The sequence below is a fragment of the Eleutherodactylus coqui genome, chromosome 1 (genome assembly GCF_035609145.1).
Source record: "Eleutherodactylus coqui strain aEleCoq1 chromosome 1, aEleCoq1.hap1, whole genome shotgun sequence".
Taxonomy (NCBI): Eukaryota; Metazoa; Chordata; class Amphibia; order Anura; family Eleutherodactylidae; genus Eleutherodactylus; species Eleutherodactylus coqui.
In genome coordinates this window covers 397,213,498-397,339,408 of record NC_089837.1, presented here as the reverse complement: position 1 = coordinate 397,339,408, position 125,911 = coordinate 397,213,498, and the positions used below count along the sequence as shown (strand labels likewise).

The 125,911-nt window shown below is 43.6% G+C and overlaps 4 protein-coding genes across 4 annotated transcripts in view; 2 read left to right on the top strand and 2 right to left on the bottom strand.

Annotated features, from left to right (window-relative positions):
- The first annotated feature begins 8,044 nt into the window (after positions 1-8,044).
- On the top strand, positions 8,045-18,476 carry TEX30 (testis expressed 30). The gene is made up of 5 exons (XM_066580037.1): positions 8,045-8,178; positions 10,419-10,658; positions 13,355-13,406; positions 15,320-15,522; positions 17,404-18,476. Exons 1-5 carry the CDS (start codon positions 8,146-8,148, stop codon positions 17,575-17,577), a joined length of 702 nt encoding a protein of 233 aa, XP_066436134.1. The 5' UTR covers positions 8,045-8,145; the 3' UTR covers positions 17,578-18,476.
- Positions 18,477-26,819: 8,343 nt separating this feature from the next.
- On the top strand, positions 26,820-44,382 carry NEPRO (nucleolus and neural progenitor protein). The gene is made up of 9 exons (XM_066580024.1): positions 26,820-27,171; positions 28,885-29,039; positions 31,858-31,934; positions 33,457-33,588; positions 37,102-37,179; positions 37,481-37,824; positions 39,426-39,487; positions 41,070-41,323; positions 42,853-44,382. Exons 1-9 carry the CDS (start codon positions 27,087-27,089, stop codon positions 43,196-43,198), a joined length of 1,533 nt encoding a protein of 510 aa, XP_066436121.1. The 5' UTR covers positions 26,820-27,086; the 3' UTR covers positions 43,199-44,382.
- Positions 44,383-48,933: 4,551 nt separating this feature from the next.
- LOC136599168 (ileal sodium/bile acid cotransporter-like) lies at positions 48,934-80,544 on the bottom strand. The gene is made up of 6 exons (XM_066588773.1): positions 80,147-80,544; positions 71,472-71,590; positions 61,526-61,614; positions 60,770-60,945; positions 58,865-59,022; positions 48,934-49,052 (listed from the first exon to the last, which is right to left on the bottom strand). The coding sequence occupies exons 1-6, from the start codon at positions 80,542-80,544 to the stop codon at positions 48,934-48,936; spliced, it is 1,059 nt and encodes a 352-aa protein (XP_066444870.1).
- Positions 80,545-109,978: 29,434 nt separating this feature from the next.
- Positions 109,979-125,911, bottom strand: part of LOC136599002 (ileal sodium/bile acid cotransporter-like) — a 16,744-nt gene continuing 811 nt past the window's right edge. The window contains exons 2-6 of the mRNA XM_066588772.1: positions 122,588-122,706; positions 121,191-121,279; positions 114,938-115,113; positions 111,451-111,608; positions 109,979-110,130 (exon numbers count right to left, since the gene is read on the bottom strand). Of these exons, the coding sequence (XP_066444869.1) occupies positions 109,979-110,130; positions 111,451-111,608; positions 114,938-115,113; positions 121,191-121,279; positions 122,588-122,706 (694 nt within the window). The remainder of the gene's footprint in view (positions 110,131-111,450; positions 111,609-114,937; positions 115,114-121,190; positions 121,280-122,587; positions 122,707-125,911) is intronic.

Below are 125,911 nucleotides of genomic sequence, written 5' to 3'. Positions count from 1 at the left end.
CCAATCGAGCACTGAAGAAGGGGCATGCAGTGGAAGCAACTGATAGCAATCACAGACCTGCAAATGGAAGAGAAGAGATGTAATAATAATCAAACAAAGCAGAATACAAAATATGAAATATATCACATATTATTTAGCCATTGCTTATAGATTAGCCTTAGGGCTTTTACGCAATAGAGTTTTTTTTTACCGCTGCGATATCGCCGCATTTTTTTTAATGGGACTTTCTAATGTTAAAATCGCATTGCACTAAAATCGCAAAAGCACAAACTTGCAATTTTTGTGTGATGTGATTTTAACATTAGAAAGTCCTATTGAAAAAAAAACGCAGCAATATTGTAGAGTTAAAAAAACGCAAGTGGGTAAAAGCCCTTACATTAGCAAAGTGGGGAAAAAACCTTTAACCCTGCCGCATGACGTACATCATGGGAGGAAAGGGTTTGCATGAAACGTCATACACGTAGAAAATATAGATGACGCATTCTCAGGAGTTGAGCTTGCACCATCGGTAGTGGTAGCTGGCAGAGGGAGTGAGGTTTGCCATTGCTAGTATATTGAAAGCAAGGGGATAATAAACTGCAGTACAGAAGTACTGCAGTGTATTATCATAGTGATCATATGATCACAAGTTCAAGTCCTCCACAGGGACATAAAAAGCTAAAAACAAATATAGTAAAAAATATTCACTCTCTTTTGCACACTTTTCCTTTTTTATTTTAACATGCATTTTTTTCCTGCCGCTCAGTGATCCAATTGTTGCACTCTATTGTCCACTGGTGTCTTGCCTTTTTGTTTCTTTTAGCAATGGCCCTCAAGCTGGTCTTCTGCTGTTAAAAGTCCATCATTGCTAAGGAATGAGTAGTGCACTCTAGGTGGAGTACTAGTATCGTACTTGGCTGCAGTTTGCTTGACTGTGCATCACCTGTTTGTCAGAGCGATTCTTAACATTCTCCTCTGACCCCTCTGATAGATGAGTTGCTTACGTCCACAAGATCACCTTTTGCTGGACGTCCTTCCTCCATCACACCATTTCTCAGCATACACTTGAGACCATGCATGAGAAAACTTCACAAAGCTGGCAGTTTTTAAAATACTAGCCCTGGTTAGTCTACCACCAACGACCATGCCTTGTTTAAAGTCACTCAGATCGCTGGATTTCCCCATTATAAGGCTACATTCACACCGGCAAGAATCTCACGTGAATATGAGCTCCATTCTTTAGAATGGACTTCTTCACGAGCGAAAAGAAAAAAAACAAAACAACATGTTCTATGTGGATTTACACTGAAACTCATTCACAGAAAGCTTGCTCTGGAGTCACATGTTTAAAGGGAACCTAATGTGATTGTTCTCAGCTAAATAAACCTGATAATCTTGTAGATATGATACTTTTTAATGGCTAGCAAAAATACATGATGTTGTAGCAAGCTTTCAAACCTACTCAGGATCCTTCCTCAGGCATAATGAAACAGATCTGAAGAACCATGCATATATGAATATACGGTGGGTAAAAAGATAGTTCTGGAGCTATCTTTTGACCGATATACAACTGTGGCTCCCATAGACTCCTATGGGAGCTGGGGGAAAAAATGGAGGGGGAGGCATTTTAGCAGCATCCAACACTGCGAAAAGCTTACAGGTGCCTCTGTTTAGGCATTGGAAGGCATCCTGAGGATTTATGCCAAGCAAGAGATTTCTGGTGTGCAATGTATTTTTTTTGCTAAAAACGATGCTCACGGTCGTGTGAATGGGCGAGAAAATGCTAATTATTTCTGGCTATGATTGCGGAAAATCGTCCATCCATCCGAACTTACGGCACAGACGAGAAAACGTAAAAATGCATACAATCATGTGAAAGAGCCCGTAAGCAAGATTGGACTCCTCTCTGTAATCAGTGCGCGCACACATACTGCATGCAGACCGCCTACTAACCTCCGGGGGCTGACAGCGAGGGAACGGGTAGCTGGCTGAGTAAAAGAAAGTACATCCCCAGACGCCTCAATCCCGGTCGTAGAAGCCTATAATCATACAGCATTTTATGGTGCCTATAGGTGACAGCAGGTTCCCTTTAACTTCCATACAGTGAAGCTCCAGTCTTGAAAGGGCAGGTGTCTCTAATAAAATGGCCGTTCAGTGTATATAAGCGTGCTTGAATGCGTTTCGTATTTGGATGTCAGATTCGCAGCCACGCCAGCGCCAGACATCAGGGTTCGGCACGCAGCTTGGTGGCACATCTATTTGTCTCCTGTTCGGTGGAATAAGGCTTCAGGGATCTGTAAATGCAGCGTACATTGCCTACTATGGGCTTATATTGTACCGGAGGATTGTACCCAGGAATACAGATGTGAGAAAAGCAATTGTTTCATCATATTGCTTCAAGAGGAGAATAGAGGGGCCGATTAATGTGATTGTGTCTAGTCAGGGTTGTAAACTGTACCAAAATTTGGATGGAGCTTGGACCCATTAAAATCAATGCAGCTTTTTAGATAAGAAATCGAGAAGAGGACATGCAATGTGTGGGGTGCAAGGAGCTGAGACAACACGCGAATGGGGTAAGTATGTGCTACTGATGCAAGTTGTACCCACGCATCTCGCCTGAATGCGGCCTGACACTTGTCAATTACCAGCATGGTAAACTCATTTATGAGCAACAATTGGTCAGCGCTAAGAAGAGGATCAACAGTGAAACTATCGTTTATCACTGATCAACCGTAATACCGTAAATATGCTGATCAGCGACATAGAATATATGACTATTAAATGTCGCCCATGATGTCATTTACACAAGACATTGCTGTAAGTGGTGTGGACTGCGCTCCCTAAAACACGTGCTCTAGTTGGAAACAGGGGGCTCACTATGCTGTACCAGGATCAGTATATATGGATTACATACAATGTCTGCGTATTACAACCATACTGCGACCGGACATAACCAGCATGTTACTAAATAACCCCGCCACACAGTGACTGAATACCTCCATACAGTGACGGAACACACCGGCATCTCCATACTGAGACTAGTGATCACACAGCTAGCAGGCGGCCTGCAGAGTATTGTCACCCTGCAGACCGGACACATTAATAAAGCACAGATCAGATGAAGGCAAGCAGTGTTACTACATGGACACTATCAGCTGCCACTAATGCTTGGGGTTTCCCGATGATTAATGGGCTGAGCCTGAGAGTGCAGCCTGATAATTAGCGCTACTATACGAGTATTGGTGCCCCAAGGTAGAATAAGCCATTAAATGCAGTGCCTCACGGGTAGTGTCCACTATAACTGGAACCATTAACTTTCACCATCTGGTTAGGACCGCCATGATGACTTCTACTAGCTACCTCTTATCCCTACAGATACTGCCACACAGACATCTTTAGTTCCCTGCTTTCCCAGAACATCCCCAACCCTCTTCACAAAAAATCTCCTCCTGCTGCCCCTTTAATTGTGCCTGTAGTGCCCCCAAATCCTGTACTGCAGTAAAGGACAGTGCCTCTGTCACCGAGGGGTGCTGCTGCTGGCTGGAGGAGGAACTATGGCTGACAATTAGGAGGATTAGGGCAAATATGGCAGACAGCGGATTCCTCAGCGGAATCTGTCCTGTTGCCCCCAGCGTACCTGTCTGGATTCTTCATAATCTGTATTGCAGATGTGTCGGCTAGGTGTTGATGCAGATTCCGGGCCCCTCCAGTGTCAGCTGTGGATGGGCCAGCTTCTATTGACTTCAATGGAGCCATCCGTGCTGAAATAGGACATGCTGTGATTTTCCCTCCGTGAGCGTAAAATTGCAAAGAATTTCCGCCCATGGACAAACGATTTTTGAATAGCACATTTATGGGCAGTATTTGCTGCGGAATCTGGAGGCGGGCGCCCGCTCCTGATTCCGCAATGCAAATACGCCCGTGTGTATTGGGCCTAAAGGCCCATTTAGTCACAACAATTATTGCTCAAAATTCGTTAAAAGTTCGAAAGTGAGTGATAATGGTTACGTGTAAATGCGCCCATTGTGCACTGTTCGTTAGTAATTCAGTCATCGTTTAGCAGTTCGCTTATCGCTTGGTTTAAATAACATCGTTCAGTCGTTTAACGATATTTACCTTCACTCATGCACACGCCATTCAGACAAACTATCGTTCAATTATCGTTTATTGTCCATTTTTCGACAATAATCGTTAAGTTTAAACGGTCGTCTTTAAAAGCAAAACAATCACTCACTTTTGATGGCTTAAACGAAGCCGCTAAACTTCCTCCCTCTGCTGAACTTTCCCCTTGCAGGCTCACCTGTCCTCTCCTCCCCGCTGGCTCTCTACAATAGGAGGGGGTGGAGCTAAGCACTGGCCCATCCCACCTCCTCCCATTGCTGGCTGTTGAAAAGGGGTACTCCCGCCCTCTCCCCACTCCTTGTCCATAGCCATCAATGGGAGGAGGCGGGATGGGACAGCGCTTAGCCCCGCCCCCTCCCATTGCAAAGAACGAGAGTGGAAGAGAGCAGTGGTGAAGGAGGGGAAAGGGGCGACGGCATGGTAGCCTCGGCATACATGCGCTGGGACCCATGCCATCTTAACGGGTGCAAACATTTGATGTGTGCCCGTTCACCAGTTTTATCTCTCCCACAGTAGCGTATATCGTCCGGCTGTGAAACCGGCAGCCGATACACGCTCGTAGGAATAAAGCCTAAGGCCTCATGTCCACGGGGAAAATCAGGCCCGCCACGGATTCTTCATGCAGAATCCCGCAGCTGGTCCCTCCTTTCCCGCGGACATGAGGCTAAAAAGAAGATTAAACTTACCTGTCTGGACGCTGCGGATCTTCCCTCCGCTGCGGCCGGATCTTCTTTCTTCAGCCCGGCGGACATGCTCGGCACGTGCGCATGCGCCGTGCACTCTATTCTTGAACACCTGCTCTCCCGTGCCGAAGAGCAGAAATTCAGCTGCGGGTGTGCCACAGATCCGGACGGCTTCCGCAGGCGAAGCCTGCGGGAGCCGTCCGCGTGGGAGTCCCGCACTAAAATGGAGCATGCTGCGGGTTTTTTCTCGCACACGCAATCCGCGCCTCAGGGGAAAATGACACCCGCAGGTATTTAACTACCTGCGGGTGTCCAATGCATCCCTATGGGGCGCAGACACGAGCATTATTCGACTTGAATAACGCAGACCCGAGCATTTGGGTGCTCGCTCATCTCTAGTAAAGCCCTACCTTTTCATGCAGTGGGGAATTTCAGTTGCTGATCTATCTTTTTATCTCCCCCGTTTGAATGTTTCCATAGGAAACCATTAGTTCTAATAGTCACGCTGTTTTTGTCCATGTAAGTCAGCTGCACAAATCCCCCGTGTGAGCGAGCCCTGAGTAACATAAATATTTAGGTTTAGGAGAAATAAAGAGTTTAAGGGCTGATGCCCACGGCCCTACGCATAAATCACTGCGGGGCTCCCACATCTCCAGCCATACGTGCTGCTGGCAGAGAGTGCATATGGCTGCGCACGACCACGAAGCCCCCGCTCACCGACATGCGCAGTGATTTTTTTTTTTTTACTCCCCCCTATATTGCGTATACAAGGGTACAGGGCTCACGCTGCGCAGAGACATAGAGCATGCTGTGTATCTATCTGCAGTGTCCACACGCCGCTGTGCCGGGATCCATTGACTCCACTCACCGTGTGTCACACGGCCACGCAACGCACACGTGATACGCGGTGAAAGCACGGTCACAGGCAGGAGCCCTATGAAATAAACCGTGTTTAGTTTTTTTTTAAGCAGATGTATTGGTAAATATTTGTACAATTAATAAACCGGGTGCAGACGAGCCATAGGAACCTAGACACGTTTGGGCACCTTCAATGCAAATAATAATTTCCAAAAAAAAGGGGTTTTATGATGAAAAAGCGGAGAAACCTAAAAAAGATAAAAACTTTTGGTATTGTAATCGTAAAAAAAATATTGTAGAATTGAGGTTTCTCTCTCTGCCCTCCAAAAAAAATAAACGTTTTACATTATAAGTGAACTGGATTTACAGGATTAATTTATTCAGTCCAATAGGCTTAAATGAACAACTCTCCTTTAATTGTTTTATTTGACCATCATAGAAATGATTGAGCTATTCCAGTCCATTTTAGTGCAGTGGGTGAGATTATTTACCACTTAGGCTGCATTCCCACGAACATATATCGGCTCGGTTTTCACGCCGAGCCGATATACGTCGTCCTCATCTGCAGGGGGGGGGGGGGGGGGGGATGGAAGAGCCAGGAGCAGGAACTGAGCTCCCGCCCCCTCTCTGCCTCCTCTCCGCCCCTCTGCACTATTTGCAATGAAAGGAGCAGGGATGGGGGCGGGGCCAAGTTCCCAGAATTAGCCCCGCCCCCGCCTCTCCTGATTGCAAATAGTGCAGAGGGGCGGAGAGGAGGCAGAGAGGGGGCGGGAGCTCAGTTCCTGCTCCTGGCTGTTCCATCCTTACTCCAAAGCGAAACGCGTTTGACTATCTTATAAATTACAAAATTACTGGTAAATACCTTTGTTACTATGGGTTATTAAACAAATGATACATCTTTTATTAAAGCAGATGTGATCTCAGGACGAGAATGATAGATACTGGTGGTATATTTTTTCACCAACATTAACCTTAAAGGGGTTGTCTCGCGGCAGCAAGTGGGTCTATACACTTCTGTATGGCCATATTAATGCACTTTGTAATGTACATTGTGCATTAATTATGAGCCATACAGAAGTTATACACTTACCCCCTCCGTTGCTGGCGTCCCCGTCTCCATGGCGACGACCAAACTTCTCCTCTGGTTGCACAAACAGTCGCGCTTGCGCACTGAAGATTCCTCTTCTGGATGGTCCGGGCTCACGAGCTGCGTCCTGGCTCCTCCCTCTTCTCCGCATCATCGCGTAGCTCTGCCCCATCACGTAGCCCCACCCCCGTCACGTGGTGCCGATCAGCCAATGAGGTGGCTGTAATCGGCAGTGGAGCTCAGACTGGAGAAGAACATCCACGGTGCACCATGGGAGAAGACCAGCGGTGCACCATGGGAAATGACGGTGGCCATCTTGGAAGTTTTTTTATAACTTCATGAAACAGCTTCATGGTGAGTAGAAACGCTCTAAAAAACCGATTTACATGGGTAGTTTGTGATGCTTGCTTAACATGGGGGACTGGGGTGTGAAAATTTTTTCGTTTTGGCCGCGGGACAACCCCTTTAAGGTTCTCCTGACCGAATACCTCGTGACATACATATAATTTATCCCTACTTTGGGACTCACGAGTTTATTATATGTGCATATATGGGTATATGTTTGTCTGTTCATAAGATTGATTTTAAACGTCTTAATAAAAGTTACATTTTATTTGTATATATTAGTCTACTGGTCCAACTAGGGAGCTTACATTATAAGTCCCCAATAAACATTACGACTCGCCACACAATAAGCGGGCCACGTACGGCAGCAAAATAAAAAGGCATGGCTTTTGAAAAGTGGAAAAATCCCCCAAAATCACTGCTTCCTCAACCCCGAAATAGTCTGTCCTAGAGGGGCCAGGCAGACAGCGGGGGACACTGGGGGATGTCTGACAGACTGCAGTCCCATGTGGGAACATATATACTGGTTATCGGTCACACGGCCAGTCTGCACTCATATATGTACTACCTGTGGGGACAGTGAGGCACTGCGCTACCGCTACCGGCCACATGGCGGCTATGAGCCACCCGAACTTTCCTAATCCTCATTGCTACAAACAGTAAGGAAGCTACTAATCCACCATAAGTGTACAAGTCCCTCGCTGGTAGCTGCATACACGGGTCACCCCGGGGAACTATTATCTGTGGGCATGAAGGCAATTACTGGTAATTTCTCCTCGGAGTGGGTAGCTGACCCACTCCTCCTCCCACAGCCAGGCACTCCGGCTCTGTGCTCCCGCCTGAGGAGAGAGACACAGCGGTACAAGCACCGCGCTCTGCGCGCTCACTGTTTCTCCGATCACTCCGCCGCAGACGGGAGTCAGTAACTAACCAATCAGAGCGGAGGAGGGGCGGAGCACTATTAGTGTCACTCCGCTGTGTCCTACTGCCCACCATGTTACTATAGAGTCCGGCGGGCGGCAGGAAGGGGTGCAGAGGAGTAAACGGTGTACCGTGCAGGCAGGAGCCGCCATGTCCCTGGGGCTGTCCGTCCCCGCACACACGGTAACGGCCCTTCTGTGCTGTTTCCATAGACTCGTGCTGTGTATTGCGCTCCCCCAATACACTTCTATGGGGGCTTTGCTATGTAATGCGCTGATAGAGCCGGGACTATTTTGTTCCTCTCTTTTTTACGCACATACAACACGTTTCCTGCGAATGAACCCGCTGATATGAATGGCGCCATTCATGCGTATATGTACTGTGTGCAGATATGGACATCTGAGGAAGGCCTTAGTGTGCGGTCAGGACTGCGCTGGGCGTTAGGCCGGCACACAACCGTATAGGGAAATGCAGCGCACAACCGTGCTGGTCATCACGTCTGCCTGCGTATCTCGCGCTCGCCGTCCTGCGCCGCTTCCAGGTTTCTTGTAACTCCTGTTTCCGTGCAATGTGGGTAAAGAAAAACCCACCGCTCAGTACGTGTGGAATATAATTGCGCGTGTCCAGCAGTTTTGCCCGCACCCATAGGGAACAGTAGGGCTTCATCGCGTGTAATACGCTGTAAAATACAACATGCTGCGTTCTTTTTCCACGCATGCGTCATACGTAATATATGTGCGCAAGTGGGAATGAATGGGTGAAAATCCATGTACTTGCGTTGACTCGATTCACCGTGTACTGCGCGGCTGTGTGTCACACGTGTAATACACAATTAAATTCCACCCGTGAGCCGGCCCTTAGGACTCACACGACCGCGATGTCACTACATGGCGAACGCGATGCACGGCCGCATTGTATGCGGTGTCAACGGAAGTACCTGGATTTTCATTCATCCGTTCACATTAGGGTGTAAACATTTAGTGTAGATCCATGAAAAAGATGGCGGCGTGCTCTATTGTAGCGCATATCCCGCAGCGACAGCCCTACCCTCTAGGAGTAGCGTGTAAAACACATTGCCTGTGGGCGGTGATACATACTCCACCCGCTATGACAGCGGGAAGTAAAGAAAAAAGTCGCTGCGCGTGTCTGAGATACGCTGCCATGCGCAGAGACTATCACTGCCAAATCTAGCAATAGCCGGCTCACTGGCCGCTCTGACCGCGGTAAACCGCTATGTGGTCCACGCATACGGCGTGTGCGCCCGGACTTACTGGACTTCTCACTCCGTGTGGGAATCACCTTCCAGCATCGGAGGTCAGGCATTACTGTGCATTGTGTATGGCTGTCTGCACACCGGTGGATTTGCATTGTGGGCTCTCGCCTCCGGATCCTGCAGCAAACACCCCCATAGCATGCTGTGGAAAAGCGCTTTTTCCTGCACACAAGTCGAATCAACCGCAATTTTCCACTCGCAAAGGACAACGCTCAGCATGCTCTATATTTTAGCGCAGAGTCCGCACAGACAGCTTCTAATAAGGTCGATGAAAGCCGTCCGACCCATGCCCATCCACAGTTAACATTGCAGACAGGTTGTGGATTCCACGTCGTCACCTAGTGACCGTGGGGTCTCTGGCAGGGCACGGGGTCAGATTCCGCTGTTGGGAGCCCGCATCCGGAGTCCAACCTGGTCGTGTGCAGCCGGCCTATAATACTATATTGTACCACTACGTTTTATATTGGACACAAACTGGATACATGTTAAAGACGGTCACCTACCTTTAGCACTACAAGCTAAGCTTATGGACTGAAAGTAGGTGACCCCCTGGGTTCGGAGAAGTGTTAGACTCCCCTCCCCCAGTGTGCACCGAAAGCCGCCGTTGCAGTACATTATAAAATTAGAACTTATCAGCGCTGCTCTTTGCATTGAATGGCAGCTGACAGAGGAGGTAAGTAGAACACTCCCTGGACTTAGCGGGTCACCTACTTTTAGTCCATAAGCTTAGCTAGGTAGGCAGCAGTCTCTTTAAGGATCCTTCCAGATGAGTTGATTCTGGTTTGCCGGAGCGAGTAACATCACTGCTGACCCGCTCTCTCGCAGCGCCTCTTTACACAGGCAGAGGCATCATTGGCTCGTTTAAACGAGAATCGTTCAGGCTCTGTATAAGTGAATGAGAAGGACTGAATGAGCGCGGTTTAAACCAAACAATAAGTGAATGAGCCAACGATGGGTTTTTATGCCTACATGAATGAATAGTGAACAATTCTCATTTGTCATTCAGCCGTTGGGTTAAGCAGCAGAACCAGTTGGCACAGTGCCTGTATATTGGGGGTTGGGTGTGATTAGGGAGTGCTATCACGTTGGGGTGCGATATCCTGAAGATGTTCATATTTCAAGGAGTATTAATATATGTTTGTGTTTCCAGGATTCCAGGATTAGAGTCCCGTTCGGTGAGAAGTCCCTGGATGCCACGCTCTCTCTTCCTGGTGCCCCCCGTGGGGTCCCCTATGGAGTCATTCTGACACATGGCGCTGGAGGGGACATGAATTTTCCACAGTTGGTAGCTTTGGCAAACTACCTGGCCTCGCATGGCTTGCTGTGTCTGAGATTTACCTGTAAAGGGCTTAACTTGGGGTACAGAACAAAAGCTTACGGCGCGGTGTTGGTACGTACACAGTCTACTGGTGATACTGTTCATTGCCTGATTTTTTTTCCCCCACATTTTGGAAACAGAAAACTGCCAGCAGAAATAGCCCACAGGGTCCATCTAGTCCCCCTTATATTACTTGCTTCTTAATCTGCGGTCACACGGGGCGAAAAATCCCGTGGAAATCTCGCAGCATGACTACAGCAGGACCGCACGGAAATTCAGAAAGATTTCCGCGGCAGAAAGGCAGCTTCAAAACCTGCGCTGGTTTTGAAGTAGCTTCGCCGCCTGTATTCCGCTGCAGCAGTCTCTCCCCATAAAGAGGAGAGAGCCTGCCGGCGAAACGGCGATAAAATTGATATGCTGCGGCTTTGAATTCCGGGTGGCATGTCAGTTTCAGCGCGGCTTGTCCGCAACATGCGTATGAGACTTTTGCAAATCTCAGCCACTTTGCTGCTTAGGCTTGAGTTTAAGATTGCCAGCGGAATTTCCACGCGGAAAGTCCCCGGCAATTCTGCCCCATGTGAACCAAGCCTTCGAGTTCTATGCTTATCCCACCTGCTTGATTTCATTTATTGTTGACTTTCCAACTGGATCAGTTGGAAGTTTGTGTTAGACCTTAATGCAGGGCATGGCACATGTGAAGCCATTATATACAAGATGCAACCTCCGCAGGCTATATTTTCTAACTTGAATTTCAAGCTCATTAGTAAATGTGAGATTCAGATTTTAGGATCTCTGTAAGGCTTCTTTCACACGAGCGCATATCGGCTGTCCGTTTTCACAGCCGGACGATATACGCTACGTTGCAACTGAAAAATCTGGTGAATGGGCGCACACCTCAAACGTTTGTGCGCCCGTTCATATACCTGGTGAGGCCGGCGCAAATGCACCAAGCTCACCAAGCCATCTCCCATTTCCCCTCCCTCCCCATCGAAGGCTCACCTCTTGTTTCCTCCCCGCTCGTTCTGTGCAATGGGAGGGGGTGGGATGGGGGTGGAGCTAAGCTCTGGTCCACCCCACCTTCTCCCATTGGTGGCTTTGGACAAGGGGTGGGGAGAGGGTGGGTGCTTGGCTCCGCCAACGCCCCACCCCTTGTCTATAGCCATCAATGGGAGGAGGCGTGGTGGAACAGAACTTAGCTCCGCCCCTTCCATTGCACAGAACGAGCGAGGAGGAACGAGAGGAGAACCGAGGAAGGGAGTTTAGAAGCCACGCTGCTAAACTCCCTCCCACCTACGGCCGCTGCCATGGGCTCCCATTGGAGCCCATGCAGCGGCCGACGTATTCCGGACCAAAAGATAGTTTCAGGACTATCTTTTGGGCCTGACATAAAAACGCCCGGCGCTATATTGGCTGGCTGAGCGTTTTTACATCTCACAAATATGCCCATGTGATCTGATGCGTTGTAATCCAATGCATCAGATCACAGCGCATATCGGCTGGCCGTGAAAACGGCCGGCCGATATGCGCTCATGTGAAAGAAGCCTGAGTCAGGGAAAACAAGGTATCCAATGAGGAAGATTTACTAAGCTAAACGTGCCAGAATTCTAACAAAAAACTGGTGCACATGCTAAACACAATTATTACGTATTTTAGGCACTTGCTGAAAAATGGGCATGACATGGTGGGCAAGGGACTGGCATAGAATGTTGCAATGTGTACAAAAAAAAAATCTCAAGTAAATGACAAGTGAAACGAAGTTTACATAAAGAGGATTCCTGGGATTACAGTACTGAAGGCCTCTCCTTAGGGTAGACCATCAATATCAGATCTATGGGGGTCTAACTATTTACATTCCCAATGATCATCTGTTTCAACAGGTGATGGGTGTTGCAGCTTTGTCACGTTCACTTGAATTCTCATGGTACCACAGCTTGCACAAGTGAAGCTCATTTGGTAATTAGCAGTAAAAGATTGTTCAGTTTTCAGTGCGATTGTATCATCTGAATATGCCCTAACACGGAGAGCAGAGAGCCGATCCAGCCAGAGCAGTGCGGCGTTGGCCTTGTGTCGCATTCAGCAGGACAACCAGCTGGGTGAAGGAGTTACTCTACGGCAGCAATGGATCCTCTTAAAAAGTTGTTTCATTTCTCATTTAGGGAGCAAATGCACATTTACAGATTTCAGTCCAAAGGTGTCCATAGCTCTTCATGGTGACCATGTTGGTTTCCACTCAGCTTTCGCAAACAGATGCAGATAATATAGCTGAATAGACATTTTAACAACTGAACAGAAGATGACGAAAATGTAACATAAAGATGAAAACCATCCAAAAATAAAAAGGAACATTTTAAAAATACTAGAAGCATATCACCATATTTTGGCCGTTGTTTTGCATCCATAATATAGAAGTGCGTCCCCGCCTGATCACAGGTCTCCTGACTCAAATTTTGAGCATCATACATTCCCATGATGCTTGGAGTTGTAAGGCAAGGATGCAGAACAACAGTCAAAATACGGTATTGTGCTCCCAGCATACTGGCACAGGGGTCTCCTCGGTCACTTGCAGAAACTTCTGCTGGAAATCTCTTTCATGTGACTGAAAATCCAGTTTAGATGAAAAGGACAGTCACAGAAATGTCTGCAACAGATCTACCCCATGTGACCATATTGTATCATCACACATACTGTATAGTACATGTACAGTACACACAAACACGCATTCCTTTATTCTCATAAAAGAAATGTTGTATTTTCTGCACTTGTTCTAGGCCTATCTGAAGTCTAATGAAGAACATAAAGTTGCTGGTGTCTTTCTTGCAGGTGAGAATTGGCCTTTTTATACTGATACTAGTATTAAGGTACTACAGCGCCTACTGGGCTATCACAAAGCTGTCACTTAAGTGTTAGTAAAGCTGCTGATTGGCTGGGAGGGCTGTCTGGGTAGGAGAGCTGCAAATACTGTAGTCTAATTTAGCATAAGGGGCGTAACCTTTTGTACTGGTCAGCTCTGTATGGGGTTAGTAGTTGGGGGCCCTTTTACACGGAACAATTCTCGTTCAGACTCTCACTGTATGGGCTTATTCAACGGACATGTGTGTATTTTGGTACGTGAATATGCAGCGTATTCACAGACTGAAAAACGCCCATACCCTGTGTATTTCAACCTTTCTGTGGGTTTTTGTGTACGTACATATGCAGCGAACATACATAGTAACATAGTATGTTAGGTGAATGAAAACAATGTCCCTCTAGTTTAGCCTGTTTCCACCCCTAGTTGATCCAGAGGAAGGCAAAAACCCCAAGAGGCAGAAGCTAATTAGCCCATTTGGGGGAAAATTCCTTCCCGACTCCCTAATGGCAATCAGACTAATCCCTGGATCAACCTTTGATAGTTCCTACCTAAATATAAGACCCAGAACAACCTCGGTGGTCCCCTAATGTCTATATCCTGTAATATCCTTCCGCTCTAGAAAGACGTCTAGTTCCCTTTTAAACTCCTCTATGGATTTTGCCATCACCACCTCCTCAGGCAGAGAGTTCCACAGTCTAACTGCTCTTACAGTAAAGAACACCCTTCTGTGTTGGTGATGAAACCTGCTTTCCTCTAGACGTAGAGGATGCCCTCTTGTTACCGTCGCAGTCCTGCGTATAAACAGATCATGGGAGAGATCCTTGTATTGTCCTCTCATGTACTTATACATGGTTATTTGGTCGCCCTTTAACCGTCTTTTTTCCAGGGTGAACAGTCCCAGTTTTGATAGCCTCTCTGGGTATCACAGTCCTCCCATTGCATTTATTAATTTAGTTGCCCTTCTTTGATTTTTACAGGTGCAAAAAAAAATGCCAAGGGGACCATTGTTTGGATGCGGAAATACACAGTGAATACGCAGATCTAATGCTTATTCACTGCATATTTTCTGTAGCGCATTCACTTCAATGGCATGTGTTGGTGCGTAATATGCACTAAAAAAGGACGTGCTGCTTATTTTTTTCATGCGAAAATTGCGTGACAAATACTCAGATGTGAGTGAACCCATTGAAATTAAAGCGCAGGTGCGACTATCGCTGGGACAACTTCGGAAGCTTAAGTGCCTGACAGTAGTCACATGAAAAAGGACCCTAAGGCCCAATGTCCACGGACGGGTTGGGTTCTGTGCAGGGAATCCCGCATGGAATCCAGCCCTGCCCGCAGCCAGAGAGCCCTATTTACCTGTTTTCCCCAACAGCGGCGTCGGCACGGACCCCTCCACTTATGGATTCGCCGTACTTTTTTAAAAATCTCCTGCTTTCTTGTGGGATCCGCAGCACGTCAGCTGCGGGTGTGTCACGGATCGGACGGCTTGCATTGACTTCAATGGAAGCCGTACCTTCGGGATCCGCAGAAGAATGGAGCATGCTGCGATTTGTTTTCCAGACCAAAGGGTCCGCAGAACAAATCTGCATGCTTAAATTAATTTGTGGTCACCTATGCTTCCCTATGGGCAGCTTGACTTGTGGATCACCTGCGCGGGTTCACAAATCAAACCCGTCTGTGGACATTGGCATTAGAGTTTTAGTTATCTATTATATCTGTTATGTCTTTTATGCTTCGCATGGGGAATTATAGAAGCGTCACTTTAAGAATAGCGAGTCTAGTGTATGCATGCAAGAGCCAAATGTAAACTGCATACGTATAAAAAGGCAGGAAACCAAGAATTTGGGCAGCAGAACATTATATGGTGACTCTTCAACAGGCCGATCGATGGGCTCTCGTGCCGCCGCCTCTCTGATTAGAGTCGCCTGTGAACAGGATGACGACTTCGTCCAAGGGCTGATCTGTCTGTCATATCCCCTGCACCCTCCCAAAGCAAGAAGCAAGCTACGAGATGAAGATCTGCTACAGATAACAAAGCCAGTCTTGTTCATCTCCGGGTCCGCGGATGAGATGTGTGACAGGGTAAGATGTACTTCAAGATCTGTTTAATCTTGATAGATCTTTGTGAACCTAGATAAAGCCTTGAGCGTTAAAATGACTGTGTGACACATTAGAGTGTAGCTGTTGTTAGGTACACCTCATCTTACTTAGGGTGCCTTCACACTGGCGAGGAAAACATGCAAGATTTGTGCATTGTTCATTCACATTTGCAAGGTTTCCCTGCATGACACCACGTTGCGATGCTAAGCAGGACAAGAATTGCAGCATGTCCTATCTTTTTGCAATATCGCCCATTGTATTAAATGGGGCAGGGCTGGCCCCATTGTACACAATGGGAGAACTCTGCGATTCCCTGCCATGGCTGTGACAGCTGCAGCGGGGGATTCCTTCATCCTTGCAGTGATGCGAGGCTTTTTTCACATGAAAATGCCTCAAATCCACAGGTTCCACATGGATGGCGGGGGTGATATTGGGCGGTGAATCACAGCCTAATATCGCCCCCGTCAGTGTGAAGGAGCCCTTACCCTTCAATAGTTTGTAGTACTCCTTTGCTTACTATGTAAGTGCTCCTCCCTTGCCTGCAAAGCTAGTGTAATATGGTAGTAAAGGCACATTGAATTCAGTGGGGAACAATGCCTGCTATACCAGGCTGCTGAAATATGGACACAGCTGTCAGCCATAACAGGGGGCGCAGCAAACAGCTTCTTGGTCGGGGATCATGAGCGGTGGACCCCAATGATTTATTGTTGGCCTATCCTGAGGTTAGGTCATCGATAGTTAACTAAATCTCGACACAACCCCTTTAAAGTAGTTTCTGAGACTTATTCCCTGTCCACAGTACAGGAACAAGGGCTACATATGTATGCCTCCCCTTTATTCGTTCATTCATTCTTGGGATTGTTGGTGATCCCAGTGGTCTGACCCCCACCAATCACAAAGCTATCCCCTCTCCATCACATAGGGGACTCCTTTCTATCTCAGCACAACCCCTCTAAGGCCCAGACTGTTCTCTATCGTCTTTCCTGCTGGATTTCTGAGCTCCATCCTCCCATGAATGAGTGACTTTCCTAGGATAAATGTTCTTCCACTTCTGATCTGTGAGCAGATGTGTGTTGCTGGAAAAGGTACATTTTCATGGACCTTCTACTTTTGACTGCTTTTTTTTTTTCTTTATTCAATACTTTGTATACATGTTGGTCAGTGTGTCAATACACTGTAATTTTATCCTGATTGCTTAAGGCCTTTTTAGACACAATGGTTTTTCGATCAAAAATTCCTGAAAGCCATCTTTTGAGCGCTAATCGTTGTGTCTAACTGCTCTGACATCGTGCAGTTTTAGTTAAGCCATCGCTGATCCCTGATCGTTCAGCATGCAGTTATCAGGAATTCACAGCGGTATACAGCAGATACTATTGTTTCAGCTGTATCCCGCTCCGTGAATACAGGCAGGGTTTGAAGAACAGAGCGGCCCAGCTGTGTTCTTCATACCCCGCTCGGTTGTATAACAGCCGGGCGCTCCGAGTACAGAACAGCTGGATTCAGAAGACAACCGGGTACACCCCACTTGTCTTCTGCATTCCCCGCTTGGAGCGCTTAGCTGTATAACAGCCGGGCGCTCTGAGCGGGGAACAGCTGGATGCAGAAGACAAGCTGCCCCGCTTTTCTTCTGCATCCCCCACTCGTAGTGCAAGGTGATCGCTCAACGTTTGAGCGATCACCTTGCGCTGTAAAAAGCACACACTGATTATCACTCAAAAGATTTTTTTTGAGCGATAATCATTGTGTCTAAACCAGCTTTAATTGTGCGACAGGAAGACATACTGTGTTTTGACAAAGCAATTTTATTACATCTGTGTGTTTTGTTTTGTTTTTGTTTGTTTGTTTTTTTACTTATTCTTTTAGGCCTTGATGATGAATGTCGTCAGTAAAATCAAAGCTCCTGTAAAGATCCACTGGATTGAAAATGCAAATCATGGACTGACAACCAAGGGGAAAACACTGGATGACATGTTGGCTGAAATTAATGAACAGACTTTGTTGTGGATTCAGCAAATTTTAAAACTGCAAAAAGGTTAATCAGTGTGCGAACTTCAAGGTCTGTACACTGCAAGCGATAGCTACATTGTGCTTGAAGCGACCCGCTATACCTGGACCAACAAAGATGGCCGCACCACTTCTCTGACTACCTAATGTACACTGCATAAATCTGCATGGGTAATCCAAGACCCTACACCTGCTTTTATTAGCCGGTGCTGCCCACATAAGCGGTGCTGCGGGTCAGTGTCTAAGACTACTTATGTATACTAATACATAGTGCCCATCAGGTGGTCAGAGAAGCTGTGTGTCCATCTTTGTGGCCCCAGGTCTAGAGGGTTGCTTTTAAGTGTGGTAAATGGCCAAGCAGATTACACCCCCCTCATTTGAGAAGGTGAAATCTCTGCTGAAAATCTACATCATAAATTAAGGAGCTATGGATTTAAAGTCTCCCCCATAAGCCAGTTTTATTTAGTTTTTTTCCAGTGTGAGTGGATGTCTTTCATGAAATCTCATCCACTGTGAAATGTGGGATGTCGTATTTTCTGCAGCTACTTCTACTCTGGAATATCCGCAGCATTTCCGCTGTGTGAAAAGTACCCTGAAGTAGAGGTCATGTCCGGTAATATTGAGGTTACTGGTAAATGTTGGTACTCCTCTAATATACTTGTAATATCACCATATCATCTACCATATAATGGTGGCACATCTCCTAAAGCCATGCCTTGACCGCTGCCCACAATGGCCTGTTATAATGCAATAAGATGATACTGTACTGTATATGGCTGTGGTTAGATTTGTGGATATGGCAGACACATCGCACCAGACTTTATATAGAGTTCACTTTTCTCTTTTGTCTAAATTTTGTCTATATTTTATTACAAGTTATTATTTTTATACAGTTTAATATACATTTTGCTAATAAACTGCTTTTTATTGTACTTCTTGACATGGTGTTGCATTTTTTCCAGGTTTATAAGTATTTTAGAGGTTAACTTTTACTGCCAATCACATACACAATACGTTATGAGTTCACATGAGTAGAATATCAGGGTTGGAGCCTAAAGGGTTGTCCCATCTCTGCTGGAGGATACAGCGCTGTAGCTCCACTGTCCTCCCCCTGTTTGTTGTGGAAAAGATGTCGCAGGAAGTCACCTGACTGCTGCAGTATCACACCCTGTCTATTGGCGGCAGCGCTCACATTCTGGGTAACACGATGCCAGCCTCTATTTGCCTGCAGTGGTCATCTGACTTACTGTGACCTCCTCTTCCACAATAAACAGCGGCAGGATGACAGGGCTGGATCCCCGTGGCAAACGAGTGGTAGCACTGCTCTTTTCACTATTTTAACACAGTTGGTGGTATAGGGCCAATGTTGTCTGGTAAACTGACAAGCCCTTTAAATTATGGTGTGGATACTTGTTGGGGTATCAACTGAACACAGGTAAATATCCACTAGTATAAGAAACCTATTGTTACCTCTTACTGTATTGCACTACAGCTTCATTCTCCAGATATTGGTCATTATGTGTGCCGCTCGCTATATGCAAATTAGTGTTGGTCCATCTGTTGGGGGGTCCACCTCTGGGCTGAGAGAAAGCCCAACTGCCAGCAGAGTTGAAAAAAAACGTGCCCATTCCAAGCTCTGTGACGTCTCTGGCTCCTCCTGCTGGAGATATCGTGCGTTCTATAATCTGCGCGCTTGTATCACACTGCTGACGGTGCATGCACACAATGTCAATCCAGTCGGGAGAGTCACAGCACATGTGTCTGCTCGCTAAGTGCGGCACAAGCGCGGTGATGGTGTAACACATGACGTCTCCAGTGGGCGGAGCTGGAGACCTCACGAAACTTGAAATGGGTGTTTTGTTTTTTTGTTTTTTTCAACTCTAGACAGAGAGCCCCACTGCAGGCAGAGATGGACCGCCCATCAGATGGTCCACCGCTAATTTGCATATAGCGCACGGCACAAATAATGGCCTGTATTCGGAGAATGAAGCTGCATAATAAAGGTAACAGTAGATTCCTTGTACCATTGGACGTTTACCAGTGTGTTCAGCTGATACCCCAACAAGTAGATGAAAGACTTCTTCAAAAGTCCTGAATCTTTGCTTTCAAGTGACATCAGGACCAAAGCTCTAGATGCAATGTTTGGGGTGCAGCACTTGAAGTTGGGAGCTGGATGAAACGTTTTAGTGGCTGGTCCTGTATTCGTCAGGTAGGGGGCACTACAAGTGCCATCAGGAGGACAATCACAACCTGTTACTTTCATCTCTCCAGTGACCACAGGGGGGATACAGGGGTTTTTGCCTGTCATTACCCTCTTTACCAATCAATGATGTAATTGATTTTTGCCCAAACACGGTCTTCTAATTTTAATAAAACACTGCTAGAATGTATCCCAAGCAAGAAAACATTATTGATATAATTAGCGTTCTAAATACATTAAGCTTGGGGAATTATAACTGACTGCTTGAAGATTGCAAAGGAAAATGTTGTGAATGTCAATTCTAAAGAGATTGTCTTGCTGCTACATTTGGGTAACATCTGTGCTACAGAATATAGCTTCACAATCACTTCATTAACTGCAAGTGGGATACTGCGAAAACAACTGCAGATCAAGCGTATACCCAGCAGTGAGTGATAAATGGGCCATATGGCTACAGAGGGTTGGAAATAAAAGCATCAATTAAACCATAACTTCAAAAAATTAAGGAACCTCCTAAAAGTACAGCTGTTTTACAAGGATGCTTGAAATGGTTTAAAGGGGCTCCAAAGAAGAGTTCATCAAAGTCTTCAGTCTGTGTGGTTACAAGTACCAGCACCGTGCAGGAGGATGGAAGGGCCTCACCACGCTCTATAACCCAGCTGAGTACTACTGTAGATGCACTTTTGCCAAACTCCTAAATCCAGCCACCTCCCAAATGATTAACCTTTAGAGATTAGCAAGTATACTCGCTAAGGCACATTACTGGAGCGAGTAGTGCCTTAGCCGAGTATCTCCCCGCTTGTCTCTAAAGCTTCGGGGGCCGGCGGGGAGGAACGGAGGGGAGATCTCTCTCCCCCCCGCTCCCCGCTGCAGGTAGTAAAATTACATCCGCAGGTATTTAATCCCAGCGTGTGGAACACACTTGCGGGATAAAAATTGCAGCGTGCTCCATTTTCTGGAGTTGAAGTCAATGGAAGCCGTCTGCTCCATGGCACAGACTAAGCTGACACTACATCTGTGCTGCGGGAAAGAAAAAAAGAAAAAAAAGCACAGCGCATGCGGCGGCATCCTGTACCCATCTGCCGTGCAGAAGAAAGAAGATCCGGCCGTGACAGAGGATACTCGCACTGCGCCCGGACAGTGAGTAATGTATTTTTGGCCTCATGTCTGCGGGCACAGGTAGAATCCACTGCAGTATTCTGCACTGGGAAATCGTGCATGCCCGTGGTCATGAGGCCTTTGTCTAGGGAGAAAGTGCCTCTAGGCTGATGTTTTAAGATAAAAGGGTTTGGTACGGTGTTAGCCAGTAGAGCTAAGTGTGATTGTTCTCAGTAAGAGAAACCAAGTGATCTCGTAGATATGATACCTTTTAATGGCTAACAAAGAGCTGCAAGCTTTCAAACCTACTTTTAGGCCTTATGTCGACGGGCACGCATGGATTCCAAGTGCAGAAATCCGCAGCAGAATCCACCCCTGCCCGCAGCCATGGACATCTTACTCACCTGTCCGGATGCAGTCTTCTCTGTCCTGGGGGATCATCTTTCTCCTGCACGGCGAATGCGCTCTGCGTACTACATGTATGCACAGTGCTTTTTTTTTTTCTAATGTCAGCGGATTTCCAGCACGTCCGCAGTATCGGCTACCAGTGTGCCACGGGTTGGACGGCTTCCATTGACTTCAATGGAAGCCGTCCGTACAGGAATCCACAGAAAATGGAGCATGCTGCATTTTTTTCTACCAGCGCATGCGATCTGCATGTCGGGAAAAATGACATGTGCAGGTATTTGGTTACCTGCAGATGCCCAATGAATGTCTATGGGGCATATTGAACTGTGGATCGTTCACAATTTAATTATGCCCATGGACATGAAGCCTTAGGGTTCTTCATGAGGCATTATGTGATTACGCTGGTTTTTAGATTTATCCTATTAGTGCCTGATGAAGAACCCCAGGTTTATTCAAAAGCTTGCTATAACATCACGTATTTTTATTAGCCATTAAAAGGTCTCATGTCTACAAGATTACTCAGCTTCTCTGAGAACTATCACGGCTAATGGTTTGGCATACTGGTCGCTGGCACATGTTATAGTTGCAGTGGATAGTACTAGTAGGTCTTCCCCAGTGTGTCAGCGGACAGGTAAGCCCCGAAGCAGCAGTTGTACTCCAGCAGCCGAGGAAAAAGAAAGTCTTTATTAGTACATTTAGAAACCTGATGTGTACATCTCAGAAAGCCTTGCGTCTGTGAAATCCCAGCAGATTGTTAGTCCCATATAGAATGGATTCGTTAACCCCACGTCCCATTTGTGCTGCTGATGAACAAATGGTTTTATACTTGTATAAGGGTATGTTCATGTGGCCCCGGCCAATGCACAGAGGTTGGAGCAGAGACTTCTGCTCCAAACCCTTGTGTAATTGTGGCGCTGTCAGCGGGCGCACAATCAGTTGACCGTGCGACAGACCCCGGGCAATCAACTATTGACCTGTCCTAAGGATAGGTCATCAATAGTATAGTATCCCTGGAAAAGCCCTTTAACCTCTGCCTGGTCCCGACTCAAGAAAGACCCATGGACTCCTTATACAATATTACATCCCCACAGTACCATAAACTGAGTTCTGGTGCCATTATGGGACATAACGGGCAGCCGCTGATGGATTTTATATGCTCACCTGCTCTTGTGATGAAGCAACATCACCCGGGGAAGATCTGCCTCTTCAGAGTCCAGTGCGTACATTCTCAGTAAGGGCTCATTCACACGGCCGTATGTTTGAAACGCTACATGTATTTTTTTTATTTTTTACTAGCTGATTACCCGGCGTTCCCCGTGTATTTTATTTTTAGACACGAAAAGAATTTAAATGTGTGTGTGTGTATATATATATATATGTGTGTATGTGTGTGTGTACTGATTTAATATATTAGTATATGAGGAGGAAGAGGTCATCTGTGTAATAAATTAGTATATAAGGAAGAGGTCGTCTATGTAATATATTGGTATATGAGCAGGAGGTCGTCTGTGTAATATATTTGTATATGAGCAGGAGGTAGTCTGTGTAATATATTGGTATATGAGCAGGAGGTAGTCTGTGTAATATATTGGTATATGAGGAGGAGGTCGTCTATGTAATATATTGGTATATGAGCAGGAGGTCGTCTGTGTAATATATTTGTATATGAGCAGGAGGTAGTCTGTGTAATATATTGGTATATGAGCAGGAGGTAGTCTGTGTAATATATTGGTATATGAGGAGGAGGTCGTCTATGTAATATATTGGTATATGAGCAGGAGGTCGTCTGTGTAATATATTGGTATATGAGGAGGAGGTCATCTATATAATATATTGGTATATGAGCAGGAGGTCGTCTGTGTAATATATTGGTATATGAGGAGGAGGTCGTCTGTGTAATATATTGGTATATGAGGAGGAGGTCGTCTGTGTAATATATTGGTATATGAGCAGGAGGTCGTCTGTGTAATATATTGGTATATGAGCAGGAGGTCATCTATGTAATATATTGGTATATGAGCAGGAGGTCATCTGTGTAATATATTGGTATATGAGCAGGAGGTCGTCTGTGTAATATATTGGTATATGAGCAGGAGGTTGTCTGTGTAATACTGGCCTAATTAAAAATCAAAAACTCACCGACTTCTCCTGTAGTTTTTGTTGCCAGTAGCAACCAATCACAGCTCAGCTTTTACTTGTTACACTACTGAGGTCAAATGAAAGCTGCGCTGTTATTGGTTACTAGGGGCAACACAGATTTCTTTTTAGACAGCTTTCCTAACAGTGGGTGCTGGGCTCATTTCTGCGTGGTACATAGTGACTTAGTGCTGGTGGGAAGCTATGTGGTAGCAGGAGCAGAGGAGGTGGTTGTCTGTGTAAGATATTATCTGAGGAGGAGGTATGTGTAATAGATTAAGGCCCATTTACACGAAGCGATGATTGCTCAAAAATTGCTAAAAAGCGATCATTTGAACGATAATCGTTGCATCTAAACACGCGGCCATCGTGCACTTTTCGTGCACTGCTAGCTGATCATTAAATTCAAGTCAACCTAAAAATCGTCAGTCAGCCTTATCAGCAGTTCTCCACGGGTAGTGCTGATAGCATTGTTTCCCGTCGGAGAACAAATGATCTGAGCGCAAATAATAGCCCTTGGGCTATTAACTGCTTTCAGCTAAGGCTTCATTTGCACACTAAATAGCTATTAAGTAGCTGAGTAGCTACTTAATAGTTTATGCAAAATGATCGCTCAAAGCTCTCACTCAAACTGTCGTTGAAGCGATCTTTGAGTGATCATCGCTCCGTGTAAATGGGCCTTTAGTATTTGAGGAGAAAGAGGTCATCTGTGTTAGATAAGACTGTGAAATAAAAACCATCTGCTCAAGTGCAATTCCAGTATTCACTTCCCCCTTACCAGGGGTAGTGGGGCTGTCTTATCCCCCCCAAATTTGGGTATTAGTGTACCTTGACGCCACCAGAAGCTAGGGGTGTGACAGGAGGAACGCCCCACTCACACCCCTAGCTCCCGATAGGGTCAAGAGCTAAAAGTCTTGGAAGGAGGTAAACTGCCTCCGTCTCTTAGCCTTAGGCAGTGCTGTGCTGCAGCTAACCGCCTGTCCCCCGGCCTGCCAGCTGCCCTCCTTCTGTTTCTGTTGTAGGCTGTAAGTGTTGGGCACTGCTGCCGGCTACCTGGCGTGGTGCTTCAGTGGGTGGACGGCGTGTGCGAGTTGGGGAACCACTGCTGCTCTGTCCTCTCTGCCGACCGCAAATACAGCTGTGGAGTGGTGATGCCGGGGGGGGGGCCTCTTCAGCAGCGCGGCCGGTGTGTGACTTTGGGGACCGCCGCCGCTCTGTCCTCCCTGCTGCCGACCGTTAATACAGTTGTGGGGGAAAGCGCCTTCAGCGGTGTGGCTGGTAAAGCCGCTTAACACCACTAAGGCCTCCCTAATGCCGACCCCGCTCTGCGCTTCAGCGGGGTGCCGGCTTCTGGACGGCTGGCGGGGAAGGGGTTTGAGCTAGGACAATTTTCGCCTGCAGCAGGGGCCGGGAGGCAAGAGAGCGCGTCTGGAGCAGGGGCCGGGAGCCAGCGGAGGTGCATGGCGCCCTGGGGGCGAGACGCAACAGAGGTGCAGGCGTGGAAGGTGTTTAAAGTGCCCCAATGCATACCTGACACGGGGGCTGGCAGTGAACGGAGGTGCAGGGGCCCTGGATTGCAGCTGCAGCATCAGCGTTCTGGGCTGCCAGGACCTGCAGCAAACTCAGATTTCCAGCGAAATCAGCTACAGGGGGAGTCACCCTTTTGTTAATCTTAACTCCACCACTTGTTCATGGTGGCATCAAGATACACTAATACCCCAAATTTGTACCCATGGGATACGTAATATATGTACCAAGTTTGGTTGAAATTGCTCCAGGCATTCATGAGATATGGTGGCACATACACACATCCTAATATATATATATATATATATATATATATATATATTCACCGCTGTCTTAGCAGCTTTGCTTATTAAATGTCGTATATACGCAATGTATTGTGCATGTAGTTTATTATAAAACACAACCTATACAGAACAACAGGGGTATATGTGCGTAATATACGGTAAAATAGAACATGCTGCCTTCTGTTTTTGGCACATATTATATGCAATAAACAGACTTTTGTGAGTGGATCAATGAAAATCAATGTCCTTTCATTGACTCCATTCAGCGTGTAATACGTGGTAAAATTACGTTGTGTGACTGCGCCCTTAGACTCGGATGGGACTCTTAAAAGAGGCAGATTTTCCAGCGCTGCGTCATCTTCAGATAGGGGGCGCTGCTGGATCACGGAAGAGTATATAAAATCCATCAGCGGCTCCCTGTAACATCCCATAACGGCACCACAGCTCAGGGCCCTTCTAGATAAACTGGAATGAGCAAGGGATGTCAGAGTCACTCGGGCAGCCGGTTTATACAGCAGATACATCGTTGGCTCGTTCACACGAGAAACCCTTCAGTCATTCTCTGTATAAAGGCCTCTTTCCAACAGGGAGCTAGGTGCGCAGAAATCACGCACATAAAAACCTTGCGGCTCTCAGACCCAATGGTTTCATCTGGGAACGTTCAGATAAATGAATTTTAGATGCGCAAAAAACATCTGAACGTTCCCAAAGGAAACCATTGGTTCTAACAGCCGCAGGTTATTTACGCACGTCAGTCCCAGTGTGAGAGAGGCCGCAGTGATGGAGAAGGGCTGAACACGCGCTGGTTTACCCGAATGATTAGTGAATGAGCCAACTATGTCATTCATTGTATGCAGGCAGAAAAACCAATCGATAAGCGAACAGTTCTCGTTGGCTGCGTTTCCACTGCTGACTATGAGAGCTGCCTTAGGTCTCATGGCCGCGGCACACACCGATTGTTCATGCGGATTTCCGCAGCAGATGTACTGCGAGGCATCGAAAACTTGATTTTTTTTATTAATAGCGGCAGATGGCGGGTTTGCGTTTTTTTTCCGTGTAGAATACATCCCCACCCCCACCCCCCAGCCCTTTCCCATCTCCCTAATTGAATTTAACCTTCAAATTCGCAGTGAATCCGCAAATGTATTTGCGGACGCACTGCGGATCGTAAGCTCCCATAGGGATGAAAGGAGACCACCTGTGCGTGATCCACGGTAAAAAAGGAGCCCATCCGTGCGTGATCCATGGTAAAATGGAGCATGCTGCAATTTATTATATGCACATGGCATCCGCAAGTGAAATACAACCAAATCTGCAGGTGATAAATGAACAGTGGACGCCCCATGCTTCCCTATGGGCGGCTTCATTCACGAATTTCCCACGTGGGTGCCATGCGTGGATTTCACCAATCCTCCATGGACACTGGGCCTTAGTTTAGGGTGCGGGAAACACATGGCAGGCTCCCTTTAACAACATGGGGGTATAAACAGGCAAGAACGTAGGCTCCGCCCCCTGGTGTAAATAAAGTATCACATGACTGTGGCAATCGGACATGTTTCCATGCTGCGGTCACATGACATGCTGCGGCTGCCTGGAACTACAGTAGCGCCACACTGTACTGCAGTATCGTCAGCCCAGTTGTGCCGCGACCTATCGTGACACAAGTGTCGTAAAGCATCTGAACCCGTCGGACCGCACAATGCACGCGACTAGCCATGATAAACGTCAACGCAGGTCGCACAGATGTGACTGATCTCTGTCCGTCTGCACTGTGTGATGCCCCGCCGTCATTACATGAAGCGCCGGCTCGGCCGTGACCCGGAAGTGTTTGTAGTGCCAGCGGGGTACTTCCGGGCGGCGTGCACGTGTGGCAGGTGTAGAGCTTCAGCATGGCGCCGGAGCCCTGGAATCGCGTCCACATCCCCCGACCTGCCATCCAGTGTCAGCTAACCCTGACCCTCACCCCCGGCACAGGTGATGGAAGCCGCCGTAGTGCAGCCATGCTGGTGGAGAGTTCCAGAAAGGACCCTAATGTAATGTCCTCCCACGTGTTGTGGGGGCAGCCTGCAGTGTCCTGGCATCTGCCGCTGCGTGTGCCGGACAGACGTGAGGATGTGCTCTATGCTGTCATACCAAAAGTAATGCTGTATACTAACGTCATATACATTGCAGCTGCTATGTCCCTCCATTCATCCTGCAAACGTCTGCTGAGTTCTCTAGAAGAAGATGCACTGGACCTTCTACAACGGTGCAAGGTGTGTTGTCATTGGACAGTTGAGCAATGGAAGAACCTTCTATGGTGTGATGAATCCCAGCTCCCCATCTTCACATCAGATGGGTGTACCTGGGTGTGGAGGGTCCTAGAGGAACACCCTTTGAGTCTGTTGTGCCAGCAGTTCAGTAGAGCAGAGGTTCTGTTACAGTTTACGTGATATGGACTTGGTCCGTTGGCTGTAGCGACCAGAACCAACCATGAACACTGAGGTATACCCTGATATTCTAGACAACAATGTGCAGCCAACAATGTGGCAATGCTCTGGGAATGGTCAGCAATACTTCCAACAAGACAACATGCCTTGTGTTTTATATTGGTTTAAGGAAATGAATGTTCCATGATTGGACTGGCCTGAAAAGAATCTCAACCTGAACCCTATTGAACATCTCTGGGACTAACTGAATGTCAGGTCAGGAAATATGAACAGCGTCCTTTAAGAGAACTTGCCAGATGTTTGCAGGATGAATTGATGGAAATACCAGCTGAAGTGTATCAGATGTTAGAAAGTATTCCACGAAAAGTATCCAATGTCATTAGGACCAAAGAGCCCCAATAAGTACAGTTTCCCCAATAATAAGCCCTACCCTGATTTTCTGGGGGAGGGGGGGGGGGGCTTGAAATATAGGACCTACCCTGAAAATAAACCCTAGTCTGTCTACACAGGGGTGGGGAGGAAGCAATACTCACCTAGCAGCCGGTGTTTGGGTCATACACGCAGGGCTGTGGCACTGCTTCGGTGTCCTCCTGCACGCCGACAGCAGTTCTTCCGGGTAGCAGGCTTGAATACCCCGCCTCCAGCAAGATAATGCTTTGATTGGTTAATCCAGCGCAGCGTCAGTCACTCAGATCCGGCGCTGGAGTAACCAATCACAGCCATTCATTGAATGGCTGTGATTTGGTTACTCCAGCGCCAGCTCTGAGTGGCTGACATGGCGCTCCATTAACCAATCAAAGCATTATCTAGTTGGAGGGCGGGGTATTCAAGCCCGCTACCCGGAAGAACTGCTGTCGGCGTGCAGGAGGACCTAGAAATCTGCAGCAGTGCCGCAGGCCATCGCGAGGAATCCAAATGCTGGCTGCTAGGTGATTATTATGACACCCCCCCCCCCCTACCTCCAAAAAAAAAAGAAACTGCCTCTTTTGGGGCAAAATTTAATATAAGACAGTGTCTTTTCTTGGAAACGCGGCATTAACATATGGAGATAATTATTGCTTTTGATTCTTGCACACATGTCCGATCCCTTGAGGTAGCACAGTATATGTAGGAGTGTACAGCCCTGGTCAGCGGATGCAGGGACAGATTTTCCAGCTTACCAGACTTCTATGTTTTGGTGGTTCTGCACTTGTCTCCCCGTCTAGCTCGCTGCTCGTGGTTAGTAATGTCTATTAAACACCTCTCTCTCTCTCCCCAGGACGATGTCTGGCGGACCTCACAGATAAATGTTCAGCCGTGCTCTCGGCTCTGAAGAGTAAGACGCTGGCAGCAGAAATCGCAGTCATGGATACCATTCTATACATCAATCACAATAAGCTGAGCCGCCACAGACCTTACAGAGCTGTGAAGCAGGTAGGTGATGGTGGGATGGGTTGTAGGGGGGATTAACCCCGTAAGGACACGGCCGTTTTTGTGCTTAAAGGATGCAACGATATTTGGCAGATTTCATCTCCGTTTTTCAAAATCCATAACTTTTTTCTATTTTTCCGTTGCCATAGCCGTATAAGGGCTTGTTTTTTGCGCTGCGAACTGTAGTTTTTATTGGTGCTATTTTTGGGCACATAGACTATATTGTAAAACTTTTTTTTGATCGCAGGGAGAGAAAACGCAACAATTTTGCCATAGATTTTATTTAATTTTTTTTACAGTGTTAGGGCTTATTCACAGGAGCGTATATAAGCCGCTGTTTTCACGGCTGCCCGATATACGCTACCATCTGAGCTGTCTTCCCTCCTCCTTGCTGGCTCTTTGCCTCTCTCCCCCCTGTTTGCAATGGGAGGGGGCAAGGGTGGATCTAAGCTCCCGCCCCTTGTCCTCAGCCAGCAATGAGAGGGGGTGGGATGGTGTGGAGCTTAGCCCCGCCCTGCCTCTCAGATTGCAAACAACCAGAGGGGAGGAAAGAGGCAGAGAGCTGAGGAGGGGGAGGGAAGGCAGCTAAGATGGTAGCGTAAATCGGCCGGCTGAAATTATTTTTCCTGCAATTTTTTTTTTTTACATATAAGTCTATTTTTTTTTTCTTTTCTTTACATTATTTTTACTTACACTTTTTATGTCCCTGTAGGGGACTTGTACAATAGCACTTATGATGGCTATGATAAGGCATTGCAGGATTTCTGTCCTTATTGCCTGCACTGGCAGTGCAGGACATCTGTAGCTGGCGTCCTGTTGCCATGGCAACCCATCGGGCTTGCAGCGATTATATTGCGAGAGTCCGATGACGTCAGAGAGAGCGCGCTGCAGGGGAGGGGTTAACAGTGGGGGTTAGCTGTCCTGATGTACCCCCACTGTTGCAGCAGGAGGCCAGCTATGAGTGACAGTCTGCTCCTGCTGCTGGATAGCGCGAGATTAGAAGAGATCCTGCGCTATCTTCAGGACTTAACTGTACATCCTATTGCGCTAAGTACCCCTCTGCCAGGACGTACAGTTACGCCCTGTGGCGGAAGGGGTTAACATCCCTAGGATTGGCCACTAGCATGTGATCAGTGGGGGCTCAGGGGACTTTGGGAGCAACATGCATCACAAGGACAAAGATGGCCGTGTCTCCCTGTCTGCACCACGTGTCGCGACATGACAATTGCAAGAAAGCAAATTCTCTTGGCGTTCTTCCACGATTATGTCCCGTGCAACATTTAGTGTTTGGTCACCTGCTAAGTGTCCCTGCTGAACGACCCCATCCGGCTGCAGTGCAGACTGTCCCACTTGGATTGGGCTCTTATACAGTTCCCTGCCAATAGGAGGCTGCGATGCCACCGTGTTGTCTCCTGGCATCACTGTTCACATCCTGGGTGTCATTTTACCCCATGCCAAGCTGTTGATAAAAAAAAAAAAAAACTTGTAGTGACACAACCCCTTTAAGGTAAATCTGTTTCCATTTAACAGGGGGCATTGTAATGTACAAGCTCAATGGTCAGTCCTAGCAGCTAGCATATAACCGTCAACAGTGCAGAGATGGTGCTAACATAGAAAGCTACCTGCAATCCACATTCTGACTACTAGGTCCCCCACCGATCCCGAGCACAGAGGCTTCATGTGCTCCTGTGTGAAAGTGACAGCTTTGGATGCCTGTAAACCCCTTTTAACTGCGGTCTGTTTCCAAGGGATTACCAGCAGAATTTTGGAAGCAGCATAGGAAAAAACTGCAACCCAGTAAAACAAAGTATTCTCCATAAATGCGTCACATAAAAACGATCACATGTTAACAGCAGAATTACGCTGTAATATAAACGGTTCCATAACGTGGCGGTAATCTTTCCTTATTTTTTACCCCTCGTAAAACAAGGTTGCTTTTGGCTGGTACAATATCCATAAATACATAAGCATAAACTTACATTGTAATCTTTCTTCCGGGACAGCCGCCCTGAGGGTGCGGTACAAGCAATGCGCAATAATCATTACTGCAAGGTCAAGCCCTACATGCTCTAGTAGTCTGCATGCTGCGGTACGCGGAAGGTCCGCTGCTCTGACTATACAGTTCTACGTAAAATGCAGGATAGGCGCAGATCACTTCCACTTGTAGCACCGTTTCACAGACCTCCTAGGCTCATGCATATGGCAGCTTGTATGGTGGTATGCCCTCTACTGGATCTCTAGACAGCAGTCTGCTGTTTGTCCTGGAAGCCATCTTTCTAGGCAGTTAGACGTCTGTAATAGAATTTTATTTTTATGGCGGGTACCATCTGACTTCAATGAAAAGCATGTATAGGGACAGTAGAGCTTTATTTTATTTTTTTTAATCCCATGCCCAGCAGTTTTTTTGGTTTTTTTTGCAGTGACACAACCCCTGTAAGGTAAAATCCCACTTCAGGGTGGCTTCACACATGACGGACAAATCCACCGTGAGATCTGCATATCTCGCGTTTGGATTTTGCCATGGATTTGATGCGCAATTCACCTTTTGCAAATCTGCATTAAAGTCCTGAGGATTTTTCTTCCATGTGACCCTACATTCGCCTGTGATGTGCCGCACACCGGCCTCTTGTTGGCAGCTCCGAGCTGCTGTTTACCACTAGTTCTCTTTGCATCTCGTCTATTACACAAAAGGTTTCTGTTCGTATAAAAGCGCTAATTATGTCATTGGTGTGAATTATAACGTTCTCACTGCATCCAATGTGTTATGTAAAACAAAGTCTAAACGCTTTTTCTTTTTTTTTTTTCTTCTTGCCTCCTTCAGGTACAACAATGTGTAAAGCGCATAAAATCAATGGCCTTACAAGACTGCTTACAAGAAATGATGGATTTATGCCCAAAGTACGTTCTTATTTAGTCTGGAACAAAGTTCTGTCACTTTTGTAGTACAAAATGAACAAACAACTAATCAGTCTCTTCTGTTTCCATCTCTTATGACTGCATACTTGATAATTTGCTGAGAAGTTGGTTTTGAAAAAAGAAAAAAAAAAATCTATTATGTATTTGCTTGTAGTGCTGTGCCTGGTGACAGTTACATTAATGAGCTCTATCTAGAGGATGTCTAGAAGGGATTAACATAATGAAGCAGGCCAGCCCCCCCAAACACTCTTAAAGCCCTTTTACACGGGCTGAGAATCTCATGATTCCTGTTTGCCCAAGCAGATGAGCTGGTGACATCACCGTTAGCCGATGACATCATCCACAGCTTGTCCGCGCACAGTTCTCGTTTAGTATTTCACGTTCCTATGTGAAACGCTGTAGATCAGTCTTTAGACTGCACCATAAGTGCCCGAGCCGGCGCTAGTTTTTATGCTGGCAGAAACGGAACGACAAGTGGGAACCTCACGGTGCTCGATCGTCGTCCAGTTGTTGCCTGCACTTAAACTGAGCGATTATCTTGAATGATGATCATTCCATTTAATGGGGGATTATAGTCTTGGCTCAAGAAAATGATGTGGCCTACATTGTAGCTATTAAACCCATCGTTAACAGTTGTGTAAAATCAAGCATACAGCCATTTACACGGGACGATTATCGCTCAGAATTCATTCAAACCAACTGAATTGAGCGATAATTGTTCAGTGTAAACACAAAAAACTCTTGACCATTTGTTCAATTCCCCCGATCGCTGACTTTCAGTTAGCATAAACCTCACCGGATCCTCGCTCGGTGTAACACTCCCTGCTCGGCGCTTCACAAGATCCAGCGGTGAAGTCTGTCCGTGTAAACGCTCTGCACAAGCGCTAATGGCCTTAGCGTTGATGTCGGCTCTTGTGCAGTCATCCAATGTAAATGGGACATTACAGTTTGCCCCTATAACATCATGCTTTGTGTTCAACTAATTTTCAAACCTGCTTTCCACATTAGAGGACCTCTGGCTCTTGGGAGACCCATCATCACCTGGTATTGCCAGGGAGGCAAGTAGCCAACGCCAAGACTGGCAGAGCGCTATCTGCTCTGGCTAGTGCAGTGGAGGCTTGAATTGGAGTTCCCACACCACTAATCCATCAATATTCACCTCTGGGATGTAAAGGGATGTCAACTGGAAGTCGGGCCCCAATCGCTCAGCTCGATGCCTTACCTTCATTATCCCTTATGTGACTGAATGGATTTTTGCAGCCTTGTTTTAAAAACAAGTGAAAAGCCTTATCAAAAAGTGTATCGGGTTCAGCAGCAATAATGTTGGAATGGGATGTTCATGAGGCCGATCGTGTCCTGTTCATGAGGCCTGTTCTGTAGCGGTGTAGTGCGGATCAGTTGTATCGATGGTTTTGAGATGTTTGATATGTTTTCTTCTCCCTTCCTCTCTATATGGTGAAGTCTGTTTTATGTGACACCTGGCCTTTAATTTCATTTTGTTCAGGAAAACGGAGCTTAAACGTGCCCAGCAGTGTGCTGTCCCAAGTCAGCCGATTTTGGAGCTAGTGTCCATGAAAATCCTGGGTGCCAGCAAGTTACTGGTACGCCTCATGGAATGCTGCTGCAAGGCCTTCGCGTATCCTTCATTGCAATGTGGGGTCTGTATGATAAACGGGCATAATCCACAGATTACTTTTTTGATGTGCCAGTATACACTTGGTTGCCAATATGATTATGAATTTTTATTTTTGAACAACCTATCAAAAAATTGCCGATGGCTAATGTTTTTTTTTAATGTTTTTTTTCTTACTATGACATACCTGTTGTACTCTGTCATGTCTGGCAGCCTCCTGGCCTCTACCAGCTGGAATCCTCTAGAGCAGTATTCCCCCAACTCCTTTCCTCACGGACCCCAACAGGTCATGTTTTCAGGATATCCTATAGTAAAAACAGCTGTGGCACCGACCATAATTACATCACCTGTGCAGTACTGAGGAAATCCTGAAAACATGACCTGTTGGGGGAACTGAGGACTGGGGTTGGGGAACACTGATCTAACGTGTTCCCTGTCTGCGTCTGTATAGGGGGACAGAGTTGTCACTGTAGATGTGTGGCTCCGCCCCAGTGACTCCATCTTCATAGTATGTATTCTGAGATGCTGCAGTGTTTCAGAATAAGACATGCATGTCAGCAATGTACGTACTTGTCTCGGATTCATGTTGGCTGAGGTTTAGGTAGCAGGAAACTGGTGATAGGTTCTCAATAAATTTTTTTTTTTTCTTTTTAACATAGTTGCACTCATTTTATATTCTAAGCAAAAAACTGCCATATGCTGCCTTTTTTTTTTTTAACCTCAGTGATCCAGTGCTGCAGCTCCCGCGGTCTTTGATGGGCAGCTACCACCTACCACCATGTCTCTCAGTATGTGAGCTGTGATGCCAGCAGGTTGGTGGTTGCTGTCAGGACTGTGGGCGCTGCAGTGCTGGATTGTCTGCTGAGTATGGCTGCTGGTATTATTTTACCATAATTGCACTAATGTTTATTTTAAAAAAAATTTAAAAAATGGACAATCCCTTTAAATACCCTGAGCTGCCGTGATGAGCAGATCACTGGACAGCTTCTGTACATAATGGGTTGTCCAATATTGATTCAGCTACTGTGTACAAAGGGCAAGATGGCCTTACCCAGCACTAATGTTGCCAGCATAACACCTGGTGTTACAAAAGAATGTCATGAATTGGCGGTAATATACTGCATGTTGCACAATGAGTTGACTTGAGGTGCCTATAAAGTACTTCCATCCCTCACATGTCCTCCTGTTCTATTGTGGATGTACACTTGGTCACTGTGGATTGGAGTTCTACACAGATCAACACATAAAGATTCTTTTTAAAGCTAGACTGAGCACCAACTAAAAAAATCACTTTTATTCAGAGTATCGGTGCCCTACCCACCTCAAGCAAGATTCCCTGCTGTCTCCTGGGCTTGCTGCGAACCATTGAGTACATGGCATATGTACAGTAAGCAGGGAAGAGAATTAGTTTGAGTCAAGGTTTGTACACAATAACATGTGAAAGAGGGCGATACTTTTTATTGGTACTCTGTGTCACAAAGCCTGCAAGATAGTCTAGCCCTTAAAGGGGTATTCCCGTCTTGAACATTAATGGCATATTCTTCCTCCTTTTGGGGCCCACCTCTTTTGGGAAAGTAGGGGTCCTGGCTGCTGTCTGTATACAATTTGATACAGAGGGCTGCATGTGGCCCTCCACACTGAAGTGTATCCTCTTTACAGTCCTCCAGTAGATGAATGGAAAGAAACACTCAAACCTAGGTGGTCTACTAGCAATAATTGTCACCACTCACAGGTGAGAGTTCTTTGTGAGTGCAGCCCACAATGGCTGGAGAAGTGTACAGTACTAATATGCTGGTTTGGATGAACGGGCTTTTTTGTTAGTTTGTGGGGTTTAAGCTGAAGATGTATGCTTCAACAACGGTAAATATATAAACTATATTGCCAAGGTACTTAGGAGTACTCATGATTAGGAGTAAACGCAAGAGGCTTTTGAGTCGCACCCAAAAAAGTTGCATAAAATCAAGCACATTGTAGTAGTATGGGTCCTACTGAAGAGCTTAAAGGGGTTGTCCCGCGCCGAAATGGGTTTTTTTTTTTTTTTCAATAGCCCCCCCCGTTCGGCGCGAGACAAACCCGATGCAGGGGTTTAAAAAAAAAAAACGGATAGTACTTACCCGAATCCCCGCGCTCCGGTGACTTCTTACTTATCTTGCGAAGATGGCCGCCGGGATCTTCACCCACGGTGGACCGCAGGTCTTCTCCCATGGTGCACCGTGGGCTCTGTGCGTTCCATTGCCGATTCCAGCCTCCTGATTGGCTGGAATCGGCACACGTGACGGGGTGGAGCTACGAGGAGCAGCTCTCCAGCACGAGCGGCCCCATTCAGAAGGGAGAAGACCGGACTGCGCAAGCGCGTCTAATCGGGAGATTAGACGCTGAAATTAGACGGCTCCATGGAAACGAGGACGCTAGCAACGGAACAGGTAAGTGAATAACTTCTGTATGGCTCATAATTAATGCACAATGTATATTACAAAGTGCATTAATATGGCCATACGGAAGTGCTGAACCCCACTTGATTTCGCGGGACAACCCCTTTAACTTTTAAATGTGGCACTGTGATAGAATGCCCTCTTTGTCACAAGACAGTCCTTAAACTTTTGTCACTACCGTCACTTACAAGTGGTATTACTGTGAAGTGGAGGCGTCTGTAACAATAGCTTAGCTAGAAAGCAGTAGACCACGGAGCCGGACTGCTGAGGACTGAAGCTCAATGCTTCTCAATTCAAGTCCCCAACAAGTCATGACTTCAGGATCTCTTATAGAGTACACCAGTAGAAGTTTCTGAGGCACTGATGAGGATTATATCACCTGTACACTACTAAGAAATTCCTGAAAACATGACTTGCTGGGGGAACTTGATGAGTTGAGAAACACTGCTGTATCCACTGCGATCATTTTGCATAAACTACTACTTGGCACTAAAGTCTATTAGTACCAAGTAGCAGAGTGAACCACTGGGAGTTGTAATCAGGAAACAAACCTCCCGCTGTTTCCTGATTACTTTCGCTTTGATCTGCTGGTGGGTCTGACAGCTGATATGTTATCAGCTGTAATCAGCTCTCCCTGGCAGAACACAGCCTGTGGTCCTGCTTATCAGCTGTTCTGCTGAACAATGGTTGTCAAGCAGAACTGAAAACCGTTGTTCGGCAGAAAACTGAAAGATGGGCACATTTACACGCAACGATTATCGCTCAAAAGACTGCTTCTGAGCGATAATCGTTGTCTAAATGGGCCTTTACACTACAGGATCATCAATCCTAGATCAAGAAACAAATGCATTAACAGCGTAAGGGGGTGCATTCTCCATAGTCGGGCAGGCATAGTTGTCCTATACCTTAGTGTAATGGGGTGCTCCCAATTTTTGCTGTCAAACTAGGTACTTTGGTGCAAAATCTTTTTAAAACTGCATTGTTTTCCCGCAGCCTTCGCTATGATTTGACTGTGGCATGTGAACTCCTTTTACATATAAAATGCCTTTAGTACTCTGTATTTTTCCTTCACTGCCATAAACAGTTTATGTTTACAGCATCTGAACCTGCAGGAATTTATAGTCCTAAACTTGGTGCTGCTGGGAATGCTGAGCCGCCTATGGTGTGTATACCTATATCTATATACTGTGTGCGTCCTCTGACTGGTATTGTGTTGGGCAATGTCTGCTGTGCTATTAACTTAGTGGGATCTGTTACGAAATGTGTTTAAATCCATCTGTCGGAACAATCATGGAACATGCAAAAGTTTGACCTTTTCGAAGGCCCTAGAATGCATGTGTTATTAGGATGCGTGCGCTACAAGAATCTGATAGCGGAGCGCTACAGAAGTCCAGCGTGTCTGATTACCCCTTATACTAACTTGAAAATTGTTTGATATACTCTTCTTCTTCTTCATGTCTTAGGGTTATGTACAGGGGAATGTTAAAGCAGATCGCTGCCTTATACAGCACACACATGTCTGTGCAGAAGACCGTGTCAGACTTTCAGAAGATGCCATACTTTAAGGACTTTGTGTGGCCTGACTATCTAAAAGACCACATTGGTTCCGTTTCCCCTCATTTACTAACAACTAAAATGCAACAGCTATTGTCCAAAAAAGGTAAATCACAATTTCTAACCCAAATGTTTGACACCAGTAATTTGGTTGAAGAGGAGGAAAAGATGAGCAAAGATGATGAGGATGTACAAGAAACTGAAGAGACACTAGATGTGGGACAGCTAGTGCGAGTGCGGAAACTTAATAAAGGTAAGAATATTGGGGTCAAGTGCCACATTATTTTTTTTCATTACGATTATTTCATTAACTTAAAGGACTTGTCAACTTCTGAACTATTGATTCCCATCGATCACCTATCCTGAGGATTGGCAGTCTGCTGTTCTCTAGGCCACTGTCAGTGTATATGGAGCTGGAAGGTGACAGCTCTGTACGCTTGGTATTGGCCAGGGTTGGTATTGCAGGACCTCCACCAATCTGAGGATAGGGCACCAATACTTTTCTCCTGGAAAAGGACTTTAAGATACAGTTATTGATATAGTTCATATATTGTGACTTTAACTATGCCTCCTTTAAAAGTATGATCATGTTGCAGGTCCCGAGACCAAAAAAATACCTAGAATCCATTGGCTCCTAAGTTGAAAAATGTAGGCACCAAATGGAATTTTTGGTCATCAAGTTTGAAAACCTGAAAAATTAAGGATATATTTTGGTTTGGTTTTCAATTGTATGGCAGTATTTGCGCTTATTAATGTTTATACTGTGATGTGTCATTATTTGGGGGTAGTTTTTTTTTTTTTTTTTTCTCGATATTTTTTGTGTAGCCATTAATTTTAGTGTAAATTTGACTTTACAAACATTTTTGTGAGTTGGGGAGCATTCACACAGCGTTCCTTACTATACTGTGTGATTACATCAGAGGGGGGGGGGGTTCCTTCACCGCAGCAGAAAACAGCACTGCGACAAACTCTGAACACAACCATCCACTTGCATCATGAAACGGACACCATTTTGGAGTTTTACAGGGTTTTAGTTTTCTGTCATTTATAATATATAGTATAGCGCACTCGATGTTCTATATTAATCTTTACTTCAAATATAATGGAAACAAACCCAACCCCTAAAACTGACACCAAAGGGGGTCTGTGTCACGATGCAAATGAATGGTTCAGTTGGGTTTCGCTCTGGCGTTCTGTGACGGAACCCTCAAACAGAATTACACAGTATGTTAAACAACTTTTGAGTAAACCCTTTGTGAAGGTACCTTTGCATGGTACGACTGTTGGGCGCATAAGTTGCTTTGACGCGGGAACGCTAGTCATTCAGTGAATGGAGGTGGAGCAGGCTAGAAATCTCATCCGGCCGCCAGTCTGCATTCTCTGAATGAGCTGAAGTGAAACAACTAGTGGCTATGGAGTGATTTCTTGCTCCATGCCCTGTTGGTGGCCATGTGTACACAGGACGATTACCAAAAAGTACAGTTTCCAGTGATTATTCCATGGGACGACTTGTTGGGTGCAGATGCCTGAGAACTCGCCCTGGCGATGACTGTTCCTATGCTAGTGAATGAAGGTGGACACAAAAACCCAGTAGCCATCTGCAAATTCTTGGTCGCATTTGGGACTGTTTTAGTTGGTACATGGGGCCCTGTGTAGACATTTAATAGGCATTGGCCCAGCTCTCTAACGGTCCTCCCTAATGCCTGACAGCGGCAAAGTTTAATGGAGTGCTGGAAGTTGTAGTCCTTCGCCAGGAGAAGAGCCATAGGTTGAGGGACGCTGATTAAGATGAACAGAGAGGAGTACACTTATTTATGGTGGTCTTGCCTGTAATTATGATGTGTTCTTGTGCAGGTAAACTGGACACTTTTGATGTTAAATCATTATTTCTGCCAGCAAAGGCAAGCTGCCTACAAGTAAGTTTCAGTTGATGTTAAATAAATATATTCATTGGCAACATTCATTCTAAAAGGTATTCGGTCATCAGGTTCATACTAATCCTACGGGCAGCAAGAATCCAGGATCGGCATGCCTGCTGCTCCTATTGGATGTCTCATTCTGAAATGCTGCGACGTTTGAGAATAAGTGCACTCTGTAGATTGACATGGAGCTGAGCGTGAGTCATGGGGGCGGGCTGTGCTGGCTTCTCCCTACCTGCTGCATGTAGACTGACAGCTTTCTCACCTTTTACTTATAGGGTGCGAACTGTTTGTTTTCATGCAGGAGGGAGTTTATTCTGAAATGTCGCTGTGATTCAGAATGAAACGCCCGCAGGGTGCAACAGGCATCCCTGTCCCGGGTTCATGCGGCTGTGGTTTGGGCAACATGACCCTGATGACGGAATCCCTTTAATGTTTTTAGTAGAATATGCACCTTTCAGTAACTTTAAATACTTGCAAGTGTCTTGACCAGAGATGTAGCTGAAGGCTCACGGGCCCTGGAGGAGCAGTTCAACTTGGGCTCCCTTGTGGCCTCCACGACCTTTAAATGCTTTGCATACTTTAAGACCGGTTCACACAGGGCATGGACATTAATTACACTGTTGACCTGGCCTACTGATCCATAATGGAATCGGTATTACATGAAGATTGTACTTGCGCTACACATTTCACTCATTGTACTCCAATGAATAAGATCTAAGACTTTTCATATCTGCAATAGATGGGACGTTCTGCAGGTTTGAAAAGTCTTCTATTTATCTGCTCAATATTTTTATGCTGTATGTCAATGGGGTTTCTTAAAATGGTATTCACTCACGTGGATGTACTGCCTTGTGGAATCTATGCTGATTCTGTAACAAGTATGTAATATGGGAACCTGTCCTCTCTGCTGTTGTCCCATTGAAGCGTACAAATGCCTAGAGAGGAAGGAGCACTTGGGCTGAGTTCGGAAAAAACTTGCTGCAAATTGTGTTGCGGATTTGCAGCAGATTTAACCCTTTATATTGCAAAAGGTGTGATATGCATGGCAATTCTGAAAATCATTGTTCACCAGGTAGAGTGCCGTACACATGGGGGTAGCTGTGTTTGGTACTGCAGTTGTCTGCAGCTCAGTTTTGTTCTAATGAATGGGACTGAGCTGCAATACCAGGCACAGCCACTACTAAATGTACAGTGCCATGCCTGGTGAGTACACTGAAGATGACATGGCACTGTGCTTTCTTCAGTCAGCTGCTTCTAGTTGGCCCCAGTGATCTGCTATTGATTGCCTATCCGAAGAATAGGCTATCAATCTCAAAGTCTTGGAAAACCTTTTAACTGTAGATGTCATCTGAGCCTGCCTTTCCTTATAGTTCAATCGCAGCGTATTTGTGGGCAATAGGATAGTTCTAGACTGCAGTGAACATTTCTTTATTGCAATGCATTAAGTCCTGTCTGAATAAGATATAGAACATTTTAGTTTTCCATTATACTTTTTTATGACACTTGTAATTTTCTCATGGATGTTCTAGCTTTCGTTCTGCAGCCTGTATAGTAATGTGCTTTCTCTTCTTTTCAGGATCCTGGTTCTAAAAAGAAGTTAAATAAGTCCCAGAAAAGTCCTGGTGCGTCACAACACGGCAGAAAAAAAGCATGTGTGAAGCACTGGGTGCCTAAAATTCAGCAGGTGGAGGATTTTAAAGCTCTTTCCAAACTGCTGCTTTATGCAGTAAAATGGTGTAAAGAGAGGAAGCTGAAAGCAGCGGCCGTGTTCTTCAGGAATAGATATCTGCGATGCAACCGACTGCAGCATGCTGAGGCCTTGGGATACAGGTGTGTAAGGCTACAGCTGAGTCAGTCATCTCTAGTACATACATTCTGTAATCTATTGGGAAAAGCGGTTTGAAATTTTTTCGTTTTTGAGAGATTTATATCAAATCGCTATGAAATTACGTTTGAAGGATTTGTGGGTAACATATTGAAATAAATTCTTAACCCCATATAATAATCACAATTGTTGAGGGAACTTGTGGCTGGAAGTTACCGCTTTATGTGTATCCTGGAGCTTTCTGCAAATGAGGATAAAACAATGCCTCTACAGCGCCACCTATTGTATGGCAGCATTTTTGTGAATCGATGTCCGGCCTTTTATACAAGTATTTAAAACAATGATTGGGAATTGAAAACCAAGCCAGAATCCATACACAGACAGCTGTTTTGCGGTGTTGGCACCTCATCAGTGTGCAGCAGGAATCTGGCTTGGTTAGAGGCCTGTGGGATGGGAGGGGTATCCTAACTCCTTAAGGAGAGCACCTAGAAGGTGAGGAAGAAGACTTTTATAAGGCCATGCATGCTCCTCTGTGAAATATATACAAATAAGGAAGATGGAACAATACCTCTGCAGCGCCACCTATTGGATGACAGCCTTCCTGCAAATCATTGCCTGACCCTTTTATACAGGTCTTTGAAACAATGGCGCTGCAGAGGTATTGTTCCTTCTTCCTTATTTGCATATATTTCCCAGAGGAACATGAATGGCCTTATAAGTCTCCTCAATCACCTTCTGGGTGTCTCCACTCACGCTCTAGGTGCTCTCCTGAAGGAGTGATGATACCCCTCCCAACTGGAACTTTCTGAAACTCTAGGGCCCCCTTTGTACTCTTTGATATCTTCCACGCCGCATCTGTATAAAAAGCAGACTAGTAAGCGGCTGTCGATCTAGTCAGTATTTGCCTCGCACAGCCTATGTTACATTATATCATAGCTTTTTAGATGGATATTGTGGGTTTTGGGTATTTCGGCTATTAACATAAGGTGATAAATGTTTGGAGGCGATTCAAGCTCCCCTTGGTTATAAGACGGGGCCCAGTGGTCTGTAGTGGGGAAATTTTGTAAGAAGTGGTGAACTAGGTTGTGAGCTGCCACTCCTTACACACCTATGGAACACTTCGAACCGACCAAGTGCCTTGTAGAATGCTAATAAATGTTAATGATTGGAATTGCCAGCACCTTTTCAAGTCTCCTCAGGATAGTCCCATTTTTACAATTAGACCTAGAGACTCTTTCGCACAGTCTGAAGATCGGTCATGAACATTCTGCAGTAAAAAATAAGCATTGTCAGCAGCACATCACCCTATGTGAACAACTGGGACAATGTATGGGGGTAGGAACTAGCTTTTGTCTCCCATATAGCCACTATTGCCTGTGTAAAGGACATTTAAACTAGTGCCAAACAACGCAAATTGGCCCACTTGAAAGGGCCCAACTAACCTGCTCTGAGGTGTTTTGGTTTGTATCGACTTGTATCATTCTTCACTGCTGTCTAATTGAACTCCTTTTTATCATCAATTTTCTTTTTAAAGTTTAAAAAAGAAGCTGCAGTTTTGGAAGAAGTCCATGTGTCACAGCTTGCATCAGCCGACTCTAGGAAAAGACGATCTTAAGGGATGTTTAACAATACAAAGACTCCAGCAACCTTGGAAATGTGTGGTCGCTCATTCACAAAGGCACAGAAGAGTTAAAAGGAAGGATTTTAAAAGACCTCTGCTGCGTTCAGATCTATTTCCGGATGAGCAGAAGCCGTCGTCTGATGCCGCTCCGAGGCCTTGGACATCTGAGCTCCAGGAGTCCAGCACTACCGGAACAGACGGATGTCCTACACACGCAGATCAGGACATTGATGATATATTCTCATCTATTGGCATCTGACAGACTATTCTATGGGAAGCAATAAATGCCCAATATTGTTTACTTGGCAGCATTTATTAAATCTTGTGTAGTCAGGCATATAAAATAAGCCCCAGGTCTCAAGTGTTCCCTTTTCTTTTCAGGTTCTACATATTGGCTTCTGACTATATTGATCGGAAGTATGGAATCCTTTTTACTAGAACTGTAATATTTGTAAGCGCAACAAAAACCAAATATTGCTGCTTACAAAGGTGTACAATAAGTTAAAATCAATATCCAGAGAAGTCTATGGAACCGTAATAATGCTAATTTATTTCTGCTCCCAGACAATGAATGTGCATTAGTGTACCTGCCAGTGTAAAACCGTTGCTTCCTACAGGCGCTCTAAAGCCGAGACTCCTCCTGTTCTGTCTGACCATCGCTAAAGGCAACTATGGGAGAGTTGTTAGCGCTCTCTGAGAGCAGTTTATACTACAGCATATAGACTTCTGGCTTTTTCACCCTTGCTCATCACATCAATACGCTTTAGTCTGCAGCCGTGAGCAGTAGTATTGAGTTGCTCCTTCTTTGCTGCTAAAACAGTTTCTTCTAAGAAGCCTCTCTGCTAGATTCATGCTAAACATGTACATTTCCCACTAAAATCCCAAGAAGTTACTCTTTTTAATTTATTTATCTTCAATAGATATTTGTTTTTTTTGTTTTTGAATGTTGTGGTCGGTTACTTTTTCTTTATGACATCCTCCCTGGGCACAGCCATATTGGAGACACATACTTATTTCCTGCAAAGATAGTACAGCAGGGTGTGGACCCTGACATTGAGGGGCAGTGGACAGAAAGCTTTTTGCTAGCCTCCAGGAAGGGATATAGTTCGGCCCCCTCTTGGGGTGGGATAATCTAATCTAGGATTACAACAAGTAGTAGTAGCTCCTTTGCTCTGATAACTATGAGATGATTTTCCTCATTCTGCGTCTATCTAAATCCCCTAATATAGGATAAATTTACACATAGTAGAAATGCCCCAGAAATCGCTCACGTTTTTCAGTAGCAGCAGTGCGATAAGATCTCCAGAGATGTCATCTACACACTGCAGAAGAAAGATTCACATTGTAATTTGACTTGCAGTGTTAAAAGCGTTAACATTTTTGATGAGTGAAGAGTAGAGATGAGCGAGCCTACTCTGTAAGGCAGTTGAGCGAGCATCGCTCTTCTCAAGTAACTGCTTAGTGATCCGAGCAGGCTCGGCTGGGCTGCGGGTGGGGAGGGGGAGAGGGAGATCTCTCTCACTCTTCCTCCCGCTCCGCTCTCCTCCCGCAGCCCATCCGAGCCTGCTCAGATCACTAAGCAGTTACTGGAGAAGAGCGATGCTAGCTCGACTAACTGTCTTACTGAGTAGGCTCGCTCATCTCTAGTGAAGAGACTTATAAGGCTAGGCATGCTCCTCTAGGAAACATATGCTAGTGAACACGGGTGTTTTTTCACCACGTATTACGTGTGCATGATACGTGGCGAATGCAAGAATCCTGCTGCACACCGATGAGGGGCAAAACCCCGAAACTGCGGTCTGTGTATTCTGGCTTGTTTTTTAATTTATTTTTCTAAAGACCTGCATAAAGGGTCAGACATTGTTTTGCAGGAATGCTGCCCTCCAAGAGGTGGCGCTGCGGAGGCATTGTTCAATCTTCCTTATTTGCATATAGTGCTATGGAGACAGGAGTGAATAGATTGGCGTAGAGCTGTAGTATACAGCGGAACAGCCCTGTTTATAGGCTTATGTCTCATGCTCTTTGTCAATAACACGTCTTTTACTACAATGCTTAAACTTGCCTTTTTCAGTAAAATACATGTTTAGTCGATCTTTTGATGTATTTTTATTTCAGTAATGCCAAACCTTTTTACAAGTTTTTCGTCACTCTAAATAATGTAAAGAGTGAATGTATTTCCACTTTCTAGCTCCATTGATGCAGGCAGGATGCCACATTAAAACAGTTTACGTGAGAGTACATCAATCAATGTTTACAGCTCGTTTACATCTGCGTCAGAGCTTCCTTTTCAGGGCCTACATAGTTGATTTCTTGTAAAAATCCAGCTGCATGCACTATGGCATCCCGAAAATCAGGGTGGGGCTTCTTATCAGGGAAGAGCTTATTTTTGGGGAAACGCAGTAGTCCGATGTCACGTGAACAATCTCCAATGCCCATTGTCAATCGAGCATAACCTTGGATATATCAAAACGGGTCATCTTTAATAACTTTTTTGACACATGGGCATACAAGTGCCAGGAAGTTCCCCAGCCTCCTCCTTACCTGGGTAACTCTTACAGCACAAGAGCACTTGTTCAGAAAGTTCCACTCCCTACATTACATTTTCCAATGCCGGTGCCAATCTCTTAAGGCAGAGGCTGAATGTTGACAGTTCTATATCCATGCTGAGGCAGCAGTAGTGTGTCTGTGAGCATAAATGAGGCGAGAGGGTCTTCATTGCTTGGGAGAAGTATGGCCATGTAATCGATCAATGTGACATCAAGAGACCATGGCCCCGTTACACAGCTGATTGGCAGGAATTGCGAGTGGTGGACCCACCAATCAATTGTTAGTTACCTATCTTGAGAATAGGTTATCAATACTTTAGTCTCAAATTTCCTTTTTAACTCAAAAAAAATAAATAAATAATTCACGTCAGCATGTCACACTAGTAGAGGGTATCCCTGATTGTGATTTACTAACTACTGATTCCTCCTGGTTTGGATGAAATCACACAAGCTGCTTTTTGTTATATTTTTTAAATGCTTTTTTTGGAGCCAAACACAGGAGTGGATACAAAACACCCCATACGCATACGTTTTTCCATTGTGCTAGCTCCACTGTACCAGATCTATTGCAGTAGCAAACCTGATTTTTGGTGCAAATCTGCATTAAAATCTATGTACTATGCTGATTTTGACATTCATTTCATCTCTTCATTTGGAGTCTGAAAGGAAGTGGTTTTTTTTTTTATTTTCCCCAAAAATTTGATTAATTGCCTTGGTCCTATTATAGGCTACGAGGCTGTTCAAAAAACAGTTTTCAATACAGACCGATACTCCTATGTGGAAACAAAATCACCATGTGCAGTGTAAGTGGAGATGTGACGTATGAAGATCAACAGTACCTACTTTTGGAGGTTCGCACAACCAAGAAAATCGTGCGATATTTGCACGTTGAGACCCACTAATATGAAACCCATTCTTTTCACAGCCCGATATCACACTCACCCTTGTGATATTAGTCAAAGTGTTTCCCACTGTTTTGAATGGGTAAATATCGTATCACACTTGCATGCACCTCGCACGCCATGCAATGCTGAGCCATCCCTATTGAAAACAAGGGGCGATACGAGGCGTTCTGCGGAAACGCCCAAAGAAAGGACACGCCACAATTTTTTTTTCCCTGTGGTTTCCGCTCTCTACACTCGACCGAAACTGCCCTTACAAAAGTAACAAATGACCTGATGACTGCAAAGTCGAGAGGTGACTACTCCCTACTAATCCTCCTTGACCTGTCTGCTGCATTTGACACTGTTGACCATGATCTCCTTCTCACTATGCTCCACTCTATTGGTCTAAAGGATATTGCTCTCTCCTGGTTCTCTTCCTACCTCTCTGACCGCTCTTTCAGTGTCTCCTTTGCTGGTTCTATCTCTGCTCCACTTCCTCTCGCTGTCGGGGTACCCCAGGGCTCGGTCCTTGGTCCCCTTCTTTTCTCAATCTATACTGCCCCAATTGGACAAACCATCCACAGATTCGGCCTCCAATTCCATCTCTATGCTGACGACACCCAACTATACACCTCCTCTCGTGAGATCTCTGGACCATTCCTCCAAAATATCACCGACTGTCTGTCCGCTGTCTCTAACAGTATGTCCTCCCTTTTTCTCAAACTAAACCTCTCTAAAACTGACGACCTTGTCTTTCCACCTTCTAACCGACCTCCCCTCAACATCTCCATTCTAGTGTCTGGCACCATCATAACCCCCCCAGACAGCATGCCCGATGCCTTGGGGTCACACTGGACTCTGACCTCTCCTTTACCCCCCATATCCAATCTCTGGCCCAAACATGCCACCTGCACCTCAGAAATATTGCTAAAATACGTCCGTTCCTAACCACGGACACGCTAAAGACGCACGTGGTTGCGCTCATCCACTCCCGGCTTGACTACTGCAACTTGCTACTCATTGGCCTCCCCCGCACTAGACTCGCTCCACTCCAATCCATACTAAATGCAGCAGCTAGACTCATTTTTCTATCCAGTCGTTATTCAGATGCCTCTGCATTATGCCAGTCACTGCATTGGCTGCCCATCCACTGCAGTACTAAATTTAAACTCCTCTACCTCACTCACAAAGCTCTGCATGGCGCTGCGCTACCATACATCGCCTCCCTACTGTCAATATACCACCCAGCGCGCTCACTCCGATCGGCTAAGACCCTCAGACTAAACACCCCTGTAATACGAACCTCTCATGCTCGCCTACAGGACTTCACCAGAGCAGCACCCATCCTCTGGAATGCTCTACCCCAAGGCATCCGGACAATTCCCGATGCACGAAATTTCAGACGTGCCTTAAAAACGCACCTCTTCAGGGAAGCATACCAAATCTCCTGACCTAGTCCCTCGCCCCTCCCTATGGTGCTCCACCCTGTTTGCCTTCATATAAATGATCTGTACATAAAATTTCCTATTGCCTGTGTTCCCCACCCCCTGCACCTCCTGTACCATCCCCAACCCATTTGCGTCTAACCCAATGTATCTCACATTGTAATTGTTGCAATTGTATTGTTTTGCATTTATCCATGCCTGAAAGTGCTGCGGGATAAGTTGGCACTATACAAATAAAGATTATTATTTATTATTATATTATTATATGACTCCATTCAAAAGAATGGGGGCCATATTCGTGTGTCTCGCAACGCACAGATCTCATGCGGTTCCCCACCCACCCCCTCTCGGCTGTGTGAAAGCAGCCTCAGGATGTATTTACACGGCTATTCTAGTCACACAAGTTTTCTGCCTTGCAAGACGCCCCAAAATAGACCCCACTGTTTACAATGGCTCTACTTAAATTGGCAACTTTTCTCTTGCAAAGATGGAAAAATCACAGCATGCCCTATTTTTGTGAAAGTCTCAAGTATATAGTGCATGCGCATCGCACAGAACGGGGAAGTGGTGTCTGTTTTGTGTGATGCGACTCGTTATCAGCCATGTAAATACGGCCTTAGGATACAGCTGTAAAGTTTAAAAGGGGTTGTCTAAAAAATCTAGAAAACTGCTTGATGTTGGATATTGATTAGAGTTGAGTGAACATACTCTGCCGAGCTTGATGCTTGTTCGAGTATTAGCGTACTCTTTGGTGCTCATTACTCGAATGAGCATCAAGCTGAGTTTGACCCCGCCCCAGTTTTTGGCTCCTCCCCGCCACCGCGCACGTCAATGGCAAATTTTTTGTCTGGCAGGCAGGGGAGAGAGAGAGAAAAAAAAGCTTGGCACCCAGCGTCCCAAATACAAAAATGCCTGAGCTCTCGAATTTTACGAAAAGCTCGACTTGAATAATGCGGACCCGAGCATTCGGGTGCTCGCTCATCTCTAATATTGATCAATCCACCTAATTGAATTTGGTTGTTCAACAACTATTCTATTCTACACCCTAAATGAATCCGGTGCATCTTGTCGGGTCATCAGTCATGTTGTCTGGCATATTTTATTTGATGTTGATGAGTGTTACTGTAGTTCCGGCTTTTCATTAAACTCAAAACCTCCATTTGCCTCTTCATTGGACAACTTGGCTAAATCATCCACTGAAAGTTTTTTGCCACATATCCTTTTATAAATTTGGTAACCTACAAGTAAAAAACAAACAAATAAATTAGTCACAAAATACAAAAATAACTAATCCACAGGGCAGTATTCTGCATTAGTGAAAATCAGGAATAGGGCCTCAAGGGAGAAAGTATAGTGGAAAGAGTTGTACCTCTGCTATGTGTTGGACCCATTCTGATTTTGCATCAATATTTGTAAACCAAAAACCCGATGTCGGATAACCCTGCCTTCCATGTCACTACCCATTCTCCTGGTATCAGCACATGCTGAGCGCCATAATACCAGGAGTTTTGGAACTGTAACGCTGCTGCATCTGATTGGCAGCGGTCACCAGACTACCACTGTTATCAGCCATCAGGAGAAGCGGCGTGCTGCAGCGCTGGATCACCGTGGCTAAGGAAGGCAAGTACCCATTTGTTTTACTGTTTTAACCCATTCAGCTGTAATTTTGAAATCAATGAGTGCCTACAGTTACAAGCATCGGCCACTACATGCAGGTCGGTGCATCGACTTCCACGTCGACCTCTATTATTGCCGCACTGGCAGCATGCGCCTGATCAGTTGGGGGCCCGAGCCAATCAACTATTGATGACCTATCCTGATGATAGTTCATCAATAGGATTTCCACGGATAACCCCTTTAAAGGGAATCTGCAGGTATAATGTTATAGAGCAGGATCAGCTGAGCAAGCTAATACCAGTATATAGTTTTATGGGGAAAGATTCACCATAGGGCTACATTAACTTGGGCGAGAAACTCCGGTCCAATATTGCGCTTGCAAATGTGCAAGTTTCGCAGCACCAAGGTATGTTTTTGCATAAAATTTGCATCTCAGTCTGAGTAAAGATAGCGACCACTTCCCATTGTCTTCAGTGGGAAAAATCTCACATGCCATGCCATGTCTTTCAAAATCCAATTGAAAACAATGCGCAATACATTCAAAGGGAAGACCAAAATATGGAATATGCTGCATTTTTCTTTTCCTTACAACGCTGCTGTAAGGAAACAATTGCTTGTTATTGACAGCTACCACTGCATGTGCAGTCCTTCACAGATAGCTGTCAGTCTCTGATAGGCCCACCCCTTGGACTGTTCAGCTCCGAATTTGAAGAGATTTATATGAATAAAATGCAAATTATACTGTATCTTTCCCCATAAAACTAGATATCAATCTGCTCAACTCCTCTTGATCTATAACATGCTGCCAGCCGTTTGCACGGAGTGTTCAAGCTGGCACGTTCTCTTTAATTTGTAACCCCTTTAAACCTACTGACTAGTGTGTATAGCTCCCTCAAGTGTAGATGCCATTATATAAAAAGCACTTTTCCCATGACATAAGTATATCAGGTTGTTAAAGTATATAATACTTTTTTTTTCCGATTTTATTTTCTTTATTAAGGAAAATTTGCGCAGTACATAACAAACTCTTGTAAAAAATAGACTCAATGTTACATGGAATGCATGCTGTGCTATAACTTACTTCGATATAATAACATAACATTTTCCTTGTATATTTTTTCCTTGTAAATAACAGTGAACTTTTAACCAATAAACTTGATCCGCCCATGCCGATTGGTTGGGCTTTTTGTGGAATAAAGCTCTGCTCTTGCTGTTTGTTAGGTAGACGGGAGTTCAGGGGTATATGTAGGGAGGGGGGAGGGGGGCGAGAAAAGGGGTATGAGTTTGGGAATTCAATCCGCGGATAAAGTGGAGTTGGTATCCAGCCATATATCCCATATTTTTTGGAATTTGTTTGGGCATCCTCTATTTTGGTAGATGATTTTTTCGTAGGAGATTACTGTGTTCACCGACCGAACCCAGCATGAGATTGTGGGAGTTCCTGTCGCCATCCAGTTGGTGGCTATCGTTTTGCGTGCCAGAAACAAGATCCTCTGTAGAAAAATGCGGGTGTGATGCGGCCACTCCTCCTCCAGTAGGCCGAATAGGATCGTCTTGGGGTCCATCCCAATATTAAAGGGGGATGGTAATAGTGAATTTGTGAAGGATACAATCTCAGACCAGAATCCGTTTACCAGAGGGCAGTCCCAAATCAGATGCCAAAAATCAGCCTCTGGCTGACGGCATCTGTGACAGGAGTTTGAGGCAGAATTGCCCATTTTATATAGACGACTGGGTGTGAGGTATGCTTGGTGGATAATATATAACTGAATCAATTTGTTGTTGACTGCAGGGGAGACTAAGAGATGGGATTCTGATATGTCTGACCAGTCTTCCGGTGATAAGGACGGGATGGCTTTCTTCCATTTACCATAAGCTGAGGGCAGGTTAGGGTCGGTTTTTGCTGAGAGAAGGTGCGTATAGAGCACTGAGATTAGGCCCTTGGGTCCCTGGGATCTGAGTATGCCGATTGTGGGGAATTTGGATATACTCGTAGAGGTAGGTGGGAATTGGGAGTTCAGGGCATGCCTCAGCTGAAAGTATCTAAACAGTTGAAGTTGTGGGGACTGTATTTTTTCCCGTAGTTGGTTGAATGTAAGGAGGCTCCCGTCCGTGTAGACGTCTCCCACCGACACCACCCCAAAAGATCTCCAATATTGGGGGTCTGGGACCGACTGCAAGGCCTTAAAGGGGTTGTCCCGCGCCGAAACGGGTTTTTTTTTTTTTTAACCCCCCCCCCCCCGTTCGGCGCGAGACAACCCCGATGCAGGGGTTAAAAAAACAACCCGCACAGCGCTTACCTGAATCCCGGCGGTCCGGCGTCTTCATACTTACCTGCTGAAGATGGCCGCCGGGATCCTCTGTCTCCGTGGACCGCAGGGCTTCTGTGCGGTCCATTGCCGATTCCAGCCTCCTGATTGGCTGGAATCGGCACGTGACGGGGCGGAGCTACACGGAGCCGGCATTCTACACGAGCGGCCCCATAGAAGACTGCAGAAGACCCGGACTGCGCAAGCGCGGCTAATTTGGCCATCGGAGGCCGAAAATTAGTCGGCACCATGGAGACGAGGACGCCAGCAACGGAGCAGGTAAGTATAAAACTTTTTATAACTTCTGTATGGCTCATAATTAATGCACAATGTACATTACAAAGTGCATTATTATGGCCATACAGAAGTGTATAGACCCACTTGCTGCCGCGGGACAACCCCTTTAAGACCGGGATTGTTCCATAAGGGAAGTTCGCACATTACTCCTTTGTACTGTTGGATGGCCTTAGCCTCCCTCCACACCTTTAGGGCAAGTTTGTGAAGTGGCAATGTATCAGAGGGATTGGTATGTTCTGGAAATTCTAGGAAGCTTAAAAGGTTGTTACCTTTCACTTGTTTAGCCAGGTACTGGTCAGCGATAGGCATTTCTCGTTCTAGGAACCAGCTCCGGACGTTACGCAACTGACCAGCTAGGTAATATACATGCAGGTCTGGAAGCGCCATTCCAGCCTGTTCCTTCGGTCTCTGTAGGATCGAAAGACTAAGCTTTGATCGTGTGGAGTTCCAAATAAAAGATATAATGAGGGAGTTGAGGGCCTGGAAGATGCGCCTGGGTACAATTATTGGCATATGCTGTAATATGTACAGACATTTAGGCTGAATGGCCATTTTTATCAGGTTTATGCGGCCTGCCACCGATAACGGTAACTTAGACCATCGCTCGAGTTTATTTTTGACAGTTCCCAGCAGTGGGTCAATATTATCTTTTAAGGCGTTATTTTGATTTCGGGACATGTACATTCCTAAATATTTGAATTTGGAAACCACGGCTAGATTATATCTGGCGACGCACGGGTCTGTTATTGGATTGAGATTTGTGTATAGGATTGTGGATTTGGGCCAGTTGACGTGTAGACCAGATAGGTGGGAAAATTTGTCGATTTGGGACATAGCGTGGGAGAAGGAGGTTATAGGATCCGACAAAAATAGAATTGTATCGTCCGCGTATAGGCCCACTTTACTTTCAAGGCCCGCCCATTTAATGCCGGTTACTTCAGGGGTACTTCTCAACCGAATTGCCATGGCTTCAATGGCTATAGCAAATAAAGCCGGGGACAGTGGGCAGCCCTGACGGGTGCCTCTTGCAAGGCGGAACTCGGTGGATGGGATGCCATTTACTATTACGTTAGCGCTTGGTGATTTATATATGGTCTTGACCCATTGTAAGAATTGGGGGCCAAACCCGAAGCGAACCAGGCAGGCCTCAAGGAAAGTCCACTCTAACGAATCGAAAGCCTTCATTATGTCTAGTGAGACCAATGCCCAGGGCATGTTAAACTGATTGCCCAGTTGAATCGCTGTCTGTACTCTCCGTATGTTGATTGTCGTGGACTTCCCTGGCATAAAGCCAGTCTGGTCAGGGTGTATGAATGATAGGATTACTTGGTTTAGTCTTGTGGCCAGGAGTTTTGTTAGGATTTTATAATCGGCGTTTACCAGAGATATGGGCCGGTATGAGCTACAGTCTGTAGGGTCTTTGTCTGGTTTCAAGATAACTATAATAGACGCTCCATAGAACGAGGGTGGGAGGGATTGGTCTAGTTGGGCCTGTTGCAGTGTTTCTAATAACAGCGGGGCTAGTTGCTCGTCATACTTCCGATATGCTTCAATCGGGAGGCCGTCGGGGCCCGGGGCTTTATTAGGTGCCATGTCCCGGATTGTCTGCCAGATTTCGTCTAAGGTGATTGGGGCCTCCAGGAATTCCACCTGTTCTTCGGACAGTGTTGGAAATGTCAAGTCGCTCAGGTAATCTAGGATATCTGCTTTAGTGAAGTTCGTGGGTGAGCTATACAGGTTAGCGTAAAATTCTTTAAAGCGATTTGTGATGGCTGGGGCATCGGTCAGCTCCTTGCCATATTGATCTTTTATCTTAAGGATTGTGTTCGAGTGTTTCTCGTGTTTGATCAAATTGGCTAGTAAATGGCTGGATTGGTTACCCAGTTCAAAGTAGTATTGCTTCACAAAGAATAATTTACGCTTGGCCTTGGCGTTTGTAGAGGCGGGAGCAGCTGAGCCATGCTTCTTTGTTAGAGTCTGTGGGATTATCAATATAAGTCTTTTCTGCCTCAAGTGTCTTAACTTCTATCTCTCTGTCCGCCTGGGCTGTCGTTTGTTTGATATATGTAATGGCTGATTTAAGGAACCCCCGAAGGTATGCCTTAAGGGTATCCCACCTCAAAGCCGGGTGGGTGTTGTTGTTATGGGCATCTATAAAGAGGGATATATGGAACGGGGTTTGATCGTCTGGGCCTAGAAGTTTGAGCCAGAACGGGTGTAGTTTCCAGGTGGGGAGAGTTTTGAGTTGGGGAAATTTCAGTGTTAGAAGTATCGGACTGTGGTCCGATATTCCCCGCGGACAGTGTATTACATCTGAGAGATACACCGCCACCTCCCTGGAGCTGAATACATAGTCAATTCTTGAGAGGGAGTTATGACCCAGGGAGTGGCAGGTGTATTCCAGGGTGTCGGGGTGACGCAACCGCCAGAGGTCGACCCAACCTACGCTCTCGGTCATCTGTCGGAGGGAGGAGTTAGTGTTAGTGGTTATGTTAGCCAGGGCATTAAATTTGTCCCTGGTCGGGTCCATTACCTGGTTAAAATCTCCCATACAGAGTACTCCTACTGAGGGGTATTGGTGTGCGAAGGTCACGGCCGCCTGAAGGAGGGAGAGATTATTGTGTGGTGGGTTATAGATGCATAATATAACATAGGCTTTGGAGTCTATTTCGGCGTACACGAATATTGATCTACCTTCCGGGTCTTTGCGAACATTAATAGGGTTCCATCTTATAGAGCTATGTATAAGTAGTGAAACGCCTCTGGAGGAGGAGGTGTGAAAGGAGTGGGCCGCCCACTGTACCCACGGCTTCTTAAGAGTATCAGCCCTGTCTTTGGTGAGGTGGGTCTCCTGCAGGCACACGATATGGGGGTTGGTTTGTTTGATATAGGAGAAGACTTTCCTACGCTTGAGGGTTGTGCCGAGACCACGTACGTTCCAGCTAAGGAATTTTAAAGACATTGGTGTCGGTGTAAATATAAAACTCAATCGGTGTCCTTGCATTCGGAGGGAGGGAAGGGAGAGGTCTCAGCGAGCACAGAGCAGTAGGGATCATCGGCATGGACAGTTCAGAACAATTAACAACAACAATTGTCTCATAACAGTTTAAACCTTTAGCTATTAGCATCCTGTCTGATTATGAACGAAGGAATCCTAAATTGGGTTCCCGGTAAATCTAAAGACAGGAGGCAATGAAAAACTTAAGCTACAAACTATCGGTAGGTAGCTGGTGTTACTGGGGGGGAAAGGATCCCAATTGCCTATGGGTGGCTGACTTTATCTGGTGGATTTAAATTATCAGGTTGGAGTAGCGTTGAGGCCTGGGGGGGTCCCGGGCGGTAGGTTCGCGGCGTGGACGGCCGGCACACCACCAGTAGGTCAGGGGGATAATAGAGCTTCCCAGCCACATTTCAAGTTAGTATACATATTTATACATGTTATGGGTTAGTGCTTCTTGGTGATCTCGGGTGCATTCTGAGCCATTCCAGAGCTTCCGTAGGGGAATGCAGAAAGATTGCTTTTCCCTCTGCGACAATGCGCAGACGGGCTGGATATGCCATTGAATAGGGAATGTTTCTATCTTTAAATTTCTTTTTGACCTCCATGAAGGTAGCTCTTTGTTTTTGCAAGTCCATAGAAAAGTCAGGAAAGATAGATATCACTGAGTTGTTGTGTTTGAGTGGGCCTTTTAATCTGGCTTGACGCAGGGCGGCGTCGCGATCCCTGCAGTTAAGAATTCTTGCCAGGAACGGGCGTGGAGGTGCGCCCGGCTGTGGAGGTTTCATAGGGACGCGGTGAGCTCTCTCCACGGTAAAGTGAGTAGAAAAGGCGTCTTCGCCCAGCAATGATTTTAACCAGTTCTCCGCAAACAGTTCTGGTTGTGAGCCTTCTGTCTTCTCAGGAAGGCCGATTATGCATAAATTATTGCGGCGTGCACGATTTTCAAGATCATCGGTTTTAGCTTGGCAATATTCCGCTATTCTCATGGCTTTTTTTACCGCTGCGGGGATTGGGCGCAGAGAGTCCTCAACATTCGAGATGCGGTCCTCCATTTCCCGCACTCTGCCGCGCATGTTTTGCAAATCTTGTCGCAGGAGGACTACGTCTGATTTGACCTCTTCAATCTTGTCTGAGAGGGCGGACTTGCAGGTGTTAATTGCTTCCAAGAGCTGACGCATTGTTGGCTCCGGTGGGTGCCCAGATATATCATCGGTTTCTTTTGTTTGGGCGGGTCGCATTGCTCGAGGAGTGTGGTCCGGAGTTTCGGTGCGTGCCCGCCGCAGCGGTAGGGATGTCCACTGGTTAGCTGAACCGCGGTCCCCGGCGGCTCCGCGGCAGAGGAGCAGGTGTTGGCGTCCCTCTTTTTTTTTTCTTTTTGGCTGCGGCCGGGTCTCTCAGCAGTGGCCGGGGGTGATATGGCTCAAGGAGCCGTTAAATCCAGTTGCCGGCGCCGGGGTTCGGCGCGCTGTGTCCTCTCTGCAGCAGGGGGAGGGGCCAGCCGGACCACTCAGACCGTCAGGCAACGGTCCTCCTCGGGTTATATGGCCGCCGGATCGTCTCGGGAGGAGGATAAGCAGCTCCGCCGGGCACGGGAGGCCGCGATCTCGCAGCAGGCGGTCAGCCCCCCCCTCTGGGCAATCCAGGAGCGCGGGGGTTAATAGAATTTCGGCCGCCAGCGGCACTCGCGGCGCACACCGGAGGGCAGAGAGGCCGCCTGCACTCCCTCCACGGGCAGGCACGAGCAGCTCAGCAGCGGCGTCCTCAGCGGCAGCAGGAAAGCAGGTCCGGGGAGAAGGTAAGAGGAGACTTTCGGGTCGGGACGGGAAGCGCTCGCCGGGGGGGAGGGGGGGGGGTCTCGAGCGGCCGGTCGGACGGTCCTGACCGACGGGCCGGTTCCTCGTGTGCCGTCTCGTGTTCGGAGGGCAAGGAGAAAGGGCTGCTCCACCGTCCAGCTTGGTCTGCAGGTGAGGTAGGTCTCCGGAGCCGCCGTTCCAGGTGTCGGCAGTGGCGGGAAGAGAACAGGGAGTTGGCGCGGTCTCACCTCCGGGCCGGTCCACGTCGCTTCACAGCACTTTTAGGGGGTTTAGACTGCCCCAGCTCCGTCCCGGTCCCCTATGGCAGGTTTCAGGGGTCTTAGTTTCCCGATTGGGTCACCCTAAGGCCAGGATTTTAGCAGGATTAATGTGTCCCCTGGGGAGCTCCTTTCACGTGCGACTCTCCATGATGGTCGCTGGCCACGCCCCTAAAGTATATAATACTTGTATCTATAATTTTATATTTCTGCTACTCTCTCTTTACTCCTCCACCCCCTTAGTGACACAGCCTTTTTGGACCTAAGAAAGCAATGATTTTGGGGGGGATTTTCATCTCCACTTTTCAAAAGCCATAGCTTTTCTTTTAATTTTCTTGTCAAAATGACCATATGAGGGCTTAGTGAGTTTTGGCTCTTACTGGAACAATTTATTGGGTACCTGTAATACATTGCATAACTTTTATTGATTGTTTTTGGAGGGCAAATAAAACCCCAATCAATTCTGCCATTGTGTTTTTTTTTTGTTACAGCATGAGCCATGCAGCATAAATGACGTGATACATTTTCTTCAGCAGGTTAGTATTATTATTACAACAATACCAAAATTATATATTTCTTAGATTTTTCTACTTTGGCACAATCTAGACCCTTTTAATTTGGAAAATATATATAGTTTTTTGCATTGCTACAAGTTTTATTTAATTAAGTTTTTTATTTTCTCATTGATGTACCACTATAAGGGCTTGTTTTATGGATTGATGAGCTGTAGTTTTTATTTCTACCATTTTGGGCTATATATGCCTTTTTTACTCATTTCTATTGCATTTTTGGGAGGCGAAATGAACAAAAGGAAGCCTTTTACCTCAGTTTTTTTTCTTTTTAATTATATCATTTGCCGTATATGGTAAAAAATGTGTTCAACTCATTGTACAGGATGCAGCAATACCAAAAGTTATTTTATTATTTTCTCTTAAACAAGATGGTAAAGTGTGAGAAAAAGGCCTTTTATGTTTTTTACATTTTTTTCGCCCTGTAGGGGACTTGAACCTGCAGGGCTATGATCTCTCTCGTAACATACTGCAGTACTTCTGTACTGCAATGCATTATCACTTATAGTGTTCACAAACTATAGCTGACCCGGATGTCATTGACTGGCATCTAGATCGAATGGCAATCCATCAGCCCTCTATGATTTCATGGCGGAGGGCTGATGGCATCACTGATGGAGTGCCCATCCTCTGTGAAACTTCTACATGACACGATCAACATTGATTGCGGCATGTACGTGGTTAACAGTGGGGATCGGTGTTCTCACTGATCTCTGTTGTTACAGCTGGAGGCCACAGGTAGCTCCTGCTGCAGATGGCGTGAGCTCAATTTCTGGGCCTATGTCGTCCGTAGGACCAGGGGCGTAAGTAAAGGCTCAGGGACCCTGATGCAAAAGGTGAGGCCCCCCCTCTGTCTGTATCTGTACCCGTACCCATACCTAAACCATGCTGCACAGAGCCATTACTTGAAGCTTCTGGGCCCCAATGCAAAACCTGTTTAAGGGCCCCCAACTATAATGCCTTATTCATAGTACTGGGCTCCCTACATGGAATAGAGAGGCCTTATGGGCCCCCTAAGGCTCCTGGGCCCGGGTGCAACCGCATCCCCTGCACTCTCTATAGTTACGCCCCTGCGTAGGACATAAGTTTTCACCCACTCATGGTAAGCCTTTCTCAGCCAGGGTGTAAATATATGAGTGGTGCAGTAAGGGGTTAAGAACAATTTTTAAAAAGCAGGTATACTTACCTATTATAAAAAGGGTCCCAAACAGGAGTTGAAAAATACTGTATATCAATGGGAATGTGACGATCACTGCCAGCTGCTCAGGTGTAAATGAGAGTTGTAGAATGGCAGTACATAGATGCACGTTCTGTATGCCAGTCTCCAGTGCCACAGTGCGACATCTAGATACATTATTCACTATTATTATATATTAAGGAGGCACACATAATGAATACTTGAAATAAATGATACACTGTATATAACCTACAGTACATTAAAACTTAGTTTTATAAATTAGTGTAAGTAAAATGGGCAAATTCTGCAAAGAAATGTACCAATTAGCTTCTGTCATTTTCTGAGTTGTACTGCAAAAATAACAGCTTTACGATTACTCTTAGACCTCCCCCAGGGCTGCTGTGATAAATCCAGGCTCCATACAATCACATATGGTCAGGGCTTCCTGTGAGCCAAAAGGTAACCCATTATATACATTTGGTGGGCAAGTGAGGGAAAAAGTTGTGGCGAGCGGAACAATGATCATTAGGACAGATTTTGTAATCTATGATCCCCTGTGGTAGGAAAGGAAAAGGGAATAATATGATCTGGGAATAATATAATCTTTAATCACATTTCCGGAGCCATACCCCATATTTAATGGGTCCTTCAGGAGGCGGATAGAAGACTAATTGAGGCCTGTGTAATTAATAGGCCCCATGTTTGCATTTTATGGTCTGTTTAGTGTAAGTATAATGGTGTAGGTTCATGCAGTGGCAGATGGTGTGTACTGCCATGAGGGGAGTACCATCTGTACTGCCCTCATGGAAGCCCTGAGCACCCCTTCTCTCTTCTGTTGTAATTATTCTGGTTTCACATATTAAAATTCTGATGCTGACATAAGTGCTAGAAACTGCGCTACAGCTCATTCATTTCAATACACAACAAATAAGGCAAATAAACCAGTTTTGTACTTGTGCTTGAGTTTTCAAATGAATTGAGCCTTGAATTCCTTAAGGTTGTAAACTTTGATGAGAGGAAAAACTTATCAGTGATCACTGTATTTATTTGCCTAAATAAATCCGTTTTCATCACAAACTAGCTTCTCTAAGACCCCATTTACACTGATATATGATTGTTCAAAAATTGCTGCAACGACAGTTTGAGTGACAGTTTTGAGCAATCATTATTGCATAGTCTATAGTAGCTAAGTAGCTACTAAAGAGCTATGTAGGTGGAGCGGGGCACTGCCGCTATCGCACGGCGAACAATACAGCTGTTTTGCATAAGCAAACAGCTGCATTGTTCTCCACGCTTACAGCTCGTGTCCCACTGGGAACTACCAATGGGACACAAGCCGAAGGAATCTTATCAGCGCTGCCAACTGTGATAACAGCCTGCACCGCTGATAAGAGTTCCTTGCTCAATTCAAGAAAACTGGAATTGAACGAGGAGCGAATTGTGCACAAAAACTGCACGATGTCCGTGCATTTAGACGCAACGGTTATCGCTCAAAAGAGGGCTTTGAGCGAATTTTTAGAGGTAATTGTTGTCTAAATGGGCCTTTACTCCTTTCTGAAAGATCCTCGATTTAGGTGGTGGATTGAGCTTAGTGAGCTGTAGTGCATGATTCCCATATGTTTTTACCATTATGTTATTTAAAAGAACTTTAAAAACTTTTGTCGTCCATATAAATCTCTTTCACTTGATCAGCTGTCATCGGTATCAAGTATTAACATCTTCAGCTTTTCATACAGGTCAATCATAAAAAAGGAAGATACATATATTATGCATAAGATTATAATAGGATACCTGTCTTGTAAGGATCGATGCTGATCAGAGATTTTAAAAGAGCAATCCTACATCTGAGCAGGAGTTTCTTGCGTGTTCTTCCTTTTTTATGATTGACCTGTATAATAAAGAAGAAATACATACCTGCACCATGAGAAATTGGCCATGACTGCTAGGGTGAAGCCAACAATGAATCCTATAGCAGGGAATATAGTTCCTATAATCCATAATTTTGGATGGATGATCCACGATCCTTCATACAATACTCCTGCAATCACAGCTACAATAATAACGAAAATCCATCCTATTATTGACCCCACCTACAAAACAAAAATATTTTTCATTTATAACTTTAAAGTGGATTAAAAAAAGAAGTAAAAAAGATCAATCCAGGTTGTGAGATTTTTCGATTTGAGATGATATTTTGTATACTGTAGCCTTGATGACCACTGCTTAGAAGCTACCTGTGGCCTATATCATCCAGCTCCTAGTAACTAAACGGAAGCCAAAGAAGTCTCAAGTTTTTGGACCTGGAGCTGATCACACCAAGTGTCTGGTCACCTACACAGATACTGTTCATGTCGCTGTTCACACCATAAAAATACTCAGAACATCATGCAAGCAAGCAATACCACAGCAGAACAAGCATGACTCAAAAAAACAGGGTTTTGAGAGGGAACGTGGAAAATAGCAAAAGGAATAAATGCCCAGGACCTACTATAAAGAGTGGCTGGTATTGATATACAGCAGATTGGAGTTAGGAAAGAATTTCTTTCCCTTTAAATTGGGAAAATTGGATTCTACCTCATTGTCTTTTTTGCCTTCCTCTAGAGATCAACATTGGGGGGCAATAGGCTGAACTGGAAGGACATATGTCTTACACACTATTTTTTTCCTTACCTTTAATATAATCTTTCCTTGCCTGGGCCATTTGTGGTTTACAAATATTCCAATTGCAACAGGAACTACTAAAGTTACCAAAGAAATACCTAATATAAAAAGTAAAATATGTAAATATTAATTCCAGGAAAGTCATCCCATCTGTCATGCATTGGTTATATGATACTCTGGAAGTAATGTAGTTTCTTTTTGGTGCCTCTGTCGACTTATACTCTGTATATGAGCTTCTCACCGGCCACGGCACCACACCTACTATTTGCTACTCATTAGTATTTAAAGGGGTTGTCTCGCAAAAGCAAGTGGGGTTATACACTTCTGTATGGCCATATTAATGCACTTTGTAATATACATTGTGCATTAATTATGAGCCATACAGAAGTTATTCACTTACCTGCTCCGTTGCTAGCATCCTCGTCTCCATGGTTCCGTCTAATTTCGCTGGCGGCTTGCTTTTTTAGACGCACTTGCGCAGTCCGGTCTTCTGCTCTGAGCACGAACCGCTTCAGTGTGCTCGCCGCTACAGCTCTTCTGCGCATGCGCAGACGAGCTGTAACTTCTCGGGAGCGCGCTGGAGCGGCCATTCTGCTACCATCCTCTATTAGAGGAAGCTGCAGAAACTTCAGCAGCACAGCCGTGCCGCCCAGCAGAGCCGCCCAGCCCAGCCGCCCAGGTAAGTGATGGGTGACGGACTGACGGGGGTGACGAGTGACGGACTGCCGCTGTGGCCCCGGAGCCTACCGCTGTGGCCCCGGAGCCTACCGCTGTGGCCCCGGAGCCTACCGCTGTGGCCCCGGGGCCTACCGCTGTGGCCCCGGGGCCTAGCGTGGGGAAGCCGGGGGCTAGCGCCGGTTACCTGCTGCCTGGCGGTGGGTGACTGTGGCCCAAGAGCGTGTGCTGTGGTCAGCGGCCGCGGTGGGTCCGGTTGGCGGCTGCGGGGCGTCTGGTTGTCAGGGAGACACAGCTGGTAGCGTCTCGGGAGCGCGCACGTCGAGCTACAGCAAGCGACGGGAAAAGAGCCGACGGCCATCTTGGGGAAACTTTTTATAAGTTGCTGAAACGCTGGAACTGTAAGTAGAAACCGGCTAGAAAAGTCATTTACATGGGTGATCAGTAATGTATGCTTAATAAGGGGGACTGGGCAAAAAAAAAATTTCACTGCTTCCTCGAGACAACCCCTTTAATACCTTTCACTATTTATAATCTATACTGCTGGCATGATATCTCATCCCTTATTTTCCGTCTTTCTAGAAGATATTTTGCACAACTGCTTTATATATTTTACCCATTTCCCTGTACCATTTCTATGCTTTTATGACTGGACAATTAATCCATGGCTCTTTAGGTCTGCATGCCTCTTCTATGTTCCTGGTACCGTACTGTTATTCTTAATTATTTTAAGAAAAAGAGTTTTGATAAAATATTACTAAAATACATATACAATAAAAAAGATAAATAAACAGAAGAAAGGTAGACTAGATAATGAAGAAATTCACCAGCACTTATTAGGGCATTAAATGGCAGACAGTTATGTCGAATATATCTCTGTATAATAATAATAGACTGAGTATTAGTTGTCTTGTGTTATTCAGGACTTCAGAAGCGAAAGATTAAGGGTTTTGAAACCTTTAAAGAGGTCTTCTGGCCTACTAAATCATTGGTGACTGTGTGTGTGTGTGAATATATATATATATATATATATATATATATATATATATATATACATATACATATAAAAATAAAATTATATATTTATATTGTAGAATTATAATAATCCATTGCTCTGCTGTTCCCTTGCCGCCACTCTGCTGTTCTGTTTACTTTAGACTGCGTCAGTCAGGTGGTTATTTACCCGTGTGACCGCTGCAGCCAATAGGCTAGATAGGAATGTCATCAGTGATCTCCTGTAAACCTGTCTTGGGGCTTCTACATTAGAGCCACATGACAGGTTTAGAAGACATTACCTGTCAGATGTCGTGGCGCCGAAGTGGCAGTCTGGTACTGCGATGTGTATATTCATTCTGTATAGTTTTGGACACGGGGGGCCAAAACTATAAAAAAATAACTCAGAAAATCCCTTGAAATATGTTAATAGTATAAAATAAGGTATAGAAGGAAAGTGTTTTTATGAAGAAGCTAAATACTAGAACAACGGGGGTGCATAATCTGAGATAAGTTGGGTTAACATCAGAAGCAACGTCAGGAAATATTTTACTGAAAAAGCAGTAAATGCTTGGATCAAACTACCAGACGTGGTTGGAAAATCAACAATAAATTAAATTAAGCATGCCTGTGATAAGCATAGATCCAGGGGCGCAACTATAGGAGGTGCAGAGGTAACACCTGCTACCGGGTCCAGGAACCTTAGGGGGCCCAAAGGCTCACTAGTTACATACCAGGACACCAATATTATAAATGGCACATGGTAGATAGGGGGCCCTGTTACAGATTGCGCATTGGGGCCCAAGGGCATCTAGTTACGCCTCTGCATAGATCAATTCTAAGAGAATAATAAAAGGGCAGACTATGTGAACTATGTGGTCTTTTTCTGCCATTAATTTTCTGTTTCACTTTTCTATAATGATAATCATTATTTATGTAGCAGAAATATATTCTGCAGCATTTTACATTCAGAGGGTACATGTACAAACAAAATCTGACATTACAAACTAAGGACTCATGTCCACGGCCGTGTTTTCACCACCTTATTATGTGTGTGTTGCAAGGACACGAGGTACGCGGTGACTGGAGTTAATGAAAGCCAATGGTCTTTCACTGATCCATACACAGGTGTGTGTAGACACTGCGTGTCGATATGCACAAGAAATAGATTGCAGCACACTCTTATTTCTCTGTGTACCACACAGCCTGAGCCCTATACAATTGTATAAACAGCTTATGAAATGCTTCACCATGATGCTAGCATATATGACCACCACTAAGGCCAGTGATGGGCTGCAGTGGTCACATGGTAGTATGGCACATCACCACTCCACGAAAATAAACAAAGACTGATACCAGCAGGTACCATTATAGTCATCATCATAGGCTATCACTTGTGGCTGAGCATGATTGTCTTCCAAGTATGGGGTCTTTGCAGTGGGTCTGTAGAGGACTATAGAGACCTATACTTGGTCCGCAGGTTCTTTTGCAGTGGGGACATCGGTTTCCAAGTGGAAGATGGTCCAGACAAGGGTTGGCTTGATGGGCTTTTCTCTTGATATATTTCTCCCTTTCGCTTTCCATTTGTGCCTCTTTGAAATTCACAGTCCTGTTGGTAACGGCTGACCCCCAAATTGAGTGTTCGAGGGCCAGGACTTCCTAGTTCTCAATGTCTATGCCACAGTTTTTAAAGTTAGCTTTAAGTCCATCTTTAAATCTCTTTTGCTGTCCACCTACACTACGTTTTCTGTTCTTGAGTTGAAAGTATAATAATTGCTTTGAGAAACAGTTATCGGACATTTGCACAATGTGGCCCGTCCAACGAAGTTGATGGCCAAGGATCATCGCTTCCGTGCTGGTGGTCTTTGCTTCTTCCAGAACATTGACATTTGTCCGCCTATCTTCCCAAGAGATTTGTAAGATTTTTCGAAGGCAACGCTGATGGAATCGTTCCAGAAGTTGAGAGTGACCTTTGTAGACAGTCCACATTCTGCAGGCATATAACAGGATTGGGTGTTATATTTCGGCGTTGATGTTAGCTTTTGTGGAGAGGTGGCTGCCAAGGTAGGGGAAATGGTCCACACTTTCCAACGTTACACCATTAGGCCTTAGTCAGACGGGCGTTTTTTCCCGCGATTTGCAGATCGCATGACGGATGCGCATGCGCAAATCGCGTGTCAGGGGGCGAAAAAATCGCGCGAAAATCAGCACCTAGCCACGTTTATGGTTGGAGCAAAACGCCCGTCTGACCGGAGTAAAATCACCGTGCGCATCAAAATGCGCATGAAATTTAGGCTGGCCAGAACTTTGTTTTGCGGGACTTTTTCGCACCCTTTTCGCCATGCACATCAAAATGCGCATGATAATAATAATAATAATAATCTTTATTTGTATAGCGCCAACTTATTCCGCAGCGCTTTCAGGCATGGATAAATGCAAAACAATACAACAATTACAATATAAGGTACATTGGGTTAGACACAAATGGGTTGAGGGTGGTACAGGAGGTGGGGAACACAGGCAATAGGAAATATTATGTACAGATCATTTATCAGAAGGCAAACAGGGTGGAGCACCATGGTGAGGGGCAGGGGACTAGGTCAGGAGATTTGGTATGCTTCCCTGAAGAGGTGCGTTTTTAAGGCACGTCTGAAATTTCGTGCATCGGGAATTGTCCGGATGCCTTGGGGTAGAGCATTCCAGAGGATGGGTGCTGCTCTAGTGAAGTCCTGTAGGCGAGCATGAGAGGTTCGTATTACAGGGGTGTTTAGTCTGAGGGTGTTAGCCGATCGGAGTGAGCGGGCTGGGTAGTGTACTGACAGTAGGGAGGCGATGTATGGTGGTGCAGCGCCATGCAGAGCTTTGTGAGTGAGGTAGAGGAGTTTAAATTTAGTTCTGCAATGGATGGGCAGCCAATGCAGCGACTGGCATAATGCAGAGGCGTCTGAATAACGACTGGATAGAAGCATGAAACTTAGCCTCCATATTACGACCACCTTGTCAGCCTTTGCCATTTCATTCAAGTTCTCACATCCTACAAGACTATGCACCCGCCAGATGACGGTAGTACAGTGCGGTGTGCTCGCCAGCGAAAAAACGCAGCTAGCTGCAGTAAATGATTTTGGTGCGCACATAAAACGCCGAACGCAGATAGGCGCGTTCTGCGAATCGTCGTGTCCTATAATTTATCGCATATCCGCATAAAAAGCGGACACGTGACCGATACCATAGCGAACCATTGGTTCTATATATCTGCGAATCGCATGCGCATGTGCAAATCGCGCGAAAACACGCCCGTCTGACTAAGGCCTTAAGCTGTATTTTTCCCTTTTTCAGGGATCAGAACAAATTAATACAATTAAATGTGCAATATGAAGACTACAATGATGGTGAGAATCCAACACCGCATCGTGCTAAGAGAGAAGTTGACGCTCCAGGTGGTAGTTTTGATCCACATGTATATATAGATGTAATAGGAGTGCCAAGGGGGTGCTAGATGAATTCAAGGCCAGGGATCAGGTTAAGGCAGACTTTGAGTCCTTATTTGCTATTGTCACTTAACAAGAATGTAGACTGGATAAATTATATCTATTACAATCAGCAGAGGTTTGCAAACTACACCAGGAACTGGACAATGTGACACCAACATTTCCTTTATTTGAAGGAGATGAAGAGCCAGTCCTGATAATGCCATCCACTGTACGTTACCAAAGACATGAAGAGATGGACTAGGACTATGCCTGCCCTGTCTCCTGAGATGAATTGTCAGTGGAATTCCCATTTGCCCAGGGATAGTGCAGAAGACCATAGGTTCCAGCGAGGGCGCACTCTGTGGGGTGTTAACTTGTACAGATCGAGGGTATGGATGCCTGGAAGATGAGTCCAGGGAATTCATGTCCTCCTTCTGAGGTGAAGTAGGGATCCCTCCTCCTAGAAGTAGGGCCTTACGGGCAGTGGGGAAGCCCTGACGTAAAAGAGGATGACCAGGAGCAGGTGTGAGACCTAGTGCTTGATCTCCATATTAAGTTTTTTAGGGGGGGTTGTGAGGGTATATGTATATATTGCCATATGTTTTTTATGCTTTTATACCTGTATGCAAGTTCTATGCAATGCTATAATGAAAAAAAAAATTTATATGTAGCCTTAAGAATCATATCAGATATGCCAAGGCTTTGCAAGGCGAAGAAAAAAATGTATCTTTAAAACCGCAAGAAGGAATAAGATGCAAAGGCTGCGTGCTTGGCTATTTTCCCAGAAGCGCCTTATCTAAGACTGCTTATGTGACTAACACTGCCTCAGGCGGTACTGCGGACATCACATATATGGTTATGCGGTGGATTTGAGCCAATGAGACCATTACACATTCCTAGTGACGTTACCAAGGGTATAAGACCCCATGTAATCTGTAATAAAGTGCGCAGTTATTTCCCAGTGCAAGGAACTATACCAGACCTCTGTGTGTGGTGTTTCTTCTTTACCGCCTGCAACGGGGCATTGGGGTGGGCCTGATTGGTGCTGTACATGGAATTTCCTTGACACCAGGAAAAAAAACAAAGACTGATACCAGCAGATACCATTATAGTATCTGCAGTCTCTACACGTAGCCCTTAATGGGATTTTCTTACTCCTGATTATTGTATCCTCGTTTCATCTCACTTCTAGGCATCTGACATTAGCAACTGCTTGACAAATAGCAATTGTCCAAAACATTACTTGCTACTGTGCATATGTATAAATTCCTAAGACAAATACATAAAAGGACCTTCAAGTGGGTGCTGTCTATTTCTACTACTGCGTTGATTTGCAGTTGTCCAGAGTAGAACTGTGGCACTGGTGGTGGGTGGGAACTCTGACTGCCACAGTGTTTATGGGGGGCCTTTGGACCCCCTGGCTTATGAAGAAAACTCCCCAGTGAACAGATAAGCCTACAGTGCAAAGTAATTTAGTGATAAAATCATCAATTGGAAAGTAATTGCATGCAGGGGCTTAGAGTCATGTGCCTTCTAGTGCCTTAGATAAAAGTATGCTTACTCATGCATGTGATATTATATTTGGTGTTGAATTTCTATTAATGAGAACACTTCTGTAAGAAATCAGTGTGTTTTTCCCCAAATCAAGCTGATCAGTATGCCGAAACGATGTCCTTACCTCTCAGCTCACTTAATTTACCTTGTCCAATAACCTCAAGCAGGCGTTAATCAGTTGTAATAATACATACCTTTATCTTTTCTATTTATCACCTGAGCTTGATTTGCTTCTACTATTTCCCAAAGTCAATATCACAGTGCCCTCAAAAATCACTACCTGAATAATGTAAGTGCGCTATGTGATTACTCTGCACTTTCAGGGAAACTTTTCAAAATAATAAATTCCAAGCCAATGAGTTTAAAGTGTCAAAGAAAAGATAAAACAGTAAAGAAAGAACTAGTAAATATTTTACTGCTCCCTCTGTTCTGCAACCACTGGTACATTTCAGATAGATTCATTATATGTACTCCATGCAGAAATGGAAGCAATTGTCTGGTTTAAAAAATTCATTTTCAATTACTTTATTGGGTGATCCTGAGCTCATAGGAGGGTACTCGCAATTCAGGACCCTCTCTTACTTTCTGAAATTGCCTACCAAGAGTTTCCTTTGATCTGGAGCAATAGGTACTGTGTAATGCCTCATTTCCTCTGTTATAGTGCAGTGCTTATTGCCAAGTTACAGCTAATTGCTTGGGATCTCAGCTGCAGGGCACCCCATTATTAGGTATTCAACAAGGGTTTTTTCTAACAAAATGGATTGTTCAAAGCAGATTCCTTTGCAACAGGCTTCGTTCACACAGTTTTGGGACAATTTTAACAAAGAAATACAATATAAACCAGGAATGGATAAAAATGTTTACGCATATACTCTGCTTAGAATCTACCTCTGATTGTCTCGGTATGCGTAGAAGGAATTCACCATGTCCGACAAGTATTATGGTCTTCTCTACACATTCTCATAGTTATAAATAAAACAACATCTAACTCTACTATATGGTCTCACAGTGGTCTTGACCAAATGCTAATTATTCATACATCCAGCACAGTTTGGCTCCATTTTAGAGTTTCGGCAAAAGGTTTTGGTTCGAACTGAACGGGAACTTCACCAAAACCTCTATAACTGGTAAATAACACTGTCTGCGAGCCATCAATGCCCTGCACAATCCTCTTAGGTTATCCAGAAGTGTATCACAGTACTTTTGAACTGTATTTAAGGGCAAGTTAATGAGGAAGAAGAAAGAGGAAGATGAGAAAGAAAAGGAAAAAGAAAGAGGAAGAAGGAAAGAAGAAAAGGAAGAGGACCAAGAAAAGGAATAGGAAACAGGAAGAGCAATAGCAAGAGAAAGGAGAGAAAGAGCGCAAAGGAACAGCAACAAGAAGGAAAAGGGATAGGAAGAAAAAGAGGTTGAAGAAGAAGAATATATTATAGTGGGTTCAGCCCAAATGAACCACCCAAGTCTCGGATTCACGCTGAACCGAACTTTTAGCAAAGTTTAACCCAAAACAGGGTTCTACTGTTTCTATTTTATTAACACTAGTCAATAATAGTGATGAGCGAGCATACTTGTTAAGGGCAATTGCTCAAGCGAGCATTGCCCTTAGCGAGTACCTGCCCGCTCGAGAGAAAAGGTTCGGCGGGCAGGGAGCAGCGGGGGAGAGCAAGGAGGGACGGAGGGGAGATCTCTCTCTCTCTCTACCCCCCCCCCCCCCGCTCCCACCTGCTCACCGCCGCAACTCACCTGTCACGCGCACCGGCAGCCGAACCTTTTCTCTCGAGCGGGCAGGTACTCGCTAAGGGCAATGCTCGCTCGAGCAATTGCCCTTAGCAAGTATGCTCGCTCATCTCTAGTCAATAACCTTTCAACAAACTTGCATTAAACAGTAATACAAGAAACTATTGTACTGTTGTAATATATATTAATAGAGGGAAATGCCTCCTTCTCCACTTATCTGCCCTCTATCCTAAGCTGTTCGCTCTCTCTAAAACACTGCTAAAACCTGCCTTGGTGGACAAAATGGACTAATGGCTCACCGACACATCAGATTAAATGTTGGCCATAGAAGTGGGGAGAGGTGGGAAGATGAGGAGGGAACAGCTGCATGGAAAAGAAGCAGAGACCTACACAAACATACTGCTGTAGCTAAGGGTAAGTGTTTTACTGTCCCACAGCTACTGAAATCACATTTTTTCTACTCAGTACTCAGTTCAATGATGCTGCTGCTTCTTTGTATGGGAGAGCTACACTAGTGAAGTGTATGCAATATATGAGAGACATCATAAAAGCTAAACTCCACCAACTGGCTAGGTGAAAACTGAGAATTTATGATGGAGCCTACAGAGGATAAAACTGGTTAAACGCACAAGATACAATCCAGATAATGGTCAAATATACTTTTATTCTTTATGTACACACACATTGCAGCTTATTCTGAAAGGTCACCCGAACGTTTACTTATGCTTTAAGGTAAGAATTATATAAGATGAATATTTGGTTCCATTATACTAGATTTGTAAACTGACTTCCAAGAATCTGTTCTTCAAAAATAAAAACATAAGATCTCAACAGCCACACATACAAACATAATTTCCTTGCAGTGGAAAGATAAAGGTGTTAGCTAAAATGTGGGTCAGACTCCAAATTGCTAGTGTAAGAAAGTGCATGCTGTATGTACAGTAAAACAGAGTAGGACAGAGATGGATCATGTTACTGGCTCTATGGTACCTGTCTTCCAGAGCAATCATGAGGCTAGTCAGGTTAGCACTCTCAGGCAATCAGCCAAGAAGGATGAGTTCTTTCAGTGTTTGCTAGTTGTTGCTAAGGCTGGGTTCCCCTAGCGAAAAACTGCAAGATTTCCGCGTGATAAGCGCAGCTTCAAAACTTAGCCGTGGGTTTTGGTGCGGCTTCGCCACATGCTTTTCCATTGTAGGCGGCTCTCCTATAGGGAGGAGCAAGGCTGCAACGGAAAAAAAAGGAATTGACATGCAGCGTCCCGGGAATCCGGTTTTGCAGCAACGGATTGTCTGCCCTGTGTGGATTAAATTTTTGACAAATCTCGTCCGCATGGCTGGCTAATCCTGGGATTAGTGGCAGCAGGCGGACTTGCTGCAGCGAAATTCCGCGGCAAATCCACCCTGTGTGAACCCAGCCTAATTGGGATCTCCAGTAACAATTCAGTCGGTATTATAGGTTTAGTTCATTAAATATTAACAAATGAAGATCTCAGCTACATAGTCAACAAAGGGGAGGTTTCTACTTACCTATTCTATTATATGGTAAAATGATTGCATTAGAATCAACCCATTTTTTGCTGTATAGATATAGGCACAAAGGCATCATACCAAGTGCAAGTAATATGGAACAAGTGGTCATGCACAAGCTGCAAAGGTGAAAACAATTATCAGATAAGATTGGTATTAGAAAATCAAGTAAAACATCATAACATTAGGGAAATGTGCACACAAAGCTGATCTGCTCAGATTTTTTCATGTATTTTAGTGCAGATCTACAGCAGATTTCACCCCTTTAATTTCAACTCACTTCAATTAAAATGGTGAAACTTGCTGCAGATCTGCACCAAACTCTGCACTAAATCATCTATGTGTGAGCGCACCCGTAAATTTCTTGATTCTTCGACCCTAAGAAAATGTTGTGGAAATTTTTTTTTTGAATGAGCAAATTTTGAAGGGACACAGCACAGGAATGCTCCACGGACGCCCTATTCCCTGATCTTTATGCCACTAAAAGGTCATGACAGATTCCCTTTAAGACTGTCAGGATATCCATGGGAAAGGTGGTAATTTCTGATTGGTTGGGTTTCCACAGCTGGGACCCCTACCTTCACCAAATGGGGTCCCGAGTCCTCAATTTCTCCTAGCTGCCTGACTGCAGTGAGAAATTTGAATGCAGTGATGGAGTGGTTGGGTGCATGTGTGACCACTGTTTCTATTAAACTGCTCCTTACAGTGCTGGTATAGTAAGGAGGGAGGTGGGTCAGGACCGCCATCTCTAGTAGTTGGTGAGGATCCCAACACTAGTGCTCCCAGCATTCAGACATTTAATACCTATAACTATATGTTATTTCCCAGAAGACATATTGTAATTACATTCATATATGTTGGTGTAATAGTTATTGCTTTCTCTTATGCAAGTAATTACAAAACAAATGATGAGAGACTTATGATTTTTTGTCGTTAAGTTTTATTCTAAAACTTTTTGACAGCTAGACTGCTGAATGCCACTTTCCTGAAATAGAACTTGGCTTGTTGGGAGGTGGCATGGTCACCCGGCACCAATACGTTTATGTATAATTTATGCCAGGAAGTTGTGTAATTTGTGCCAGAAATCTATGCCAACTCCTAGCTTGCGTATATTTTTGTATGGGCGCACAGAGGAGCCGAGATCCGCCTAATATTTGAAGAGTCATGTGCCTCTTCATATATTAGGTGCATCATGCTCCAACGGGTAGAATATGAAGACCAAAGTATGAAGTGTCTCAATGAATCACCCCATGGATTTTTATGGTTAAACAGTTTTTTATAAATGTTATAAACAGTTTTTATAGCAGTCTTAAGTATTCATTGGCAACTGTCCTCCCTGAACTGTGCCAGAAGATCAGTGAGGTAGAAAAGGGCGGTGAAAAAAAAATTAAATAGTCATACAGTAAATGAGTAGACATTTTTCACTTCATTCAATATACTCAAAATTTCACAACTTCTGGTGTAAAACAAGATTCCCAATGGGTAGAAAAACAAGAGCTTCGTGCTTGCTTATTTCGTTATTTGGTTTGTGGAAGCTGCTCAAATGCAACCATATTTAACCCCTTAATGAGGCGGCCCTTTTTTCCCCATTTTCGTTTTTTCCTCCCCCCTTTAAAAAAATCATAACTCCATTTATCCATCAATGTCACTGTATGAAGGCTTGTATTTTGCAGGACGAGTTGTAGTTTTTAATGGTGCTATTTAAAATACCATATAATGTACTAAAAAACTTTTAAAAAATTCTAAGTGGAGTAAAATGAAAAAAAACAAACAACATTCCGCCATCTTTCAATGCGTCTTGTTTCTACGGCGCACAAACTGCAACAAAAACAATAATTGATAATTTTATTCTATGGGTCGGTACGATTGCTACAATACCAAACTTGTATAGTTTTTTTTTTACTATACTACTCTTTTTTTTTTTTCAAAGACATTTAATTTCTTTCAATTATTTTCTGCGGTCATCTTGTGCGCCCAATAACTTTTTTATTTTTCCATCGACGTAGTTCAGCGATGGCTCATTTTTTGCGGGATGTTCTGTATTTTCTGTTAGTACTTATTTGGAATGCATACGACTTTTTGATTGCTTTTTATTGCGTTTTTTCTGTGAGACAGAAAAGTGCATTTATGGCATTCTTTGTTTTTTTTTCGGACGATGTTCACCGTGCGGGGTAAATAATGTGCTACTTTGATAGATCGGACTTTTACGGACGCCGTGATGCAAAATATGTATTTTTATTTTAGGATTTAGATTTTTTAATTACAGATATGGCAAAAGGGGGGTGATTTAAACTTTTATTCCTTTTTTTTTTACAATTAAAAAACTTTATTGATCTTTTTTACTTTACTTTTAAGTCCCCCTGGGGGACTGCACTATGCGATGCTTTGATCGCTCCTGCAGTATGACGTAATGCTATAGCATTACGTAATACTGCATTCTGACAGGCAGCCTATCAAGCCACCCCATGGGGATGGCTTGATAGGCAGTCTCTCAAGGCAGCCCTTGGGCCTTTCAGAAGGCCCCCGGCAGCCACGACACCTGCAGGGCTCCCCCGATCTCACCACATGGGGGGCGTACGAGACGATTTAAATGCCGCTGTCAGAATTGACAGCGGCATTTAAAGGGTTAATAGCCGCGATCGGCTGAACGGACGATTGTAGCTATTGCCCACGGGTGTCTGCTGTAGTAAACAGCTGATGCCCACGCTGTATGCAGAGAAGTTGCCCCGCAACCTCTCTGCATACATACCCCGATGCTCTAGGATGAAAATGTACGTCCTGCAGCGGGAAGGGGTTAAATGGAAGCAGTAGAAAAGGTGAAATGGATTTATCTCACGCTTCTGACTCTACCAACATAGAAGGGGATTATTTACTGTAAGAGCAGTGAGACTATGGAACTCTCTGCCTGAGGACAACGTGATGGCGAACCAGCTAAAACAGTTCAAGAGGGGCCTGGATGCCTTTCTTGAATGTAACAATATTACAGGCTATAGTTACTATATTAATTCAGAAGGGTTGTTGATCCAGGGATTCATTCTGATTGCCATTTTTTCCCTAAAATGAGTAAAATTGACTTTTTCCTCTATGGGGGTTTTTGCATTCCTGTAGATGAACATTGCAGAATAATAGGCTGAACTAGATGGACGTATGTGTCTTTCTTCAGCTTTACATAATATATTACTTATTTCATATCAACTAGAGAGATATTTTTGTTGATACGGTGTTGTCTCAAAATTTTCAGACTTCCATTAGAAAATACTAATATACTTTATATACCCTTGGTGTTCACAAAAATTCAAAGTTCACGTCATAAAAACTTGGTACTCTGTTTCCTATGCCTTAAAGCGGTTTTCCAGGGAAATACTATTGATGACCTATCATCAGGATAGGTCATCAATAGTTGATCGGCTGGGGTCCGTCGCTCGAGAACCTGACTGATCATCTGTGCGGGCGCATGCTGTCAGCGCCACAAATACACGGAGGTCGGAGTGGAAGACTCCGTGCCAACCTCCTTGTAGTGGCAGGTGCTTGTAACATAGTAACATAGTATGTTGGGCTGAATGAAGACAATGTCCATCTAGTTAAGCCTGTTTCAACCCCTAGTTGATTCAGAGGAAGAAAAAAACCCCAAGGGGCAGAAGCCAATTAGCCTATTTTGGGGGGAAATTCCTTCCCGACTCCGAAACGGCAATCAGAATAATTCCTGGATCAACTTTTGATAGTTCCTACCTAAATAAATACCCGGAACAACAACCCAGCTGGTCCCCTAATGTCTATATCCTGTAATATCCTTCGGCTTGAGAAAGACGTCTAGTCCCCTCCTAAACTCCTCTATGGATTTTACCATCAACATATCCTCAGGCAGAGGTCCGTAGTCTCACTGCTCTAACAGTAAAGAACCCCCTTCTATGTTGGTGATGAAACCTGCTTTCTTCTGGACGTAGCAAATGCCCTCTTGTTACCGACGTAGTCCTGGGAATAAACAGATCATGCGAGAGATCCTTGTATTGTCCCCTAATATATTTATACATAGTTATTTGATCGCCCCTTAGTCGTCTTTTTTCCAGGATGAAAAGTCCTAATTTTGATAGCCTCTCTGGGTATTCCAGTCTTCTCATTCCATTTATTAATTTAGTTGCCCATCTTTGGACCCCCTCAAGCACTGCAACATCCTTCCTGAGCAGCGGTGTCGAGAACTATACACAGTATTCCATGTGAGGCCTGACAAGTGCCTTATATTGTGGGAGAATAATGTTCTCGTCCCTCGCCCCTATACCTCTTTTAATGCACCCCAAGACTCTATTTGCTTTTGCAGCAGCTGACATGCATTGGTTGCCCTAGTTAAATCTACAATCTACTAGTACCCCCAGGTCTTTTTCCATAGCACTTTTCCCTAGCAGTACCCCATTTAGTGTATATTGGTGACATCCGTTTCTCCTGCCCATGTGCATAACCTTACATTTATCCACATTGAACTTCATTTGCCATTTTTCTGCCCAAGCCCCCAGCTTATCTAGGTCCTTTTGTAGCCATATATTGTCCTCCGTTGTATTAATTGTCTTATATAATTTTGTATCATCTGCAAATATAGATATTTTACGGTGCAGTCCCTCTATCAGGTCATTGATAAATATATTGAACAGAATGGGGCCCAGTACTGAGCCCTGTGGCACCCCACTAGCGACAGTGGCCCAATTAGAGTACGAACCATTTATTACCACCCTCTACTTTCTGTCTCTGAGCCAGTTCTTTGCCCTGATACACACGTTTTCGCCCAGTCCGAGCAGTCTCATTTTATATATCAACCTATTATGCAGTACGGTGTCAAATGCTTTAGAGAAATCCAGATATACAAGATCAATAGACTCTCCCAGGTCCGGCCTACAACTTACTTCATCGTAGAAGCTGATCAGATTGGTATGACATGATTGACCCTTCATGAACTCATGCTGGTGAGGAGTTATTCTGTTGCTCTCCTTGAGGTATTCTAGGATGGCGTCTCTCAGAAACCCCTCAAATAATTTTCCAGTTGTTGAAGTGAGACTTACCGGCCTATAGTTACCAGGCTCTCTTTTGGACACCTTATTGTAAATTGGAACCACGTTGACAATGCACCAATCCAATGGTACGACCCCGGTCTTGATAGTGTCCATAAATATAAGAAATAGTGGTCTAGCTATCACATCACTTAGCTCCCTTAGAACTCTTGGGTGTATTCCATCTGGGCCCAGCGATTTATCAATTTTAATCCCCTGTAACTGGCTCCCCACTTCCTCCTGTGTTAGGTATACAATATGTAACGGGGGTTTCGCTTTATTCCCATGCATCTTGTGTGACATTTTCTTTTTAGTTTGTGAATACACTTGAAAATAAACCATTTAATAGATTTGCCTTCTACTCATCATCTCTTTATGATTTTTCCTGCATTATTCGTTAAAGGGCCAGTGCTCTCAGTGCAAATCTCTTTGCTGTTAATATAGTTGAAGAATAGTTTAGGGTTATTTTTACTCTCTTTGGCAATCAATCTTTCTGCCTCCTCCTTAGCAATTTCAATCTTTTCTTTACATATTTTATTTCCCTGTGTGATTTTAGCACTTCTTCACTGCCTTCTTGTTGTAATAGTTTAAACGCTTTCTTTTATTCGTTTATTGCCCCCTTACAGTCTTCTCGAGCCACATTGGTTTCCTTCTACTTGTGGTTCTTTTTTTTAAAGGGTATGAACTGCTGACATGAGGTGATTAGGATGTTTTTAAACTTTTCCCATTTGTTGTCTGTACTGTTATTTTGAAATCAACACGAGCTGTGTCTGAAGTTACAAGCGCCAGCCACCATATGGAGGTCGGCACGGAGGCTTCTGCACCAACCTCTGTTATTGCTGCACTGGCAGCATGTGCCCGCTCAGCTGATCGGTCGGGGTCCCGATTGACAGACCCAGCCGATCAACTATTGATGACCTACCCAGATGATAGGTCATCAATAGTATTTCCATGGAAAACCCCTTTAAGACTTAGCATTTTCCTTGCACATTGAGATATATGAAGTAATGATTAGGCAATCCATCCAAAAAAAATGAACCTGGTGATATATTATTTAGACAACTCTGCTTTTGTACAATGTGGATGGATTTGTTTTCTGGCCAATAAACTAATTCAATCAAAAACTGTGAAGTACAAAATCTCAAAAGTAAAATATATTAATATTGGCAAATGCTGAAGAACACTGTTAATGGTTCTCAGTTGTAATAGTTTAAACTGAAAATATAAAACATCTACCCCCAACATGTGTTATATGCTTAAGGCCTTATGCCCATGGCCGGGTCGGATTCCACCTGCGAAATATCGCAGCAGAATCAGACCCAGCCCCCCAGAGACCCCATACTCACCTCTCTGGATCTGCCGTGAATGTCTCATCCAGCGAGCCGGTACGCATGCGCAGTGCAGCCTATGACGCACCGGCGCTGGGCTGTGACGAGGATTCCAGCGATACTTCCACTGTGAGCACTGTGTAATGGAAGCCGCCCATGCGTTTTTCCACACAGAATAGAACATGCTGTGAATCCCCCCCCCCCCCCCCCCGCCCCCCGTGAGCAGAAAATTGGAGTTGATTTCTGCTCGTGGACAGGGGAGAATCGTTTAACTCAGCATGTCTATGGACGGACATTGCTGTGGAATTCACGGCGGGTTATTGACCGCGATTTCCTCAGCGATAATCTGTCTGTGGGCGTTAGCCCTAAACCAGTAAGCTAAGTACAAACAATAGCTACAGTTTTGTTCATTATACATATCCCTCTGTTATCCAGTATTTAAACTCTTACATTTATGAATTCATCTACATCTTCCTTATTTAATATGACAATGTCAAAGTCTTGAAGATCAACATTTAAAATCTTTGAAATCTATCTATCTATGAAAATAAGCTTTTTAGCAAAAAATAGAACTGGATCACAAATAAAGAACTTAATAAAATGAAGTTTTCCTTTATATATCTCTCTTTGATACTTAGCCAGAAGCTCAGGAGGAAGGGATGAATAGTAGAGGTAAGTTCAGATGCTGTGGTAAAAAAATAATCTACATGAATATTTCCATGCACGTTTTGCTGTGGATTTTGCAAGTGATTTCACCCATGACAGTACAGTGGGGGAAGTCTGCAGAAAATGAGAATGATGTAAATGGAATTTTTAAAAAATCCCTATTTGAAATAGCATGTGAACTTACTCTAATGTTTCTCCTGTTTTTTTTTTTTTTTTTTAAGATATATTCAGTTTTTTTAAAACTGACATTCAAAAACTGCAAAGTATATGTATATTTATCTTATAGATACATTTTTTTGCCATGGGATTTTTGTACAGGTGTAACAAGTAATCATAGTGCCACATAAAATACTCAGCAAAATACGGCCTATTAGGACATGAAAGAATCATGATTATTTAATTTTTTTTCCCTATTCCATTGTATCTCAGTTGTATGCATTCATTTTCATACTAATGAAGCATACATTGCCGGCTGTCTGCTTCCTGCAGAGCAATCTACGCTATGTCACAGGAAGAAAAGCATCCGGACGGCTGGAGGTAACATTACCCGAGGGACTGGAGGCTCCAGGAGTAGTTTGGGGAGAAGAAGATGCAATAAGAAGACTGTCTGGGGAGGAATAGGTAAGTATAGAATTTTTTTTTTTAATGACAGAACCCCTTTCCAAATTTCCACAGGACAAGCTTTCAGGCAAATGATGTCTGACAGCATGCCCTAGTGAAGCTCGCTCCTGTGCAGTTACATAGAGCGAGTATCGCTGCCATCGCTCAGAGTGTGGCCAGCAGGGAGGCGGGCAGCCGGGGGAGCGATGAACAACTGCTGTTTACATTGAACGGCACATCGTTCAGGTTTCTGCATGCATTTACACGGGATGACTATCGTTAAAATACCAGTGGGAACTTCACTAGGACATGCTGTTGGGCATCATTTGCCTGAAAGCTCGTTCTGTGTAAATGGGGATTAAAGGGGTTCTGTCATTTAAAAAAAAAAAAAAAATTCCTCCCCTGTCAGTCTTCTTACCGCATCTTCTCCTCCCCAAACTTCTCCTGTCTCCTCCAGTCCCCCGGGTCACCTCAGCTCCAGCCAGCTGGATCTTCTTCTTCCTGTGACGTTACATACATTGCCGGCATTCTCCTTCCTGCAGGGCAATGTACCCGGTCACTAGTGACGTAGTATTCACTGCCTAGCAGGAAATACTGAATCCTATGCTGGGCTATTGCCAAGACTGCGCATGTGGATGTCTCGCTGCTATATACTATATGAAACACTAGCGGAAAAATATCATGCATGTGCGCTAAAGCAGGCTGCCTTGCAGGAAGTGAACTGCAGCTAACGATGCTCCAAAACAGGAAGAAGAGGATCCGGACGGCTTGCCCAAGTGGACTGGAAGAACCGTGTGACCCGGGGGACTGTAGGAGCCAGGAGAAGATCAGTGAGGAGAAGATGTGATAAGACTGATGGGGGAGGAATAGGTAAGTATTGATTTTTTTTTTCTAATGACAAAACCGATTTAAGTTTTCAGTACTGACATGATCCCGTTTATGTAACTTAAACAAAGAAGCAAAGACAAATCTAAATAAAGTTGTTCTATCTATGTATTTACACACAGTATATGTACAATTTATATGTATGTTAAAGTAATCTTACCTTAAATCCATGTCTCCATCGACCCAGTATGTCAAGACATTAGAACCGGTGCCTCCTGGACAGCATCCCATAATAAGAATGACAACAGCTTGAAGTGGTTGGACATTAAAAGCAAGTGCTAGCACAAAGCCAATAATCGGCATGATTCCAAACTGACAAAGAAAGCCCATTGTAATACCCCATGGCCACCTAATGTGGCCCCAAAACTTCTTAAACTCCACACTGCAGCCCATGGAGAACATCATAAGAGACAAAAGTATTGTGATTGTTGTAGTCAAAATAGTGTTAAGAATCTTATTAAAGTTGTCAGGGGCCAATAGACAACTTGTGCCATTGCAAATGGTGGCATTTACTGGACAAAATGGCATATCATGAATGTCCAATGTTTTGGGACTCATGGTTATTTAATTTTCTTCAGTCTTCACCTATTACACAAAAAGCTACTTAACAACTGCTGCATAATATGGAAAATCTGATCAAGTCTTTGAAATATCACCTGAATATACATAAAATGCGACATAAATGCATTATGTGATCAGTGCTTCATGCTGCATCAGGAAGAACAGCAAAGGTCGGAGTTAAGAGGTTAGCATATGTAGATATATTTAGTGTAATATTTTACAGGAAAGCTTAATTATTTATGGACCTTTTTTGGATATGGGAATTGTGCCATTTAGATGGGTAAACTTTAAGCTACTTTTTTTCACAAAGTCATTCCCTTTCCATTTCATTATTCCTGGCAGGTTCATTGAGTGCTAACACACGTCACTATTCTTGTTCTTAGGGGCTTGTTTTCCCAACCAAGACCATAAGTTACAGTAAATAGTGATAGTTGCACCAACAGCGGTTTCTACAATTGTAAGAACTCAAAATGGATCAGAAGTGGATGATTTTAAACTGACATAAAATCAAATATTTCTACTGATCCTAATTATCATTTTGTAAGTCAAAATCAGAAAAAGAATGACATATTTCATTAGCATAAATTAGAAATGTAAATGACTAATGCCTTAGTGATGCAGCCTAGTCCAGGCCTCCACAATGCAGCATTTTCTGCATTACTGCATTCCAAAAGCCATTTTTTATTTTGGTGTCAACATAGTTGTTTGCCGGCTTGTTTTCTGTGGGAGGTGCTGTATCTTTCAGTGATGCCATTTTGGAGTACATATTATGAAATGAAGAGCTTTTATTATTTTTTTTATTGGGGGAGGGCACAGTAATGGAAACAATAGCAGCTTTGATATTGTTTTTTGGGTTTGTGTTTATGGCATGCACCACATGGTATAAATGACCTGTTAACTATTCTGCGCACTGTTATGATTACGGCAACACCAAATCATGTCGGTTGTTACAGATGCAGTGATACAAATTATGTATACTTTTTTTTTTGTGATTGTTCTCAGCAGGAGAAACCAAGTAATCTTGTAGATATGGTACCTTTTAATGGCTAACAAAAATACATGATGTTAATGTGAGCTTCCAAACCAAGAAGGCCTGAATAAGAACTCTGCGTTTGTTCAGAAGCTCGCATCAACATTATGTTTTTTTGTTAGCGATTAAAAGGTATCATATCTGCAAGATTACTTGATTTTTCTTACTGGGAACAATCACATTTTGCTATACTGGCTAACGCCCCATTTACATGCAACGATTATCGCTCAGAATTCGTTCAAACGATCTCTTTTGAGCTATAATCGTTGCGTGTAAATGCTACCGTCCTTTGCTTTTCGTCCAACTGATCATTTTTAGTTCAGCATAAAAAATATTGTTCGGCCAGCCAGCTGATAGCAGGGACCGCACGCTGTGATTCTCCGTGGGAGCGCTGATAACATTGTTTTCAGCTGCTGTCCTGAGGGAGAACAATGGAGCTGTATGCAAATAACAGACTACCTGTTGTTATCTGCATACAACAAAGTGAGGCTCATTTGCATGCAAATTAAGCTAATAAGCTACCAATGGGCATTAGTGCCCAATAGTAGTTTATGCAAAATGATCGTTTAAACTGTCATTCAAGCTGTCTTTTGAATGAATTTTCAGCGATCAGCTTTGCGTGTAAATGGGGCTTAACATGGTACCAAACCTTTTTTTTATTTTTTGAAATGATAAGGGCCTTTGTAAATGCAAAATGTTTTTTTTTCTTTTTTTTAACTCCTTTTATTGAAGGATACTTATTGCAAATAAACATACAACATAAAGCAATATTCACATTACGCAAGGCATTGACAATATAAACTTTTCCTTCCTATGTATGATGAACATAAATAGGATACTGAAGGTATACCACCTACTATCTAGCAGGGCCCACAACATTGAAAATAAAACATTTATGTGCCATTGACATTAAGAGCCTTTTACTATGAAGCAACTCAATACCTATCTGAGATTGCCAGAGACGGTTTTGGCCTGAGGTTATGGAGGTTTGCTCATATGTTTTGGAATCTCCCATTGACGATACCCCTGAAATATGCCTGTTTGACATTCTAGATGAGGAACTCTAGAGACACCATGATAGGATTTTTCTGAGCTATTCAATTTTTAGCTAAAAAATCTATAGTGCTTAATGGATGGCAGATTAAGCTCCTTCCATTTCTCAGGAGCACATCTGGTCTGTGTGGAGCTGTGCGGGAGCATATTTGGTCCATATAGAGTTGTGCAGGAGCACATATGGCCTGTATAGGGTTGTACAGGAGTATATCAGCTCTACATGGAGTTGTGCAGAAGCATGTATGGTCCGGAACTAGCTCTGCAGGAGTATATCTGGTATGGAAGGAGCTCTGCAGGAACATGTCTGGTCTGTATGTAGCTGTGCAGGAGCATGTCTGGTCTGTTTGGAGCAGTGCAGGAGCATGTCTGATCCGTATGGAGCTCTGCAGGAGCAAGTCTGGTCTGTATGGAGCTCTGCAGGAGCATGTCTAGTCTGGAAGGAGCTCTGCAGGAACATGTCTGGTCTGTATGAAGCTGTGCAGGAGCATGTCTGGTCTGTATGGAGCTGTGCAGGAGCATGTCTGGTCCGTATGGAGCTCTGCAGGTGCAAGTCTGGTCCGTATGGAGCTCTGCAGGTGCAAGTCTGGTCTGTATGGAGCTCTGCAGGAGCATGTATGGTCTGTATGGAGCTCTGCAGGAACATGTCTGTATGGAGCTCTGCAGTAACATGTCTAGCCTGTATGTAGCTGTGCAGGAGCATGTCTGGTCTGTATGGAGCAGTGCAGGAGCATGTCTGGTCTGTATGGGGCTGTACAGGAGCATGTCTGGTCTGTATGGAGCTCTGCAGGAGCATGTCTAGTCTGGAAGGAGCTCTGCAGAAACATGTCTAGTCTGTATGGAGCTGTGCAGGAGCATGTCCACGCCTTCAATACACATTTTTTTTATTGTGTTTTTTTTCCAAATTTTTATAGAACTATCCAAATAAAAACTCTTGAAATGTCCCGTTTTCTGTGCTGACCACTAGAACAGTCACAACAGGCTGATATTTCCTGTTCTCTGTAGCGTACCTGTCAGCTTTACAGAATGAGGGTGGATTCAGATGAGCGTGGTTTTGTCCCTGTGATAATCACAGCCTTATAACGGGACCAACTCAAACCTCTGATCTCTGTGGGATTTCAGTGGTTTTGTTTTCACCACATCTTTTCCCATCCGTGATTTGTACAGCTGGCAAAAGATGGGAAAAGTTAACTTACGTGCGGGGAAAATCAGGCGGCACCTATCCTCTAGCTATTTTTTTTCAAAATCCTGCGCTTTGGAAGGGGAAGGCGCAACTACACTCCGTACTGCCGAGGGCAGAGCAGTTAATGACAGTTTGGTCAAGTTTATATGTTATTTCAGTAGAGGAAGAGTATAAGTATCTGTCAAGTATCTCTGGGCTTTTTGCCCAGGAACATAAAAGATCAGATAGGTTAAAAGGCAACCTGTTTAATTTTTGTTGGGTAATCTTTGCGTAAAATAGCTTATTGGTTAATCCAGTTAAGATCTAATGTGTATCTCAAGCTTATTGTGTAAACTTCTTTTAGTAGAAAATGTGCTATTTGTTCATTGTATATTCTTACATTATATGTAGTGCTAAAACCTATAACATTGTTTGTGCCTCTAGCTGTGAAAAGAATCTCAATACATCTCTTCCAGTAAGCCAAGACAAGAACATCTTATAAAAAACAAACCTATATCTAAAAAGGGAACGTATTACCAGCTTTGAGCACCATAAACTAAGTTATGATGCTCATAGGACAGGTTCCCAGGAGTCCAGGAAGGTATTTTTTATATTTACCCGCCTCCCGGTGCTCCGAAAGTCAGCGCATTGACCATGCACTCAGAACGCGGACCATGCCATCGGACTCAACGTTCCAGGCTGCACAGGAGCACTCCCATTGATCTCTACCGGAGTGTCTGCAGCTTTGAGTCTGTTGCATGGTCCGTGTGCTGACTTCGGGGTTAATAGTGTGAGCACTAAGAGGTGGGTAAATATTAAAGATGTCTGTGCTCCTGGGGAACCAGTCCTATGAGCACAATAACTTAGATTATGGCACTCATAGCTGGTGGCAGGTTTCTTTTCAATACATTACAACCCCACAGTACAGTCATCTCTAAATCATGACCCATTATAGCCAGATTGCTACTGTTTTGGAAATAATAAGTCTATGGATACACATGATGCTTTAATACCAGGAAGCTGCCCTTTTTTTCTTCTCAGTGTCTCAAAGCTTAATAGAAAACTTCAAAGCCGAATGGAAGTGGATTAGAAATTTATTAAAAGCCAACTGTGTTAAACATTTTTTTTCAGAAATGCTTTATAAGACCCAGATCCCCACAGAGTTGATTGATTTTAACTTTTGCCAAACATATTCATTGTAACAATGTGATTCTTGGCTTTTAGAAAGTTTTTTTCCTAATTTCTTATTCTTTAGGCAGAAAAAGCAGTAGGTGGCAGCAGCACAACTGCATAAACCGTTGCTGTGCAGCTCCGTCTCCTGAATGTGTTTGAGCTGTAATGTAGCATTTGTTGCCATGGAAAGAATCCAAAGTAACAGAGATAGATTATTTGTCATTCTGTTTTCTTCTCGACATTCAGGACAATCTATTTTTTAATAGAAGGCACTCTCCAAGCGAATTATTACACTGTCTTCATGACAATGTAATACAAGAGTAAACATTAGATTATTGACTCAATAAAGTACCACCTGGGGCCCAATCTGGTTTTCTGCTAGAAGAAGAAATGATAACTGACTTCTTACTCACCCAATCCTTATTTTTCATCCAATTTACTTTTTCAATTTACCTGCCTACTCTTTTACAAATGTATATATAGGCCATATATATGCTAAAATGTAAATAATCTCCAATCTGTCACACATATGCATATTTTCAGTATGAATATATAATCACTGTTGTTTGAGACATAATATGTCATCTTAGAATAATGTCTTTTTCTCATTATTCTGAACTGTTTTGACTTTATTGTTATTTTTAATCTTTTGCTTCTCTAACTACTATCATAAAAAAGAGACCAATGGCATATTTAACAATACAAATCTGCCAGTCCTCAAGCTCAATGCCAAATTAATCAACCCCTTTGTCATATTTTCTGACACTGGTGCACTGTCTGAAAAAAGGGCATTGCACTTATTCACCAACCACACTAACACTTTTTTTATTTGCATGGAATAGTAACATTGGGCCATTTAGTCTTTCCTTAAACTCTTGTATTCTTTAAGCAGTTTATGCCTGTTGATAAATGCTGTATAGTTACATATTGTATAGAAACCGGCAAAAGAGAGCACTCTTTATGAGAAAACTTAACTTTTATTATTACCATTAAAAAAGGAGGGGCAGGGGACCCTAATATACACCTATTATACTGCTTTCTAAGTGGAGTCACCGCCCTGATAAGGATAACTCTACTATCTCTAGTCTCTCCCTATAGTCTAATAAGGAGAAAAAAAGAAGAATCACACAAAAATTATTAATTGTACATATGCTAGCAAAAAAGTAGTCAGGTCTAAGTTAAACAGAACAGAAACTTGAGACAAAGAAGGAGCTTGATAAATACAGGTTAATCCCCAAACCCAGGCCAACGTGTTTCACCCATTAATTATAGGTTAATCAGGAAAGTATTACTCCTAAAATGTATGACCCAAGTGGTATAATATGCCAAAATTGTATTCCAGTGATAAAGCATGGACTATAATCAATTTCTTATTCACATACAAACTTTGTTATTCAAATACAGTCATATTATAGTTACACTAAGTGCAATGTAGTTATTGGGGTGCCTCAACGGTATTCATATGTATGCCCCATTTTATACAGGACTGTAACAAAAAAAATGAAAGCATTTGCCAAATATATGTTAATCCCACCAATCATCAGGACTTATTAACTGGCTCACTAGCTGATGACTGCCGAACAGTTTAGGTTGTAGTGCTCCGGTCTGATAATGTTGTCCTGTGTTTCTGTAGAAGAGATAAACTGTACAGCAATAATCCTTTGATGGTCCAGAAATGTTGTACATCACTTCCCATCTGTCCCGCACATAAAGTGGATCGGTTCCCACACTGGTGAAATACTTTATCACTTGAAGTTAAGAGTTTTGAGCACATAATAATTTTAATGTTCAAGCTGTTGGAAAGTACAAGACACGTTATAATTATCTGAGAGACAGTAAAATCGTACAAGTTGCCCCTGACATTCACCTCAACTTGAAGGGGTTACTGGGACAATACAGGATTATTACAAATCATCTTCCTGATTTCAAACTCTTGTAACTCCTGTTTAATGACCCTCAGATACATAAATTTATCATCAATGGAAACATAAATTCAAAAGTCTTCATTTAGCTAAACTGTCTAACAGTAAGACTGTTATCCTTGCCCATGGCAACCAATCACAGCATAGCTTTCACTTCTCAAGCTGTTGAGGTAAAATAAAAGCTGTGCTGTGATTGGTTGCTGTGATTTACACAGTTTTGCTAAATGAGGCCCCAAAACTTGTATTCTACCGCACTGTTTGCTTTTTGAGACAAATTGGCTGCCCACGAAGACTAGAGAGCATTTTGTGTCCTTGATTTTCACGTCTACCACTCTGTTATTGGTGTGCAATGTTATTTTCAGACAAAGTTTGGTGAAGAGCCATCCAGCGGGCGCACAATTCATAAGCAGTACTCCAATTTTAAGGAAAAAATGTTGCATCTGTAAGAGCAAAACATTAGGCTGTCCACCAGTAAGCGTGGAAACAGTGGAACGTGTCCGTGCAAGTGTCACACAAAGTCCTCAGAAATCCGCCGTCTGAGCAAGCAGAGAATTGGAAGTCCTGCAGCCGGCTGTGTGGAGGAGTCTACGCAAATGTTTGTGATGTTTTCCCTACAGATTGCAGTTGTTACAGGCGCTGAAACCAGACGATAAAGCGAGGAGACGTTCCTTCTGTGACAGTATGCAAACTCTATGGAACTCAATGGTAACATGGAATCTTTAGTGTTTAGTGATGAAGATGCCTTCCAACTTTCAGGACAGTTAACAGACTTAATGTCAGAAACTAGGTGGTGTAGGGGAAAGACATGTCTACGTGGAGCGTATGTGCAACTCCTCCAAGGTGAATGTGTTTTGCGCTATAATCTGTAGGAAAGTGTACGACCCCTTCTTCTTCTATGAGGAAACAATCATGGGGATTTCTAGCCTGGACATGTTACAGATATGGCTATCTTCTCCGCCGGAACAGGAAATCTCAGGTTTCATCTCCCAACAGGATGCCCCCCCTCTGTTTTCACAGTGAAGTCAGAAGGGAGCAGTAACTACCTAACAGATGGATTGGCCTTGCAGGTGGCGAGGATAGTGAACTTGTTCTTTGGTCTTCATGTTCTCCGGACCTTATGCCTTGTGATTTTTTTTGCTGCGGGAGTGATAAAGATAGTCTACATGCCCCCCTTACCATTCACCATGTGTGATCTGTGTGTACACATCACAGAAGCCATTGCATCAGTAAGTCGTAATACTTTACAACATGTATGGCAGGAACCTGACTACAGGCTTGGTGTGTATAGAGTGATACATTGAACACATTTAAAAAACATATTTTTTATGTTGTGCAACAAAACATTTTGAATATCTGTTTCCATTGATATCAAATTTATGTATCTGAGTGTCATTAAACCTGAGTTATGAGGGTTTCAATTCGGGAAGATCATTTGTATCAACCCAGTATAAGGAAGAATGAAAATGTTTAATGGGTTGAATTTTCAGGTATTTGTCAGACTTTATGCTATTTATCAGACTTGGCCTTTTAATGTAATTTGCATGTTCCAGGGTGTGTTCAGATGTCAGGACTTTGTATCATATGTGGTTATCCTGCAGAGTTGTTTGAGTTTTTTCATTAAAGGCCCATTTACACGCAAAGACAATCTTTCAAACGATTGAAAGATTGACAGTTTTAGTGATCGTTTTGCATAAAGTGTTAATGGACATTAACGTCCATTAACACTTTATCAGCTTAATTTGTGTGTAAAAGGGTCTTCAAGAGCTGTTTGCAGAGCACAGCATGTGGTCTGAGCTCTGCACTCAGCTCCATTGTTCTCCTACGGGCTGTCGGCAGAGTACAATGTACAATCTCTGACTCCCGCGGAGAACACAGCATGCGGCTCCTGTTATGTCTCTCTGGCTGAACAATGGATTTTAAACTCATCTTAAAATCATAGTTCAGCCAAAGAGTGAACGATAGTAGCATTTACACACAACTATTATCGCTCATATGGCATTGTTTGAACGAATTTTGAGCGATAATCACTGCATTTAAATGGGTCTTTAAAGGGCTTAACCTGATTAAGTGTGGTGTCACACAATCTTTAATCCAAAGATGCCACATTGTAGGAAATTTTGCCACTGGAGGTTTTGGGTGATTTTTTTTTGCAGCAAAAAAAAAAAACACATCCAGATTTTAACTGTGATCAATAGGGAATTATGAAACTCCTTACAAACAATGCATTTTTGTAGCATTTTTCTCTCACTTTTTCTGCATTTTTTTGCTGGTCTTTGGCAGTTTTTGGCACTTTTTCAAAATCTCAGAATGCTCTGGGTCTGATATTTTTTCTGGCATTTTCCTATACGATTCACTATAGGAAGAATACATTAAAATTGCATGTGCGACAACAAAAACTCACAAAAAAGCCTACCTAAAATACAAGTATCATCCAAGAAATGCAAGTGACTTTTTGTTCTCCACAAAACCGCCCCCAAGAATAAAGACGGTCTCCGAATGAAGCCTCATCAAGTAAAGGACCCGCTTTTTAGACATTTGTGTGGACCACACGAACAGATTTAACCATGTCCAGCAGCTCTGCTTTTAATCTCTTCCAGCAGCGAACATGGGCTATTATATAATCCTATTAGCTGTTGAACCTTTGCACTGCTGCACCCTTGAGAATCTTATCAGAGATGTCTTGATCAGGATGCTTACATATGATTCTTGGAGAAGAAGTGCAATCTATGACTTATTCATGTTCTAATATTCTGGTTTCACTGGTTCTTTACTTGTTATCTATCCTTCTACCTACTGCACGAGGTTCATCATAGTGTATCTCATGTTTATATGCCGAGCACGTGTACAGCAGTATATATCTTCAAAGAGCACCTGAATACTATCTTCCTGAACCAGGCTCATTTACTGGGGCTTCTAAGTGAAATGGACAGATATCTCTTATTAAACCATACTGGAAACTAAATAGATTTTGTTTAACCAAACCAAGAATACTGAAAGCCTAATAGGGCTGGGACTGAAATATGCATAGATGCCTAGAAATGGATGTCCCCCTGTATAATAATACAAATCTGTGCAGATTATTTGCCCATACATCATGCCGAAGAGATAAAAGCAGGGAAGCGCTTCATAGGCAGGAGCGAGCAATATGGTATTTAATGTGTGCGGCAATAGTTTACGCTCATGCGCTTTCCTTTTTGCAATTGTAGTGCTAAAGTATTACGCTGGGAATTAAGTAGTGCAGATGAAGCCGATCTTCTCAGGCACTTAGGCCAAAATCACATGAACGTATTCGCGCACGCAAAATTTGCACACGTAATATAGACTAGAACCCATTGATCCAACCCCCTTCGTGATTTCAAAAGGCTATTTAACCTAATGAGTTCAAGATGTGTTATGTTTCCCGCAGAATTGCGCAATTGCACGCATATTGAGTATTTGCGCACCTCTCCTAGACTTATATAGGGAGTCGGGAACTTTCGTGTGCAAATGTGCATAACTAGAGCATGCTACATTTTTTTTGCACACACAAAAAGAGTAATGAGAATGAGCACATTGAAATCAAATTTAACACTAATGAGGCTTGTGGGAAATCGTCAATTTACACGATTTTTAGCACAGTTAGGGCTCTTTCACACGGGGAGCTAGGCGCGTAAAAATCCCATGCGTAAAAAACATGCGGCTATTAGAACCAATGGTTTCCTATGTGAACGTACATAATGTTTTTGCGCGGCTAACTTCTGCAAAATTTTGACACCCGTGTGAATGAACCCTAAGAAAGCAGAAACCGAAATATCCGACCCCTTATATTTCAGGCCTAACAGCTGCTTAACATTCTCCGTCCCTGCATTTAATTGGGTTAACAGAAATCAAGCTCGTTTTTATGAAGCGCAGTTTTTCCGTTGGGATAATATCCCCATTGATCATCATCTAACAGAATCTAAGTGCTATGATAATGATTCAGCGGCGCCGCCGCATGTGCAGATGTTTATGTATATATGTACTTGTGTAATCTTCTCCTGACACAGCGGAGACGACAATCATCTTGTGGAAGCAAAAGGTAAATATAATATTGTGAGTCACCTTTCAACTGAATGTCAGGTGGATTCCATCTATTTACACGGACTTCCACATCACATAAGTGTTCACTTTATCCCTTTAATCCGTACACCTTTGCAGGCATTTCTAGCAGTAAAAGGTTTATGGATCTTATTGGATGACATTTTCTCAGATTTTGTTTGCATATTGTTTCTAACTTATTACCTTTGTGGGAAGGTGACACCTTCAGCATAAACATCACAAAAATCATACTTCTCTTCATACATATGGGATTAGGCTCCCCTGCTGAGATGACAAGGTAATGGCTGTGAATCTCAAAGTCCCTTGCCCACAGCTAGAATCATAGAATGGTAGAGTTGGAAGGGACCTCCAGGGTCATTGGGTCCAACCCCCTGCTCAATGCAGGATTCACCCCAGACAGATATTTGTCCAGCCTTTGTTTGAACACTTCCATTGAAGTAGAACTCACCACCTCCCGTAGTAACCTGTTCCACTCATTGATCACCCTCATTGTCAGAAAGTTTTTTCCAATACCTAATTTGTGTCTCTTCCCTTTCAGTTTCATCCCATTGCTTCTGGTCTTTCCTTGTGCAAATGAGAATAGGGCTGATCCCTCTGCACTGTGACAGCCCTTCAGATATTTGTAGACAGCTATTAACTCTCCTCTCAACCTTCCCTTCTGCAAGCTAAACATTCCCAGATCCTTTAACTGTTCCTCATAGGATATGATTTGCAGACCGATTTGGTAACTCTTCTATGAACTTGCTCCAGTTTGTCTATGTCTTTTTTAAAGTGGGGTGCCCAGAACTGGACACAGAATTCTAGATAAGGCCTGACTAAGGAAGAGTAGAGGGGGATACTTACCTCACGTGATCTAGACTCTATGCTTCTCTTAATATATCCCAGAATTATATTTTTATTTGCCTTTTTGGCTGCTGCATCACATTGTTGACTCATGTTCAGTCTATGCTCTATTAGTATACCCAAGTCTTCTTCACATGTGCTGCTGCTGGGCCAAATTCCTCCCATTCTGTATGTGCTTTTTTAATTTTACTTTCCTAGATGTAGGACTTTGCATTTCTCCTTGTTAAATGCTATTTTGTTAGATGCCGCCCACTGTTAAAGCTTTTGTAGATCTTTTTGAATACTCTCCCTCTCTTCCCTAGTGTTATCTCTCCTAGCTTTGTGTCGTCGGCAAATTTGATCAGTTTCCCTTCAATTTCCTCTTCCAGACCATTTATAAAAATGTTGAACACTGGGCCTAGGACAGAGACTTGTGGTGCCCCACTTGATACATTCTACCACTTCGGCAGATTCACACAGGCGTATTTGCATGTGCATGATTTGTGCGTGCAATATGCATGCAATGTGGAATGGGATGCGCAGTACACTGTGCAATTGCACGAGAAAAAGAACACATCTGGAACTCAGGCTGAATAGCCATTTAATTTAGGGCGTGTTGATCTGCTGTATGCAAATAAAGATGCCCTGCACAAAGTACAGTAAAATATGCTGATATCAGCGCAAAAAAAGACTCATTCATAGTGCAATTACTTTGCACTGAGTTGCACAAAAACACACGAGTTTGGCCTCATTCGCACAGGCGTGGTTTTAGCGCAGAGAAGGCGTGTGAAAAAATTGTGTCTAATAGAACCAATAGTTTTCTATAGGAAGTTCAGAGGAAGGATTTTTAGACACGCAAAAAACTTGTACCTTTAAGGGCTCCTACCCACTTGCAATATGTTTTCTTGCGATGCGAGAGCGAGCGAAAGTGCATGATTATGATACCAATGATTTTTAATGGTGTCATACTCACTTGCGATGTTTTCACCGATACCTCGCAATGCTAAGAAAAATCAGCGCTATCGCCCATTGTTCTCAAGCCTCCAGAAGACAGAACATGACTGCCAGGGCAAGAGAGAAAAGCCAGACAGCTCATCTAGGTGAGTACATTTTTTTTACAGCTATGGGTGACTACCCACTACAGTTTTTTTTCACTGCGAAATGCGCAGCGGGTTTTTTTCTGCAGGGGTCTATGGGACTTGTAATAATAAAATTGCGATTTCGTGGTAAATTGCGATTTTGCGCGATCGCGATTTTAACATTATAAGTCCCACAGACCCCTGCAGAAAAAAAAACGCTGCGAATTTCGCAGTGAATAAAAACTGTAGTGGGTAGTCACCCTAAGGGCACGGTCACACGAGCGTAGGCGTATTTACGTTCACACGTGCGCAGCGTTTAATCGCCGGAAAGAACGTTTTTCGGCGATCATGACCACAGCTAGAAAGCGTTTGTTCCTACTTTGCAAACTATCTTTTCGGCCATCGAATATGCGTTGGCGCGTATTTCGGTCCCATATGTTCCGTTTTTTTTTCGGGTTGCCGTTTTTACGCACCGTAAAATCGTCCGTGCGAACGAATACATTGGAAACCAATGCCTCAGATGGTCACGTTTATACGATTGGGCGCAAAAACGCGCCGTTTATGCGCTCGTGTGAACGCACCCTAAGGGTGATTTTCAGGGAAGGGCTTATATTTCAAGCCCTTACCCGAAAATTATTGCTGCGGTGGTTGCCTGCAACCCACTGCTTTCAATGGAGTGGCAGAAGCTCTGACCCCATTGAAAGCAATAGGATAGCATCGCAGACCTTTACCCCAGCTGTGTTAGGGGAGTGCGATGTACTCCCTATGCTTTCAATGGGGCTTGCGCTGCTGCCGCCGGCCCCATTGAAAGCAATTGGTGATAGCGCAGATTTTTTTTAGCGCTGCGAGGCTTTAATGAAAGCATCGCAAGTGAGTATGAAACCATTGAAAATCATTGCTTTCATAATCATGTGTTTGCAATCACTCTCGCATCACAAAAAAACATATTGCTAGTGGTTAGGAGCCCTTAAAGACAGAACATGCGTGGCAACAATGCCCACATCTAAGGTCTGTGCTGCATGAAAAGCTAGGACCCGACATATCTTTGGTGCGTGCTGCGCAGGAGTTCCCATAGACTCTTATAGAAGCAGGACAAAAAGGGAGTTTAGTGTGAAGCACGCTCTGACAAGATTTCAGCTCGTCTTAATTAGGCATTTAATTGCCAATGGAAGCCATGGGGAAGGGTGTTAGACGCAAGTGTGTGCACAGTTCCATTCGCCAGAAAGCCGCACAGCGAGAATAGTTTATGCCCTATATTCATCAGGTGTCTTGACGGCTGCCTACGACGCTCCCCTGTTTGTTTGCATCTGTTAAACGTCGCTTTTCCCCACACAAAGCGTTCTTTCGCAAGAACGTTGAAGTATGTTTAATTATGCACGCAGCTTCTATGGGCGTCCACTATAAAAAGCCTCATTGCATAGCTGTTCAAGTAGGCAGGCATTTATATAACTATTATACTGAGATTTTCCACCCCAAATACTTTTTTGCATATGTGGAGAAAACTGTGCTGTTTGCTGCACCCATTCACTCATATGAATGCGTGATTTTTGCACGAAAGAAGCTCGGGCCTTCTACGCGGTAAATTCCTCTGTTCACGCAATCTTTGCCTGAGCACGATTTTTTTACATGCCTATGCTACATGAAAATGACGCCCGTGTGAAAGAGCCGTTAGGCTAACTTTACATGGGCGAGTGGAATATTCCGCTCGCCACCAATGCCTCATGGAATTCAATAAATGGCTGAGCGCTGCTTGTGATTGGCTAAGCACTGTGATCAATCACAGGCAATGCTCAGCTGTCATTCAATGAATTGCTGAGCGCTGCCTGTGATTGGCTGAGCGTTCAGCCAATCAGACCCAGCACTTTCTGGAGGCGAGGATTTTTAAATCCCCAGCCAGCAGTAAGTGTTTCAGTGCAGTGCCAGGGACCAAGCGAGAAGCTGCGCCGGAGCCCCAACAGTGGCGGAAGGAGATGTATATATACCCTGTTTCCCTGAAAATAAGAAAGTGTCTTATATTAATTTTTGCTCCAAAAGATTTCACTTTCTGGAGGTGGGATTTTTAAAGTGCTTCAGAGCACTGCAGGGGTTGCCTGCATCCCATTGCTTTCAATAGGGGCCAGCTGCAGTAGCGCCGCCCCATTGAAAGCGATGGTAGGCATCGCGGTCCGCTGCCACAGCTGTGGCAGGGGATTCTTTGGTCCCCACAGGGAGTCCCATCATCACTGAACACTGTAAAAGTGCTGTCACCGTGTTCAGTGATGGGGGGGACTCCTCGCGGATATATTTTACGCGCAGCATGGACCTTTCCGGCACACAGATGTCCTATCTTTTGCAGGTGTTAGTATTGTGTGCCTGTAAAAGACGGACATCTGAACACAACATAGGGAACCAATGATTCTATCAGACATGCTTTTTTTGCACACATAGGCGAGCGCAAAAAAACGCTCGCCTGACTTCGCCCTTAGGGCTTATTCAGATGACTATATGTGTAAATACAACGGCCAATACAGTGCATATTTTCACATAAACAAAGTTAGGAGATGGCAAGAAGCAGGATGATGCGTCCGTGCTAGCAGATAGATCATTTTTTTGCAATCGAAATGCCAGTTCACACGCTTGCATGTTACACCCTTCCCGTAATAAATCCCTGATTAGAGTCAGCTGTCTTCTTTTTCCATTGTACGCAGGGTAACTCCCCCCTCCTCCCTTTTTACAGCTGCCATAGAAGTCTATGGGAGCTTTCTGCATGACATGGAAAAAGATACTGCAGGTCCTATATTTTCATGGACGAAGATTTTGCACAGAAAAAACACGTTCGTCTGAACGAATCTATGGAACTTGAAGGCATCGCTTTGTCACGTTATACAGACGAGAGCTTCACGTGCGGAAATGACTCCGCAAATATGTTCATCTGAATCCACCTAACTGGGACATCCATAGGAGGCCCTGTTGTAGGGGAAAGCATCCCCATCAGGCTCCATTCACTTGGCCCGATATCGCGCTTGGCAACGCGCGTTTTCCATGCCGATGCGATGTGTTTCTTTTATTCAAAAACGTCTTGCATCGCTTCTGTGAAAATTTCAAGTGATAATTTCAATGGGAAACATCACATCGCGCGCCACGTCTTTTAATGTCCCATTGAAAACAATGGGCAAGGCGTTCTGAGGGAACGTTAAAAGATAGAACACGCTGTGATTTTTAACCTCATATCCATGCGAGTTTTGTACATCTCACAATACACAAAACGTGTGCAAGATCTCCTCTGAATGTAGCTTTAGACCGGAGTCACACGAGCATAAGCGCATTTACACCATGTATTTACACAATGGGTGTTCGTATTTGTGCGCACATCTGCATATTTTACTGTACTTTTTCCACGCTCAAAAAAACATGCAGCCATGCTTCCATTCATTGAAATGGGCAACTAGTGTAATTAGTTCAAATGTGCAGGAAAATAGAGCATGATGCGTATTTATGTGCACGCAAAATACACTTATGTGAATTAATCCATTGAAATCAATGGGTCCTATTCACTGCGTATTACACGGGGAAATCTTACGTGCGCAAAATGTTGAACAAGTATTCCCGGGTGACACGGTCATTAGTGTGACAGTCACTGTCAGAGCTGGTCAGGGGTAGCTAATACCCTGCAGTTCTGACATGCTGTGGGTTGTCGGTGATCATATGATCGCCGGGTCTCATACAGGAAAAGGCAGTGTCACTTTATGCATTCTCTACATAGTGCCCATTGAGTGCTTTGTAGCCTGTAAAGAAGAATGCAGATGCGGTTAAAAACAGTTTCTCTCTTCTCCTCCGGGTCCTCAACTGTGTCTGATAACTGAGAACCTGACCTGCGCCTGCTAAATTACAGAAGCAGGAGCTGTAATCCTGTGTCATATACGTACTATTGTCCAGGATTAAAGCCCAGGACCAAGTGTCGTATATTTATGGCGCTTGGTCCTTAATGAGTTAAGCCTCTTGCTTTCCATCAATCTGTCTTATCTGTTGAAAAATACATACATGAAAACCTAAAGTGTTATCAGACCTTTTAACACTATGCCATTTTTAGGTCAAACTTTGTGTGGGGATTAATATCATGATAGCGGCCATATCTCTGCGCTTCATATCCCTGACCTAGATACAGAATGAAGCAATATAAAGGGGTTTATTTGAGAGTAAAAAAAATTATATTGGCAGGAAGTGGGTTAAAATGAAAAAAAAAAGACCCATACTCACCTCTCAGAGGTCCGATCCAGCACAGGGGCTCTGATTGCTGCTACTCCCGTCCCAGAAGTAGCGGCCAAATGCCTTTTATTTTACAATCACTGGCTTTAGGTTTTGTTCACATCAGTGTTGGAGGTTCCGTTCTGAACATCCGTCACTGAGATACCCTGGAAGACAGGATGAATTATGGTTGCAAGCAGCACTATTTTGCCCTGTAAATTTTGGCAAAATGCTGGACTTCTCACCAGAAATCAAACAGACCCCAGTCAATGTGGAGCCATTTGGTCCCACTATAAGATGGAGCCATTCGGCTAGGGGGTGATGTTTTCATGTACAAGGAATTTCATGTGACCAAGACTGGTACGATCAAGATGTAGTGGCCCAGAGTTGGTAGGGCGCCTCCATAATGTTCTATGTCTGTCTTGTGCCAATGTGTTGTCAGTGTCTTGTTTGTGGCATGCATCAGCTTTATGTATATTGCATCGCTGCAGGATTTAAAGTGTTAATGTCTGGAATGTGCTGTCCTGTCTGAGAAATGTATCGTTTCGTGTGTGTCAATTGTGGTCACGTGATGTTGTGTAATATCTGCTGAATGCAATGTAGTTGTGTGAGAGTCTGGAGACTGGAGGGAGCCTGAGAGGAGCAAGTCGGTCTGTGTGTGGGACATGGAGGAGGCCGAGTGACTTCCCCGTGCTCAGCCTGTCCTCGTTCAACCCAGGAGGCATCAGTGCTTCTGCTGAACACTGAAAGAAGGACCAACTGCTAGACAGCGAGAAGAAGAGAGAGTGAGTGTTTGCCAGTAGAGAGAGTGTTTGCCGGGAAAGAAGGTTCGCAGATAACTTGGACTGTGAATGATCTGAATACCCTGAGAATCCTCCCTGCTACACCACTACAATTCATTGCTGTAAAGAAGACTGTTTAATCAGTTCTGAGTTCAGAAGTGTTCAGTAAACGAACAGAATCGACCATTCCCGGTTCTTGTTCAGAAATTTGCCCTGTGTGTGGACTACTTTATTATATCTGGAGATCCGCCGCAGAGGATGGAACGGTGGTGTCATGAGTGACAGCTGGTCTTAAGGTAACCCCCGGTTACAACCTCCTTGATCTCCCCCAGCAGTAACGTGGTCAGGTCCTGAGCTACCCCCAGGGGGGAGATGGTAGAGCCCCGTGACAAGGCCTTTCTCCACCCTGCTGTCTCCTCGGCTGTGGGCCCACTCCTCAGATGCTGCAAAGGTAAAACACCCAGCAAAAGGAGAACCTGTGAACTTAAACAGCTCAGCAATGTGAGGTGTCAGAGAGGGATGTCAAGAATTGTTCTTATCAATAGGTGGTGCACAATCAATGTGTACAATTGAATGTGTTCAAACACACAACTTGTCGTTCCTTAGCACAAATGGGCTATAACAGATGAATGCAGTTTTCTGGTGCACCATGCTGTGGGAGGGTCAGAATTTCATGTCAACTATTCCGAACATGCTCATCTAATTTGCAGCAACTGCAAACTGTTGCGTTCACATCATTCAATATTTCTGCACAGCAATTTCAACACCTAGTAGAATCTATGCCACCATGAATTCCCGCGATTGTGAAGGCCAAAGGAGGTCCAATGTGCTGCTAGATCAAGTGGCCATTTAGTGCATATGTTTTAGATTAGAACCCATCATGGGAAAGCAGTAAAGTCTTTCTCAAAAGAACTTTAGGGAAGGTTTTCCTGCATTTACACAATGAGATTAATAGGAATTTTTGGTGCTAAATGTTTCGCTCTCACACAGAATGTTAATATGAGTGCAGCCAGAGGCAGGAGATATATGAAGAGTAACCAACAAATCAAGTCAGACACAAGATGCATATGTTTTCATTCTTTATTGATTGAGTGATTCAGCATTGAATGTCTGTCATAAACATAATTGAAGCAATGCTTTCTGTAGCTGCAGTGACCTCCTCAGGCAGCAATTACTGAGAAAAACAATTATGTTAACTGTGATTAGTCTTGCACTTTGCTTTGGAGGAATTCCCACTTCACTATTCAGAACGGCTACACGTGGATGTTTTTGGGTTTTCTTGCGTGTACATCTCCCTTCTGGTCCTGCTACACATTTCTGTTGAATAAAAGTTGGCACATTTAGTTCAGAGTTGCCGAGACAATTCTTCAGCTTTAGCCCCTTAAGGGCCATAGTGTTTAGGTCCTAAAGGACCACACACATTTTAGGGATTTTACCCATGTGGTGGTTTATCTGCCTCAATTTTTATCTTCATCTACCAAAATTATTTTTACTGTTTTTTTTCCCCGTTACATATAGGGCTATTTTTTAAATATTCTTTTTCACTGACTCCCCCCCCCCCCCCTTCTTTTAGTTTTATTGGTGGTAGAAAGCTAAAACAATATATGATTATTTATAAAATTAATATATTTACACTAAAATAAATTATGGGAATGGGTTCCTCATTTTGTTTTGGGTATTTTGAAATATAATTTGTATAGTTTGGGATTACAGGGCGCATTAAGCAACGGTTTTAGCTGGCGTGGGCGGGGAGGTCATTTTATTTTTTATGTATTTTATTTTTATTTTATTCTGTAATTTTTTTTTACTAGTTTTTGTAACCATTAGAGATGAGCGAGCGTACTCGGATAAGCACTACTCGCTCGAGTAATTGGCTTTATCCGAGTATCGCTGTGCTCGGGTCTAAAGATTCGGGTGCCGGCACGGAGCGGGGAGCTGCAGGGGAGAGCGGGGAGGAACAGAGGAAAGATCTTTCTCTCCTTCTCTCCCGCCCGCTCTCCCCTGCTCCCCGCTGCGACTCACCTGTCAGCCGCAGCGGCACCCGAATCTTTAGACCCGAGCTCAGCGATACTTGGATAAAGCCAATTACTCGAGCGAGTAGTGCTTATCCGAGTACGCTCGCTCATCTCTAGTAACCATTCTTTTACCATTTTTTTAAATAGAGGCCCCTGGTGGTCATGTGATCGCTGGGTCGCATAGTGGAAGTAATACTTTCACTCTTTACCATTGCTATGTAGCCTTGAAAGGAGAAGGCAGAAGTGGTTGAAAACCACTTTTCCCTTGTCCTCCGGATCTTCGTCTATGTCTGACAGCTAAGAATTCAAACTGCTACTGCTTAATTGCAGAAGCAGAGGCTTTAATCCCGCACCGCAAAATGCATGTATGTGAATGCTGCACTGAGCAGGGGGTTGGACAATATGACCCTGGAGGTCTCTTCCAACTCTACCAGTCTAGTATTCTGGTTTCAAATGGGTTCTTTCAGGCTTCAAAAGATCGCTCATGTGAAAAAACCCATTGGAAAGCATTAGCTTCACATACATGCGTTTTGTAGCGTATGTAAATCTGCGTGCACATTTGTTTCGCATTTATGCGCATTGTGCAATGCGTATTTACATACGCAACAGTGTTTTTTACTGCACTTTTGCGCATGCAAGATGTGCGCGATTGCGCGAGCAAAAAACATGCACAGATGCTTACACTAACATTAATTAAAATCACAGAAGAGGGAAAGATAATCACAGAAAGCCATATAGTTACTGATATACTGATACAAGAGGGCAGGTAAAGACAGCACATATCCCTCATGCAGACAGCCAGAGTGCAGAGACTCACAAGAAAATGAGACCCGTGCCGCGGGCTTGTGTATTTTGGCCAAAATATTAACCAATAGCTCGTATTTATCAGTAACATGCAGTGCGGTTTTGAATGCTGGGGGAGCCCAGGGTGCCAGTGTCATTCACCTGTGGGGGGCAGGGCAACCAGGAGGATTGAAATATGGTGTCATTGATAAGTCGTAAGCCTGCATGGTGCACTATACTATACATACCATGTGGCCTGACACCCTGGATATGCCATTTTTGTAAGAATAGTACTATGGCTAGTTTTTCATACCACTACTATAAGCTCGCATATAGCCATGTTTGACTGAAATCTGCATTCTTGATCATTTATATCTCTAGCGCAGCTCAGATTATGACCATTCAAGTCAGTTTTTGTAATCTTTCCCATTATGTTTAGCGGACAGTCTTGACCCATTTATTTGTAGATCACGAGCATACCTACCGGTAGCTAGAGATTACTACTTTCAGCAGTAAAAGCATGAACACATTTTTTTCTTTCATAGAGCTAGTCATTATCAGTTACAAATGGTCTAAAAGTGTGCCAAATTACAGCCCCTAGAAAACTCACAGATTGTTTCCCTGCTGGCCATCACGGCAACAATGGAGATACGGATCCCTATGATAACGGCCTAGAACCAGATCGAATAACATCTCAGTGCTGGCGTAGTACTCTAGAAACAGACACGTGTAAAGTGCCAGTCCCCTTCCTCTCTAACACCAATCCCACCCCTCTTAACGAGCGCACAGTGTAGTCAATGCAGTGAGCACCCCACACTGCTCCCTCTTCACATGCTGCTGTTCTGTACTGACCCAGAGTCCCAAAGAAGTCTGCATCTCAGAAGAAGGAAGTGTGCGGATGAGAGATGTGCTGGGTTATGGAGCGGGCTACATCGCTGCAGGAGGAAGATCATAGGACAGAATAGCAGAATGGGGAAGAGGTGAGTTCCTCCTTGCTGTGCCTGCTGGTGGTGGTGAGGTGGGTTTATGCTGCACTAGAAGTGAAAGTAAAAGAGTATGTTTACACCTATGTGAATGAATCCTTATTGGTCCATTCACATCTGTGGCGGAGGTTCTATATGGAGCCTTTGATGCAGATTCAGTAAAGAATCCTAGACAAAATAATGCAGCATGCTGTGCTATTTTCTCTGATAATTGCTGGTCAGAATGCTGGAAATTGAATGGACTCCATTATAGTGAATTATAGCCAGTTTGGTCTGTTTGGCACCATTTGGGTCTGGTATGTGCTAAATCTGGCGGTTCCATTATTCTTATTGTTCAGCCATAAATATGCCAGGATATGCGATAAATGTATGGTAGGTGCAAGTCCTATTAATGGCATACACGTCTATCCCCAGTTTACCACTGCGGTCACCAGTAGCCAGGGTTAGGAAAGCAGCTAAGCTGGGCTTTTTATGCTATTTCTGTAGCACCCTTAAAAGTGACTGGAAGTTACAGGAACAGCAAACTACGCAGGCCAGTTTAACACTGCACCTTTGCCTCGGCCTTTGTTCCGTGTGTCACATTTTTGGTTTCCTTCAGGGTTCTCTTTCAACAACAGATGTGTTATTAGTTATATTACACACGGTGTCACTTACTTTCACACATATAATTGAATAATCAAGTTTTGACCCCTTTATTTAGGACCTAAAGAATGGTTGTGCCAAATTTCAAGTTTGTATGACACCGGGAAGGTTAGAGAATTAGATTAGGTGCATAACATAGGGGGTCACTTGCTTTTGCACTTAGAATTGAATAATCAAGTTGTGACCCCTTTACTATTCCGACTTATGGCCTAAAGAAAAGTTGTGCCAAATTTCAGGTTTGTGCGGTACAGATTTGTGTTATTACTGACATTACACGGGAAGGGGGGGGGGGGGGGGGCGTTGCCTCATATACTTTCGTACTTAGAATTGAATAATCAAGTTGTGACCCCCTTAACTTTTCCTATTTAGGACCTAAGGAATGCTCGTGCTAAATTTCAAGTTTGTGCGGTACAGATGTCTGTTGTTAGTTACATTACATAGGGGGTCACTTTCTTTTGCACTTAGAATTAAATAATCAAGTTGCGACACCTTTACTTTTCCTAATTATGACCTAAAGAATGGTTGCTCTAAATTTCAAGATTGTACAACACCAGGAAGGTTAGAGAATTAGATTAAGTACATAACATAGGGGGCCACTTACTTTCGCACTTAGAATTGAATAATCAAGTTGTGACCCCTTTACTATTCTGACTTATGACCTATGGAAAGGTTGTGCCAAATTTCAGGTTTGTGCGGTACGGATGTGTGTTATTAGTTACATTACACAAGATGAGGGGCACTTACTTTCGCACTTAGAATTGAATAATCTAAGAAAAGAGAAGGTGGAAGATGATAAGGTACTTGACCCAACATGGTGTGAAGGTAGGGAGCATCATCACAGCAGCTCGGAGGTGGAGGACGAAGAGAGGGATATTGCGGAGGCAGCACCCTCCCAAGACATCAAGTAGGGGGTTGCACAAAAAGAAAATGGCCATACTGCTACAATCAGCTACTACTAGCCGTAGCAACAGCAGAAACATCACGCCCACAGGTAGGTCTGCTCACAGGACGTGTGCAGCCTGGGCATTCTTTGAAATCGCACATGATGACAGAACAGTGGTCATCTATAAGATCTGCGGTAAGTGTTTGAAATAAGGCAAAAACAGAAATAACCTCAATACAACATATTTGAATAGCCAAATGAACTCCCACCACTAGGTGCCTTGAAGAGCTCACTTGGGCCAGAGGGCAAATAATCAGCCTCGTCTTGATGCCTCTTCCACTGCTGTAGCTGCCTCTTCCTCCATCTCTTTCCCTATTTGGGCAGTAGCCTCTGAGCACAGAGAGGCCGTTCTGTCTAGGGGCACTAGCAGGGCTAGTTTAGGCCTCTTCTCCGTAGACTTCAAAACCAGGAGTGAGAAAAGGAGAGCAGACATTAAGCCAGCACCATCACCACCACCTTTACCAACCTTAAAATCTCCCCCATATTCCAGCATATCCAAGAGTAGAAGCCAGTCCTCCATTCCCCAGCTATGAAAGTGTAAAGAAAGTACCACCCTGACCTTCTCCTACTTTATGTTTCCTCCCAAAACAAAAATATGTAAAAAGCCCAAGAAAGAGCTATATCTCTAATGCTTTCCCTTGCTTGAGGCCCGTATAACATTTATTGTAAAAGGAAACCCCCACCAGTTGTCTTCCTTGGCATTTGTTTGGTACAGCAGAGCCTATGTGGGCCTTCTTTTGTTTTCAGAGACACCCCTGTGCTCCAAGTTACCCCCATACCACTGTACAGCATTTTTACCACTATTTTGATGAACACAGTGTTCCCTGGATGTGTGGCTGTTTTTCAAAATAATCTGGGGGCATTTGGCTGCATTATGGAGATTCTGGAGGTCAAAATAATGACCCCTATTTTTACTCCCAATTGACTTTAATGAAAATTGAATAAGAGGGTCCCTATTCACGATGATTTTTGGAAAATCGAGTTGTTTACTCCCAACTCGATTATTCCAATTATTGCTCATCAGTAGTCATTTCACACATTGCCTAAACCAAACTCTGTAATCTACAAAATACCTAAGAAATGTGTTAAGATTAATGTATTTTATTCAGTGCCTTCAAGGTTCAGGCATTCTATGCAATACCTTTGTTTCACACATTGCTTGTCACATATACAGTTCTGTGAAAAATGTGTTTGCCCCCTTTCCAATTTCCTCTGTTTTCACATATTTGTCACGCTTGAATATTTCAGATCATCAAACTACTTTTAATTTTAGACAAAGATACTGCAAGTAAACACAAAATTCTGTTTTTAAATGATGATTTAATTCATTGTAAGAAAATGCTGTTCAGCCCTTCCTGGCCCTGTGGGAAGAAGTAATTGCCACCTTAGCTACTAAATCAATCAGTTAACCAAATTCATTTGACAAATGCGTTCAATTTCATTAGCCACATCCACACATGATTTTTATTATTTATTTTTAAAGCGCTATTAATTCCAAGGCATTGTACAAAGGAAGAATAGGGGTTAAACTACGCTGAACTACATAAAAATTGCAAATACTACTACGGTACATATGTAACCATTTTCAGTTGCAGGCTTATCTGAAGAGGGGGGCTTTTAGATTCTTTTTGAAGCTTTATCAAGTAGTGGAGAGTCTGATGGGTTGAGGTAGGGAGTTCCAAAATATAGGTAACGTATGGGAGAAATCCTGGAGACAATTATGTGAGGAGCATACTGGGGCAAGTAAAGGAGGAGGTCTAGCGAGGATCAGAGGTTACGTATGGGGAGATATCGTGCTTTTAGGTTAGAGTTGTATGGAGGGGAAAAGTCGTGGACAGCTTTGTATGTTATTGATAGTAACCTGAACTGGATTCTCTGGGTAATAGGCAGCCAGTGGAGATATTGCCAAAGGAGAGAGGCAGGAAAGTAATGGGGAGGGGGAGAGGTGGATAAGTCAGGGCACAGAGTTGAAGATGGAATGGAGGGGTGCAAGGGCATTGGAAGGGAGGCCACGGAGGAGAATGTCCCAGTAGCCTAGACAGGAAATTATGAGGGCATGTTCTAGCATTTTTGTTGACTTGGGGTTAAGGAATGATCATATCCGAGTGATGCTTTTGAGCTACAGGCAGCAGGAGATGCCGAGGGTTTGTGTGTGTGGTTTGAAGGAGAGGGTAGAGTGAAATGCAACACTGACACAGCGGACTTGTGGAAATGCCAGACCTATTGAATCTAAGCATCACTTATATAGAACTTGTCTAGCAATGTGAAACAGGCTAGAAGGTCTCAGAAAAGTAGCACATGATGTCACATTCTAAAGTCTCTTTTTGCAATAATGAAAAAATTATCTCACCTATAGAAGAGCTTTGCGGTGCTTGTAGTTTGTTTTGCCCAAAGGAAAAACAACCTTAGATCCGTTGAGCCATCCGGTCCTGTGGCTTGTTCATTAGCAAAAAAAGGTGTGGGAATCCGGACACATGGATAAAATTTTTCCTTTGCTTTATTTCCATATCAGGCTTGCATAGTCAGGTACATGGTTTCACAGGTACATGGTTTTACAAGTACATCCATGTGTCCGGATTCCCACACCTTTTTTTTGCACATTCTAAAGGGATGCAAATACAGATGCAAAAGAAATATCATTGAAATCTACCAGTCTGGAAAGACTTACAAAGGCCATTCCACAATAAGAAAAACTATGGGCATAACTAACATCAATGGGAGAGTTGCAAGACGCAAACCATTACTGACTAAAAGAGCACAGAGGCTAGAATTGCATTTGCCAAAAAAATCTAGATGACATACAACGCTTTTGGGATAATATTCTGGGGACTGATTAGTCAAAGGTGGAAGGTTTTGGAGGACATGGGTGTAAAGCTAATATCACAGTTCACAAAAAGAACATCATGCCGGCAGTCAAACATGGTGGTGGTAGTGCGATAGTTTGGGTCTGCTTTGCTTTTGCAGGACCTGGACGACTTGACATAATTGATGGAACCATGGACTCTGCTGACTATCAGAAAATCCTGATGGAGAACCTCTGCCTGTCAGTTTGTGACCTATAACTCAGGCGTACTTTGATTATACAGCAGGACAATTATACAAGGAACACAAACAAGTCCACCTCTAAATGGCTGGGCAGGAACATAATTAAGGATTTGGAGTGGCTGAGTCAAAGTCCTAATATAAATCCTATTGAGATGCTCTGGCAAGACCATAAACGGGCAGTTCATGCACAAAAATACCCAATGTAGTTGAACTAAAACTATTCTGCAAAGAAGAGTGAGCCCAAATTCCTCAGCAGTGATGTAAAAAGCTGATCGCAAGTCATAGCAAACATTTGGTTGTGATTGTTACTGCCAAAGTTGGCATAACCAGTTTAGGGCTGGAAGGCAATTACTTTTTCACATGGATGATATATGTTTTGAATAAATATTTATCTTCACTAAACGGAACGATCATTTAAAAGCTGCATTTTGTGTTTCCTCGTGTTGTCTTTGTCTTAGATTAAAACTAGTTGGATGATCTGAAACATTTAAATGTGATAAATTAGCAAAAATAGAATAAATCAGGTGAGGCGTAAATGCTTTTCACAGTACTGTGCAATGTTTAGAAGACTAAATCCAACTCTCCATGTAGTTTTTGAAGATTTTTTTGTAACAATGAATCACACTGACTTTAGCTATAATTTATTGCCACTGGCAAACAGAAAAAGAGCTTTAAAGAGAACCTGTCTGCTATCATGACATTTCCGTTTTTTTCTAAGAGGAATTACAGGCAAATGGCACAATACAATAGCTCTAAGAAAAAATGCTCCAAAATTGTTATTTCATGGGAAATACAAGTATTTACTGAAACAGACATGTCAGGAGTGGGGGAAGATCCCCTCTAATGTCAATGTGAAAACAGAACTCTCTAAACATTCTACATTCATTCATTACAGTTATTAAACATCAAGAAAATTAAATACATTTAGATCAGAATACAACATTCCAAAATCTGTTCCCCGTAAAACAATGTTATCACATAGTTACATACTTAGTGTTACGCAATAAAGTTTAAGTCCTCATGCCTACGGCCGGGTCGGATTCCGAATGCAAAATGTCGCAGTGGAATCAGACCTGGCGACCCCCAGAGACCCTATACTCACCTGTCCAGATCCACCGCGAGCGTTTTGGACTGCGAGCTGGTGCGCATGCGCAGTACATGACGCCCCCGCGCTGCGCTGCGGCACGTATTCCCGCAATACTTCTGCAGTGCTCGCTGCGGAAGTATCACAGGACGGACGGCTTTCACTAACTGCAATGCAAGCCGTCTGTGCAATTTTCTGCACAAAATAGAACATGCTGCGATTCTCCCCCGCGAATGGAAAGTCGCAGTTGATTTCTGCTCGTGGGCAGGGGAGAATCATTTAATATTGCATGTCTATGGACGGACATTGCTGTGCAATTCGCGGCGGGTGTCTATCCGCGAATACCGCAGCGAATCCGTCCATGGGGGATTAATGCTTCATGATATAGGCTCTGCATATATAAATATCTACATTCAGTATAAGTGAATCTCAATAGCAGGTGCGCACTTTGTAATTTATTCTGTATCGTTTTTTTTCGGCTGAGAGTGACTCTGAGAGATCAGGACTGAATAGAGGGGATAGACTGTGAAGTCAGCAGCATCAGGGTATGCAGCTCGTTCCCATGCATAAATGCATGATACGTTTGTTACAGCTTCTGAGTATAGGAATTGGAATATAACTATAGCTGCAATTATTGTTACAGCAGTAAATTATATTGACTTCTACTTTACTGTAGGTTACAGGGTATCGCTCGCACCGCTGGTTTCTTACTGTGAGTCATTAAACTATCTTAACAACCTTGAAGAGAACAGTCACATTTCATGTAGGCGATCAATGTCTATATAGTCTAAGCCTTGATCAGGATATTTTCTGACGGATATAATCATAGATGAAACTACATTTTTAACAACCATGAATAACAGAGTGTTGTACAGAAAGTCTCTCAGTGCATAATATTGAAGTGCATTGATTTCACAGTTTGTATTAAAGCGTGCCTGATTTTCAGCAAGTTTTCTACAATATGATAGGTTCTCCTTATCAAATCATTTTCTGATGTTTGCATCCAGTTTTATGTTATTAATTTCTGATTTCCAGGTGTTCTTGCCCACTTTTCTGCTGCCCTGCTGTTTTCAATCTAGTTATGGGAAGGGTGTGTGACAGAAGCCTACCATTCTGCCAGTAGTTCACTGTCCTACACTTACTTTTCCTCACTTATGATACTTTAATGCTCTGTTTCTGGTGCAATCAGCAGGGAGGCAGTAGCTGAATGCCCACCACTTTGCTGTAACTGGATGATTGTATGAGCTAGGCATTCAGAAACATTTTCACCAAATGGTTAATAAATAGAGATGAGCGAGTATACTCGCTAAGGCACATTACTCAAACGAGTAGTGCCTTAGCTGAGTATCTCCCCGCTCGTCTCTAAAGATTTTGGGGGCCGGCGCCGGTGACAGGTGAGTTGCGGCGGGGAGCAGGGAGGAGCAGGGGGGAGAGAGAGATCTCCCCTCCATTCATCCCCGCTCTCCCCCGCCACTCCTGGCCCCCTGCTGGCCCCCGAATCTTTAGAGACGAGCGGGGAGATACTCGGCTAAGGCACTACTCGCTCGAGTAATGTGTCTTAGTGAGTATACTCGCTCATCTCTATTAATAAACCCAATATAATGTACACACACACTCTGTAACAGCAAGAGACTATTGAGATTGCAGACACCCTGTGAGTACAGGGGAGCAACCCGTGAAGATAGCCCCCCTCCCCCACAGCTAAGAAAGCATCCAGATAACTACAGAATCTCAATACCTAATAATAGGAAGAGTATTGTAGAGGAGCTGGAAGGGAGACCCCTTGTGGCAGGCACTTTAAACTTGATTTACAGTGGTAAAACAACAAACTGTTTAAAGGGGTTGTCCCGCGCCGAAACGGGTTTTTTTTTTTTCAATAGCCCCCCCCGTTCGGCGCGAGACAAACCCGATGCAGGGGTTAAAAAAGAAAACCGGATAGTGCTTACCTGAATCCCCGCGCTCCGGTGACTTCTTACTTACCTGGTGAAGATGGCCGCCGGGATCTTCACCCTCGGTGGACCGCAGGTCTTCTGTACGGTCCATTGCCGATTCCAGCCTCCTGATTGGCTGGAATCGACACGTGACAGGGCGGAGCTACGAGGAGCCGCTCTCCGGCACGAGCGGCCCCATTCAGAAAAGATGAAGACCGGACTACGCAAGCGCGTCTAATCGGGCGATTAGACGCTGAAAATTAGACAGCACCATGGAGACGAGGACGCCAGCAACGGAACAGGTAAGTGAATAACTTCTGTATGGCTCATAATTAATGCACAATGTACATTACAAAGTGCATTAATATGGCCATACAGAAGTGTATACCCCCACTTGCTTTCGCGGGACAACCCCTTTAATGAAAGTATATTATAGGATTGATGACACTAACACAAGTTAGTAGATGAGCATTAATGCCCCTTTAAACAGTATATTTCAGAAAACAGGAGAACAATTTTACAAATGGGACTCATGCAGTGTTACAAATTGTTCCAATAAATTAATGCTAGATACATGAAGATAATACAGCATTTCAGTCCTTTTTGTAGAGCAGTATTGACAATATATATTTTTAAACCATTGTTGTAAGACATGGAGTCCTACTCATGTGTCCACGTTATTGGCTACATTTTGACAATATCTTGAGTTGCTACTTCACATTGTTGGTCATCCAATTTGAACACTCCATTTGTCTCTCCATGAAGTGAATCTGGTTTAGTTTCCTCATCATTAAGAACTGTCTTGTTTTTACTAAAACGCAAACTCAGTCGGTACCCTAAAAGAAAGGTTGTATTTCATATTAGATAATAACATTAGAACCAGATGTTTAAAATTGATAGAAAAGTCCTGAACACATCAGTAGTAAACGATGCTATAAACATATTGCACATCATAGTGTTATATGTGCCTTATATTCAGAGGAAAGAAAAATGTACTTTTTTAAAAACGTTTTTTATTCAGTTTTTTATACAGTTTGGCGCATTTTCCATCCATGTGTTCTCTGTACTTCACAGACAGCACACGGACCCACTATAGCCTATGAGGCTACACACATACAAACACTTTTGATGGTCCATGTGAGAAAAATCACTGCATGTCCTATTCTGGTATTTATAATAGATACGAATAGGACATGCAGTGTGCATTGTACCAACAGACTGGACAGCATATGGACATGATGTGTTTTGCACCCAAGACTCTCTGGCACAACTTGCAATACAACCGTCTGAATGAGGCATGAGTGTTATAATTCACGTGGTGCAGTAGAGCATAGCAACTAAAATAGGTTACAGGTGCAGGAGTTTACTACCAAGTAAGAGGATGTAATGCAGGTTGCTCACATTTACCGTCCTCTGCTTTCTGTTATTTTATGGGGTGCTATGGTGGTAACTACACACTGTCTAGCACTTTTTGGAGTTCTATGGCCAACATATTTGTGCTCTGCCTGGTATTAGGCCGGCTGTCCACGGGCGTTGCGATATACTGCCGTGTTGATTTCCGCTGTGGGAGCCGATGGAGCAAAGCATTATGTCACCGCGCGATTTTCCGCGATGAACCTATCATTATGATAGGTTTATTGCGGAAAATTGTGGCATTATTGCCGCGGGTATCGCAGTGAAATATTGCCTGTGGACAGGAGGCCTTATGCAGGTGCCATGAGTATTATATATCACCAAGAATGTTGTATATTCAATAGCAGACACCACTATACTGGCTGGCAGGGGCGTAGCTATAGGGGATGCGGTTGTACCTGGGTCCAGGAGCCTTAGGGGGCTGATAAGGCCTCTCTTCTCCATATAGGGAATAAAGCATTATAGTTGGGGCCCCCTTACAGATTTTGCATTGGGGCCCAGGAGCTTCAAGTTACATCTCTGCTGGCTGGTATTATTTTATTAAAGCTGGCATGCAATATTGACTGGCTCTATATGTTTTGTTGTTACCAAAGTCCACTACTTATTAAAAAGCTAAATAAAAAATGATTAATTTAGTTCTGTGGGTTCTTTAATACTGCAATACCTATCAGTATGAAAATGGGGCAATGAATAGATCACTGTACAGACAGGTGACAATACTCAAGTTACGAAAAGTGACTCACCTATTAGAAGTAAAGCTGCAAACAGAATCTGGAAAATGCTGTAGATAAGTGGGAAGGTGAACATCAAGCTGAGCTGCTCTGGAGTGAAGGAAAGCTGGATAATTGTGGTGCAAAGTTGAGTATTTTGCATTCCTGTTTCCAATGAGACTGTTCGACATCTAAACATGTGAGAAAATAAAGATTAAGATTATTTTAGAATGTATTATAAAGTAGAGGGCACTATTTGTAGTTATCTATACTAAACGTTACCTAACAACTTCAGGGCTTCTTCACACGTCTGTATTTGCGCATGTTTTTGCACTCGTAAAATATGCATGCGCAAAACGCAGAATAGAGCCCCTTGATTTCAATGGATTCGTTCTCATGAGCATATTTTGTGGAAAAAAAGTCTATCTTCCTGTATTTTGCGCAGCAAAGGTCCTATACAAGTCTAAGGGAGGTGCGCAAATACGCAAGGGGAAGCGTGAAACACTGTGCAAAATGCAGTGAAAGAACACACCTGGAGCTCATTAGGCTAATTAGTCCGTTTTTCGCGGCGTTTTCGCAGCGTTTTCGCGGCTTTTCCATTAATTTCCATTGACTTTCATGGGTGCATTAGGAGAAAAATAAGGACACATATGCAACTGACAGTTCCTATGTTAAAAACGCAAACGCAACGCAAAAAAAACGCCAGTGGACAGGAACACATGTTATCTCTATGCCTGTGCAGGCAAAACGCAAAACGCAAAACGCAGGTAAAAAAACGCCAGTGGGTGCTCGCCCTAAGTCGGGTGTTTTTGTGCATGTTTTTAAACACGTAAAATATAGAGAATATAACCTATTGATTTTAGTGAGTTTGTTCTCAGGGCTCAGTCACACGAGCAATTTTTACGTGCATGCACAGACGTAAGAAAATAAATATCGCATTTTGCGTGTACGTTTTCACGCCCAGCCGATATACGGCGTCTCTCTCTGCAGGGGGAGGAGGCTGGAAGAGCCGGGAGCAGTGCTCTGAGCTCCCGCCCCCTCTCTGCCTCCTCTCCACCCCTCTGCACTATTTGCAATGAGGATAGGCGGGGTGAGGGTGGAGCTAATTCTTGAAACTTAGCCCCGCCCCTGTCCCACCTCCTCTCATTGCAAATAGTGCAGAGGGGCGGAGAGGAGGCAGAGAGGGGCGGGAGCGCAGAGCACTGCTCCTGGCTCTTCCAGCCTCCTCCCCCTGCAGAGAGAGACGCCGTATATCGGCCGGCGTGAATACCCGGCCAATATATGGTCGTCTGAATGTACCCTAAGCCCTCATAAGCGTTTTTTGCATGCACATTTCGTGTGCACACAAAAAATAGGCAACTGCTCTATTTTGCTGAGTTTTGAGCAGCGAAACCACCATAGACGTCTATGGTAGGGGTAAAATTACATAAGGGGAAGTGTGTGCCACTGTGCAAAATGCAAGAAAAGAAGGCAGCTGGACCTCATTTAGGCTTTAATAGCCAATCAATTCGGAAAGGGAGTGTCAAGCGTGCGTGTAAACTGTTCCTGTGCAATTGGAAAGAACAGTAATAAGCGCTGAAACGCACGCAACACTGTAATTACCTGGCTTTTCAAACATCATTAATGCGCAGATACGCTGAACTGCAGTGAGCGTATTTGCGCTAATGCTTGTCTGAAGTCACCCTGAGAATGTTAGTTTGCAGATTTCAAACATAGCAGTAAAAGTGAAGCTGAAAGTGTACTAATACTGCACATAAAAACCATGCCAGACCAAAATTCTGTACTTTATGTTGGATTCAGACAGCGGCATTTTCTCGCGTTATACAGCCGTCATATTCAAGGTTGTATAGCGGGACAAAGTGAAGCCACTGATCTCTATGGGGTTTTAGTGGTTTCGTTTTCACCACCTCTTTTCTTGGCTGTTAAATACAACGATCGAGAAGAGATAGGACCTGCCCTATCTTTCCCGGATATAGTTAAACTACATGCAGGGAAGATCCAGGGGCAGCTATCTCCCTGCGGTTATTTTCGAACTCCTGAGCTCTAGGTCGGGGAAGGGATTCCTCTCATTCAGACACAACTACACTCCATGCCACCGAGCGTAGTTGTGACCACACTTGTGGGAATAAGCCCTTATGTGCTTTTTTAATGCAACAGTTTTGCCTACTTCAGTTACTGGTAAAAACGTCATCAAAAATAGTACAAACAACTGAGAATGCTGAGGAAAAAAAGTAAAGACACAGATTATTACTGCACTGTGTAAATAGTATTTAATTCACAACAGAGCAATGTCTGTCTGAGGGCTTAAACAGAGGGGCGCGACTTGTCCTGTTATGGGCCAAAACAAAACCATTGATTTCAATGCTTTCGTTTCCACTATCGGGATTCTCGCACGTTAATACTGCATGCGAGATAGATAGGGCAGGAACTAGCTTCTCACAGTTTTTTTTTTCAAACTTGGGCTCACTAGCACGGAGTTTGAATAGTCTGAAAAAAAGAACAAACACGGTTCATGCACTAATACTATCATATTAGCGTATGCGCTCATGTGTTTTTGCCCTAATATGTAAAAAATGGTACATGTGAATGCACACTAATATATGCAGGCAACAACGTAAAGATATTGCTCCTGCAGGAATGAAATGGTAACAAGACAGGGGAGAAAATATAAGGCCGTGTCACATGAATGTATTTGTGTGCGCAAAATTTGCTTTGATTTCAATGGGTTCCTTCACATTTCCATATTTTGCAATTTTGGTTAAAAAAAAACATATAACATGGGTGACTTTAATTCAATTATGGGAAGATGAAACCTGAGAATCTTACAAGCGCCATAAGTTCTTAAGAACAATTAAAAAAAAACTATCTTACCCTACTTGTGCGGGAGCCATATTTGTGCATGTGCGTGTTTTACTGTATTTTTGTGCGTATAATTAGTTCAAAACATGCTATTTTCATGTGCAGGAAATAGAGCATGCCTAAACAAAGCTATTGTATATTATACATGTATATAGTATGTGGCGATGGGGTAAAAATAATGGTTGACCAGTAGTCAGAACCCAGGCGCCATCATACATCTCTGGGCACCTATACAATGCAGTGGGACATTCTAAATGAGATTTGCCTGCCGACTACGGGAACATTTCCAACATTATATTAATCAATTGCTAATAATACAATTTACTCTAAGAAGGTTAAGTCACAAATATGTGGGATATACAGCAGTTGCAGTTAGAAAAAAAACTATTTGACTGCACCGCGTATTGTTCTTTCACATTCTCATGCTCTCCGTTTTGCTTTCTCTTGCTCTCGACTTTTTTCATTTTCGCTTTTCCTCTCTCCTTCATTCTCTCTAATTTGTTTGTTTTCTCTCCACTCTTTCGTTATCTCATTTGCTGTCCCTCCCGCTGTAGGTTTGCCATGCCGATTTATATAAAGCCACGCCCACAAAAAGTTCACTACCATTTTTTCCAGTATGGAGTATCACTCTATGGAAGGTAACTCCATAGTGCATACATACCTGCTCCATGACTGATTGGAAATGAAAGCCAACACGAAGCCAAAACAATAACCTGCGGCTGGAAATATTGTTCCTAAAATCCACAACTTGGGTTCAATGTCCCACGATCCTCTATATAGAACTCCACCTATTACGGCTATAAGTACAATAAGGACACCTCCTGTAATGGATCCTATCTGCAAGAACAACAGCAGTATTTAGGTATATTACGTACAATTTTAATTTATCTTGCAAAGATATTTTCTGATTAAGGGCTCCTTCAGACTGGCGATCACGATACAGCGCCAATATGGCATAAGTGCTCATGCAAGATCTGAGAAAAGATCAGCGATGCCTTTTTCAGGAAAGTAATCTTGCATTGCATCGCTGCCGCTTCCGATTTTCTTGCGCGATGGACAGCAGTAGGAGTTTCTAATGTTAAAAAAATGCATCGCACAAACATCGCAAGTTCATGCATTGCGATAAATCCAAGGCTTATAGGGAAACATGGGTAAGAAAAAAAATAAATCACAAAACGCAGAAAGATAGGACATACAGTGATTTTCAAATCTCGCAATATCGCAGGAAACCGGAAACATCGTAAATGGAAATGAAGTCATTGAAAATCATGGGTTTCATAATTCTGAGTTTTCTCTTGCGTTGCTCAAAAAGCACATAATTTTCTCGCCAGTGTAAGCTGGGTTTATTATAAAAAATAACTGTTTTCCGTGTAACATTTGGTACCTATTTTGAAGCAGTTTTGGTGTAAATCTGCTGTGAATCTGCACCAGAATCCACACCTGATGGATTTTGTCGTGGATTTGCTGTGTATATTTTCAGCAGCAAAAAAATCTGCAGCAAATCCATTAAGTGGGTACATACCCTTAACCCCTTAGTGATGAAGTCTGTTGGCGCCTTAGTGACGGAGCCAAATTTTGGAAATCTGACATGTGTCACTCAACATAGAATAACTCCGTAAAGGTTTTGCATATCCAAGTGATTCTGACATTGCATTTTTTCGCCACATATTGTACTTCATTGAGGTGGTAAAATGAGACTGATAGAATATGTGTATATTTATTAAAAACTTAGGAAAATTTAGAAAAAATTCTCATTTTTTTCACATTTTCAACTGCAATATGTCAAATATGTGCAAACATACTGTACAAATTTTTGATGAGGTATATATTTCCATCAGTTTACTTTATTCTGGATGCACATTTGAAAAACTTTATTTTTTTAAACCATTTAAGAGACGTACAAATTTAACATTATTTATCAACATTTTGAGGAACACTTTGTTTTCCTGCACCAAGCCAAAATTGAAAAGGCTCATAGGTGTCAGAGTGATAGATAACTTCACAAATGACCCCATTTTAAAAACTACACCCCTTAGTGTTTTCACTGAGGGGTGTCATGAGTATTTTGACCTCACAGTTTTTTCAGGAGTTAATGCTATTTAGAGGAGAAAAAATAAAATTTCATATTTTTGCAAATGTGTCATTTTAAAGACATATTTTTTTCTATAGCGCACATGAAAATGAGGAGTGACACCCCAAAATGCATACATCTGTTTTTCCTGTGTTCAGAAACATACCCATTGTGGCGCTAGTATTATGTGTATGCACAGAACAGACATTTTGATTAAAGGTGTTTTAGGCCCCATAGCACACTTGTAGAGCCCTTGAGCTGCCAAAAAGGACAGAGAAACCCCATAAATGAGGGGTGTACTGCGTATTTTGACCAAACACTTTTTGAATGAATCTAAGCAAAGCAGAAGGAAAAAATTACGATTTTAATTTTTTTGCCAATTGTGTAATTTAAAAACTTTTGATTTGTACAGCTCACATAGTAATGAAGACTTTCACCCAAAATTGGATACCCCTGTTTGTCCCGTTTTCAGAAACGTATACATTGTGGCTAGAGATGAGCGAGCATACTCGCTAAGGACAAATACTCAAGCAAATATTGTCCTTAGCGACTACCTGCCCGCTCGTGAGAAAAGATTTGGGTGCCGGCAGGGTAGAGCGGGGAGAAATGTGGGGGAGATCTCTCTCTCTCTCCCCCCCCCCCCCGCTCCCTCTTGCTCACTCTCGCAACACACCGCTCACTCCCGCCGGCACCCAAATCTTTTCTCACGAGTATGCTCGCTCATCTCTCTTATGTCCGTATGCACATTGGGGTCCTAACCGAAAGGAGCAGCCGATGGTTTTCACAGACATTTTGCTTGAAGGTGATTTAGGCCCCATTGCCCACTTGTAGAGCTCTTGAATGGACAAAACGATTGATAACCCCCACAAATGACCCCATTTTAAAAACTAGCCCCTTTAACGAATTCATCTAGGGGTGTACTGTGTATTTTGACTCCACAGTTTTTGAATGAATCTAAGTAAAGCAGAAGGAATTATGATTTTTATTTTTTTGCCAATTGTGTCATTTGTAAAAACAGTTTTTTTTGTACAGCACACACATGAATGAAGACTTTCCCCCCTAAAATGGAACCCCTGATTGTCCTTTGTTCAGAAACATACCCATTGTGGCCCTAATCTTATGTCCGTATGCACAACAGGGCCCAAACTGAAAGGAACATTAAACTTCAACAGTTTTTTAACTTTTACGTGATCGCCATTATCCGTTTGGTAATGGTGATCACGTGACTGGGGAGTGCTCACCGAAGCCCTTGCTCACTGCTCAAAGCTCTCGGCTATTTTTAGTACCAAAGAGAAAAGAGATTTTAAATATTCCGGGCCCCCCACAGCTTCTGTGCTTGCGTTTGCCATTTTGGTGACGGGCGCATGCACCAAAGCTGGGGAGGGGTCCACAGATAAAGATCCTGTCGGGGAACATCACCGGAGGCCATAGGTAAGTAATTTCCACTCACGTATCGGATCCGTGAGGATAGATGAAACTTAATCTTTTTAAGCTTTTTTTTACACTTTTTAAAACTTTTCTTTACTTTACAATGTGACCGGGAATTGCATACAGCGGTGCCTGGTGACACCAGCCTGCTCTCGGCTACTCATACTAGCTACTAGCTGGGGGCAGGGTGATTTTAATATTCCCTGGCCTCCTGGCCTTTTGGGTGTGTGCGTGACATAATGACGTCTGGCGTGTATGTGCAGACACCAGCATCAGGTCCTGGAACACTAGAACGCCGTGGGCATCACAAAGGATGGGGGTGAGTACTCTCAGCAACCCTCACAGATCTGATCCATGAGGGGAGCTGAAACTTTAACTTTTTGTAACTTTCTATTTACTTCAATGCGATCTTCGGTATCCGGTGGATACTGACGATCGCGTGACTGGAGAAAGGGTGGCTCCCCATGGCCCCCCATGATAGCTCCAGGTTGTCGGCCATCTCTGGCAGCCATCAGCAAGGAGCTGTCATGTCCACAACCTGCAGGGCTTTAACCCTCAGAGCGGGCGTATTTTTACGGCCCTGAGGATTAAAGCCCACTAAAGCAGGACATAAAAAGGCAATGGAGCCGTCACTAAGGGATTAAAGAAGGCTTAGGGCAGCTTCACACGGTAGTATTTTCGTACGAACAATCTGCAGTTGGAATGCTCTGAGAATAGAACCCATGGTTTTGTCGTGAATTCGTGGTGAATTTTATGAAGACTGCAAAAATTCTGTTGCAGCAAAATCTGTGGCAGAATATGTGCTGCAGAAATTCTACCCTGTGTGACAAACAAAAAACATAAAAGTGGTTTCACAAAGTGCTTTTTTTTTTTTTTTGAAAAACTGCAATTTTTCATGCAGTTTTTTGAGACATAGCCAGAATTTGGTCCAGCAAAAAGGGGAAGTATGAGTCCTTCCTTTATATTTCCCATTCCTTCTGAATGCACTTTTGGCTTTTGCTCAAAAAACTACATGAAAAACTGTTACAAAGCCCGGTTTCAAACAAGTGCATTGTAACACGTCCATTAGGGCTCAGTGAGACGGGCGTTTGTTTGCTGTGCATTTTTTTGCGCAAAATGCAAATGCACAAAATTCGCGTAACTGAAGCACGCTGAAAAAAACTGAACTAAAGTGCAGTGCCCGCTATCCCCTGCTGCGGCTGTCACAGCTGCAGCAGGGGATTCCTTGGATGTGAAACATGCCGTCACATCCAGGGGTTTTACCTTGTGGTCAATGGGGCCGGCCGCAGCAGCAGCGGCGGCCCCAGTGACATACAGAGAAGATTGCGGACCTCTGGCACAGCTGGGAATGAGGATTTCTTTATCTCTGCGGAGAGTCCCCTCAGTACTGAACACTGTGACAGCATTGTCACAGTGTCCAGTGACAAGGGGACTCCCCACAGCTGTGGCACAGGAGTGCAATGTTCTCGCATTGCTTTTAACGGGACCGGTGCTTCTGAAGCCCCATAGAAAGCAATGGGCTGCCGGCAAGCCGTGCAGTGATTTTCGGGGAAGGGCTTTAAATATAAGAATTTCAAGAATGTGTAAAAAATTAAAAAACATGTACTACTCACCTCTTTGCCGCTGCCGGGTCTTCTCCTGAACTACTCTGAAGTGCCTTAAAATCCCCGCCTGCTGAAAGGGTTGATCTGATTGGCTGAGTACTGTGACCAATCAGAGGCAGCGCCGAGCCATTGAATGATAGCTGAGCTGAGTGTGGTTGGTCCCTGCGCTCAGCCGGCCCCATTGACTACAAGGGGAAACCCTTGGATGTGACAGCATGCAGGGGTTTCACATCCAAAAAATCCTGAATACCGCAGTTACTTACGTTTTAAAATCTGCTGCTCTAAATTTACCGGTGCGCATTTTTGTGCGCAGGTAAAAAACGGACATGTGACCGCTGCCATAGAAAAGCATTGTTTCTAATAGATGCGGATCGCAAAGGCAAATAACATGCGCAGCAAAAAACGCCCATCTGACTGACCCCTAATACAGATTTGACGTGCTGCAGATGGTATTACAACAGTATGTCATTAGTATTTGATCGGTATTTGCCTCTGTATTTGCTGTCACTGGTTTCATTTTCTATTGGGCAAAATGGACCTGTATTTGCCTTAAGAAAATATTACCAACTGTTGTAGTAATAATAATATAAATGTGTTTCTTAAAGCAGCCTATGCAAATATATGTATGTATATATTCATATATCCACCTTCATAGAACATAGCTAGCAGTCAAATGGTTAACTGGTTCATTCTTATGCTGGTATCCTGAAATACCCTCCTTATCAAGTTCTACAGGGTCCTGAGATGTGTTTTTTTCATGAGAAAGACCTGCGATGCCCAGCGCCCATAAGGAGGGGGGCTACTTCTATTCTACTCCCTTGGATTCCTATGTCCAGGCAGAGATATTGATAGTCTATTCTAGTTGCGTTTCCTAGAAATTACGTGTTCACATAGCAACATACACCTGGGGCGTAAACATATGTTAATCATCAGCGTCGTTACATACTAGGCCAATCATGAGTTGTTATGATGTTGAGAGGGGTATGCATGTCATTGGAGAGTCATATTCAGTATAATTGTATTGTATTTCCTTACAATAAACCAGAAGGGTATGGGGGCTCAAGGGGAGTACCCCTGAGTTCAAATACATATATTCATGCATGAAGCTTCTCATTATAACCCATCTGGAGCAAGTTAGTGAAATCTTCTGGAATATGATTTATTCCAATAACACAATGAATGCAAATACAGTAGCAAATACAGATCATTACTGGTGACATACTGTTGAATCAATATTTTAATCACTTTTCATAGATTATAATGGCCATATTTTTCATGCAATATGTACAAAAGTAGTGCATGGTATGTTTTTAAAACAGCTGTGAAAGATATGCCCAAGTAAATAGATACATACATCTATATTAGCTCCGTATTAAATTTGCAAAATTCGGATCAAATCAAGGCTAAAATATGCTGATCTGAAAGTGGCCATAAACTGTGTGTGAAACCCTCTGAACATGGCATATTACGAACCATACAGAAGGCATCTCTCCCTAACAGAACACGATTTGAAAATCTGAAATGGCGAGTTGCTCAGCAATGACGCACCCTGAGCCTGTTATTCCTGTATGTGATTGCATGGCTGAACTTTTCTAAGAGACCTGAATGCACAATTGACTTCTTCTGTGATATGCTGCTGTATAAATATAATGGCAGAGCTATTTTCATTTCGGATGACTGTGGCACAGCTGCGGTGTAGCTTTGTTGTGCCGGTGATGAACCTCAATGCCTCGCTTGCTCAAGAGGCTAGAATAAGTTTTATTTGTAAGCAGTGAATTCTGAGTATTTGAAAAAAAAATTCTTCTACTCACTTTAAGGATTTTCTTGGCATGTCGTGGCCATTTGTAATTAACAAACATTCCAAATCCAACTGGAACAACAAGAGTCACTAAAGCAATACCTGCAAGAAGGAATGTGGCTGGCGTCATACTCTCAGAGTAATAACACATGAAGAAATATTTGTTAGATGTGATAGAATTCCATAATATGTAAATCTGATATAATAACGTATATGTTGTCAGTGAGTACAATCCAAAATTAACAGTTGTACCTAAAAAGAATTCTAGCACTTTATTTGCAGTTGTGTAGGGAAATTGTCTCCATCACTCACTAAGGGCAGCGTCACACGGTCGTGTTTGTGTGCGTTCTTGCAGACGCAAAATCTGCGCACGCTAAACATAGAGAATAAAACCCATTGATTTCCAAAATTGGGATGAAAACACGGTCATGGTGAGTCTGCGTAAAAAATCATTTACATGAGAGCTTCTTCAGATGACTGTGATTATGACCAGATTTGCGGCTGTGAAAATCACGATTTCAGTGGTTTCGTTTTGACTAGCTACTAGGACTTGCTTCATCTTTCTCGCACATCGTTTTTCTATGTGTGAGAAAAGATGGAGCAGGACCTATCTTTCCACTTTCTTTTTCAAACTTGTGTGTAATAGCATGAAGTTTGAATAGTCCAAAAAAAAAAATCACTGGTACCTGCACTAATACGCTCCATAGTGGCGAGAGTATTAGCTTATGTGCCCGTCTGTTGAAGCCCCACATATACTATAATGGGGCCAGATGCTGTCCATGTAATACACAGACGGCACATTGCCCAAAAATATGGACGTGTGAATGGGCCCTCATAAAAAGTCAGCACAATGTTTCTGTGAAGGCTCTTTCACACGGGTGTCATTGGCGCGCAAAAAAATTGCGGCTAACTGCTTGAAAAATAGCGTAAACAGGCGATTTCCAGCTATTAAGTCCCGAGCTTAATTAATAGTAAAATTGCCCATTCACACGATCGGGAACTGCGTGTTGCGTGTTATACAGCTCCCATAGGAGTCTATGGAAACTCCTGCACATCACACACTAAAGACAGGTCAGGTCCTATCTTTTCACGCAGCACAGACCTTAGATGCGAGCATTGTAGCCACGCATGTCCTATCTTTGTAAGATGCGAGTTTTTGCGCGTCTTAAATTTCTTTATCTGAACATTTCTATAGGAAACCATTGGTTCTAATAGACGCAATTTTTTTGATGCGCCCGTGTGAAAGAGCCCTAAAGCAGAAATGGATAACTTCACAGGAGACTATGGAAACTGTGCAATACCTTAGTTTTTACATTTGCAGATGTGTTATTTTTTTCTTGTGTCTAAATAAGTCTGCACATAAGATTAATTATATCTGATATTTAAAACCGTGGAAGATAAATCACTTACCAATACTGTCATAGGGAATAATAATGGAACTGGAATCAACCCATGTTTTGGTGTAGAGGAAGAGGCAGAGTGGCATCATGCCTAATGCAAGGAGTGTGGAACAAGTTGTCATGCTTATGCTGCAAAACAAATCAATATTCAATGATTTTGCACATACATAACATCTATTAAAACCAAATGTATAATAAGAGCCAGGCCACAGAGCAAAAACACATGGAGAAAATCGGATTTTGCACTGCAGTCTACTGAAACAATGCATTGGCCTGTGTCGGTGATTGCAGTCAGCTGCAATAATGATACATGGAAATTATGGGTTAATGCACTCATTTATATATAACTTCAAATACATCAAACATCTAACATGCTGTTTTCAAGTATAACTGAACTGGGGATTAAAGTAAAACTATACTTTTGAACATCATTTTCAATAACATCATTCCATATCTACAATTTACATGGAATGTCGAATAACCCTAGAAATACTTTGGTAAAATGGAAAAAGAGTGGGCACCAAAATATAAGAGCCATTAGTGGGGAGTACAGAGCCACACACCAAAATAATATCAAAGGACACCTGAAGAAACAGACAGTGCGTATACAGGCTGCCGCTGTGCACTCACATAATCAGCAATAAATAGAAAATGTATTTGCAAAAATACCCTTTATTGTATAGCACACAAAAAGACAAACATATATAAAATCATTCAAAAATACCCAAATCATACTCAATTACAAATGCTGTTGCAAGGCCATTTTTTCACAGAGTGTGGCCCTGGGCAAAATTATAAATGTGCCTCCAAATTTTGAAACATGACCCCAGTCCTCAGCTAAGTTCTGCTGTTTCCGTAACACTTGGTAAGGTGGTCGGCAAACAGGCACGGGTTTCTCATCTCAGTCATGTAACACTGAGATTGGGAATACCCCCCTTTAACACTTCTTCTTCAGTGCTCCCACAAGTTAAAGGGGTTTCCCAGGGAAATACTATTGATGACCTATTATTGCATCCAAGACAAAAGCAGGGCTCTATTCCAGCATCCATTGCCGTCTTGCTCTGCACCATGATAGCCTTTGAGAGTGGTGCCGTGAGGTCAATAGAACACCTGTTGCTAGAGGTCTGGCTCATAGCCCAATGTCATGCAAGCACTATTTATAATGGTTTGTGTAGCTTGACATCTTAGGCTTGGGATGTGATGTCCAATTTCACTTGCAGTACAGAATGGATCACAATGCGCCATTTTTTCAAACTGACATTCCGTCTGTGCAGAGGTTTGCCCCTGTGCACCTCATCTGTTATTTTGTCATTGTTCTCCCAAGCACTGGAAGACACAATGTTGAACAGTGCTGACATCTCGGCCTACACACGTAGCTATCTGCCAGAGTGATAAACCAAGGTCTCTCAATTCAAGGATTCTCAGTTGGCAACAAGTGGCGATAACTGGCACATCGACAAACAGGAGCCATCACAGAATCATATGACAAGACTTTTTCTGATTATTGAAGTTTCAGGTGGCTGCAAAAATTTGCTTTTGATCTGGCTTTGATATCATTGAAGGCTCTCCCACATGCCACAGATTGGACCTGGGTGCTTAAAATTTTGAATATTTGCATATCTTCGTGAGACCTTCTACTTCCATAGAACTTTGCAGAACCTTACAACTTTATCTTCTTGGTTTTGCAATGTTAAAGACTCTAATTGGATCTACTTGCATCTTCTGTGCATGAGTACTGTGTAGAAATATCGATTGTCTTAGTTAAGAAACCGTTATAATACTTGTGACAAATAACAAATTAAGCTTCACGGAGAAATGATAATGTGAATGGAGATTTAGGTGCTCTATCTCATATCTCTCTATCTATCTATCTATCTATCTATCTATCTATCTATCTATCTATCTATCTATCTATCTATCTATCTATCCCATATCAATCTATCTATCTATCTATCTATCTCAAATCTATCTATCTCATATCTATCTTTCTATCTATCTCACATCTATCTTTCTATCTATCTCTCTATCTCATATCTATCTTTTTATCTATCCCATATCTATCTATCTATCTCATATCTATCTTTCTATGTCACATCTATCTATCTCATATCTATCTTTCTATCTATCTCACATCTATCTTTCTATCTATCTCTCTATCTCATATCTATCTTTTTATCTATCCCATATCTATCTATCTTTCTATCTATCTCACATCTATCTTTCTATCTATCTCTCTATCTCATATCTATCTTTTTATCTATCCCATATCTATCTATCTATCTATCTATCTATCTATCTATCTATCTATCTATCTATCTATCTATCTATCTCATATCTATCTTTCTATGTCACATCTATCTATCTTATATCTATCTATCTCATATCTATCTTTCGTTCTATCTAAAGGCCCATTTACACGAGCAGATAATCGCTCAAAGATCGCTCAAACAACAGTTTGAGCGACAGCTTTGAGCGATTATTTTGCTTAAAAAAATTGGTATTTAAGTAGCTTCTCAGCTACCTAAATACCAATTATGTATGTAAATGAAGCCTTCTCTGAGTGCAGGCTTATAGCCTGAGGCTATTATCTGCGCTCAGATGCTTTGTTCTCCATGGGGGAAACAATGCTATCAGCACTCCCCGTGGAGAACGACTGATAAAACTGATCACTAAAATCAAGCTCACTTGATTTTAATGATCTACGGAAAGTGCCCGAAATGCAGGTGCCCCGCGCCCATTTACACGCACCGATTATCACTAAAACGATCGCCGATGAGCGAAGTTTTAGTGATAATCGTCCAGTGTAAATGGGCCTTAATATCTATCTATCTCCTATCTATCTATCTATTCATGGAAAAAAAAAGATCTTCCCTATTTAATAATTAGTAAACAGAAAAATTCTCAGTAAAACATCTTGATATTTAATAGTAAATGTTGTAAACATTAATTTGTTATGGGGGTGTTAGCTGAAAAGCTCATAATATAAGTGCAACTTATATTCTATAGAATGAAAAAAAATCTGTTCATTGCCTATATAGAAAATGTTGATTTGATCTATTTCATAAAAAACAATATATACATATTGTTACATATTAATATAACGGCACTAAGGTGTTCTGACCTAGATTTTGTTGTTTCCAAATACATCCATTCCACCTCCAGTTTAGTAACACACAGTAAGTTTGAATGTAGGAAATCACATGGATTTGTAACCTGGTGATAAGATTTTGGGATCCCAGTCTTTCCACCTCACTATATCCTTATAGACAGAGGGGGATTACACATATATAAACACACACAAACTCTATGCCTATAAATAGTTGCATATAGAATA

Bases quoted from the DNA above. Each gene is read 5' to 3' on its own strand.
- LOC136599168 (XM_066588773.1), bottom strand. From the start codon at position 80,544: ATGAGTCCCAAAACATTGGACATTCATGATATGCCATTTTGTCCAGTA. The intron at 71,591-80,146 runs GTAAGATTACTT...TCACCTTTGCAG, and splicing joins GATGGAGACATGGATTTAAG to CTTGTGCATGACCACTTGTT. The intron at 60,946-61,525 runs GTAAGGAAAAAA...TTTGTTTTGTAG, and splicing joins AAGGAAAGATTATATTAAAG to GTGGGGTCAATAATAGGATG.
- NEPRO (XM_066580024.1), top strand. From the start codon at position 27,087: ATGGCGCCGGAGCCCTGGAATCGCGTCCACATCCCCCGACCTGCCATC. The intron at 31,935-33,456 runs GTACGTTCTTAT...CATTTTGTTCAG, and splicing joins ATGATGGATTTATGCCCAAA to GAAAACGGAGCTTAAACGTG. The intron at 37,180-37,480 runs GTGTGTATACCT...TTCATGTCTTAG, and splicing joins GGAATGCTGAGCCGCCTATG to GGTTATGTACAGGGGAATGT.
- TEX30 (XM_066580037.1), top strand. From the start codon at position 8,146: ATGTCCCTGGGGCTGTCCGTCCCCGCACACACG. The intron at 8,179-10,418 runs GTAACGGCCCTT...TTGTGTTTCCAG, and splicing joins TGTCCGTCCCCGCACACACG to GATTCCAGGATTAGAGTCCC. The intron at 15,523-17,403 runs GTAAGATGTACT...TTATTCTTTTAG, and splicing joins CGGATGAGATGTGTGACAGG to GCCTTGATGATGAATGTCGT.